The following is a 107,175-nucleotide window of genomic DNA, read 5'->3' as shown; positions in this document are numbered from 1 at the left end:
CAACCCAATCCAAAAATGGGCAGAAGACCTAAATAGACATTTCTCCAAAGAAGACATACAGGTGGGCAAGAAGCACATGAAAAGCTGCTCAGCATCACTGATTATTAGAGAAATGCAAATCAAAACTACAATGAGGCATCACCTCACACAGGTTAGAATGGGTGTGCTGGAGAGGGTGTGGAGAAAAGGGAACCCTCTTGCACTGCTGGTGGGAATGTAAATTGATACAGCCACTATGGAGAACAGTATGGAGGTTCCTTAAAAAACTAAGAATAGGGGCTTCCCTGGTGGCGCAGTGGTTGAGAATCCTCCTGCCGATGCATGCAGCAGCTAGGCCCGTGAGCCATGGCCGCTGAGCCTGTGCGTCCGGAGCCTGTGCGTCCGGAGCCTGTGCTCTGCAACAGGAGAGGCCATAACAGTGAGAGGCCCACGTACCGCAAAAAAAAAAAAAAAAAGAAAAAGAAAAAAACTAAGAATAGAACTACATATGACATATAACCCAGCAATCCCACTACTGGGCATATACCCTGAGAAAACCATAATTCAAAAAGACACATGTACCCCAATGTTCACTGCTGCGCTATTTACAATAGCCTGGTCATGGAAGGAACCTAAATGCCCATCGACAGACAAATGGATAAAGAAGATGTGGTACATATATACAATGGAACATTACTCAGCCATAAAAAGGAACGTAATTGGGTCATTTGCAGAGATGTGGATGGACCTAGAGACTGTCATACTGAGTGAAGTAAGTCAGAAAAACAAATATCGTATATTAACGCATATATGTGGAATCTAGAAAAATGGTACAGATGAACCGGTTTGCAAGGCAGAAATAGAGACAGAGATGTAGAGAACAAACGTATGGACACCAAGGGGGGAAAGCGGGGGGTGGGGTGGGATGAATTGGGAGACTGGTATTGGGAGACACATTTACACTAATATGTATAAAATAGATAACTAATAAGAACCTGCTGTATTAGAAAAATAAAATTAAAAAGTAAGAAGTTCAGACATGCATAGATAAGATTGCATGCTTTGAAAAATGCAACGAAGGACAATTTTAAGCTATGAAACTTAGGTAGATATAAAATTAACTCCGGGAAATCCAGTCAAAAGCCAAATAAAGCTGTATTTTATACTGTACAAAAGAAAATGTACATTCTTAATATATCTAGATACATCTAGGGAAAAAGTACACATCTCTCAAGAAACACAATATTTAACATCTTAGATATGTTTCTGCATTGCAGACTGTTAATGAATTTTATACATCTTTATTTACAATAACTTAAAATATTTTTTCATCTCTGGCAGATATTTACAAGGTCAACAGTGACTACATTTCACATTTCAACAATCAACAGCATTAACCAGTTCAGTAAGACAGTTAAGATAATGGCTTACATGCACCAATAAATATGATCTTAAATGTACGGTTTTTTCTCTTCAGTTCTGGAAAAAAATGAATGTTTTCACTAGTCCTAGTTTGAAAGGACGTCAGTCAACAGAGATCATATTTTCTTCATGCCTAGCCTATTTAAATTTTAACCAGCACTATTCTCTGAATACTTGAGAAGTTTATACCAAGCAATAGGTTGATGCTCGTTAAAAGACATACAAAAATGCAAGAGCTGACCTATACAATCTATATCCTTTTATGAAGCAAACATGTGCAAGTGGGATATTTCCTGTATACTTGTCCATTGTGACAGAGATCAGACTACCTAATGTTACAGCAGTAAAAACTTTTCAGAAATTGTAGCTCAGGAAAGCCAAATTATTATGAGAAAGTGGGGAAATAATCTGCATCATAAAAACTTTTCACTTAACCAGTTAAACTGAATGTAAAGCCAGCATAATTTTTAGAATAAGAATCCACTGTAGTTAATGAACTTACTACAAATATTTTAAAACCAACAAAGAATATTGAACATATCTCTCAATTCAGTTTGGATGATAAAACTTAAAAAAACCCACAAAAACCTACATTAGTAATTGTTAGAAAGCCAATCTTCTTTTCTAAGATAGCTGATCAACACATTCATTACTTTTTAATTACCACCTGATATGAAAAAAAAATAATACATATAGCCTGTTTGGAACATCAGTTAATATACTGTTTTATATTTTCCCAAAAAATCATTATTTAATAGTTTAAGTAAATCCATTAGTTCTTATTAAGCTATACATTTAAAAATGAGCGTTTCAGCTTTCTGAACCCAATCCTGTTTTTCTGCAAAGAAAAAAAAAACAATACCCAGAGTGATCATGTACATAAATATGTAAACATACTGTTTTAGCCAATATCATATTTACTAGATATAATTGACATTGCCCATTTAAAAAGATACATTTCCATAATTTACCCAATTTTATTTTTTAAAAGTCACAATATCATACAATATGCCAATTTTAGGAATTCCTCCCTCCTCCTTTTATTTAATACTGATGAGCAGAATCCTCAGTCTGAGTTAAGGAGACATGAAAATGTGCCATAAGAAATAATATTTGGACTTAACCTTTCACTGGTACTTTTGCTGGAAGTATAAATGTTGACATTTTACCAACATGATAAGAAAACCTCAAATGGAATCTTGTAAGTACTGTATATCTGTTCCAGATGGAAGGACATTTCCCCCAGGGCTAGAAATCAATCCTTTATGTTAATGGGGCCTCATTCCTTAACAGTTAGGTACTCCGAAATTCATATTTGGTTAATACATTTTCTTTGGTAAATTTTGTAATTTATGAAGATGTGAAGAACTTCCTCTGATATAATTAACACGGCACTTTTGACACTCAAATACAGCAAACCAGATTGATATCAATTCTGTAGTTGGGGATGGATTGTCCAATTAACTTCATTTTCTTTGAAAACAAAAGACTTTCTGTTTACTAAACCTACCTCCAGGTATGCAATTATGAAAAAAAGACTCATTTATACTTTAAGCTACACCTAATTCTAATTTTGGGGGTAAAATCTATATTAAACACAATAGCATAATAGCAGACATCCGAATGTGACTTAATTTGTAAACAATTTCTTAAAATCCAGAAACAAAACATAGAACTTACATATCTGTACTATGCTGCCAGTTATTTCACATCATTCCCAGCTTTGTGCTAATGTCTATCCTGAACTGTTTGCTCTTGTGTGTATTTCTCATGTGACTAATGGCAAAGACTACAAAATACTGAAGAGATTGAAGTTAACCAAAATTCTGTTGTTGTGTGGTCAGGTTCAGAAGGAATGTACCTACATGGGCAGGGGAAGGTTGGATGATATGACTCCTCTAATTCTAATGGGTTGAGATCACCACACAAATTTCTGGCACCGCCAAAAATCTAATATAGTTTAAGTGCACATTGGTTGACTCTTTGAATAATATTTCCTATGTATGTTCAGTGCCAATGATATACCCATTAGGTACACAACGCAGGTAATACTAAAATTTATGTCTTACATTTATCAACATGACCACCTTGGCAATGGAAAGTTGTAGCAATCTGGTGACTCATGATTTTTTTTTTAGCATGTTAACAGTTTTACACTGCATTTCATCTTCTTATAATCTGGCAAATATTCTAATATTTAGAGTTTAAGCTATCAATTATTTCTAATTGGTTTGCAAACAATTTGTTTCTAAAAAGCACTTTAAAAAAATTAAAGTATTACAAATAAGTGTCTCAACCGACTTCGTGGTTTGAAACATGACAATAATCATTCAACTTGAAAGAGAAAAAGTCTCAGGTTCAGACTGTTTAACATAGCCATAGTATAGAAAAGTTGCTCTGAAATTCTTGTAGATTTTCTGACCACTGGCATGGCCTTTAAACATTTTTAAACTGAAAAACAAGTATGTAACTGAATACTGATTTAAAAAAAAACAAAACCATAAACCTCACTTTGTAATCTAAGATCAGAAATGGAGAGATCTTCCTTGCCAGTGTTTGTATAAATAGTGTACTACCCACTAAAGACAGATACTAGTGTTTCTATTTACAAATGAATATGCAGAGAAGTAAATGACACAACTGACTGTCAACAAGTACTCAAAAAATGGACCCATACTAACCTATCCAAGTGAGGCAGCAAAAACACCCCACTTCATTAAAATAGTCACAAAAATAGTGCAAACAAAACAATCTGAAAGAAGTTATTCTCAGTATTCCAGTGTCTAATAAATAATTATAATTACTTTAAAACTACTAAGTGGAGTTTGAGAATGTAGGTTGGAAATATTGAGCTTATATAGCTGAGACTACTGCAACTAAGATATTTTATCCTGTATATACACTTTAAATGACATGGTCACCATTCTGTTATGGAACCGTAAGCTTCACACTATATACCTTTTTCAATTACATAAGGAAATATTGCTGTTATCTATCTGCTCTGGGCACAAATAAGGTCCAATCTCTTTACATTAGAAATTGTGGAATCAAATTTATTTAATCTTTACTTTGTAATACTCCACTGTGCAATACAACTAACTTGCCATGTAGGTGACTGTGAAAGCTGGCTGATTCAAAAATTACTTAAGATAGCTAGAAACACTGATCAAAGTCATTTCATTGGGTTTATTTTTGCATTTAAATAAATCCCCAGAAATATAATCAACTATAAAATGGCAGCATTCAACTGCTATGTGGCAGAAAATAGTAAGGCATAAATTAGAATAAGAAAAATGTATCTATCCTTATATCTGTGGTATAGATACCTACATTTCCAACACTTCCCCATCTATGTTTACTACTCTACATTTTTTTCTGGATTTAATACCTTTCTTCACATGCTGTATTCACCAACTACTAGACCAGAACTGTAAAGACGCTACAGAAGTGGAGAGTGTTACATTTACCATAGGACAAGTAAAAGGAGGCAGTGGGGTGTTAATACGCATTCAACGGGAGACAGGAGTTTAATTCTGGCTCTGCTTCTTAGTTATGTGACTCTGATCACATTACAACCTTTCTGAGTCTCAGTTTCCTGAGGATGGATATGGAGGGGTGGGTGCTGGGAGACTGGCTAGATTATCTCTACAGGCTCTTTAGCACAAAAATTCTGATTCTATAATAAACAGGCACAGGAGCGTCATCAGGAGGGTAAGAATGGTGGTAGGGGTCAGGATTTCAAATTAGAACCATCAACCCCCTCCAGATTCTCAAAATATTTTTATATTTAAAAATCTTACTTCCAAGGTAGCTTTCACTTTACACTTGGTTTGTTCTAGGACACGTAAATGTTCTAGTAACATGATTTCAAATTAATGTCATAGGGAAGAGTTCCCAAAGCTTTCAGATATTTCTTTGTATTTTTATATCAAACCTGGCATAGATGGCATCAATCAAATTGTTTTTTATAGAAAACAAGTATTTTCTCCCTAACTAGCTTGTCCATAAATGGAAGAACTTTTTAAAATGGAAATTAGGAAGTATAGAAACAAAAGGTTGTTAAAGGATAAAGCATGAATATTGCTGGCATATATTTGTAACAGCTGTATATCTGAAAACTATTTTACATTAAATGCCAATAAATAATGCAAATGAATATCAAAAATCTCTTAGAAAATGTGACTATGGTTCATGACTGACTCATTCCATTTTAACTATATCTTGCACAGGAAATCTGTTCTAAGACCCCGAATGCAAAATTTGAACTAAATGAAATGTTTCTTCTTTAGGGCCAAATTATATCACTTAAAAGAATGGAACACAAATGTTAGAGGATCATGAAATATTAACAGCTATGTATATGTACAAAATATATACGAATACACATAGAAATAAATGAAATTCTCTAAGGTGAAAGTTTTTCAGAACCAACTTTTCAGGTATAAGATTTCTAACAAACCAGAGGGAGAGCTTATTATATTTATTATAGCCTTTGTTGTAATCTGGTATTATTTGGTATTTTTTTGTGCTTTAACTAAAATCATGCTAGATTTAGATGCCAATAAATGCACAATGTGTTGAATTAAAAACAACCCTTCAGTCTCTTAAATCAACCAGACATTTCTGCCATAAAGTGACTGATCTCCAGCCATGGCCAAGACCTCACCCCCTGGTAAGTACAATGCTCTTTTCCTTTCACACCTGAAACTCTGTATGTTACAGACCTTTACACCTCATTTATTTTGTTGCTTTTAATTCATTTACCTGACATCCCTTAAATTAAAAGAAGTAAGGGATATCTAAAATATTCTTTGTGATTTATACATATACACACTATACACACACACACACACACACACACACATATATATATACACAATCAACAAATCTCTGTTTATCAACTTTTAGCTTTCCCCCGGACTTTGGCAATGTTGTAGGTAATAGTTCAGGCTCTAGTTTTCCATTTTCATGTGAGCTGAAAAATATTACACACCACCAAATTCAAACAAGCATCTCACTGTTCTTATAAAGATTCTAACAGAAAGTCCCTTACAAAAACCTCTTACAATAAAAGGTGGGGGGGGGGGGATGGGTAGATTTTTAGGTGTGAAAAAAACAAGAGGCATTTTTCTGGTTATTTTATTTATCAAAATCTATTGTAATTTTAATCAGTAGAGATAATATTTTAAACTTTGTTAATTAGGAGAATACTTGCTTTCTATAAATTCAGTATATTTTTCTTTCACAACAATAAAATAAAAATGTCTAAATGTACAAAGCACTAATCACTCTGACATACTGTGTGGAAGAATGTATAGCAGTTCAAGTCACAATACACTGATTTTCAAAAACCAATGTATTTTCTTCTATTTCAATCAAGCATTAGAGCCTGAGACCCAGAAAAGGTCATAAAGAAACCTTATCCAACCAAATCAGAACTAAAAAAAAAATTTTTTTAAACCAATAATGCACTTTTGTAGCCTCTTAGTACAGTTACCAAATGCTACTTACATACATTCAACATCTAGCTTACTGGCATGATTTTTTATAAAAATGAGAAACTTTTGCAGATATATGATTAGAAGGTACACAAATTGCATTACATTAAACACAAAGGCAGTGTGGTCCTTTTAGGAGAAATCAAGTCAGTACCCCCTGGTAGAAATGTTCTATAAAAATGTGTCACATTGAAGCGTCAGTGTTTTCAGCCAATTATCTGTCCCTGATGTATTTCCTTGGAGTATATGATCTATCAGGACTTCAGGTTTCTTAATCCAAAATATCTGACTGAATTTAGGTACATCTAGAAAGCAGCTGAAAGGGTTTCTCCAATAGTCTGACATCACAGAAAGTGGGTTGAGAAATCCCTCTCTTTACCTGAAGACGTACCTGTTCTACTTCAGTCATCAACAGCTCACAAAGGAAAAGAAAAAAAACAATCAAAACTTCCCTCACACACAATCCCACACAAGCTAAACAAAAACTACCCCCTCCCCACATAAAACCCCAGCACCAAAGTGTCAATCATTCCTGGGAAATAGAACATGCCCCTTGGATTCTCTGATTTATTAGCTGTTCAAACTTGAAGGACAGAAATGACCTTATGTCCTTGGGGGGAGGAGGGAAGACATGTTAATAATGACTATAGAGCCATTGAGAAAGTGCATTATCTATTACACAATCAACTTAGAGCCCTGTCCTCCAACAGAGGTGGCTACAACTTGATTTAAATGCCTCAGTAATTGAACATTGTGTCCTCGAGATAAAGGAGATGGGGGAAAAAAGAGCCACCCTCGTTTTAATGAAAAAGTGCAGCAGTCTACCACCTTTCCCCATGCTTCTCAAGAAAATAATTGCACAGACTCAGAGAAGTCCAAAGTCATAGCAGAATCTCTGAGGCACTCCTGGTTAAGAGAGAAAAAATATGACCCAGTAATCTTCATAGATTATGAGAACAAACCCGTTTTTTTTTTTTTAAACAAAAGCTGAAGAATCATTCATAGGGATCATATACACCATTTCCTCTAACATAACCTCAGTCTCACAGTGTTGAAATGGGACCGATCAGCCTACGATGGATTGCACTTCACCCAAGGAGAAAGGAAGGTGTGGAAAACACAAACATTTTCTACTGCTTCACAAACACATTTACAAGGAATAGGTGAAGAGAAGATATAGGAAGGAGGGAAAAGAAAACCTTATTGCTGTTTCCATACAAAATACAGTATGAAGATACCTAAACTAAATCAAATCTGTTTATGATGACCAATATTTTCACAAGTGGGATGAAGTGTCTTCTTGCACATGAAATGTTCAGTTTAGAAGGTAAGCAGAAAGATGAGAGAGGATGTCAAGACTACACCTGGGATATTAGCTGCATATTGAAACTTGGGGATCGAGACTGCTTGGTTAAGGGAGCCCCTGGGCTGAGGAGCTCTTTACCTTCTCCAGCTTGACCTAGCCGGTCTTCCTGCAGACTGACAGTTGAATATCGATTAGCATTGTTAGCTGCTAAATTAGTAACACCCTCAGTGCCAACCCCAATGCTGGTACTTGCTTGACTGCCATTTACATAGTCAAACGATTTACTTGAGGAAGCACTGGCTGTCCGGATTAGACTTATACTATTAGTTTTTGGCACCACCTGGCCAGCAGGCAGGCTCAGGTGTTTCTTCATCGGCGTCAGCTCAATTGAATCTACACTAAGATCAGCTGGTTGCTGTACATACTGCCTGCGAACTACTGAATCTCGAGGGCTCTCACTGGATTTGATAGCAGAAGTTGTTTCTTTATCCTTGGCTGAACGCCCAGTTGCTACTTTCCTTAAGTTTCCCCTCTGAGAAGAGGAGGATGGTTTGGTCCCAATTGGCTGGCTGCTGAGGGAAGCCCCTGATGAAAATCCTTCATCTGCATCATTCAGGTTTACCGACTCCTCTCCTCCATTTACACCCTCAGCACCTAAAAAACAAATCAGACAGACTCAGCAATAGCTAAATTAAATAAGAAGTAGCTGTGAATAACAACTCAACTGACCTTATCTCCTAGGTAATGTTTGCTATAGGTCAGCAATGGCCCTTGCTATCAACACTTCCCCTAAATAATTTAGGGGAAGAAACCTTAATCTAGAATTCTAATGTTATTCATTCTATTCATTTAGCTTTAATTAGGCTAGCTTTTGTAAAACTATCCACAAACAAACCTAGCATACTATCAATATTTAGACACACAAAACAACTTAGGGTAAAATACAACATTTTGTTACATAAATCTTTATGATACACCTTGTCAATTTGAGGTGACCATATCTATTTAAAAAAACAAAAATTTTTCCTCATATCTTCCTTAACCTATCATAAAATAGAACTTACAAATGAGACCCCCTTCTAATTTCAGTCACGCAGAATAATGTCAAAAACTCATCCCCAAACCCTTTTTAACTACAATGAAATTTTATATTTATTCAACAGCTAAGTGCTTCTAAATGGCTTTAAAACCTTTAACATGGAACTAGTACATTTTCTAACTCTAAACTAAAAACTCTAGATTGCTTCCAGTAACTTCATATTCACATTCTGTCTTATGAAAATCTCTACTCACTGGTTTCCATATTTTCTTGATCGATTAATGTGAAAATATTTGATTATCAGAGAGCAAGGGTAGGGAACCAGCAGGGATACTGAGGAAGAATTTTTACTATTTTATAATATATAAATAATATATACAATAATTTTTATATGATGTATTTCTATAATATTTTTTAGTATTTAGAGATATATTATTGTCGGGATCACAAAATACTATAGTGTCTCATTATGTTTCATGCAGAAACTGCAGTTAATGAAAGAATCCTTATTTTGGGATTTTGTAAGAAAGGAAGCATATATAATATATTTAGCTTGGGGTTTCCAGAAAGCCCAATTCTCTTACTGAAAGTATGATCAACATTCTCTTAGAAAGTAGAACATTTGTTTCTTTCAAAAACTGATAGCAGTTTGCTACCTTTTAAATATGTTTACCAGACTGTAAGAAAGTTAAATCTGAATCTACATACAGATATCAATATTATAGTTAAGGTAAAATGTTAGGAAAAAAATCTGAAAAAACATTACTTTGAGATACAAGTTACCTAAGTAAAATATACATGAAATAGTTAAACACAATCTTTATTTAACACAGTACCTGAAAAAAATAAAAATGTTTTCTCATATGCATTAGTTATTTCTTTGCTTCAAAAGAATAATGAACTAGGCTATCCTTAAAGCAAAAGGCATCTTGTTATTTCCAGCAGTTTAACAATCTTTATTCATCATGCAAAGCCATATGAAAATGCAGCTGACACCACTTCTCTCAACCCCTTCTTCAAAAGAACCGTATATAATATACAGCAAAACAAAAACTTTATATTTATATGACATCATCTTAGCAATTATTTACAATTACTCTAAAGAACTCCACAATGCCCAAGAAAAGACAGTTACTGGTTCAGAATTAATATCAGTAAATATAAAACTAGGAGTGAACAGAAATGTATCATTGGGTATATATATGGTTAGGAAAGGAGACTGAGAGACTTAGTGCTAGCTTCTGAATCTTGCCACATGCAGATCTGACGCCCAAGCGATATGGCCATAAAGAGATGATGATAACATAAAAACCACCATGCAAGAGAATCTACTGATATTTTATATACTAAGAAATGCTATTTCAGTATAGTGGAACACTGAATATACTTTAATCATAAGCGTTGTCCTCAGTTTAGTAATAACTTTAAATTCAGCTTTTAAAAGTCACAACATAAAATGTTACTTCACAATCGGGATAAAGGTAGGTGATGGGGTCATATTCTCCCTTCAATTTCAACATATAATAAATACAACTTTAACTGTAAAACTATTTAAAACCATTAGAAAACATGTTTTCTTTTCCTTTTTTCTTTCTTTCTTTTTTTGGCTGTGCCACACAGCTTGTGGGATTTTAGTTCCCTGTCCAGGGACTGAAATTGGGCCCTCGGCAGTGAGAGCACAGAGTCCTAACCACTGGACCACCAGGGAATTCCCTTCTTTTTCTTTTAGAAGACCAATTATTGATGCTAATCCAAAAGCTCCAGAAGACTTCAGAATTACCAAAACTTTTCATAGGTTTTAGCAATTTCCATATTTCTGTTTAAAAAACCTCAAGGAATAAAAAGGCAATTGTGTCTAACAACTTTTTTCCTTTCTAATTTTCCCCCTGGGTGATAATACTATTCATGATCCAAAGATGAGGCAACCAAAAAGGATTTTTAATGAACTTTTCTGTTTATGTCTGCCTTTCCTTATAAATTAGCTTTTACTAATATTGATTTAAAGCTACAATTAAGCTAGATTAAAAGGGAAAATAATTTGAGAAATTTCAAACACACCAAAGGGACTCATTCCTCTTTCTTTGTGGCTACACCCCACCCTCACAAAGTGAAATTTTACCAGTAATAGGAGATATTAAAATAGGATGTTTTAACATTTAATAGGATATTTTAAAGGAATTCTATTTTGATTTCTTTTTCAAAGTGTATGACTTATGATTAACAGGAAGAAATGTTTCTACCTAATCCCATACTTTTTAGAATTTCATCAAGTGTTAATGTACTTCCGTTTAGCACAAATACTCCAATATTCTAACAATGGTAGTAGATACACGTCAAGTGTCTCATTTAGGCATCAAGAATGTGGAGAAATAGACTGTTGTTCAATTTAGGCCAACTCTGAATTCAACAGCTATTCATATACTTATTTTTATGCATTATACAAGATAAAACTGACTCCCAGGGATAACATAAAGAGATACAGAAGAACGAAAAGGGAAGGCTGCGTCTTTCACACGATTCTTTTCATAGCACCAACTTCTTTGTGTCCCTAGATCATGCACATGCAACAATGTTAAATGAAGTAAGGCCAATCTGGGCAAATGGGCAAGGGAACAGAGGGTAGATTTAGATTCTTACTGAGCATGCTCAAATTTCTAATGCACCAAAAAGCAAGAGATTTCCCTAAGGTGGAAGGTAACTGCTTCATGTATGTTTGGTCTTTAAAATAAGTAAAAATATGTAACCTATTTTAAAACTTCTTGCTATATTTCATAAATTAGTGTATAGCTTCCACAGCAGCAATATATTAAATAATGAAAAACTATCAGGCCACAGTTCCCTCTTTCACAAAACCACCTTCTATGGCATCACACGTAAAACTGCAAATACTTTCCTATCAGAGAGAGGTATTCTTTTCCAGATAGTGGTCATGGGTGTGGTGGCAGGGGAGGGGTAAAAAAAATTCTCATTTGAGATACCCACACTGTAGAAAAAAGGATCTGCTAGGATTTATAACCTCTAAATAATACATTTCAATTCTGTTTGGGAGCTTTATAAGGCAATCATTATTTACAATAAATGATAAAATGTAGTGTGCACCAGGACAGCACATTTATAGAGGAAAGATGTCAGTAGTTCACTAGTTAGACCCAGGCAACCTGACTCAACGATTATAAAAAGCCAATCAATACTTGTTTATTCTGTCAAAGAGATAAGAAATTCTTGTTAATTGACCACCCTGGGACTAGAGACAAATCAGCTGGCTCCACTTTAGTCCAGTTTCTCAAAGATAATGTGTTAGTGCTTTACAACTCTCCTCACATATTTTCAAAAGAATACATTACTATATAAATGAAATTGATGCATACTGACTAATAAGGCTCATGTCCATTGGGTGCATTTTTCCTTTCCTGATGTTAGAATAAACATGCTCAGTAATGAAAAAATCCCAAGCATTTGCAGACCTTTTGGAGACAGGCCTCTCCCTTGTTAGTAGCCATGCCAAGCTGTTCTTTAGTTACACAGGGATGCAGACTCCAGGCCAGCACAAATGGTAACTAAAGATTGTACCTGACCTGGTGCTAGCCATATTGGGGGGGGGGTGCACTTTGCAAGGAGGAGCTAATATACCCTGGGGTAGTGGAAACACACACTAGAATGGAAAGATGTTCTGCTTGGGGACAGAGAGCCAGGATCCTTCTCCAGCAACTGCCTCACTGACTTTTGCCTCCTCATCTCTGTCCTACCCTCTGTTGTGGCTGCTGCTGAGTTGGGCTCCGGTGAGCCGTGCTCAGGAGTCCTGCGCACCAGCACCTCCCCCTCTTGCACACGTTTGATCCCTAGGTCAGTGGAGCCGTGTTGGATCGGGGAGCCAGGAATACTCGAGTCAGCCTCGTTTGAGAAGTCAAAGCCATCTGGGATTCAACATATAAAATTTTAGTGCTTTTGTGCTGCTCTATTCTTTTCTGAGCATTTTGACCCAGGCAGATAAGAGAATGTATATATGGATATGATATAAACGCAAACATTACTTATATAGTTACATGTGTGTGCACAGCATGCACACACATAAGGTAGCAGATGAATAATGTGAGGTTTGCAAATGAATAGGAGAGAAAAATAGAGATCATTAAAACAGCAATTAATATCTCTTAGGCAAGACAGCTTGACTATTCAAGTACCATACGCCTATGAAATACTGCTGGACTCAGCACTTATATGAAAAGAAAAAGAAAGATAAAAATCAATTCTTTTGTGGATGGCTGTATTATACCATTAGTTTGGCCAGTTATATAGTTTTCTCCCACAATTCTCATACAGGCACCTTTTTTCCCAGTATGGTAACAGGCTTACAGAAATTTCTTTCCTATTGTTATTACTAGTTCAAAAAAGACAAAAATTAACTTGATCTTATTTTCTGTTTTAACATTCATAAAGCAGTCTAAATAATATCTTCCTGCTTTATAAAATATATATACATATTTATATTAAAATGAATTCAGGTATTTAAACCATTTTCTAGTGCTATTTTTAACAACTAAACAATTTTACTGTAATTACATAAAGTACTATAATATCATGTGCTAATATAGTCTGTAAAAACTTACTTTAATCCATGAGTGGGCTGTAGGGATTTCGTACTCACCTTCTCTCCTCCATCTATGGCGACGGATTGAAGCTGTTGTAATCGCAGTCCGAGAAATCCTCGGCACTGTTGGAGTGACTTCGACTTTAAGTACTTTCTGGCCTTCTTGTGAAGAATCAGGAGCATCAAATGGTAATGAGTTTTTCATGGCATTGGCAACCTAAAATGATAACATAAGTCTATATATATTTACACCCAATATACAATTTATGCTTATTTTACACTTCATGTTTCCCTACTTTTTAAAATATGTACTTAAAACATCTATTATAAAATATACAAGCATAATGTGTCAGAAATGTCTGTATCTCCACTGGTGTATATTCTTTTAGGCAGGCTTTAAAATGAGAATTCATTTAAAATAATGTAGTCACACACCCCCATCGATTCCTTGAAGTTGTTGACTTTCAAAGAGAAAAAACACTCCAAAGAAAGAAAAAGTGTTTTTAACATTTGAACCCTGATATAAGAAAATTTAGAATAAGTTTCTGATTATTCAGATGATAAATAACATGCAAAATTTAATCTATAATAAAAAAATTAGCTTTGTTTCCATGAGGAGAAATTTTCCCTAAACACGTCTGGCATTTTGTTCCACCACTTTCTGTTCTCCATGGAGGAGAGTGAGATATGTGCCTGGAGAGTAATCACCATTGGCTGCTCCATGTTTCCTGATTGGGTAGTCCTAATCTAGCAAAGACCTTAAGCTAGAGGACTGTTTGCTCCCTCCCTCTCCACTTGGAAAGGACAAGTGAAATGCAACAACCTGGATACCTGTGCCTGCTCTGCCAACTCAAATCTTCTCTCCAGTGGGCTGTTCCAACATCCAGACGAAAGTGTAGGCAGTGAAGTCTTTCAATCTAGCCTTTATCAGCAATAAAGATGATGCTTGCTTTTCTATCTACCAACTATTTTATCTATATCACCGGGCTCTATTTTAGAGAAAAGGAGTGTTACTCACTGGGTCCCTTGGAGACCCCTAACAATAAAGGATTATTCTAGAACTACAGATTACTAATCTCTCTACTTATATTGCCTTGGAAATGCCACCTCTAGTTAATTTATAAGACTTACAAGGATAAAAGTATGAATTTAAAGAGTCTCACATGCATGGTCTTATTATCATGATATAATTTTTTATCTTGTTGTCCATTTGTTTTTTGGTGTTCTTTTTGGCTGCACCGTGCAGCTTGTGGGATCTTAGTTCCCCAACCAGGGGTCAAACCTGGGCCCTTGGCAGTGAGAGTGCAGAACCCTAACCACTGGACCACCAGGGAATTCTCTGTCCATTTGCTTTACAGTAACCTTTAGGGTTAAATTAGGGATGCTGACATGAGGAAAAAAAATTCAAATATGAAAGAATTAATGTAAATGTTACTTCAATAAATTTATATTTAGCTTAAGATATAACAAATGATATGAAGAAAATGGCTTTAAAAATTGTACTCTTAAATTGCTGCAAGTAAAAATACATAAATAATATTTTAAAAATACCATTATAAAATACTACAAAAAGCTTAGAAAACACAGAAAATTGCAAAGAAATAAAAACTATCCACAGTTGAATCACCTAGACAACTATTAGCATTTGTTTTGTTTCCTTAGTCCTGTCTAGATTTAAAAAATAGTTGTATACTGCTTTACCACTTAACACAGCTAAAATGAATTTTCAAACATATAACTTCATCAAGTAAATAACATAACTTAATCATTCTCTGCTGTAAAATGTTTAGAGTTCTGATTCCTTTGCAATTAAACTAACATTGATCTAGTGTTCACAATACTTAAAAAAAATTTTAAGTAGTTTCTTGGGAAATGTTGCTAGACATGGGAAAGAAAATACGCACACATTACCAAACTGCTTCTGCAAAGGGATGATCAGAGTTGTGTCATACTGTTACTGGTAACATAGAGAATGTCTTCCTTACTCTGCTACTGGATGTTCACATTTATTTTTTGATTGATCATTTATCCTTTGGAGACATATTTATTTTGTGGAAGAGTATGAAATTTTTATATAGAACAAAATATTAATTGGCTTTTTCGTCATGCCTGTTGATAATATTTTTCTCAATTTGTGTACCACATATTAATTTTGGTTTTAAAAAACTGATGGTTTAGGGAATATCCGGTGGTCTAGTGGTTAAGACTACACACTTCCATTGCAGGGGGACATGGGTTCAATCCCTGGTCAGGGAACTAAAATCCCAGATGCTGCACAGTGCAGCCAACGAATCAAAACAAAACAAACAAACAAACAAAAACTGATGGTTTAGAATTCAGATGTTTATGTAAGAAAAAAAAAATCAACCTTTTTTGGTAATGTGTCACCATCACTAAAGCTTAGAAAGTCCTTCCTTCTCTAGAAATTTGAGTAAATATTTATAACTTTTCTTCTTTCTTTTCTTAAAGGATTTTAAGACATTTAGTTCTTAAATTTATCTGAACTTTATTTTGATATGTTATAAGAGGACAGGATCTAAACCAATTTTGTTTTCTCTCCAATTGTTACTATGGAATAAATCTCTTTCCCTCAATGATTTAAAATGCCTCATATATTACATATTGAATTTTAAACCTACTAGTGCCCTTTTCAGGCACAGGAATGTTTAATAAAAACTAAATATAACAACTTACCAATAACGGTTGAGAAAAGAGTTCTAGCTGAGCTCTATAAATGATGTCATCAAGGACTTCCTGGCCAAGGTCCCATTGTCCATTATACCTATGGAGAAGCAGATTATTTACTATCTTTAGAAAATATCTCTAATTTTCAATAACCATCTTTTCTATTCTTCTATTATTTTGGTTCTGTAACAAGATTTTCACGTTAATTTGTGCATCATTTCATTTCTTGGTTATAAGAACAAAATGAAGATTTCAATACTAACATTTAAAATATTTTACAGGACTTCTCTGGAGGCTCAGTGGTTAAGAATCCACCTGCCAATGCAGGGGACATGGGTTTGAGCCCTGGTCCGGGAAGATCCCACATGCCGCAGAGCAACTAAGCCCATGTGCCACAACCACTGAGCCTGCGCTCTAGAGCCCGCAAGCCACAACCACTGAAGCTGCATGCCACAACTACTGAAGCCCGCGCACCTAGAGCCCGTGCTCCGCAACAAGAGGAGCCACCGCAATGAGAAGCCCGCTGCAACGAAGAGTAGCCCCCACTCGCCACAACTAGAGAAAAGCCAGTGCACAGCAATGAAGACTCAACACAGCCATAAATAAATAAATTCATTAATTAAAAAAAAGAAAGTCATGAAACTTTCTAAAAATAAAATATTTTACAGATGTCTCTACATATTAATTGGTTTTTATCATGTGTTGATATTTAGGGTGATCTATTTAATGCATTCATGAAAACCTGGGTTATGAACTACGTAGAAAGACATAGAGTTCCATACAGAAAACCTGACAGTTTTTAGTCTTCAATTTAATGATTACTTATATTTTGGCTATTTTAAAAGTACTGAAAGGACTATGAACAATTATACATCAACAAACTGGACAACCTAGAAAATGGATAAATTCCTAGAAATACACAACCTACCACGACTGAATCATGAAGAAATAAAAATCTGAACAGACCCATCACTGTACCCACAGGAGATTGAATCGGTAATCAAAAACCTCCCAATAAGCAAACGTCTGGGGCCAGATGGCTTCATGGGTGAATTCTACCAAACATTTAAAGAAATAATACCAATCTTCAAATTCTTCCAAGAGTGAGCACTTCCATATTCATATCACAAGGCCAGCATCCCCCTTATACAAAAATCAGACAAGGACACTATAAGAAAATTACAAGCCAATATGCCTGATGAACATAGCATAAATGCAAAAATCCTCAACAAAATATTAGCAAACTAAATTCAACAATTCACTAAAAGGATCATACACCATGGTAAAGTGGGGTTTATCCCTGGGATGCAAGGATGGTTCAACATCTACAATTTAATCAATCGTGATACACCATATTAACAAAATGAAGGATAAAAATCACACAATCATATCAATAGATGTACAATAAGCATTTGACAAAATTCGAAATCCATTCATGATTAAAAAACTCTCAAAAAAGTGGGTACAGAGGGGATGTAGCTCAACATAATGAAGGCTATACATGATAAGCCCACAGTCAACAACAAACTCGACAGTGAAAAATGGAAAGCTTTTCCTCTAAGATCAAGAACAAGGATGGCCACTCTCGCAACTTTTATCCAACATAGTACTGGAAGTTCTAGCAAATCAGAAAAAAAGAAGTGAAACTGTCTCTATTTGCAGATGACATGATATATAATACAGGTGACCCTTGAACAACTTGGGCTTGAACTGCACAAGACCACTTATACGTGGATTCTTTTCAATAAATACCAACTACAGTAATACACAATCTGTGGTTGGTTGAAGCGTAGATATGGAAGGCTGACTTTAAAGTTATACTTAGATTTTCAACTGTGCAACTGGCACCCCTAACCCCTTTGCTGTTCAAGAGTCAACTGTAGAAAACTCTTAAAACTACACCAGAAAACTGTTAGAATAAACAAATATGGTAAACTTGTAGGTATAAAAGCAATAACAAAAATCTACTGCATTTCTTTAAAAAAAAAAGAGAATCCCCCAGTGGTCCATTGGTTAAGACTCTATGCTTTCATTACTGAGGGCGTGGGTTCAATCTCTGGTCGCGGAACTAAGATCCCACAAGCCACGCGGTATGGCCAAAAAAAAAACAACAAAAAACTGCTCTTTCTATACACTAATAATAAACTATCAGAAAGGGAAATTAAGAAAATAATCCCATTAACAATTAAATTAAAAAATACCTAATAATAAATTTAACTAAGGAGGTGAAAGATCTGAGCATTTTCTTAATTGTGCACTTATGATTTTTCATATAATACCTCAATGAAAGAAACTGAAGAACACACAAATAAATAGAAGGATATTCCACGCTCAAGGACTGAAAGAACTAATATTGTTAAAATGTCCATACTACCCAAAGCAATCTACAAATTCAGTGCAATGCCTATCAAAATTCTAGTGACATTTTTCATAGAAATAGAGCAAACAACTCTAGAATTTATATGGAACCACAAAGGACCCTGAATAGCCAAAGCAATCTTGAGAAACAACAAACCCGGAGGCATGATACTTACTAATTTCAAACCGTATCACAAAGCTTTAGGCCTAAAAACACACAGAGATCAATGGAACAGAATGGAGAGCTGAGAAATAAACATATGCATATATAGTCAATTAATTTAAACAAATATGAGAATATAAAATAGGGAATGGATAGTGTCTTTACTAAATGGTGCTGGGCCACGAAACCAGCTTTACAACAAATGCTAAAGGAACTTCTCTACGCAGGAAAACACAAGAGAAGGAAAAGACCTACAAAAACAAACCCAAAACAATTAAGAAAATGGTAATAGGAACATACATAATGATAATTACCTTAACTGTACATGGATTAAATGCTCCAACCAAAAGTCATAGACTGGCTGAATGGATACAAAAACAAGACCCATATATATGCTGTCTACAAGAGACACACTTCAGACCTAGGGACACATACAGACTGAAAGTGAGGGGATGGAAAAAGATATTCCATGCAAGTGGAAATCAAAAGAAAGCTGGAGTAGCAATTCTCATATCAGACAAAATAGACTTTAAAATAAAGACTATTAGAAGAGACAAAGAAGGACACTACATATGATCAAGGGATCAAACCAAGAAGAAGATATAACAATTGGAAATATTTATGCACCCAACATAGGAGCACCTCAATACATAAGGCAAATGCTAATAGCCATAAAAGGGGAAATCGACAGTAACACAATCATAGTAGGGGACTTTAACACCCCACTTTCACCAATGGACAGATCATCCAAAATGAAACTAAATAAGGAAACACAAGCTTTAAATGATGTATTAAACAAGATGGACTTAATTGATATTTATAGGACATTCTAGCCAAAAACAACAGAATACACTTTCTTCTCAAGTGCTCATGGAACATTCTCCAGGATAGATCATATATATATGTATTTTTTTTTTGCAGTACGTGGGCCTCTCACTGCTGTGGCCTCTCCCGCTGCGGAGCACAGGCTCCAGACGCGCAGGCTCAGCGGCCATGGCTCACGGGCCTAGCCGCTCTGCGGCATGTGGGATCCTCCCAGACTGGGGCATGAACCTGTGTCCCCTGCATCGGCAGGCGGACTCTCAACCACTGCGCCACCAGGGAAGCCCCATAGATCATATCTTGGGTCACAAATCAAGCCTTGGTAAATTTAAGAAAATTGAAATCGTATCAAGTATCTTTTCTGACCATAACACTATAAGACTAGATATCAATTACAGGAGAAAAAACTGTAAAAAATACAAACACATGGAGGTTAAACAATATGCCACGAAATAACCAAGAGATCACTGAAGAAATCAAAGAGGAAATAAAAAAATACCTAGAAACAAATGACAATGAAAACACGATGACACTACACCAAAAGCAGTTCTAAGAGGGAAGTTTACAGCAATACAATCCTACCTCAAGAAACAAGAAATATCTCAAATAAACAACCTAACCTTACACCTAAAACAACGAGAGAAAGAACAAAAAAAAACCCCAAAGTTAGCAGAAGGAAAGATATCATAAAGATCAGAACAGAAATAAATGAAAAAGAAATGAAGGAAACAATTGCAAAGATCAATAAAACTAAAAGCTGGTTCTTTGAGAAGATAAACAAAATTGATAAACCATTAGCCAGACTCATCAAGAAAAACAGGGAGAGGACTCAAATCAGTAAAATTAGAAATGAAAAAGGAGAAGTAACAACTGACACTGCAGAAATACAAAGGATCATGAGAGATTACTACAAGCAACTATATGCCAATAAAATGGACAACCTGGAAGAAATGGACAAATTCTTAGAAAAGCACAACCTTCTGAGACTGAACCTGGAAGCAACAGAAAATATAAACAGACCAATCAGAAGCACTGAAATTGAAACTGTGATTAAAAATCTTCCAACAAACAAAAGCCCAGGACCAGATGGCTTCACAGGCGAATTCCATCAAACATTTAGAGAAGAGCTAACACCTATCCTTCTCAAACTCTTCCAAAATATAGCAGAGGGAGGAACACCCCCAAACTCATTCTACGAGGCCACCAACACCTTAATGCCAAAACCAGACAAAGATGTCACAAAAAAAGAAAACTCCAGGCCAATGTCACTGATGAACATAGATGCAAAAATCCTCAACAAAATACTAGCAAACAGAATCCAGCAGCACATTAAAGGATCATACACCATGATCAAGTGGGGTTTATCCCAGGAATGCAAGGACTCTTCAATATACGCAAAGCAATCAATGTGATACAACATATTAACAAACTGAAGAATAAAAACCATATGATAATCTCAATGGATGCAGAAAAAGCTTTTGACAAAATTCAACACCCATTTATGATAAAAACTCTCCAGAAAGTAGGCACAGAGGGAACCTACCTCAACATAATAAAGGCCGTATATGACAAACCCATAGCCAACATCGTTCTCAATGGTGGAAAACTGAAACCATTTCCTCTAGATCAGGAAGAAGACAAGGTTGCCCACTCTCACCACTATTATTCAACATAGTTTTGGAAGTTTTAGCCACAGCAATCAGAGGGAAGAAAAAGAAATAAAAGGAATCCAAATCAGAAAAGAAGTAAAACTATCACTCTTCGCAGATGACATGATACTATACATAGAGAATCCTAAAGATGCAACCAGAAAACTACTAGAGCTAATCAATGAACTTGGTAAAGTAGCAGGATACAAAATTAGCGCACAGAAATCTTGCATTCCTATATACTAACGATGAAAAATCTGAAAGAAAAATTAAGGAAACAATCCCATTTACCACTGCAACAAAGAGAATAAAATACCTAGGAATAAACCTACCTAAGGAGACAGAAGACCTGTATGCAGAAAACTATAAGACACTGATGAAAGAAATTAAAGATGATAGAAACAGATGGAGAGGTATACCATGTTCTTGGATTGGAAGAATCAACATTGTGAAAATGACTCTACTACCCAAAGTAATCTACTGATTCAATGCAATCCCTATCAAACTACCACTGGCATTTTTCACAGAACTAGAACAAAAAATTTCACAATTTGTATGGCAACACAAAAGACCCCGAATAGCCAAAACAATCTTGAGAAAGAAAAACGGAGCTGGAGGAATCAGGCTCCCTGACTTCAGACTATACTACAAAGCTACAGTAATCAAGACAGTATGGTACTGGCACAAAAACAGAAATATAGATCAGTGCAACAGGATAGAAAGCCCACAGATAAACCCACGCACATATGGTCACCTTATCTTTGATAAAGGAGGCAAGAATATACAACAGAGAAAAGACACCCTCTTCAATAAGTGGTGCTGGAAAAACTGGATAGCTACATGTAAAAGAAGGAAATTAGAACACTCCCTAACACCACACACAAAAATAAACTCAAGATGGATTAAAGATCTAAATGAAAGGCCAGACACTATAAACATAGGCAGAACACTCTATGAAATAAATCATAGCAAGATCCTTTTCGACCCACTTCCTAGAGAAATGGAAATAAAAACAAAAATAAACAAATGGGACCTAATGAAACTTCAAAGCTTTTGCACAGCAAAGGAAACCATAAACAAAATGTAAAGACAACCCTCAGAATGGGAGAAAATATTTGCAAATGAAGCAACTGACAAAGGATTAATCTCCAAAATATACAAGCAGCTCATGCAGCTCAATATCAAAAAAACAAACGACCCAATCCAAAAATGGGCAGAAGACCTAAACAGACATTTCTCCAAAGAAGATAGACAGATGGCCAACAAACACATGAAAGGATGCTCAACATCACTAATCACTAGAGAAATGCAAATCAAAACTACAATGAGGTATCACCTCACTTGGGTCAGAATGGTCATCATCAAAAAATCTACAAACAACAAATGCTGGACAGGGTGTGGCGAAAAGGGAACCAGCAATTCTCCTTCTGTTATATATCTGAAGGAAACTAAATCACTATCTCAAAAGAATATCTGCACCCCCATGTTCACTGCAGCATATGTACAATAGCCAAGACATGGAGACAATCTAATTGTAAATGGACAGATATATAGATAAAGAAAATATGGTGTGTGTGTGTATATATGTAATGTATGTGTATATATAGTAATGTGTATACATACAATTATATACACATATGTGTAAGTATATGTACGTAAGTGTATACATACACATATATATACACACGCATATATATACACATACATACACACAATAGGATATCATTCAGTCATTAAAAAAAGGAAATCCTGGGACTTCCCTGGTGGTCCAGTAGTTAAGACTCCACGCTTCCAATGCAGGGGGCCTGGGTTCAATCCCTGGTTGGGCAACTCCCGCATGCCGCGCAGCACGATCAAAAAAAAAAAAAACAGAAAAAAGAAAGGAAGGAAATCCTGCCATTTGTGACAACATGTATGCATCTTGCGGGCATTATGCTAAGTGAAATAAGTCAGACAGAGCAAGACAAATGCTGTATAATATCATACTTGTGGAATCTAAACAAACAAAAAAGAACCCAGTAACTGAACTCATAGATACAGAAAGATTGATGGTTGCCAGAGGCAGGGGTTGGGGGGTGGGCAAAAATCGTGAAGGTGGTCAAAAGGTACAAGCTTCCAGTTATAAGATAAAATCCTGCGATATGATGTACAGCAATGGTAACTATAGTTAATAATCCAGTATTGTATATTTGAAAGTTGTTGAGAGAGCAGATACAGAAAGTTCTCATCAAAAGAAAAATATGTAACTATGTGTGGTGATGGATGTTAACTTGTGGTAATAATTTTGCAATATAACATATATCTAATCATTATGTTGTACACCTTTAACTAATTCAGTCTTACATTTTAATTATATCTCAATAAAACAATCGTCTGTTATTATATAGCTTTCAAATAAAATGTGTAATTCATTTTTTAAAAAGTACTAAAAAAGAGAGTTCGACTTGCAGACGAAGGCGGCAGCCACGCACCGCATCCACCCCTCCTGCAAGCCCGCAAGGCGGTGCGCCCAGCCCGCCTGCCCTACCCGCCGCCTGTGTTCGTTCGCCTGAGGAAGCCAGCCAAGAGTTCACTGATGCACCCATTCCAGTGGTGTAATGGGTTTTTCTGCGGCCTGGGACTGGTGAGCACCAACAAGTCCTGCTCGATGCCACCCATCAGTTTCCAAGACCTTCCCCTCAACATCTACATGGTCATCTTCGGCACAGACATCTTTGTCTTCATACTCAGCCTCATCTTCTGCTGCTATTTTATCAGCAAACTCTGGAACCAGGCACAGAGCAAACGATATGGATATAAAGTTGTGATGCTTAAAGGTGACGCCAAGAAGTTACAGTTATATGGGCAGACCTGTACAGTCTGTCTGGAAGACTCCAAGGGGAAGGATGAGCAGGGTGTGCTCTCATGCCAACATGCCATTCACCACAAGTGTCTGGTGAAGTGGCTGGAAGTACGCTGTCTGCCCCATGTGTAACAAGTCCATTGCTGGTCCCTCAGAGGCCACCCAGAGCATCGGGATCCTATTGGATAAGCTGGTGTGAGTGCTGCCTCCATACCAAGGCCTGGGGAAGACCTCTAGCCTCATGGGTGCCTAGTCCTTCCGCAAAGCCGCAGTGAACAAGACTGGTGGGTGGTGATGGGCGTGCTCACCTTGAGGGGCAGGGGTGCAGGTCTGGTCTTCCAGCATCAGGGTGAGACTAGACTTGCCCACCTCTCTGCTTCCTGAAGCCTTCTTCCCTGCTACTCAGTTTTGATGGACTTGCCCATCAGGAACACTGTATCCTGGTACTGGACTATCTGCCTGCCTTGTCCCTGCTCTGGGAAAAGAAATCCATTCCTATTTGGCCAAGAACTTAGAGCTCACTCCCTTGACGGTTATGCTGAGGAGGACAAGCTGCCCTGACCTAGAAGAAGGGATGAGGTGGGCTCTGCCCCACTTGTGACCTCCCCACCCCCTCCCCACTCCTTCCAGAGGAAGGTTAGAAGGGAAGCAAAGATGGAGGAACCAAGTGCCTCCAGTGGAAGCGAGGGAGGCTCTGTAGGAAATCGGGAAGAACAGAGATGAACATAAGAAAAGTCAATGTTTACATGGGACCTATGGAAACAAAGGCTGGCTGGCCGGCCTGCTGACTACAGGTGGGTAGAGGGCAGCCCCCTCCCCCTCCTAGATCTGAGGTGCTATCCGTTCCCTGTTCTTTGGTTGATCTCAGAGCTTCCTATTCCTTGTTGGGGTTTGAGTATCCACCGCCCCAGAGGAAGGGCTTGGTCTACACTCAAATGGATTCCCAGGGATTTTTCTAAAGGAGCAAAAAGGGGCCTGGGGATGGGGATGTCTGAATATTAAGGTCACAGTGGACACTCTCTTCCCCTTTGTAAATAGTATTTTTATACTTCACCCTCACCATCTCAGGCTTTATACATGGAATCCCTCAAATGGAAGGGGTAGGGGTTTTCTGTTCCTCCCCCAAGTGGGTGAGGGTGGGAAAAAGGTATGTATTTAAAGAAAATTAAATTTAATAACAAGTTTCTCTAAAAATAAAAAAGTACTAAAAGAAATTCATATTAGAAAAACAAGATAATGGGTCCATAATGGAACAAAAAATTCAGTGTTGTGCAACTAATAAGGAAAAAAGAGAAACATAAGTTTCCAAACACTAGAAAGAATTCACCCAATTTCACAGTACACCTACTTACATGGCATAATAAACTCCTGTGAGAAGTTGCACCATAAATTCGGGATCCAATACTATTCGACCACAGAGTTCTTTCCAGTGTTTTTCATGTTGCCGTGGAAACCCACTCACACAAACCCTAGGAAAATACATTATTTATCACATGTGATTTCCTGATACATTAAATAAAACATTTTTGTTTCCATAAATTCACTTATTCAACAACTCATTTCTCAAATATTTTTTGAGTACTTGCTATGTGTCAGTCACTATCCTGGGCCCATGCATACAGTTGTAAACAGGCAAAAAGATAAAAATAAAATCTGTGCCCTCATAAAACATACATTCTAGTGTACTAAATCAATAAAAGTAATAACTTTTCTCAAATAGGTATCTCTTTCATAATCATCCTTCTCCCTCTTCACAAAAGAAATGCATAACTTTCATACATCCCAAATTGAATTAGGATGGAATTAGTGGAAGATACAGAAATCTCCAAACAAATAACCAAAGTATCATAAACAATTCTGTTTTCCATCTCATTAAGAGATGCTTCCAGAAAAGTTACCCTTAATAATTATCAAAAACTGTTATGTACTTCTATTATTTTAAGAAATTAATTTATTAGAATAATTGTAATGGTGAGTTCAGAAGAAATTTTTTAGTGTTTCGTGCATTATGGTCAGGAAATATTTTTAAATTTTTAATTTATGCATTTTTTTTGGTAGCAGAGACGTATAATTAGGAGATCAATAAAAGATCTGTAAGTATAATATGGCACGATATTAGGATAAAATTATGTGGATAAAGTGGAACAGAAATTCAATTTTAAGGAGATAAAGAATGTTAGACTATTAAAAGCTTGTTCATTTATTCCACACATGGGATGAGGGTGGTTATCAATCAGATCACTGTGTATTTACATTATATACATTTAAAATAGTGATCAACAATTATTTATTATGTCAATATTTACCTACTGGAAATCATATAATTTACAACTATTTAAAACAGAATAAAAAATTTAAATGTTAACTTAAAAGTGTACAAAGGCTACACAGTTTTTCGAAATTCCTTAGGGGATATGTGAATAAAATTCTGAGGACTACTAAACTCTATCATCACTTTTTTTTTTTTTTTTTTGCGGTACACGGGCCTCTCACTGTTGTGGCCTCTCCCGTTGCGGATCACAGGCTCCAGACGCGCAGGCCCAGTGGCCATGGCTCATGGGCCCAGCCACTCCGCGGCATGTGGGATCTTCCCGGACCAGGGCACGAACCCGTGTCCCCTGCATCGGCAGGCGGACTCTCAACCACTGCGCCACCAGGGAAGCCCCCACTTTTGTTATTAAGAAACTCTATTTCATGCCACAGTAATGTTACCAATTAGAGATATGGCAGATTTGTTTTAATGAGCCCAAAAATAGTCATTTATAAATAAATTTATCTGTAGATAGGCAGCAAGTGCTTAAACAGTATACTCTCTTGATAACAGTATCTAGGTTAGAGACAAGAATTTTTTTTTTTTTTTTTTTTTGCGGTACGCGGGCCTTTCACTGTTGTGGCCTCTCCCGTTGCAGAGCACAGGCTCCGGACGCGCAGGCTCAGCGGCCATGGCTCACGGACCTAGCCGCTCCGCGGCATGTGGGATCTTCCCGGACCGGGGCACGAACCCGTGTCCCCTGCATTGGCAGGCGGACTCTCAACCACTGCGTCACCAGGGAAGCCCGAGACAAGAATTTTGTTAGTCATTAATCATGTTATTACAGGCAAGTGAACTTTAAGATAATCTATAAATCAATCTCACAGCTAATTTAGATCGGCCTTCCTCCATTTAGCAAAACTGAGTTTTGGTCTCTTCCCAATAATACAACAGCATGAACTTGTGCAAAGCATTTGCAGTGGGCAGACTCTTTGGAGGGTGGGGTCAGGGGCCCTGATCCCTATGATCCCTCCTTCCTGGTGTTCACACCCTTGTGTCATCCTCTCCTCTTGAGTGTGGGTGGAACCTGTGATTTGCTTGTAACAAGGCAAAAGTGATAGGATTCTCATGCATACATGTACACATTATGTGATTATATTATGTAAGAAGAACTGACCACTGGCCTTCAGCAGACAGTCAACAAGAAAATGAAGCCCGTCCTACAACTATAGGAACTGAATTTTGCCAAGAGAAGTGTATAATTCCTCAAATGAACCGCAGGTAAGACTGCAACTCCAGCCAACATCTTAACTGCAGCTTGTAATACCCTAAGCAGAGGGTCCACCTAAATGATACCTAGACTCCTAACCCCAAGAAACTGAAATAATAAATGCATACTATTTTAAGCTACTAAATTCTGGTGTAATTTGTTATGAGGCAATAGAAAAACTAAAATAGCATTTAACTTTTGTGGGGGCTTAGTTTCCTCAAATGAAAATCAACTGGGCAGGATAAACTGAGTGTTCCTTCTATAATTAAAATTCTGCTCCTCTGTCTCCAAACTCATTTATATTAATTTTTTTTTCAACAGTGGAAATTTCAAATTTCAGCTCGGGTTTGTCCAAATTATTAGAAATTCTGATTTAGTAAAGATTAGAATATACAAATACAAATGAGACATACACATAATTAATGTCACTGCTAATCTTATCCAAAGCAGACAGTTATTTGTGAGATATATAAAGGAAAAAGTTCATGTTTCTTACAACTTTCTCTACATAGAGAACTATTTATTCAAATCACTCAAAGTGATTTATAAAAATTGGCATCCAGGCAGTGACTAGGTATATCACTAAACCACCCTAAACCTAAAACATCTTGGCTTAGCTCAATGTTGAGCTAGAAAATGCTTCTTTAGTAACTGAAATATTTTCAAGAAATCATGATGCATGAGGGATGATAGGATTCCTATAGGAATGTAAGTTCCCTGAGTTTTGTTTACTGCTATATCACCAGAAGTTAGAACAGTGCCTACCAGAGAGAATGTGCTCAATAAGTATGTGTGAAGGTTAATGATAATTATTCTTCTTACCTGGAGCCCATTCGGCAAAGAGACTGGTAAGATGAAGCAGGCATATACACAATAGCAGAATTATAACATAACATGAGAAAACTCAGGACTTCAAACCTAGAAAAAACAAAAACAAGGAAAAAGGATTACGATTATTTCTACTTAGAGACTGTAGTAAATGATTTCTTCGTTTGATGGTTATAACAACAATGCCTTAATATTGACCTTCATAATTTCTCAATCAGATTACTGTAATATCCTCCTCAATAATTTCCCTATTTCCATTTGCCTTATTAAAGGTCACAGCTCTTGCTGCTATCTATATTTTCTTCCTCAGGAAAACCCCCATCATGCTTGAACAGATGACTCCTCTATGCTACATTAATCCACTATTCCTATTGACTGCATGATAAAGCCCAAACTCATCATGGCATACAAAGTCCTTTAAAATCCACCCTCAACCTACCTCTCCACCCTTACTTCCCTCTACTGTCTACCACATACACCACACTACATCAGTCTTATACCATTCCATGAATATGCCATAACCTTTCATAATTCCTTGCTTTTATGGATGCTACCCTTTCTTATTAGAACACACTTTTCACTTGGGAAACTCCTGCTAAGGTTTCAAATCCTGGCCCAAACTTTAATCTCAGACATAAAGCCATTCTTAATTCTTCTAACTAAAACAAACAAACACTGTTCCCTTTATCTGTGTAGCTCTAATACAGCATTTATCCCACTAAATCAACTCTGTCTTTACCTCTGTTTTATCTATTTAGTAATAAGCAACTTTAGGACACAGACCCTGATTTATTCATCTCTAACTCTAGTGTCCAGCATAGTGTTTAATACATTATTACTGCTCAATTAATTTTTATTGAATGAATAAATGAATGCTTTCCTAATCTTTAAGAAAGTGGCTCCTAAGCCTGGATGCACATTATAGTTATTTAAGGACATTTTGGAATAATATATTCCTGTGTCTCAACCCAGACTGACCCAATTAGAATCTCTGAGGGCAGGACCCAGGAACGTTGTTTGTCTAAAAAGCTTCCCATAGGTGGTGAAGAGTATATGGAAACTCACTGTACTATTTTTGAAACAAAAAAGCCAGAAATTATTTCAAAATGAAAAGGTAAAAAGTGAGTTGAAAGTCTGACGTGGAAGCAGGCACATCTTCAGATCCTTTCTCCTTCTCTATGCTGCTAGGTTTATTGAAGATTTATTTTCTGAAATTGAAGATTTATTTTCTGAAAGGATAAAAGAGAAATTTCTACCTGGGAACCACCAGGCACAATTATGATTTGGGGTCAGGGCGGGGGGTGGGGGAGGAAGGGAAGACACTGAAAATAGAAAACTTAAGTGAAATAGGTCTTATTGGATATTGAGACCTCAAGTTCTCCTTCCCCATGTGGTCACAGAATGCTAGCAGCAAGCCCTCTGGTTAAGAGACTAGAAGAGTTTTCTTTGGGGAATTTGACCAACCTAAGAGGAAAGACTTAACGATATGGACTTGGGAAGTTCCCCAGCTGGATGGCCCAGTGAGAACTTGTGAAGTTCACTGTCAATTAGCCCTACCAACATGGTCATAGCTTCTCATTTTTTTTATTCCCCTACTTTTAAACATAAGCGGGAAAAAAGGATTACCAGACACCTGAGGAACTTCACTAACATGAAAATGAGATCAAAATAAAGAAATGGGGGGTGGTGGGGGCACAATTTGGAGGACACAGAGAACACAGAGCAGGAAAAAATAAAGCTAATTATCATTAATATTCTAAAAGATGAGATGTTGTTTCAAAAAATAAAAAAAACAAAAACACCAAAAAGGATCTATTTTAAAAGACCATTCAGAAAACAAGAACACCTTTTAGATATACAAAATATGATGACAGAAATTAAAAATTCAAGAAAAGGATTGGTGGATGAAGTTGAGGAAATACCACAGAAAGTGAAGCAAAAGGAAAAAGATATGGTGAATGGAAGAGGAAAGAGGACCACAATAGGAGTTCCCACATTCAAATAATAAAAGCTCCAGAAGAAAGATAATAAAAGACAAGATAGATAAAAGACAAATAGTAAAAGACCAGATAAAATGGGGAGCCTAAACTAATTAACAAAAATAATTCAAGAAAATTCCCAGTCTGAAGGACATGAGTTTCTAAATAGAAAAGGTCCACATAGTGCTCAGCACAAAGGAGAAAATAAACCCACACCAAGAAATACCACCATGGAATTTCAGAATACTAAGAACAAAGAATGAGGATATAGGGTGCAGGAAACAGTGGATCCATCCACAGAGGAAAAAGACAAAGAGAATTCCCAGGATAAGAGTGAGGGGAGATCCCAAGATAATGTGTACACCAGGCAAAGAGGGCAACACAGTCCAGATTGGAGTAAGTCAAAAGGTTCTGAGATAAAACTGAGAAAATAACTGGTGTAAATGAAGTCTTGGAAGGCTATGTAGAAAACTGATAGAAAATTTGCAGGGTTGAATTACAAACCACATAGTAAACAAAGAAAACAAAAGGCCAACGATGAACTTCAAGGAAAACAAAAAGATATGCAGGAAAGGAAAAGTAATAAACTAATCACAAAGCCCAGCCTGAATAGCTCTGATGAACAATGATCATTCATAATGATGAGAAATCTAAATAATGAGTTCCCCATAATTACAACATAAGATAGGACAATGAGAGAGGTAACAACCTAAATTTTTATCTTTCCTAGAGATAAGTTATTAGATAATGCCCCAAAGTGAAACATTAAAAAGCAGTAAATTACTCAAAGAAGTGGAGGTAAATATTAAAAGCAAGATTTCTCAACCTCAGCACTATTGGCATTTGGGGCTAGATAAGTCTTTGCTGTGGGGGGCTGGCCCAGGCATGGCAGGATGTTGAGCAGCATCCCTGACCTTTACACTTGAGATGCCTGTAGCAGTCCTCCCTCCCACTCAGTTGTGACAACCAAACAAGTCTCCAGACATTGCCAAATGTTCCCTGGGGGGCAGAAGTGCCCTGGCTGAAAACCACTGGTTAAAAGTTGTTACATCTGGGAAGGGAGAAGTGGAAGGGAGAGGGAGCTGGAGATTGCAGTTCTTCTTAATAAGCTCTGTAGGATTAATGCATATTTAACTGAAAAAAAAAAGGGTGTGTGTGTATGCGTATTACTGATACAGTCAGCTATACAAAAAAGTAAAATATACAGCAGAGACAAAACAATAGCACAATAATGAGATACCAATTGTCATACCCACTAGGATGGATATAATCAAAAAGATGGAAAATAAGTATTGGTGAGGATGCTGAGAAACTGGAACTATCATACACTGCTGGTGAGAATGCAAAATGGTATACCACTCTGGAAAACAATATGACAGTTCCTCAGAAAGTTAAGTATTAAGTTAAATACCATATAGGGACTTCCCTGGTGGTCCAGTGGTTAAGACACCGCACTTCCACTGAAGCGGGCAAGGGTTCGATCCCTGGTGAGGGAAGTTCCTCATGCCATGTGGTGGAGCCAAAAAATAAAAATAAAATAAAAATAAAATAAAGTAAAATAAAATGAAATAAATACCATATAACCCAGCAATTCTACTAGGTATATGCTCAAAAGAACTGAAAATGTTTACACAAAAACTTGTAAACAAACAAATGTTGACAGCAGTATTATTCATAAATATTCCAAAACTGGAAATAACCCAAATATCCATCAATTGATGGATGGATGGATAAACAAAATGTATATTGTCATAATGGAATATTATTCAGTCATACAAAGGAACTACACACTACCACATAAACGAAACTTGAAAACATGTTAAGAAACCAGACACCACAAAAGGCCACATACTGTATAATTCCACTTATATGAAATGTCTAAAATATACAAAACCATAGAGATAGAAAGTGAGATACATGGTGGCCAGGGGCTGGGGAGAAAGGAAAGGGGAGTTCTTTTTAGTGTGATGAAAACATCCTGGAATTAGCTAGTGGTGGTGGATGCACAAGCTTGTGAATACACTAAATATCACTGAATTGTATACTGTAAAGGGGTGAATTTTATGGTATGTGAATTATATCTTAATTTAAAATAAATTTAAAAGTCAGTAATTAACTTAAAATGTACAAGTATAAAACACAGTGCAGTTTCCTCAATATTTAAAAAACTCTCGGGGAATTCCCTGGCGGTCCAGTGGTTAAGATTCCGTGCTTCCACTACAGAGGGCACGGGTTCAATCCCTGGCTGGGGAACTAAGATCCCGCAAGCCTCTTGGTGCAAACAAACAAACAAAATAAATAAATAAACAAATAAAATCCTTGCCAATCACTAGAAAAAAAAACACACAGTTCAATAAAAAATATGAAAAAAAAAAAGAAATATGGACATAGCACATGAATATGCAGTTCACAGGTCAAGAAAAAATACTTAATGAATTAACATATTAAAAGCATTCAAGCCTAGTCATAATTAAAGGAATGCTAAGTAAAATAATGTGACATCAATTTTTAATGTTCAGATTGGCAAAGATTAAAAAATTTGAAAATATCCAGTACTGGGGGTTAGTATGAGGAAAGAGGCACTCCCAAACTACTTGTAGGAGATTCAATTAGTCCTTGGTTTTGGGGAGGGTAATTTGGCAATACTAACTCAAACTGAAAAAGCAGACATTCTTTAGCACAGCAATTTCACTGTTAGGAATTTATTTTACAGATACTTTGGTGCTCCCATGCAAATATTTATACAAAAAATATTGTGTTCCTTTTAGAGTGTTTAAAAAAACTGGAAAAAATCTAAATTTTAGTCAGAATGAGAGTGGTTAAAAACTGATAGTATGGGCACTTCCCTGGTGGCCCAGTGGTTAAGACTCCACGCTTCCACTGCAGGGGGTGCGGGCTCAATCCCTGGTGGGGGAAACTAAAATCTCGCATGCCACGTGGCATGGCCAAAAAAAAAAAAAAAAGCAAGTTGTACAACATGTAGAAATGAATCCAGTGTGTATGTTTAAGGCTGAATATATGCTTTTGCATGCATGAAAATTTTCTGGAAGGACACATAAAAAACTGCTAATAATTTAACTACTGAGAGTAGAAATGGGTGGTTAGAGGGAAGAGGACATATACTTTTCTCTTTGTACTCTTGCCTATTTTTACTTTATACTCTGTTCTATTTTAAATGTACCACAAGTATATATTGTTATACTTAAAAAAATTAAAATGAGAAAACAAAAAAGGAATCAGGTAACCAGATGATTTATGCAAACTAGTCTGCAAACAGTACTTATGAACCACTATTCTAATATACATTTTCTATTATTAAATGATTTGAGTACCCCAATATAACTGTATAGAAAAAAATTAAGTTGTTACTTTAAGTTGGGATAAGGCCTTCTCCAGGTGTTATACAGCACCCTGCTGGCTAATAAAGAACAATCACTAAAGCTGAATTCCAATATGTTAGGAAACAAGGGAAGCCACTGTGTTTTCTATCATATGTGTAATATTGGAAAGACCCTTAAGAAGAACTGGAATTCCAGACTGAAGCACTTGATCAAAGGTCAATAATTTAGAAATCTGCTTGATCCTATAGTCCTTCCATAACTCTAATATTATAACCAATAAGATAAGAGTACTATTTTACTATGAACATAAAATATTATATAACAAATAATAGTATCGGGACTTCCTCGGTGGTACAGTGGCTAAGACTCTGCACTCCTAATGCAGGGGGCCTGGGTTTGATCCCTAGTCAGGAAACTAATCCCACATGCCACAACTAAGAGTTCACATGCCGCAACTAAAGATCCCCACATGCCACGACGAAGATCCCAAAGATCCCGCAGGCCGCAACTAAGACCCAGTACAGCCAAATAAATAAATAAACAAACATTTTGTAAAAAAGAATAATAATAACAGTATCACTAACATATATTATGTTCCAGGCACTGTGCTAAGCATGTTTTAAGCATCGTCTCATTTACTGCTCACAATAACCATGCAGGGCAATGTATGGTAAAAAATTTGGCCTTGCCCAAAGAAAGTTTTAGCCTTTGCCCTCAGCTTCTGGGAAGTAACCTATGTCATACCTGATAAGTTGTTTAGAGTGGAGGCTGGTGACACAGGCTCTCTTTGTTGGTAATGGCTAGATTGAAAGGCTATAAGACTGCGATGATTGATAGGATTAAGGTGAAAGTTTGGGTGAACTTTATGTGAAGTGACTGTGTCTCGTTTACCTGAATGCATTATGGGAACAGATACTGTGTCTGTGTCTGAGGAACACTTCCCCTATCTAGTATTGTAAAACAGAAGCCATGTAAATCCATCCATCCTTCCTCTAATATTAATAGAACATGCTAAACTGGGATCAATAAGATTGTCCAAGCCTACAAGGTCATTAATTTGCTGAACAACAGCCCTGTGTGGAATACAGACTTGAGCTTATGGTAGAAGCCAGTAAGTGCCACCTAGCAACAACTTCTGGGATTTGGGACCAGAAAATCTCCATTTGAGAGACAACCTGCTTACCAATGGGTATGAAGTGAGACTGCCCCCATGACTGAAACATAAAATAATCCTGAAATGTGAAATACCCATAATATCTTGGGTAATGTCAGAAAAACACCAGAAAAGTTCCATAATAAGTGCCAGAAGAGTTCCATTATAAGTGCCAGAAGAGTTCCATAATAAGGTGCAAATGGTTTGTGCAGAAACATGCTACCAAGGGAATGGAAAGAAGTACTTATAGTACTCATAAGCAGGGAGGCAGGAAACCTCTTTTTCCCTAGGGCCAACTTTGGCACCACCTGACAATCTGCCAGATTCTATCTATCACCTAGATGGGCCCCTGTGAACAACTCTCTATTGATCAACAAAGAGCTGCTACGTTTATGGATGAGTATTTCACTGCTATGATGTATTTCACTAGTATGACATATTTAACTTTTGTCTTTTATCACACCAAACCTGAACCAAAGTAATTGTAGATAACTATTAAGCATAAATTAACAATTTTTACTGTCTGCAGTTTTTTTTTTGTTTTGTTTTTTTTTTTGCGGTACGCGGGCCCCTCACTGTTGTGGCCTCTCCTGTTGCAGAGCACAGGCTCCAGATGCGCAGGCTCAGCGGCCATGGCTCACGGGCCCAGCTGCTCTGCGGCATGTGGGATCTTCCCGGACCGGGGCACTAATCCGTGTCCCCTGCATCGGCAGGCGGACTCTCAACCACTGCGCCACCAGGGAAGCCCTACTGTCTACAGTTTTGACCATTACCGGTTTTGTGCAGTGAATGTTTCCCTCTGTGGATGCAGATCACTGTAAACAACCCTGATGAGATCATGCTGACACAATGCCCCTTCTGTCAAAGCCATGGATCCAATTGTTGAGGGCTACAAAAACAAGGTAAAGTATGAGACTGTGTCTCTAAAATGAAGTAAAAATCTATATCATGTGAGGATATTTAATCCTGTCTCAACAAAAGACAGTTTCAGACCATTTCTTCCATTTCAAAACCTCTTCCATTTTTCTATTATATACATTCTACAGCTCCTTTTAAAAAGTATTTATACAATATATAAAACTAAAAATGCAGTGCTTTGTTTTTTGAAATATTATGGACCGAATCTATATTTAGGACAGAATAAGAAAAGTCGCTGAAAAGAATAAAGGCTACAAATGAATCAACTTTAATTTGTTTGTTTCCAGAACTCAGAGCACTCTTGGGGACTATGCATTCAAACCTGGAGGTCTTTCTAACTTCAGGAAGGTTGGTGCTCTCATTAATCTCATTCCACACTGAAGAAAGCAAGGTGCAGAGAGTTATAATTATGGAACACAAACAAGAATACTATGATCAAATGTCTCTTTAATAGTGACATAATTGATTTCATGTTTCTAAAGTTAGAAGAACCATCCATTTGTAAACTTTTCACTACCCTCCATTTTATTTTGTAACTTGATACATGGAACACAGTTAAAATCTATTACTCAGAAATGTTCTATGCTAAAATCAGCCCTGGTTAAATAGGAGGCATTCTATTTTCAACACAAAACAAAGCCCCAGGAGAATTAATTAAGAAAATAAATAGTTGCACAGAGCTATGAGGCAACTGGATACTGTTTGTTGGTAAGAAAATGGATTTCAATTTTTACACTACTGGTAAAGTTTCTTTAAGCGCTTTCCTCAAGTTTATGCACTGAAGGCCACTACAGACAAGAAGCTTGCTTCAAAGCCTATGTCCTTAAAGAGAGCAGGCAGAAGGAGTTCAGCTCAACAGGAGGCATCTACCTATATAATTATCAGTGTTGTCACAATCTTCAACCAAACAAATATAAGCAAAAATCAGAAGTGTAATTATTTTCCTAAAAAATAATGAAAATAAATCAATCTAACATAGATGATTTCTAATTAATATGGAAGACAAAAAAATTAAAAGAAGATTTTTGAAAATATTTTTGAAAAAAAAAAGGCCAAAAATGATACTGGTAAAAGAATGAAAAAGAAATAAACCAGAACTAGAGGAAAATTTTCCATTAATTACATTCTCTCTCCCTTGACAACAGCTCAGCTTTATATCACTAATAACAAACATCTCCATTAAGAAACAAATCAGTAAAGATGTGTTAGGAATATTTATCTCTAGTAAGAAATTGACTTTTACTCAACATAATTTTTAAAAATTCTACCTTTCCAGTCTTACTTACCTCATGGTATATTGAAGGCTTGGATAAGGAAGGGATAGTAAAAGACAGAACTTTATTGTTCCCATCTTTATCAGCAATTTCCTATGGTTAAAATAAAATAGAGATAATGAAATAATCACAGGACTATATTAAAAGAAATAATAATTACTTTCTTAACAAATATATCACTGGCAATTGAGGAGAATGTTTAGAAATAGTAATATATAAAAATATTATTACCCTAGTATTTCTTTTCTAACCTATTAGCAGATTTTGTACACTTTGGTAGTTGAGTTATCCTTTGAGAGACACTGAAAGATATAATACTACAATCAATCAAATACACCATGACAACAAAGACATGAAGTAGGTGCACAAATTTCATGATAAATTTACATACAGGCTAGGGAGATTACAAGTGATCAGATCTTTTAGTTGAAACATGACTGAATTTAAAAGATTAAAATCACTGCTCGCTTCGGCAGCACATATACTAAAATTGTAATGATACAGAGAAGATTAGCATGGCCCCTGCACACGGATGACACACAAATTCGTGAAGTGTTCCATATTTTTGGAATGGGAGAAAATATTTGCAAGTGATGCGACAGACAAGGGCTTAATCTCCAAAATATACAAACAGCTCATATAACTCAACAACAACAAAAACAACCCAATCGAAAAACGTGTAGAAGACCTTAATAGACATTTCTCCAAAGAAGACATACAGATGGCCAGTAGGCACACGAAAAGATGCTCAACATCATTAATTATTAGAGAAATTCAAATCAAAACTATGAGATACCACCTCACACTGGTCGGAATGGCCATCATTAAAAAGTCTATAAATAACAAATGCTGGAGAGGTTGTGGAGAAAAGGGAACCCTCCTACACTGTTGGTAGGAAGGTAAGTTGGTATAGCCACCACGGAAAACAGTATGGAGGTTCCTCAGAAAGCTAAAGGTAGAATCACCACATAAAAAATTAAAATGAAAGGTTTTAGCCAAGAAATCCACACTTATTAAAATATGAAACACAGGGCTTCCCTGGTGACACAGTGGTTAAGAATCTGCCTGCCAATGCAGGGGACACAGGTTCGAGCCCTGGTCAGGGAAGATCCCACATGCCATGGAGCAATTAAGCCCGTGAGCCACAACTACTGAAGCCTGTGCACCTAGAGCCCATGCTCCGCAACAGGAGAAGCCACCGAAATGTGAAACCCGCACACCTCAACGAAGAGTAGCCCCCGCTCACCACAACTAGAGAAAGCCTGCGTGCAGCAAAAATAAATAAATTCATAGGAAAAAAAAAAAAGGAAAAACACTGTTGTAACACAGGATGAATCTTAACTAAAAGAAAATCTTACAATTATTCAGCAATAAATTAATGACCTGAAATAAGCTACATATTAACATAATTAATAGTAGTCCAAGTGATTAATCATAAGTCCATACTTAAGTGGTTTTTACTGACTACAAAAACATTCCTGTGATTTTTAAAAGCACTTTATCTTTCACAGAAAAGGTCAACAGCATCTATTTCTACAGTCTCTGGCACCGCCAATCTTCTACAGGTATCAATAAAAATCTGCCTACAGACTTCCCTGGTGGTGCAGTGGTTGGGAATCCACCTGCCAATGCAGGGGACACGGGTTCAAGCCCAGGTCTGGGAAGATCCCACATGCCGCGGAGCAACTAAGCCGGTGCGCCATAGCTACTGAGCCTGCGCTCTAGAGCCCATGAGCCACAAATACTGAGCCCATGCACCACAAATACTGAAGCCCACATGCCTAGAGCCCGTGCTCCACAGCAAGAGAAGCCACCGTAATGAGAAGTCCGTGCACCACCAACGAAGAGTAGCCCCCTCTTGCCGCAACTAGAGAAAGCCTGCAGGCAGCAAGGAAAACCCAGTGCAGCACTCCCCACCAAAAGAATAGATATGAGATCCTATTAAAAAAAAAAAAAAGATCTAATAATGTTTAAAAAAAAAAACTGCCTACAGACGCCAGCAATTAGAGAGGTGAAATGCTCCTCCTGCATCACTCCTTTTCTGTACTGTCTTTAGCCTGTTTCTTTTAAAACTCCTATTAGTATACATAACTGGCATAAAATACAGACAGAGAAGACTGCCCTAGAAGGAAGGCAGTCAGAGAGAGACTGAGTAGTTGCACAGCATAAGAGGAAGAAACAACAGGAAAAAAACCCAACTATCATCACCAAGACACAAACCCAAAAGAACTTCCCTATAGGGCTAGTTTGGGGGTTTAATATGTCACAGGAGAGTACCAATTACATGTGAACAATGGCCATACCTCTAATTTTGGCAGGAAAATGGTTTAAAAATCCCTAGAAAGATCATTTAACTACTCTGTAGGCAAAATAGTTACCACCACATCTGGGCCACTGTGCCTCAGAGAACATCTATGCTAAGATGAATGGGCCTGATTTAAGTTAGGCAATAAAATTTTAATTTTTACTCCTAAATTTCAAATTAAGCCAAATACTTTTTATTTATATCTGTGTATACATCTGTGGAGAAGGGTGTTATGAAATTTTTTTAAGTTGAGGGCAATATAAAACTCTCTCTTGGGCTACTGAAGCAAGGGAGAAATGCTGGAGTGAGAAAAGAAGAACAAAAGAGAAATTAATATATAAAAGAAATCCAGTGTGGTAAGAAAAATCGAGAACCACAGAGAAGAGAGAACACCGGTATCAAGGGAATTAAAAGAAGACAGAAACCTGATGTTACATTTCTGATATATAATTGAGCATTTTTAAAACAGTACACTATTTTTTTTTTTTTTTTTTTTTTGCGGTACACGGGCCTCTTACTGCTGTGGTCTCTCCCGTTGCGGAGCACAGGCTCCAGACGCACAGGCTCCGCGGCCATGGCTCACGGGCCCAGCTGCTCTGCGGCACGTGGGATCCTCTTGGACCAGGGCACGAACCCGTGTCCCCTGCATTGGCAGGTGGACTCTCAACCACTGCGCCACCAGGGAAGCCCAAAACAGTACACTATTTTTGAGATACCAAAAGATAATTAAACCATAGCACCAACAAGTACTGTCAAGAACTTGTCAGGCATCCCACTATACAAAATTTTTTGCTTCATTTGTCCCACTACTGAATTTTATTACATTAAACAAGACAAATGATAGCTTAATGTCAAACATAATCTAAAACACTAAACTCAATTTTTAAATCAACATTTACTAAGTGCCTTGCTAAGCACTAGAAACACAGTGATATGTGAAACAAATTTCCTACTTTAAAAGAAAAAATCAGGCAAGGTAGCAAAATAAAGAATTTTATACCTACACCAGCTTTTCATTAAAAAAACCCATCTTTAATTATGGTATAACTATTACTACTACTATTTATAATAATAGTGGTAAACATTAGATAAACACCTCAGGAAACATGTTGGGTTCTTCTAATTGCTTTCAATCCTACTAACAATGTTTTATTTCTGTTTTACAGGACGAGGCAACTGAAGTCAAGATATTAAGTAACTTGCTTAAATTTAAAACAGCCAGTAAGTGACAGTACCTGATTTTAAACAAAATACAAGTGATTCCACAGGCCAGGCTCCGTCCTTCAGATTCTAGTGATGGAAATGTTTTTTAATGATTTTTTTTAAGGGATAATACTTAGAGGAATGAGCACTGGTGCAGAAGAATATTTATTTTTTGTGAGATTCAATGTTTTGTGAGGTACTTTGGTTGAGGTACCTCTCAACTACAAACTTAACTTTAATATATGGAGCATCTGTTTACAGGGAATACACAGAATATAAGAATTCAAAGGGCAGGAATTTCAATACCAATGTTCTAAACTGGGCACCAGGAGGAAAAAAAAAAACAACAGAATAATAACATTTAAGGTATTTAAGAATTCCTTAGAAGAAAAAGTTTCATAAATAATGTATCAAATACATAATGTTTTATCAAATGATTAAAAATAAATTAAAAATATTAAATGCAAGACATTCATAAATATCAATCAAATAAAATAATTAGAAAAATAAGCCATAAAATATTAATAATGCTATCAATTATAAGTTTCACCTACTTTATAAAATGCATTACCAGCAATTACTTATTAATTACTGTACTCAATTACTGTACTCAATTTAGTTAATTCAAATAAGTTATTCAAGAGACATTTAAATTTATTTTCCTCTAAATATTCTTCAAGTATTACTTCAGAGGACTTTAAAAAATACTTAAAATTTCCCAAACTATCATTTTCCACTTACCAAATTGTAAATTCCTAAAAGTAGTGCTTCAATGCAACCATTACTCTGTCTGTCTCGGCTAACTGTAAGCCGTAAATAAACCCACATCAATTCTGGCAAGAACTGCAGTGTGAACCTCTTAAGTCGAACTTCAGAGCTACGGTAGAGCTCAAACAGCTGGTGGCAGACAGGCTCCAGGAGCTAAGAAGAAAATAAAGTGCATCAGTTATTTCCATTCTTTTGGCTGTAACTGTAATTTTTTTTTAGGCACATATACTTGTATAATATTTTTAAAATAAATTCTCAACATTAATTTTTGCTTATTCTGAATCAATGCAACCAGAACCTCAATCTCTATTTAATAACTCAGAGACTACACATTAAACTGACCAATCCAGTAACTGCAAGAAGTACTTTGTGCCCAGATAATAACAACATATCTTTCAATACACTGTACTATTAAACTTATTAGATAATTAGTTCTTTAACCAATGTACTACTTCATATTTAGTGAGTTTCCTTTTCTGTTATTACCAAACCTTACTATCCTCCATTTTTAAAAGTTTCTATTGGAAGAAAATAATTTCAAATAATCTTGTTGGAAATAAACTTTAAATCTCAACTTAAGACTATGATTTAAACAAATTATATACCACTCAGTAGATAAAGGGACTTGGCAATACATAATATTTGGACATCCAAAATGCTCGTTAATATTTTAAATACATACAAGTAAAACAGATTACTTCTATGTTTTAAGACTGACAAATTCTACTAATTATATTTATTGGAAAGATTTTGAAAAGGAGGAAGTATAACTATACAGAAATAGCTTTTCCAATGTTTAACTGGATAATTTTTCATATGATATCATACCATATGACTTATAAGGAACTTCATAATCTTAAAAACTGAAGAAAATGAGCAGTTTAAACAAACCTCCCCTTTTCCCCTAAACTTGTACTGCTAATTTAGACTGGTTTTGTTAGAATAACTGCAGACTTCACAAAACTGGCTATGATTTTAAAATGCAGATAAAATACTGAGAGGAAACTATAAAAAAATTTAACACTAGCTTTTGTTTTGTTTTTAAAAAATTTTTATTGGAGTATAGTTGATTTACAATGTTGTGTTAGTTTCAGGTGTACAACACAGTGAATCAGTTATACATATACATATATCCACTCTTTTTAGATTCTTTTCCATATAGGTCATTACAGAGTATTGAGTAGAGTTCCCTGTGCTATTCAGTAGGTCTTTATTAGTTATCTACTTTATATATAATAGTGTCACACTAGCTTTTAAAAAAAAAGAACGATTCAGTAATTTATATGCTTACTTCTATTCTGAATGATTATAATAATATATATATATACACTTGTATATCTGCTTGAATGTAGTTATATATGTCTGTAATAATCTAGCACTCTAGAATAAAGTCATTACTTTCAAAATTTTAAATTAAAAGTCAACAAATCCTATGTTGATTGTACAGTTAATATACTTAGATGACTTAAGCTTAGCTCTTAATAAACAACTTTAAAGCTAAAAAAATTTACACACCTAGTCTAGTAACTACTAAGCTCTTTATATGAAATCACTCTCATAGGATTTAAAATATTAAAAAACATTCCAACTCTACCCTTACACGGAAGTCTAGACCAGTCAGACAATTTGCCCAAGGTTACAGAAATTAGTAGCAGAGAAAGACACCAGAATTCAGATCTTCTGACACCAAGTTGATGTTCTCACTATACCGCATTTCTTATACCGGATGGAAGTGGAGGAGGAGGTGAGCCTTGTTTAATTACAAATAGCGTAGTCCATGTAGTGCCAATAACGAAGTAATAAACTTTTGAAAATGGTCAACTGCTGGCAACTTTGTAAAGTACTGACAACAATATTCAGCTCCTTAGGACAATTAAACATTGTTGCGCTCATAAATTTATGTATTAAAAATATATGTCCATGTTTCAAATCTACTTTCCTCTTTAGTAAAAGACTCTAAAATTGCCTTCTCTAAATTTCACTGGCTATGGTACAATTACAATTTGTCTACGTCATAAAGACCTTATTTTCCTTCCTCAACAGCAAGTACATTGGCATGTAGAGACTATACTTTAATAAGCATTGCAAAGATATACAGAGTTACCAAAATTATTACTCTGCTTTTTTTTTAAAAGGAGGGAGGAGTGGCTGGCAATCCAGTAAATTTTCATCAACTCCACTGCAAAATAAGACTGTTAAAAACCTGCCAATGTGCTCTGTTAAAATCTTTAATTCTAAGCATATGTTATCATGCCATCATGTTCTCAATTTTTCAGTGTCAGAAATGACCTCCCCTAAATGGTGCTATCACCCACAGCAAAAGGTGTTAAAAATCATTATCTTCTCGTTAAATAAAAGCTTAAGAATAATTTACACCTTCCCCAAACTTAGCAAATAGTTTTGACATGATAATTACTAAGAGGCATGCCATATGATGAACGCATTGAGAGCAGTTTGGGTGGAATAATGGAGACTGAACCCAAATATGAGTGGGTCAAAGAAAAAATATGAGGTGAGGAAATTGGCACAAGTAGACAGAGACTATGAATAAGCAATACTTTATAAAGTTCATTGGGAAGAAGGACAGAAAAATGGGGTAGATAATAAAATAGGAGGCAAATCAAAGAAGGTTTTTTAAAAAATAGAATATGGTTGTTTATCATATTACTTTCATCAGAAAGGAAAAAAAAATCAGTGACAGGGACTTCCCTGGTGGCACAGTGGTTAAGAATCCACCTGCCAATGCAGGGGACATGGGTTCGAGCCCTGGTCCGGGAAGATCCCACATGCCACAGAGCAGCTAAGCCTGGGCGCCACAACTACTGAGCCTGCACTCTAGAGCCTGCGAGCCACAACTACTGAGCCCGCATGCCACAACTACTGAAGCCTGCACGCCTAGAGCCCATGCTCTGCAACAAGAGAAGCCACCGTAATGAGAAGCCTGTGCACCACAATGAAGAGTAGCCCGTGCTCGCCACAACTAGAGAAAGCCCTCACGCAGCAATGAAGTCCCAACATAGCCAAAAATAAATAAATTAATTAATTAAAAAAAAAAACACGGGCTTCCCTGGTGGCGCAGTGGTTGAGAATCTGCCTGCTAATGCAGGGGACACAGGTTCGAGCCCTGGTCTGGGAGGATCCCACATGCCACAGAGCAGCTAGGCCCATGAGCCACAACTACTGAGCCTGCGCGTCTGGAGCCTGTGCTCCGCAACAAGAGAGGCCACGACAGTGAGAGGCCCGCGCACCGCGATGAAGAGTGGCCCCTGCTTGCCACAACTAGAGAAAGCCCTCACACAGAAACGAAGACCCAACACAGCAAAAATAAATTAATTAATTAATAAACTCCTACCCCCAACATCTTCTTAAAAAAAAAAAAAAAACACTGCTGTTTTAAGAAAAAAGGAATCAGTGACATAGGAAAGGGAGGGGATAACTGCAGTAGCAATCTTTGAGGTAGTTAGAGAAGATGGGATTCAGGCCTAAGTGGAAGAGATGGCCTTTGATACAACCTGAGACACTTCATCTACCGAACAGCAGAAATGGCAGGAGAGTGTGGGTAGAGATGCTGGTAGAGTGGTAGATTTGAATGGGAGAATAGAGTTTCCAACTATTTTCTTCTTTTATAATGACACAGAAGGCAAACTAAAAATGAGGAGGAAGGGCAGTAAGTGTGAGGAAAGAGAAGGTATAAAATGAACACTGGGACAGTTGTACCAATGAAATATTATGTGCTCATTTATGATTTTTAGTCCTGCATTTAAATGGAAAAAGTTAACAAAATTGTGTTTTTTCCAGGTACGTTCAGCCGCTCAGGTACAGGCATGAAGTGGATGGCTGGGTTTTATCCAGTGTTGAGATTTTGCCCAAAGAATATGAACTAAGGGAATGACAGGCAAAGGAGCTCAGAATGTTTGCAAGGGAATGACTGTAATGATGGATCAAGAAAATTTAGCTAAGAAAAGAGGCAAGTGAGACATTTGAAGGAAGTGAGACATTGAAGGGAGGAAAAAGGACAACCAAATCATAAAAAAGCAATAGGGTTAATGGTCTCCTTGAAGTGGAAGAACTGCTAGAGTGACTAAGGGATCTGGAAGGAGGGAAAGGAGAAAAATAAAGCAACATGTTGGTCTAGAGATTAAAACTTGAGCTGTAGTACAGGTTGGCCATGATATGTAATATTAAACTTCTTTGGGAATTCCCTTGCAGTCCAGTGGTTAGGACTCAGCGCTTTCACTGCCTTGGCCCGGGTTCGATCCCGGGTTGGGGAACTAAGATCTCTCTTGTGCAACATGGCACAGCCAAAAAACAAAACAAAACAAAACAACAAAAAAAAGAACTTCTAGGAAATATACTTTCTTAAGAACTTTCATGGTATTTAAGGCAAATTTGTTTCTTATTAAGTAAATAATACATTTATGTTTCAGAATATAACAAAATCAGGACTAAAAGCGTTCTCCTTCTAGAACTGAAGTCCAGAATTGCTTTGAGATTCTACAGAACTTAACACTCTGTTTTTCTGAAGTATGAATGCATGGTTAGAATCTTATGACCTGACAGGAGAAAGGATGGAAAGACAGACCTGTTCTAGTAACTGGTTGATTATAATGACTGCTGGGTCTTGATCTTGAGTCTCTCAAGTTGTAATTTTTCTATTTCTAGCCTTGACAAAGTCTCACACATTAGTATTATGAAGTATGACAATATAAAGTGAGTTAATTCTTATAATATCGCAGCTTCCAAAGCATAAAAGAAAAAATGGAAGCCAATACATTTCACATACTTGTGAGTCCTAATGAAAACGACAGCATTTTAGAATCTCATTTCGTATTTTACTATTCTTTTTTTTCCCCCCGGTGATTCTTTTTTGGCCGCGTGGCTTGCAGGATCTCACTTCCCCAACCAGAGACTGAACCCGTGCCCTTGGCAATGAAATCGTGGAGTTCCAACCACTGGACCGCCAGAGAATCCCATATATTTCACTATTCTTCTAATCAATATTTATTAAGTGTTCATTATGCACATGATAAAATACTGGATTCTAGGGAATTAACAGATATATATGTTAACAGATATAGCATATACGACCACTGCTCATGAAGAGCTTACAATTTAAAGAGAAAGCATGAAACAAATGCATTTTAATAAGCAAAGCTTAATGTTAAGACAGTGCAAAACAAGGGATACATACATTCAATATTCACACAGAATTTTGAAAACTCCTGACCAAGAAGGCTATGCATATATGTCCATTACCATACCTAAAGTTATAAAACATTCAAAAATACATAGCAAGAGAAAAAGAAGCAAATGAATCCTGCGGTTGCTGCTACAAATAGCAACAGATGCAAGCCCAACTGAGAGCCAATCCAAGTTTAGGAGATAGGAAAGAAAGAGGTCAATAAGCAAGCTTTTAGTGATAGTACAAAAATGAAGATGCACTTTAAGTTAAGCTGCTGGTTAGGAGATGATTACCTGAACTTCTTCAAACTCACTCCAGTACACAGCAGAGGCACTCTTGGAGGCTGTATCTGGGAAGATAAGAAGCTACTTTCCTGTGTGTTCCTTTCATTTCATTTTAAAGCATACATGAATCCAGTGGTGATAAAACTGTATGTCATACTATTGTGTTAATGGAAAGAAAATGTGTGTATTTTGTGTAAGTTAAAACATAGAGCCAATAGCTGCACCTTTTTTCCCTTCTAGCACAGGCTAAATAATAGGAAACTGTTATTCTAAGTTTACTGATCCTGACTATTTAGGCTTTCTCTGATCATTTTCAAACTAAACTTACAGCAGCATCATTTCATGTTACCAGTTTGACTGAATTCACTAATTAGAGTGATTACACATAGTTCTTTACCGTCAATAAAAGGACTGCAAACAATACTTAAAATTAATAAATCTCAATCAGTATATGGTTAAAATTTGGACTCCAGGAAAGGAAACATTCCAGAACAGGAAACAGAGAAAAGTTGCAAATTAAATAAATAATCTACTGAGATGGTGGTCACTCAAATCAAGAATCAAAACATACTGTCCTCAACAGGAACAAATTTAATCAAAACATTAAAAAATATGGAGAGGGAGGTCATGGGGAAAGCCAAAGCAACTATCAGAATGAAAAATAGCAGAAAGAAAGTTTTCCAGTCCCACTGGAAGGATTTAAAAAAAAGAAGGAAAACTGCAAAACTTATATATATGTGTTTTAGTGCACATATTTCATTATTACTACATTAAAATTACTTTTCTTATAAACTCTCCTACCTCATTATTCGAATCTTGAATAACTTTATACAGGGCGGGTACCAGTGTTTTTTTCCGGTGTAAAGTTGCTGCATAATTGGTGATCTGAGTGTCAGGTAATGCCTAAAAGAAAACATCAAAGGAAACCAAAAATGAACTTAATATTTGAGAAGTTAGAAACTTTATTTTATATGAGTTCCTCTTGAAAAGATTTATAATTGAGTCAACTAAGAAAAGTAAAAATAATTAATATAAGAAATAACCATGAGAGTTAATAAATCAAATTAGTTACGATGTTATACAATTCTTCTAACTACTCAACAATGAGAAATGATTAGAAATCACACATTACACCAAGATTTGCTGAAATGAGTCACCTTATAATCTAGTCTAAAAAATTAGTGTGCAATAAATACTTTTGTTTTTAATGAGGTGTGCATTTTTTTAAGTCTTTTTATTGAATTTGGTACAATATTGCTTCAGTTTTGCATTTTGTTTTCTTGGCCGCGAGGCATGTGGGATCTTAGCTCCCCAACCAGGGATCAAACCCACACCCCCTGCATTGGAAGGCGAAGCCTTAACCACTGGACCGCCAGGGATGTCCCTGAGTGTGGGATATATTTCAATTCTTGTATTTTATGTTCACAAAACACTTATTTCCATAGTGTTTATAAATTATATAGTTTTCAATCAAATTAATGAGTGAATTTTTAATCACAGGAAATAAAAATATAAGGTACAAATCTCATTTCTGTGCCTTATTAAAACTTGGAGGCTTCCCCTCTTTTATTGAATATATCTTAAAATTTATATATCACCTTATCAATCCATTGATATCAATCCATATCAATTATACTCCAAAGTAGCAAAAACAAGTTTACTAGCTTCATTTTTACATTACCTTCTAGCCATTATTCACATTAGTGCCTAAAATTTTTAAAGAGGTGCAGCTATAGAAACATGTTATTTCATATTTTGCCATTCCTACTTCATAACTTTTGTTTCAGTTTTTCCATGAACATGTATAACTGAATTACTGATATATAGAATCATATGACACATTCTTATCCTCAATCCAATCTACCTTGAATTCTGATAACCATTCTTCCACAACGCCACGTTCAGATCCCAGCATCTTCTTCTACCTTCTATTCCTCTTTTCTCTCTGAAAGAAAAAGGCACTGAACTTGAGGACAGTGTTACTTACAGGAACTATCAAAGGTAAATGATGTGTGCCTTTCACTAAAGGAGAAACTCATCTAGTGTACATTTTAGATAAGGAGGCTTACTTTTAGACTAGTGTTCAATTAAAACAGAACTGTTTATAAGAAATAAGTTCTATTTTTAATGATACGTTTGAAATCTATTTTCCTAATGCTTTTCTATTTTCCAATTATACTCCAAAGTAGCAAAAACAAGTTTACTAAGTAAAATCAAACTGCACATTACCCAAGACAAATGCACAGTCTATGCCTAGAGCTTTTACCAAATATACAACTGGCACATACAACTGGAAAAAGTTATACATAATAGAACACTGTGACAGATTTTTACAAAGGTAAAAAAATTAGAAATCAAGGGTTATATGTACAGCTATAAACATATATATATATATCATATGAAATAAGGCCTTTGAAGTAGGTAGATTTATATGTTTTCTAAAATGGAAAAATAGCCAGATAGAAAAAGCAAGTTGTACAACAGTATATAAGCTATAATAATTCCACTAAAAATTATATAAATGTGAAAAAGCTGGGAGGAAAAATATATATACTAAACTATTAAGTGTTGGCCTCTGAAGGAAGGATTACTGAGGATATTCTAATTATGTAACTTTGAATTATAAAAAAAAATAAAAATTGGTATGTATTATTTTTTAAGTGAGACAAACAACAGAAGGTTTTTGGTTTTAAATTTAAGGCTCAAAAGGTAACCAAAAGAAAAAAGGAATTTCTTGGGCAGGGAGGGAAATGTCTCCAGAGCAAATGAAATGAAAGTTCCTTTATTAAAAAGACATATTTATCAAAAAGACGATATGTGTCATATTCCATAATAAATTTCTATCTAAAAAAAAGAAATCAGATTTTCTAAACCCCTTCCTTTCCCTAAATATCCATATATAATACACTATACCAAGTATTATATAAGCAAGGAGTACAAAAAGGAGTAAGAAATGCCCCTTATTCTCAAGTAGCAAATGCTCTTAAGATGGACTGGTGGATTTATTCAAATAAATTGCAAGAGGAAAAAAGAGACAGCAGATTAAAAGATATGTTAAGAAAAATCAGGAACCAAAGTATGAATCTTATTTGGATTGATTCAAACAATAAAAAAGAGCATAACACAATTGGAAAAGGTTAAACATGACTTATTGTATGACTTATTACTTAATACTGGATGATACTAATTCAAGGAATTATTATAGGTTACTTTTATATTTGATAATGGTATTATAATTAGGCTTTTTACTTATTTATTTTTTAAATACAATTTATTTATTATTTTGTCCACATCGTGTGGCACGTGGGATCTTAGTGCCCCAACCAGGGATTGAACTTGTCTCCCGCCCCACCCCGCCCCGGCAGTGGAAGCGTAGAATCTTAGCAACTGGACAGCCATAGAGGTCCCTATAGTTAGGTTTTTTAAAATACTGTTTCTCTCTTGCAAGATTCACACTGAAATATTTACTGGTGAAATGATATCTGGGATTTCCTTTTTTAAAAAATATATATATATTTAAATTTATTTATTTTTGGCTGCATTGGGTCTTTGTTGCTGTACGCGGGCTTTCTCTAGTTGCGGAGAGTGAGGGCTACTCTTTGTTGTGGTGCTCGGGTTTCTCATTGCGGTGCTTTCTTTTGTTGCGAAGCACAGGCTCTAGAGCGCAGGCTCAGTAGTTGTGGCGCACGGGCTTAGCTGCTCTGCGGCATGAGGGATCTTCCCAGATGAGGGCTCGAACCCGTGTCACCTGCATTGGCAGGCGGATTCCTAACCACTGCGCCACCAGGGAAGCCCTGGGATTTGCTTTAAAATAATCGGGATGAGGGTAGCCAAAGGAGGAGAGTGCATTGGGTATAGATAAAATATGACTGGCCGTAAGTTGATAACCACTGAAGCTAACTGGTATACAAGTTTCATTACACTACTCTACTTTGTTATAGGTTTGAAGTGTTCCATAATGAACTTCAAGGGGGAAAAATAAAGGATTGAGGAACTAACTCTACATACAAATCATAATATACATGATATAAAACAACAGTTCTTAACCTTTTTTGGGGCGGGGCAAAAGCACAAAGTTACAGACCCCCTTTGATAGCTGAGCAAAACTATGTACTGATCCCTACTTCAGAAAAAGATAAATATGATGCCTGCACGTACATGATTTTACAAATAATTTCAGGAAGTTCACTGATTCACTAAAGCCCATTAATAGATATGGACTCCCAAGTTATAAACTTGTGAAGAAATGAGACTCTTAAAAATAACTTTATGAAATAGAGCACAACTACACTTCCTAATGATAATGTCCTTCAAAGAAGTCATTTTGTAAGGTTCCTATATTTACTACAATGATTGTTCAAATCAGTCAGAATTTTCTTTTTTTCTTTCAAGTACCAATTAGTTAAGTAGTACTAAGTACTCTGTATAACCTAGTACTTCACCTAAAAATGGACTCCATGACATAATTATCATTACTGTGTATCTTGCTCTATGCAAATTACACCTCTTTAAAAAAAATTTAACTATAAAAAATAAAATAACAAGCCTAGATCCATCATACATTATAACTTTCAGTTATAAATAATGGGCTAAATATCCTAAGGCAGTTGCCCCTGGAAGCTTCTCAGAAAGAACTCAAGGAGGCAACTGACCAAAAAGCAAAGGAATGATTCAGTCAGAAATTCATCAATCCATTCCATAAATATTTCTTTCTTTCTTAATAATAATTCATTATTATTTTTGGCTGTGTCGGATCTTAGTTGTGGCACGCGGGCTCTCTAGTTGTCCCGCAGCATGTGGGATCTTAGTTCCCTGACCAAGGATCGAACCCACATTCCCTGCATTGGAAGGCAGATTCTTAACCAGACCACCAGGGAAGTCCCCCATAAGTATTTCTTAAGCAAAAACTATATACCTGCCATTATGCTAGGAGCTGGAAGTACAATGGTAAACAGAATCAGATGTAGACTCACTCTAATGGGGCACTTCCCTAGTGGAGGAGGCCAAACACATTTTTGCAGAGACAAGGAGTAAGAAGGAAAGGTACACGAAAGCGTAAAACAAAGGAACCTAGTGCTGATGAAGGTTTCTCTGAGGTAGCACTTAAACTGAGATATCAAAGATCAGTAGGAGTCAAGGGGAATAGTGAAGGAACATTCTAGAAAGAGGGAACAGCATATAAAAAGGTTCTGTGGGGGCTTCCCTGGTGGCGCAGTGGTTGGGAGTCCGCCTGCCGATGCACGGGACACAGGTTTGTGCCCCGGTCCAGGAAGATACCACATGCCGTGGGGTGGCTGGGCCCGTGAGTCATGGCTGCTGAGCCTGCGCATCCGGAGCCTGTGCTCCGGATGAGGAGCAGGAGAGGCCACGACAGTGAGAGGCCCGCGTACCGCAAAAAAAAAATAAAATAAAAAATAAAAGGTTCTGTGGCAAGAAAATAACATAGGAAGATGTAGAATCTGAAAGAATATCCAAGTGGTTAGGAGCACAGAGAGCAAGGGGCATGGTTGAGGGCAGAGAGAGAGAGGCATGGGCTGATGTTATAATAAACAAGACCTTCTAGTCTACATTAAGTATGGAAAGTGACTGAGGATAAGAATAAAGGTTTGAAAGGCTTACCTGGCTATGATGCAGAGAACACTCTTTCAAAGCTAGCTGCAAAATTCCCATTACCAAGAAGACTAGGGGCTTCCCTGGTGGTGCAGTGGTTGGGAGTCCGCCTGCCAATGCAGGGGACACGCGTTCACGCCCTGGTCTGGGAGGATCGCACATGCCGCGGAGCAGCTAAGCCTGTGCGCCGCAACTACTGAGCCTGCGTTCTAGAGCCCACGAGCCACAACTACTGAGCCCACGTACCACAACTACTGAAGCCCACGTACCTAGACCCCGTGCTCTGCAACAAGAGAAGCCACCGCAATGAGAAGTCCACGCACCGCAACCAAGAGTAGCCCCCGCTCGCCACAACTAGAGAAAGCCCGCGCACGGCAACAAAGACCCAAGGCAACCAAAAATAAATTAAAAAAGAAAAAAAAAGAATTAGGTGAAGAATACAAACAAGAAATTCAAAAAAGAAAAAGAGAAAAAGAAGACTAAAAATATTCCAGGCTTGCTATATATAGCACTTGCTCTGAGAGTTCCTACTAAGTCAAGTCAAGTCTCTGGAAGTTAAAAAAAAAAACAACAAAATAGCTACTGATAATAAAAATGGTTTTTATTTACAAAGTACCTGAAAAATAAAGTAGGTTCCATTTTTATTAAGCTTCAAATAAAGTATAAAAAGTAAAAGCAATGCCTACATTATTTTCTCTGGAAATAATTTTTTTAGGGATAAATTCTAACATCTGAATCTCCCTTTAATATTTCCCTTTTAACCCAAGTCTCTTATGAAAGTATAAACAAGAGGGGCTGTTTTGTTGATATTACTTACAACATCTCCTTCTACCACCTCATTATCACTAATGAGTTCAGCAGGCCACAAGACTGAGGAAAAATAGACTGAATTTTACGTCCTCTTTGAGAAGTACTCCAGAAAAGGAGGTAAATACTTTCAATAAATATACTACCATGTAAAGAAGAAAACCACAATTTCATTCTAGTGGTGACAGAAAGGACTTATTTTCCAAAATAAAGAAAATAGGAACTTAAAAAAAACACACAAAACTCCTTTATTTCCACGGCTGAATTTTAATAATGATTGATTTTTGCTTTTTATTTACTGGAAACTTAAAAAGCTATTCTTCCTCTGTACCTCAACTATTACCTCTAATTTTACAAATATCCTTAGCTATAAATATGAATAGTTGATATTCAATTATTAAATAATTTTAAAATAGTTATTATAAATAGTATATGTCTATTAAAAAAAGGAACTTAACCTAACTACCTCCCCCACCCACAAAGATAAACAGAGTTAACCATTTGGTATGTATTTTTCTTCACATACATGTTTACATATATGCATGTATGTATATGTGTGTGTATACAGTTTAAATATAGTTGTGTTCATTGTACATAGTATTCTATAATTGCTCTTTCAATTCTCAAAAATATATGAAAGACCTATAGTTCAAGCTCACTCTTTTTAATGGGTGTAATTAATTATAAGTATAATCCCATAACTTATTTATTTACTAATAAACAAATCTGTTTTCGACTTCCTTATATTACAAAAAAATGCTGCAATACACATCCTTGTACATACTTATGTATTTCTATTGTTATCTTCTGTAGTATAAATTCTAAAACTTGAATTTGAATTTTTTTTTTTTTTTTTGGTACGCGGGCCTCTCACTGTTGTGGCCTCTCCTGCCGCGGAGCACAGGCTCTGGACACGCAGGCCCAGCGGCCATGGCTTATGGGCCCAGCCACTCCGCGGCATGTGGGATCCTCCGGACTGGGGCACGAACCCGTGTCCCCTGCATCGGCAGGCGGACTCTCAACCACTATGCCACCAGGGAAGCCCCTGAAGTTGAATTTTTAAGGTCACAGGATATAAATATTATTAATAGCATATGCAAATACAAATAAATTCTCAAAACCATAATCCATCATATAATTTTAAAGAGCATATGATTGTTACATATACAAAATAATTTCTTCCTGCTCTATTTATAAAGTTAATACCTTAGCACTGAAATCTAAAAAAAATCTAAATCTAAATAACTCAATTTTTCTACATTTGTTTATATGATGTATATGACTTTTAAAACTAGAACAACAAAAATCGGTATCAGAACATTCAAGTGAGTACTAGTTACCAAAACATTAAAAATTTAATACACAGAATGCTGTAATGTATTTGAAAGAGGCATGGCAAAAAAGATACCACAATATATTTTACTGTATTTTAAAAATCAGTCTGCTTGTTTAGTAAAGGCTTGAATCTTCTAAAGTTAAAAACCACATCTAGGGCTTCCCTGGTGGCGCAGTGGTTGAGAGTCTGCCTGCCGATGCAGGGGACACGTGTTCGTGCCCCGGTCTGCGATGATCCCACACGCCGCGGAACGGCTGGGCCCGTAAGCCATGGCCGCTGAGCCTGCGCGTCCGGAGCCTGTGCTCCGCAATGGGAGAGGCCACAGCAGTGAAAGGCCCGCGTACCGCAAAAAAAAAAAACAAAAAACAAAAAACAAAAAAAACCCACATCTACAGTTTACTCTTTAAACAACCTGCAAGTTATTTTAGAATGCAATATGAGATTAAGATCTAACAATGTTTTCTCCCAATAAAAACTGTTTTCTCAGTTCTTCTAACACCTTGTTTGCATGTCCATTTATTTCTAACTTGCAACACTATTTTTATCATACACTAAAAGTCCCACGTATATTTGGAACTATTTCTGAGCTACTTTTCCCATTAATTTGGTACCGGGACTATAATATTTTAATTATGTGGCTTTATAATGCACTTTATAATAGTACAAGTCCCATAATAATTCTTTTTCCTAAAAATGTATTTTATTATTATTGCCTGCTTATTCTTCCAGTTGAATATTAGACTTCTAATAAGTTTCTTTCCCATACTCTATCCTTATTGGAATTAAATTTACAAATTAATTTCAAGTGACATCTTCACCTAATTGAGTTATCCAATACAGAAGCATGGCACTGCTCTTTATTAAAAATCTTCTTTTAGGAATTCCTGGTGGTCCAGTGGTTGAGACTCCATGCTCCCAATGCAGGGGGCCCGGGTTTGATTCCTGGTCAGAGAACTAGATCCCACATGCCGCAACTAAAAGATCCTGCGTGTTGCAATGAAGACCCGGCATAGCCAAATAAATAAATATTTTTTTAATAAAAATCTTCTATATGTCTGTATAAATTTTGTGTTTTCTTCATATAGATCAACACATTCAAATTAAATTGATTCCTAAGTATAATCTTCTGTGGACAACTGGTTCCAGACCCATTGCAGATACCAAAATCCAACAATACTCAAGTCCCAGAGCTGGCCCTCCCTATCAGCAGATTCAACCAACCATGCATTGTGTAGCACTGCATGATTGATATTTATTGAAAAGAAAAAAGAAATCTGAGTATAAATGTATCTGCACAGTTCAAACCAGTGTTGTTCAAGGGTTAAAAGTTTATATTTTCCTGCTGCGACTGTGATTCTTTTTCATTATTTCAAATTAGCTGTTGTTACACACATAAAAATAAACACTTTCTTAAAAAATCAAAACGAGGGCTTCCCTGGTGGCGCAGTGGTTGAGAGTCCGCCTGCCGATGCAGGGGACATGGGTTCGTGCCCCGGTCCGGGAAGATCCCACATGCCACAGAGCGGCTAGGCCCGTGAGTCATGGCCGCTGAGCCTGCGCGTCTGGAGTCTGGCTCCGCAACGGGAGAGGTCACAACAGTGAGAGGCCCACGTACCACAAAAAAAAAAAAAAAAAAAAAAAAAATCAAAACGAACAAGTTTTTAGATAAATATTTAAAATACTGAAAATCGCTTAAATTAAGACTTCTATGTTTTAGGAAAAATTTATAAACTAATAAGTTATCTTTTTACTAACTACAATGAATTAGAAGGTTTTTTAAAATGTTGACTACGTTATAGAAAGGGATAAGAAAAAGCAAGTACAATTAATCAAAAATGTTTTTCAAACTCTTTACAAAAAACATCAGCACAGCTCTTAAAATAAAAAAGAAAACCAAACATTATTTTTTGAAAGAAACACAAAATTTTTAAATGTAATATATACTGCATCAGAATCCTTATCTGATATAGGGCCCGGAATATATATTTTGAAAAAGTTTTCCAAGTAATCCTGATGACCACCCTTCAGTTAAAAAAAAAAAGTATCACATCCAGGTTAAATTTCTTATTTTAAATTCCTGTATGATCTCTCCTATAACCACAAATTTGGCACACCAAATCACTTTAGTTTCTACCAATACCATTTTTTAAATGACTGCAAGTTAATTAACTTTAGATAGAAGAACATAGTGGTGTTAATAATAATTATAACCAAAACACTAACGTATTTCCCCAATTTTAATGATACTAATTTTAAGACAGTAATTTATTAACAAATTTAAGTAGGAAGTAAGACACAATCCTTTATTAAAATGAAACAAAATGTTTAAAGGATAAGAGCATAAGCATATCCATATAATCACATAAGACTTTTAAAAATTATCCTTGGGCTTCCCTGGTGGCACAGTGGTTAAGAATCCGCCTGCCAATGCTGGGGACACGGGTTCTATCCCTGGTCCAGGAAGATCCCACATGCTACAGAGCAACTAAGCCCATGCACCACAACTACTGAGCCTGCATGCCACAACTACTGAGCCCACATGCCACAACTACTGTAGCCTGTGCGTCTAGAGCCCGTGCTCCGCAACGAGAAGCCAGTGCAATGAGAAGTCTGAGCATGGCAACGGAGAGTAGTCTCCGCTCCCCGTAACTAGAGAAAGCCCGTGTGCAGCAACAAAGACCCAAGGCAGCCATAAGTAAATAAAAAAACTAAACAAGACCAAAAACCCTTACTTTAAAAAAATAAATAAAATAAAATCTATGGTTGAAAAACGTAACGTGGTCCCTTTCTTACAGCTCATACTTCTCCCCCACCACAGCTTCCTATGTTCTGGCCATATTCTCATTTCAGTTCCTCTAGAGCTTCATGCACACCTTCACCCTAGGGATTCTGTGTGGACTGTTCCAGCCTGGAATGCTGTCCTACAATCACTATTTAAATAACTGGCTCCTTCCAATCCTGTTAATCTCAGCAGGCCTTTCTTGACCACTTTATCTAAATAGGAGCCCTTTCTCCCTTCTCCAGTATTTTCCATTCCAACATATATGGTTCATTTCCTTCCTAGGGCTTTGGATTTTATACCTTGTATATTAAACCTTATTGTCTATCTTTCCCATCAGGTCACAAATTCCATGAGAACAGGGTCCTTTTCTGTTCTGCTAGCATTTGAGGGCTCACTATGGACTCAATGCTAACAAGTATATTATGGTATCTAGACATATGACAGATACTTAATGTATATTCGTTGAATCAATGAACCACATAGCTTATATGACCTTGGACAAATCGCTTAAACCCTTTGGGCTTCAGGTCACTACAATGATAAATTACTTTCTAAATCTAAAATCCTATAAATATACTTTAGTACCTTCATTTGGAAAACAGAACAGTACTAGTTACAGAGAAATTTTTTAAATATATGTTTTCTAACTAGAATCAGCATCTTTTAGTATTTAGAGGTAGCTACAAACACAGTTATAAACATACTGCAAGCCCTCTTTTTATTTAAACAGACAATATGGAATTCTGAAAATCATTTCTTCTACTGTTACACCCATCCCATCATCTGATGTATAAAAGCTATATTTATTTATTTTATTTGTTTATTTATTTTAACATCTTTATTGGAGTATAATTGTTTTACAATGGTGTGTTAGTTTCTGCTTTAAAACAAAGTGAATCAGCTATACATATACATATATCCCCATATCTCCTCCCGCTTGCGTCTCCCTCCCACCCTCCCTATCCCATCCCTCTAGGTGGTCATAAGCACCGAGCTGATCTCCCTGTGCTATGCAGCTGCTTCCCACTAGCTATCTATTTTACATTTGTTAGTATATATAAGTCCATGCCACTCTCTCACTTCGCCCCAGCTTACCCTTCCCTGTCTCTATGTCCTCAAGTCCATTCTCTATGTCTGCGTCTTTATTCCTGCCCTACCCCTAGGTTCTTCAGAACCATTTTTTTTTTTTAGATTCCATTTATATGTGTTAGCATACAGTATTTGTTTCTCTTTCTGACTTACTTCACTCTGTATGACAGTCTCTAGGTCCATCCACCTCACTACAAATAACTCAATTTCGTTTCTTTTTATGGCTGAGTAATATTCCATTGTATATATGTGCCACATCTTCTTTATCCATTCATCTGTTGATGGACACTTAGGTTGCTTCCATGTCCTGGCTATTGTAAATAGAGCTGCAATGAACATTGTGGTACATGACTCTTTTTGAATTACAGTTTTCTCAGGGTATATGCCCAGTAGTGGGATTGCTGGGTCATATGGTAGTTCTATTTTTAGTTTAAAACCTATATTTAAAAGCAAAAGTCAAACTGATATTCTAGCATGCAGATCAATTCGGGCCCATATTGCCTCACTTCCAGAGTATGAAGCAAAATAAAGAGGATATCACAGAAAATGATTATCTTTTTGGTGACCATGGTAATGGCAACCTTTATTAGCAAGCCCTGAATAAAACATAATGAAAAAAATAATAAATTGCTGGAACATGATCTGAAAGAGGTCAATAACTACTTGCCAGGAAGCAAACTCACAGTACTTGCACAAGTAAGTTCTCCATTAACAACACTGGTAGAAATTGTGTCTTAGCTGATAGTCAGCATATATATTCTTTTTTAGGAATTGTCAATTTAGAGAGAAAAAGGATATAACAGGCAGTACAGCCTAATGGTTAAAGAAGACAGGCTCTTGCTCTAGACTGCCTGAGTTTGAATTCTACCTCCTTGACCTACAAGTTGTGTTTCCTTGGGAAAGTTACTTACCTAACCTGTGGCCTCAAATCCCTCATTTATAAAATGGGGATAATATAAGTACCTATGTCAAAGTTTTTTTTTTTTTTTAAAGATTAAATAAATTAACACATCAGTGAGCAAAATTATAACTGCTCTCAAGGGTTTCTAATGGACCAAAATTATTGTATAAACAAACCTATACAATGATCAAGCAACATATGACAGTAAAAAAATGGCTATGCTACTGAAAATTTTCAAACTAGACCAAAAACTATCTAGATATTTCAAGGTATAAATAAAAAACAAAGCACTTAACATGTGCTATTACTGTACTGTAAATACCAAATTCCCTAAGGAAAAAACAGAGCTGCACTGTCCAGTTAGTTTTAATTAATTAAAAAAAAATAAAATTTAAAAATCAATTCCTGGGAATTCCCTGGTGGGCCAGTGGTTAAGACTGCGTTTCCACTGCAGGAGGCCTGGGTTCAATCCCTGGTTGGGGAACTAAGATCCCATAAGCCGCGTGGCACAGCCAAAAAACTGAAAAAAAAAAAACTAACATTGTATTAAAAAAAAAATCAATTCCTTAGTTGCACTAGCCACATTTCAAGCACTTAGTAGCTACATGTGGCTAGTGTCTCCCATATTGGACAGCACAGATGTAGAACACAGACATTATCAAAGAAATTCTATGATCAGCACTGATCTAGATGTAGCTAGATAATACAATTATGCTGAATAAACTCAGTAATTCAAGAGCTGTAATATTTAGGTAACAAAAAAGTTAAAAGACACAACGATTAAAAAGGAAACACTTTCAAAAGTAAAATTCAAAGGCAATAATTAAGATGTGACTATTCTCCTAGGTAAAACTGCTTAATATATAGAAGCTACCCACAAAAAATTACCAAAAATTCTAACATGTCTGACTATGGGAACTTCATTCTTTACCCTTTACAAAGTTAAATTCTATAATTTTACCTCCGTTCTAAGATCAGTGTTCCAATGGAGGAGGTGGCACAGGAATGCGGCAGAGTTCAAGTGTGGAATTCATTTGTTGAGACTTAAATGTTTTCCAACTCTATAAAAAATGAAAACAAAAAACTGTGAAATAGTGAGAGAGAATATCCTCAAGAATGTAATATAAAGGAGAAAGAACAATTTTGAAAAGGCATTTATAATATAGTTTATCTAATTTTAAAAATAATTGGGATTATTTTAAAATTTTCTATAATAACTAGGCTATACTTATGTACCATTATCAAACCTATTTTAGAAGACATTAGATTTGGAAAAAAGAAGTCTGAGTTTTAGTTTCAAATTTACCATTAAATATCTGTAAAGACTTCGAGTAAGTTAAATTTTCTGGAGCCTCACCTGAAAAATCTACAAAAATAAGTACTTCCCAGCCAAAAATTCTGAGTCCAACTTTTGAAACATATTACAGTGATCGCACACACACATACACACACACACGCAACGATCATTAAAATTTTAATATGCACTATAAAATCAAGCTTAAATAAGTATCAATGGCTACATTATAATTTTGGATAAGTTTCACAGATTGAAAATTTTATCATTTTGAGAAAGAACATAGAAAATGCTGTTACTTGAACTTTTGGCACAAAAAATATTAAAAATCATTTTCAAATTGATAAAAGTATACTTTTCTCATAAAGTAATAACTATTATCATGTTCTTGTTGACCACATTATACTCTACTTCTTTGATTCAAAACTTATCACAACTTTAAAAGCTAAAACACCAAAAGAAAATTAGCATTTTAAAATATGTCCATTAACAAAACTTTTTTTTTTTTTTGCGGTACGTGGGCCTCTCACTGTTGTGGCCTCTCCCGTTGCGGAGCAACAGGCTCCGGACGCACAGGCTCAGCGTCCACAGCTCACGGGCCCAGCCGCTCCGCGGCATGTGGGATCTTCCCGGACCGGGGCACGAACCCGTGTCCCCTGCATCGGCAGGCGGACTCTCAACCACTGTGCCACCAGGGAAGCCCACAAAACATTTTTTAATACAAAGAATACTGCAATAATATTCTCTTGGAGTTAAACAACATTATCATTGTAAAGTCTCCAATGTTTTCCAAACTGAAGATGTGTCAGGACCTCCTACTCCAACCATCTCGTATATACTGGGCTATCGCATGGGATTTTTATTTCATGAGAAGTTCTGCAGTGGGGAAAAAACTTGAAAAGGACTAGCAAGTTTTCTCTGTTAGTCTCTGGAAAGATACACAAGAAATTGGTAACACTCTGGGAAGGGGCAGCTGGTGCCAAGGAGACTGTCTTTTTGTACCTTGGGAATTCGGAACCACCAAGACAATCACCAGATTTTGAAGCAGGCAGACTTGAGAGCTATGCTGGGAAGACTGTCTCTGACAGTCTTTCAAGGCTAAGGATACAGATACTAGGCTCTCAATTGAGGAAAAAGCCAAAACAAAACAAGGAAACTCAACAGGGCAAATAACAGGAAAACTGAGCCATTCAGAGTATGTTCTTTAACCACAACCAAAGTAACCTAGAGATCGTTAACAACAATTAATAAATAAAAACCTAAAAAACCCCCAACTACCTGGAAATTTTAAATTATACTTCTAAATAATCTATGGGTCAAAGAAGATATTAAAACCAAAATTAGGGACTTCCCTGGCAGCCCAGTGGTTAAGACTCCACACTCCCAATGCAGGGGGCACAGATTTGATCCCTGGTCGGAAAACTAAGATCCCACATGCTGCACAGCACAGCCAAAAAAACCAAAAAAACAACCAAAATTAGTAAAAATGCCGAACTCAGTGCTAAGAAAGATATGTTAAAGCTTGTGGGATGTAGCTGTAGCCTTATTTCATATGTAGAGAGTTCTTACTTTGCATGTATTAAGCAAAGACATAGTTCCTATATGCATTTAGGAGTTTCAGTTAACCTGGTACCTTACAAAGCTAAGATTGCCTATATTAGCAGAGAGGCTGAAAAAAAAAATCAGTGGTTTTATCTATTGACAGATATCTATCTCTGGAGGTCAGAGAGGATAGCAAATGAGTGAAACAGAAAACAAGCACACAATAGAGGGAAAAAAATCAACAAAGTCAAAAGTTGGTTTTTTGAAAAAAAAAAAAAAGTTGGTTCTTTGGAACTTCCCTGGTGGTCCAATGGTTAAGAATCCGCCTTCCAATGCAGTAGATGTGGGTTCGATCCCTGGTCAAGGAACTAAGATCCCACAGGCCACAGGGCAACTAAGCCTGTGCGCTCTAGAGCCTGAGCGCCACAACCAGAGAGAAGCCTGTGCGCACCGCAACAGAAGATCCTGCATGCCGCAACAAAGACCCCGCATGCCGCAACTAAGACCTGACGCAGCCAAATAAATTATAAAATATTTTTTAAAAAGTTGGTTCTTTGAAAAGATTAATAAAATTGACAAATCCCTAGCAATACTTATTAGAGAAAACACAAATTACTATGAAATTTTTTAGACATCAAAAAGACAAGAAGTTATGATAAACTTTATGCCAATAAATGTGACACTTGGCATGAAATGAACACATTTCTTGAAAAACACAAATAACCAACACCGAAAGATACAGAATATCCATACAGCATCATGGATATTAAAGAAATGTAATCTATCATTAAAAATCTTTCCATAAAGAAAATCTCAAGTGCAGATGGTTTCACCAGTGGATTTTTCCAAACAGTTAAGGAGGAAACACCACCAAGGTTGTACAAGTGTCACAGTCAATGATAAAATATTGAAAACTTACTTTCTGAGGTTGAAAACAAGAAAGAGGGACTTCACTAGAGGTCCAGTGGTTAAGACTCCACGCTTCCACTGCAGGGGGCGCTGGTTTGATCCCTGGTCAGGGAACTAATATCCCGCATGTCGCAGAGTGACGCCAAAAAAAAAAAAAAAAGAAGAAAGAGATAACCATTATCACCACTTCTATTCAACACTGTGCTGGAGGGCCTAGCTACTATAGCAAGTCAAGAAAAAGATATAAGAATAATAACCAGAAAAGAAAAAAGGTCATTATTTAGAGATGATATTATTAATAGACAATATAAATATGTACCAAGAAAATTCAGAAGATTCTACAGCATAATTATTAGAATTAATAAGTGAATTTATCTAGGTTTCTGGATAAAAGGCTAATATATAAAAATCAATTATATTTCTGTAAACTAGTGTTTTTTAAAAACACAACTTCAGGCTTCCCTGGTGCAGTGGTTAACAATTTGCCTGCCAATGCAGGGGACACGGGTTCCAGCCCTGGTCTGGGAAGATCCCATACGCCGTGGTGCAACTGAGCCCATGCACCACAACTACTGACTGTGCTCTAGAGCCCACGTGCCGCAACTACTGAAGCCCACGTGCCTAGAGCCCATACTCTGCAACAAGAGAAGCCACCACAATGAGAAGCCCACGCACCACAACGAAGAGTGGCCGCCACTCGCCGCAACCAGAGAAAAGACCACGCACAGCAGCGAAGACCCAACACAGCCGAAAACAATAAGTAAATAAAATAAAATAATCAAATAAATAAAGAAAATAAAAACACAACTTCCAACAGCATTTTTTTTAAAAAAGAAAGACATCTAACAAAAGATGTGCAAGACCACTACACTGAAAACAAGAAAACATTTTTGAGAGAATTTAAGGGTCTAAATAAATTGAAGGACATACCATGTTCACAGGTTGAAGACTCATAGTAAAAATGTCAATTCTCCCCCAATTGATTTCTAGTTTCAAAGCTACCATAATCAAAATCCCACTCTTCTCCTTTTAAAGAGAAATTGACAAGCCGATTCTGAAATCCCTAGGGAACTACAAGGAGCCAAGAATAGTCAAAGCAACCTTGAAAAACAAAAAAAATTGGAGGACTATACTGTAAAATATTAAGATCTGTTATAAAGCCATAGTAATTAGCTGTACAAGTATAGTAACTAAAACTTATCAATGAAAAAATAGAGCCTAGAAAGTCACACACAAATAAGACTACTTTATTTATGACAAAGGCAAATTGCAGTGCAGTTGGGAAAAGACATTCTTTTAAACAAAAGACGCTGGGTCAACTGGATATCCCTATAGAAAATAATGAGTGTATCACAATCTCTAACTTTACACAACTCAACAAAAGTAAATTCCAAATAGAATGCAGGTCTAAATGTGAAAGTAAACAAACAAAAAACCATAGCAAAACATCTTTATGTCCTTGAAGCAGGCAAATATTTTTTAAGCAAACACAAAAAGCACTAACCATAACCATAACAACAACAACAATAAATTGGACTGTATCAAACCTGTCATCAAAAGAAACTGAGAGTGAAAAGGCAAGCCAAAGACCAGAAGAAATCAACAATACCTACGCCCGATACCTAGAGAGAGATGTGACTGCTTGGTGGGAGGGTAGGGCAGGAAAACTGTAAAATCCATAACTTCTCCAGGACAGGGAGGACGTCTCAGATGTATCTGTATTCCCAGTTCCTGGGACAGGGCTTAGCACAGTTAGCACTTAGTTCATGACTATTGAGTGAAGGGCCTAACAGCAACAAGCAGTCAGTCAGCGGCAGACTCAGCTGAGGAGACAGGCAGCAAGTATGGTAAAGACTACTAGTTCCCATCCGATAGAGATCCACACCTCCACTCGCAATGATCTAGTCTATACAATCAGCTAAAGCCATTTCTGACCCTCACTTATAGCTAAGTATGGCCAAATGACTAAGTTCTGGTCAATGAGATCTGAGGAAATACCGTGTAGGGAATTCTAGAAAGGCTTCTTTCCTTCTTTTTTTTTTTTTTGTCATTCACATGTGGCTTGCAGGATCTTAATTCCCCAACCAGGGATTGAACTCGGGCTCACGGCAGTGAAAGCATGGAGTCCTAACCATTGGACTTCCAGGGAAGTCCCTAGAAAGTTTTCTTAAAAGATGGAAGGTATGCCCCTTTTGTCCTCTGCCTTTCTTCCTCCTTCCTTCTGCCTAGATCATGGATGGATATCCAGCAACCATTCTGTGATCTTCAGAATAGAAACCACATGCTAAGGATGGCAAAGGAAAGAGAGAAAGAGAATGGGTCCTTGACAAGTCTATGGAGTTGCTGTACCAGTCTTAGACTATTTCTGAATTTGTTTTTACAAGACAAAGAAATGAACTATTACCTTATTTAAGCAACGGTTATTTCTTATCTCTGTTTCTAGCAGCCAAACACTATTCCCACCTGATAAGGTAAGAAAGAGACTGCAGGAACAAATTTATGGTCTAAGATGCCAACAAGCCATCTCAGTTATGCTTCAATTTAATGCTAAGAATAAAGTGTTTAGGATATTCCACTGTAATTGGGGTGGTGGGGAGTGTAGGAAGCAAGACTGACCAAAGAATCTACTCTGTGAGGGTGCACCACCATTACAGTTCAGACAGCGGGGTGTTTATAATAGTTCAGTACACTGACAAGATTTCATAATGCAGTACTATAATTTCTTGCCAACAGTTGGGAGTTATGTTCTAGAAAAGTAATGTGGCTTACTGTGACTGGCCAAAACCAAATTATAGGAAAATGAGAGGTTAGGAAAAATAAACAGTTTAATGGAAGATGTTAAATCAGCTGTTTAAACCTGTTCAAATAAAAACCCAGTGAACTTTATACAGATGAACCTCCTTCAAGTTTTCAGGAAACACTACTGTAGCACAACAGTTAGATAAGGCTGATTCTCCCACATATTATGCACATTATTCTACTTCATGAAGATTTTGAACCTGTCCTTCTTGGCTTGCTATCTAATGTCTTTGGTACTTGTGTTTTTACTTTTGTTAGATCTCAGCAAACATTTTCAAATTTTTATAGTGACTGTGCCACTTTTTGGACTGTTGTTCATCCTTACATTAAGAAAACAGAAAATAATCTGATCTCGCTGTGGACTATTGTTATAGACTGAATTTTTGTGTCTCCCCAAAATATACTGAAATGCTAACCCCCAGTGTGATGGTATTAGGAGGTGGGGCCTTTGGGAGGTGATTAGGTCATGAGGGTAGTGCTCTCATGAATGGGATTAGTGTCCTTATAAAAGAGATCCCCAGAGAGCTCTCTCACATGTTATAACACAATGAAAATGTAGCCATCTAGGAAATAGGAAGTGGGTCCCTAGTTGACACAAAATTTTCTGGCACCTTGATCTTGGACTTCCCAAGTTCAAGAACTGTGAGAAATAGAAGTTTGTTGTTTAAACCACCCAGTCTATGGTACTTTATTATAGCAGCCTAAATTGTCTGCGACAAAGGTCCTTTTCCATTTTTCCACTCCCTTGAATTTGGGCTAGCTTGGTGAGTTGCTTTGATCATTAGAATATGGTGGAAGGGCTGTTATACAATTTCAAAGCCTAATCCTCAAAGAGGTCTTGCAGCCTTACAGCTTCCACCTTCACCTTTATAGAATGCTACCCTGAGAATGCCATGTAAGGATGCCAGACTAGCCCACCAGATGAGAAGTCACACTGAGAAGAACTGAAGCACCTTAATGGACAGCCAGCACCATGTGCAAACATGTGGGTGGAGACATCTTGGACCTTCTAACTCAGTCAACCCTCCAGGTGGATTCAGCTACATGAGACAGCCAAGTGAAACCAATAAAGGAACAACTTAGCCAACCTACAGAATCATGAAAAATAACAATAAATCTTTTTGCCCTGAGTCATTTAATTTTGCAGTAGTGTTTCAGGCAGCAATATCAAATAAACTTTAAGATAACACTTAAAATAACAGTTTCTTGAAGGTGAGAACAATCGCTTTAGATTTTTCTGTTTTTATCTTTAATTCATATGTTATAGCACCCTGGAAGCTATGCCGACTCCAATGCTGCTTTCCACTATGATTGAAAAAAAAGAAATTAATGTATGAAAATACAATGGGGAGCCATTAAAAAATTTTGTATGAAGTAATATGTAATAGGCACTTTAGAAAGAGAACTCTGGTTACACTGTAGAGTGGACCACAGGGAGGAAAGACCTGTGAGGGCAGAGTGACCAATATGAATACTGCTGGAATAGTCCTAGGGAGAGGCTTAGTAAGAGGTTAGAAGGCTAGACTATCATTACTACTGCTGCTGCTGCTACTATTATTTGCATTATATATTTATTTTATTTGTTTTAATAGAATGTCACCTTGGTGACTTTTTTAAAATTTTTTATTTTTATTGAAGTATAATTGATTTACAAAGTTGTGTTAGTTTCAGGTATACAGCAAAGTTATTCAGTTTATATGTGTGTGTGTATATATACATATATATATATTCTTTTTCAGATTTTTTCCATTATATGTTATTACAAGATATGGAGTATAGTTCCCCATGCTATACAGTAGGTTCTTGTTGGTTATCTATTTTATATATAGTAGAGGTATTATGTATTTATGATGAACCAAGCAAGTACTATAACTAGAACCTCATATGTATTTGCTCATTTAATCCTTAATACAACCCTTTTTAAAAACTTTTTATTTCAAAATAATTACAGACTCATAAGAAGTTCCCAGACTACATGCCAGGAGGTCCCATGTATCCTTTGCCCAGTTTCCCCCAATCGTTAACATCTTGCATAAATACAGTAAAATATCAGGAAACTGACATTGGTATAGTCCACAAAGGGTTACTCAGATATCACCAGTTTTACAAGCACTCATTTGTCTGTGCATGTGTGTGTAGTTTTATACAATTTTATAACAGATGTAGATAATGTGTAACTACCATCACAATTAAGATATAGAACTGTTCTATCACCGAGAGGCTCCCTTGTAGCCACCCACTCCCTTCTCCCTGATCCTTAACTCCTGGCAAACACTACTCTGCTCTTCATCTCTATAATTTTGATATTTCAAGAGCGCTATATAGAGGAAATCATACAGTATGTAACCTTTTGAGAGTGGCTTTTTTCACTTCAGATCCATCTTAGTTGTTACATGTATCAACAGCTCATTCTTTTTATTGCTGCATAGTATAAACGTGCCAGTTTGTTTAACCATTCACCTGTTGAAGAACATTTGGGTTGTTTCCAGTTTTTGACTATTAGGAATGAAACTGCTATGAACATTCAGGTACAGGTTTTTGTGTGAATGTAAGTTTCAATTTCTCTGGAATAAATGCTCAATAGTGCAACTGCTGGACTGTACAACTCTGTTTTTAAAGAAACTGAAGCTATAAATGGCGGAGCTGGGATTCTAATCTAGATATCTGCCTCTAGGTCCTAACTCTTCACACAATTTCCAGTGGTTGTAGAAATTGAGAGAAGTAAATACAAAGGTAGAGTCAACAGAATACAGCATCGCTCAGATGAGGGGTATATGAATAAAGTGTCAAAGATAACACCAGGTTCCAGCTTCAGCACATTAGACAGATGACAAAATACGAATTCACTTTTATATATACTGTATTTGAGGTATCTGTAGGTCATCCTCAACTAGCAGGCAATTAGATTTATAGAATAGGAACCAGAGATTAAGAAAAAGCTCTGGATTAGAGATTGATTTGAGTAAATAACATCAGACGGACAGGGTACAGAACGACAAAGAGATTTGACAACAGAACCGTGAAGAACAGAAACATTCATTTCCTCTAGTTTTTTTACCACAAACAATAAAACAGCAGGTACTGTGACAGACTGCAAATTCATATTAACTTTAGATATTATAGCACATCATGTCTACCATATGAGTTTTACAATCATAGTATAAAGTATAAAGGGAGTAATATATGCTCCCCTCCCCACTCCCTTTTTCATTTAAAAAGAAAGAACTACAAAAGGAATACCTGCTGATTAAAAAGCCTTAATACTACTCCGTATGATACTATAGTGATTATATGTCATTATACGTTTGTCCAAACCCATACAATGTACAACACCAACACTGAACCCTAATGCAGACTATGAACTTTGGGTGATAATGTGTCAACGTAGGCTATTCAATTGTGACAAATGTACTATTCTGTGGGAGATATTAATAATGGGGGGGTCTATGCATATGTGAGAGGGTTTATGGGAAATCTCTGTCCTTTCTACTCAATTTTGCTGTGAACCTAAAACCGCTCTAAAACGTCCAGTAAACAAACAAACAAAAACAATTAAGCCTCAGTATAAAAGAATATGTAAAAAGCATAAGTTTCACTCCCCGCTCAGCATCCAACTCCCTCCACCCATTTTTCAAAAAAATACATGGGGAAAGGAATTCAAGGAGGTAAACTGACAAATCTTAGTAGCTAAATAAGAAGCAAGCAATATCAAGAGTCAAGGGATAGGGACATCACGGGTGGCACTGTGATTAAGAATCTGCCTGCCAATGAAGGAGACACGGGTTCAAGCCCTGGTCCAGGAAGACCCCACATGCCACGGAGCAACTAAGCCCGTGCACCACAACTACTGAGCCTGCACTCTAGAGCCTGCAAGCCACAAGTACTGAGCCCGCGAGCCACAACTACTGAGCCTGTGTGCCACAACTACTGAAGCCGGTGCGCCTAGAGCCCGTGCTCCACAACGAGAAGCCACTGCAATGAGAAGCCTGCGCACCGCAATGAAGAGTAGCCCCCACTTGCCACAACTAGAGAAAACCCATGCAAATAAATAAATAAGGGCTTCTCTGGTGGTGCAGTGGTTGAGAGTCCGCCTGCCGATGCAGGGGACACGGGTTTGTGCCCCGGTCCGGGAAGATCCCACATGCCGCGGAGCGGCTGGGCCTGTGAGCCATGGCCACTGAGCCTGCGTGTCCGGAGCCTGTGCTCTGCAACGGGAGAGGCCACAACAGTGAGAGGCCCGCGTACCGCAAAAAGTAAGTAAGTAAATAAATAAATAAATAAAATTGAAGGAAAAAAAAAGAGTCAACGGATAATGTCAATTATACCTCAATGAAAAAAAGCCAAGGATTCCTAATGACAAAAGTGATAGATAAGTTTGATTCTAACCTTTTTTGAAGTTCAGTTTTTGGAATAGAACAAAATAACTATTATGTAATCCATGCTTTGCCATTTAACAATTTAAGTACCACTTACCATATATATATATATATATATATTTTTTTTTTGCGGAACACGGGCCTCTCACTGTTGTGGCCTCTCCCATTGCGGAGCACAGGCTCTGGACGCGCAGGCTCAGTGGCCATGGCTCACGGGCCCAGCCGCTCCGCGGCACGTGGGATCCTCCCGGACCGGGGCATGGACCCGTGTCCCCTGCAGCAGCAGGCGGACTCCCAACCACTGTGCCACCAGGGAAGCCCCCACTTACCATATTTTATGACCACATTTTTGGCAGCTGTATTTCAAACTTAGAAAGAACTATAATCCCATAAGTAATCAAAGTCACACCCTTAATATATTACATAATTGAGTTTTTTACTCCTTTCTCCAAAATTAAAGTCTACTCATTTACTTTTTCTCGTAATTGTCTCCATGGCAGACAAATACCCAAACAGAAAGTCTAGGATTCATAAGAATGAACCATGAATTTCTAAACAAGACCTGTGTCAAAGTCAACACATTCACAATTTCAAGTTTTAATATATATTATTTGTTTACAAAAAGATAAATGTATACCTTCATCATATCATAGCAATATTGCAAAAAAACCCTTTTATCAAGAAAATTTCCAATTCTTATTTTCCAATTCTAGTTTAATTTAGTACTAGATAGCTTTCAGAGACATTGAGAGAACAGGTACAAGTAAATATCTGTGCAAAGCACAGGTCTGAATTATGAAAGAAATTAGCTTGGTTTATGTAAAGCAGCTAAGTGCCAAGTAAAAAGTAATCCCAACCAAAACATTCAGCACAATTTTTATTTCTGGCAACTTTAGCTCCTGGTTAGAAAATCCATCATCTCAGCTATGACATTAAATGGTGAAAATTTATTGAGCTATAATATATTGATAGATTTAGAAGCCCTTTTTCTCAAGCTAAAACTACTGTTCTGGTTCACACCACAGTGTGAGAGCCTTGAATTAGATCAATGATTCTCAAGTAGAAGCCCATTATAAACCATATCATCCAGGGAATTTTTTTTCCTTCAAAATATATCTGCCTCCCTTCATATTCCCCCTACCACTAAGATTCCACAGGTAAGTGGAGATGATATAATAGATATGCATGTGTGCCTTTTTTTTTTAACTCCTAGATTATTCTGATATACATGGAACTCTCTCAGAGTTACTCACTTTTATGGAGAATGCCTGAATTAGGTCCAACTCTATTTTTTAACATTGTATCAACAGCAGGCAAAAGGAGCAGAGCTACATAGTGATAAGAGCACAGTAGAAAGCTCTGCAGGTAAGGGGCTGTACTAATAGCAGCCGTAATCTTTCTGTGCCAGCTCCCTCCAGAATCCATTATATATTTTAGACAATGACAAATGTTCAGTTCATCATCCTGAGAAAAGCACACTGTCTACCAGTCAGATAAAAATGTAAAAAGAAGCTATTTGGGACATCAAAAAAACTAAGCCACAGAAAAAGAAAGACAAAAATTCCTCTATTCTTTAAAAGAACATAACAAAGCATTAAAAGAAAAATAACAAAGTATTATTTTGTGCAGCTGTTAATTTGTTTGGAGACTTTCTGCTCATGTTTTATCATTTTAGTTTTTCATTATGTACCATTGATTTTTCTATTACAAAATTCAGTGAAGCTGAAAATCTTAACCATTCTAGAACCTAATAAACTACAATTAGATGAAAAAACTGTATTAAAAAACAATCAAACAATCCTAAATCCATATCGCATGTCAAGATAGCTTAAGAGTTGGATTAAAAAACAAGCTTTCAAAGCCCATTTTAGGGCAAACAATTATACTTCTTTACAGTCATTGTTTCAAATTCCTTATAAACAATACTGAAATGTATCAGAAAAGAGAATTTCTAATGATGTATAAATAATCAGCCAATTATTATTATATTCTAATTTGGACTAGCATTCCTTAAATCACTTGGTAATTTCCTACTCAATGTTCAACTTTATTGCATTCTACAAGGACACCTACTGGCCGTTCAAAATCAGCCATTAGTTCTCTAAGACAACTCTAGTAGGCTGGTTACATAATAAGAAGAAACACATACATACACACACAGAGACACATATACCCTACATGAAAGCAGAGATTTGTTCACAGGTACTCACACTACAGAACTGCACCTAAAACAGAAGCAGAACTGTTCTTTGGACTGAGAGTATTATTCTTGCCAAAAGATAAAACGACCAAGAATGAAACACCAAGTATCAAAATTTTTATCTGAAACACTGATAAATATCTCAGTATGCTAAACATTTCAGAACAAACTCTAATGATCCAGCTCTCTTTACCAAATGACATATAGAAAAAAATTTTTTTTTCAATTTAGTTTCTGGGATACACTAATATAAATTATCAATAATAGAAAAAAATCACATTTTAGAAAGTTTTTCTGACATGCAGTATTAAAATAAGCTCAGGAAAATGATACACTTGTTAATAAATACTACATGAGTCTTTATCTTCTAAGCTAAAGGCAACATTTCAATCAGCTCACATTTTAGAAATTTATAACACTTCCTTTAAAACTGCTTTCCAGTGAGCTATAAAATCAAGTTTTTAATGTAGTCTGTCATTCCATAATACACACTGAATGGAATTCCTATTTTAATTCTGTATTTCATTGCGCAAATAATGAATTATAAAAACTTAGAAAAAACATGATAATCTACAATTAATTATGTCTGTAAATACATTTTACCTCTACCGGAGAGGTTCAAAGAACATACTTTTTAAATCTAAGAAATAAATAATTCAAACTGGTTTCTCAGACTCATAGAGCAAATTTCTTAAAAAGACGACTCTCCCTCCACCAAAACCAGACCACCACATAATTTTCACAGTCTCTAACATCCACAATATTTAGGGGGTAAAAAAATCTACCAACTAATTTTCTAGTCATTTTCCAACTTGCACTTACCTCCTACTATAGATTTTTGAGGGTCTCCACTTCCCTGAAGATTAAAAGAAAAAAAAAAAGATTTGTAGTCAGCCTTGACCATCAAAACAAATAAATTCACGAACTACAAAACGTGAACCTGGCCACGCTCATCTCAGACTAACACATCTCTCAACCCAAGTCCATATGTGGGATAAGCTCTTCGTGACTACTCTATCCTTCATGCTTCTTCGCCCACAGAGCCGGCCGGGGTACAAAACAGTCAAACAAACGAAAAAACTATCCTCACACATCAAGAGGTTGCAAGACCTCCGTTTCCAGGAGGGGCAACCTGATTGTTTGGGTAAATAACGGTCAAGGATTACATAATATACAGCTACGAAGACTTTCAACGATCTGGCCGCCAATAAATATCTTTCTTCTCCGCTTCCTCCGTTCCCACCCTGAGAAACGGCCCTAAGAAGAAGCAAGCCCTAGGATTTCTCTCAGGTGCCTGCAATGCCGCGCGTCCTCTTTTCTCTCGGAGCTCCGTGCAAGGAATTCTTCCAGCCCTCACGACGCCGTCTTGCTCCGGCCTCTCTCCCGTCTCCGCCGGCGCCACCGCAGCCCCCCACGCCTGAGGCCCCTACGTCGCCCGGCAGGGCTCAGCCTCCACCCGCCTCGGCTGTCTTCTCCTCACGACCCTCCCAAGCTGCTAGCTGGTCTCCTAGAGGTTCCGAAACCACCAACACCCAACACTCTGGCTACCGCCTTCCCAGACCACCCTCGTCAGATCCCCTCTATAGTTCCTGTAGCCGGAGAAGAAGAAAATCCCTCCTATCTGGCACTCCACGTCCCCCAGAGACAGCGCCGCTGCCCACCTGTCACCCCTCTGCCTCTGGCTTCTTACCGCCACCGCCTCCCGCAGCAGCCTGCCAACTGCAGCGCAACAACCGGCCCTCCCATTGGGTGAGTCCACGCTCCAACAACAGCACCGCTGATTGGCAGCAGTATGCCCGCGGCCCTCCCCCTGTGCAGAGTCTAAAGATTCCGGTCTCGAGGAAGGACCACGTTGCTTCTTCCCCGCCTTCTGTCCTTCACAGTTTCTCTTACTTCGGTCAGACTCCGGATGCACAGATGTGCGGGGGAAAAGCCCACTTTCAGCCTCCTTCATGTCACCTCCACCTGGTCCAGGAATCTGTGACCCAGGACAAGAATGTTAAATTTCTCCTCTGCTTTCCTGCCGTAAGATACTCGAGGTGACAACTTCCGTTTCCGGTTGCCTCCGGCTGGTGGGTTGAATCTTGAGTGTCCTGAGAGGTCAGATTGCTGTCAGGTAAATAGGGGAGCTGGTGGTAGATCTCTTGATGGGAATGAGAATGAGACTCTACTCCGGGGATTGTCGGAAAGGAGAGACTAAATAGAGAAGGGTGATGAGAATGAGTAGCTCAAGAGGGAAGGAGATCGAAGAACTAGCAGGAGAGAACTATGAAGTCCTGGGGTAGTGAGGGGAGGTTGTAGAAGGATGCTGTGAGGATCACTGTGGTTGTTAAGTCCAGATGCTTTTTTTCCTCCTGTGTCACCCGCAACACCCCCCGCCCCCTGTTTTTTGGTTTATCTTTAGTCGAATGAAGGCACAACCGCACTCAAATCGAAAATTTGTAAAATAGGAATACTTGTAATGCCTGTGTCACGAGCATTTATAGTACAGTTTTAAATAAGATTTTTCTGGTATGAAAGTTTATGACACAATGTTAAAAGGGTACAAAATCACATCAATTTTTAGTATGATTACTATTAAATTGAATATACACGGATACAGGGACTGGAAGGGACACTAAAGGGGAAAACAGTTAATTTGTCTTTTATTTTCTAATGTTCTTATGGTACAGTTTTTTAAATGAGGAGAAATTGGAATATATACTTCAAAGTCTTCGGTAAACTGTGAAATTACATATAGTGTAAGCGGCATTACCCTTTTATTTCCTTCTTAGGGAAAGTATGCCAACACTGTTCCTGTACTAGAGCCAGCTCCCGTTAGTGGAGGTTGATAGCCAACAAACTTGTAGGTTCACTCCAAACATAGGTAGATAGAAGGAGCTGAAAAAAAATTCATGATTACATGCTTTTTCCTTGTTGAACTTATTTCCTTGCTGTTCTTGTTTGAAAAGCTCTGAAAGGGAAATAATCACCTCTTGTTGAGTCCTTGGCACGATTTAAGTCACTTTATCTAATTTTAGTTTTTATTGTGATGTATACATAACAGAAGGCTGTATAAAACATAAGTACATTTTTAAGAATTATAATTAAGCAAACACTTGATCACCACCCCTCAGGTTAGGAAATAAAGCATTGCCAAAAACTTAAATATGCATTCTCAGCAGAGGTGATTGCCTTTTAAGGAGGTAAAAAATCGTTCTTGTTGGGTGGGGGTGAGAGGGCAAAAAAACCCTTAGATAATACAATAGTTTGTGGCCCTCCAAAGAGCCATAGTACATAAACTGTGGTATTAAATTTTCATGTGGAGGGGTAGGGTGAGAACATGATTAGGGGAAAAAAAAGTCTTAAGAAAGCACCTTTGGGGTACAGTAATTACAATACGTTGAAAAACACTGCCTTAGAAGCTCCCTGAATGAGTTTCTGTGATTCCATCTCCTCCAGCAAGAGGTAACCAGCATCCTAACTTGTAATAATCATTTACTTGTTTCACTTAAATTTTTTTTCCTAGAAAATGAATTGTTAGGTTTTTCCATTTATATCAATGGGATTCAAAGTGTGTATTTTTTTCTGACTCACCCCTTGCTCAATCTTATATTTGTGAAATTCATTCATACTTTTGCATGTTGTTTTTCGTTGTGTAATATTCCATAATTAATCCATTCCATAGTTGGACATTTGAGTTGTTTACAGTTTGGGGCTAGCATAAATAATATGGCTAGAAAGATTTTTTTTTTCATCGTGTGTTTGGCAGTTTTGTGGAATTTTTATTTTAACAGTTTTTCCACCTGATTCTCTTGCATTCTTTTTTTTTTATTTATTTTTTATTTTTTTTGGCTGCGTTGTGTCCTCATTGCTGCACGCGAGCTTTCTCCAGTTGTGGCGAGCCGGGGCCACCGTTTGTTGCGGTGTGTGGGCTTCTCATCGTGGTGGCTTCTCTTATTGTGGAGCGCGGGCTGTAGGTGCGTAGTTGCAGCACACAGGCTTCAGTAATTGTGGCTTGCAGACTCTAAAGCGCAGGCTCATTAGTTGTGGTGCACAGGCTTAGTTGCTCCGCGGCATGTGGGATCTTCCCGGACCAGGGCTCAAACCCATGTCCCCTGCACTGGCAGGCAGATTCTTAACCACTGTGCCACCAGGGAAGTCCCTATATATTTGCCTGTTGATTATAAAATATATCTGTTATACAGATGCAAGAGTTTCTCTAGAGCAGCACTGTCTAGTGCAAATATAATACAAACCGCATGTTATTTAAAAATGTCTAGTAGCCATATTAAAAAGGTAAAAAGAAACATAAAATTAATTTTAATAATGTATTTTATCTAACCGAGTGTATATATTCAAAATATTATAATTTTAAGGTGTAATCAGTATTAAAAGTTATTAACGAAATATTTTACATTTTCTTCACGGTGTCTTCAAAAGTGATGTGTTTTACAGAATATGCTGTTTCCATAAATGCGAACACTTGATCTGCATTTATATTTCATAAAATTTACAGTTGATAAAGCAGCTTTGCATGCCCAGTTTGTACCAAACACACTTTAAAATTTTCCAATAACTGGTTTGAAAATCCGTTTTGAAATTTAAATTAATTAAAATTAAATAAAAATTTTTAGTTCCCCAGTTGCATAGGCCACATTTAGGGAGCTAGTGGCTACCATATTGGACAGTGCAGATCTAGAGTATATATGCAGTACCTATGACTGGAATTGCTAGGCCGTAAGATATTCAAATGTTTAACTTTTCTAGGTCATACCAAACAGTTTTTTATAGTGGTTTTGTTAAATCACATTCTCACCACCTGGGTGTGAAAGTGGAAGGCACATCATCACAATGTGTTTTCCCCAATTTTCACAATCTTGCAAGGTAGGTTTTAACCTCATGTTAGATGAAGAAACTGAAGTTGAGCAAGATTTAAATGATTTGCACAGGATTTTACAGCTATTAATGGTGCATTCAGGGTTTGATGCCGGATCTGTACAGCACCAAAGTCTGCACTTCAGTAGGATTCCAAACTCTTCCTTCAAGTGATCAGGATATCATTGTTTGATTTATGGCTATTCTGAAGTAGAAATAATTTTTAGGAGAAAATGAAGCTTCCCTAAAAATAGTGTTGTTCAACTTTTTGTTCTTCTTGAAAAGTCATTAAAATATTTAGTAAATGCCTATGAAGAGACTCTTACTGAAATATTTTAATTAGATAGAAGAGAAAATACATTGAATTTATTAAAGGAAATTTGTTTAGGAGAAATGAGTATAGGTATACTTTCATGTTTTTTTTTTTTCAAAGCTATATCTTCCAAATTACTTAATATTTTGAGCATAGTAGTATTGTAACTTTGAGATAGCCTTCATACCATGGTAATATTTCAATTTTCATTTTCAAAATCAAGCTATTTAACCAAAAACGTTTGACCTTTGTTTTGTATTCTCTTCCAAGTACATTGATACTCAAGTACGTTTAATGTTCTAGAATTGACATTTGCCAAAATAAGGGTTTTCTTGTAATCTAAAGATTTTTGGAATGAAACATTATTTTAAAAATATTTTTTGGAAAACATAGAAGAAGCCAACACTTTATCATTATAATTAAATGCTTCTAGAAGTCTTTCTTTTGTGATAATGTATTGAATCTCAAAAGTCAGACTGAAATCTGAAACCACAATTTGTTTCCTTTATATTATTGAATCCACCAAATAATAATGAAATAATGGATTAAATGTTTCATTCAAAGTTGTGAATGTTGTAGTTTTAACTTGTGTTTGGTAGGTGTTCATTTTTATTCTCTTTTAAATGTGAAAATCATCAACATAATGTTTTTTGATATCTTAACATGTCTATAAATAAAAATATTAAATGTTGGCTAATTTGTCGGAATTACTATGTACAGTTTTGTCCCCCATATTCTGGGAACTATTGTTTAATGAAATGAGCACTTCACATAATGTGTCTTTAGTATACACTATCTAATAATTACCTCTGTCTTCTAAAATTCAGTGTAAGAATCCTGCCTTATTATTGGACTTGTTTATAGTTATAAATGCAGACAAAGTGGTAATAATTATTTGGTTTGGTTTTATTTCTGGAAAGCGGTGATTATAGAATTGCTACTGCTAACCTTATACAAATTACAGTATAGCATTATTAATTCATACCCTGTTAATTTGAAATTTGTAACAATATAACGGGACTGAGCTCAAGTTTACTTTTGTATTATCTATAAAAATAACACTAGAATACTGAAATCTTTATATACCCATTGGGGGCATATTTTATTAAAGCAAATTTATCGATTAAAAAGGGGTCCTAAGGACTCTGTTAATGGAAGAGTATGTTAAAAAAAAGAGAATACTTACACTTAATATATGTATATCTGTATCAGTTTGCTGTACACATGAAACTAACACAACATTGTAGATCAACTACATTTCAATAAAAATTAAAAAAAAAAAGTGTGTTGATCTACATCAAGAGTCAGCAAACTAGGGACTTCCCTGGTGGCACAGTGGTTAAGAATCCACCTGCTAATGCAGGGAACATGGGTTTGAGCCCTGGTCTAGGAAGATCGCACATGCCACGGAGCAGTTAAGCCTGTGAGCCACAACTACTGAGCCTGCGCTCTGGAGCCCGCGAGCCACAGCTACTGAAGCCCATGCACCTGGAGCCTGTGCTCTGCAAAAAGAGAAGCCACTGCAATGAAAAGCCCACACACTGCAAGAAAGAGTAGCCCTCGCTCGCCGCAACTAGAGAAAGCCCGTGCACAACAATGAAGACCCAATGCAGCCAAAAATAAATAAATAAATTTATTTATTAAAAAAAAAAAAAAGAGTTAGCAAACTACAGCCTGCTGGCCAAATTCAGCCCGTTGCCTGTTTTTATGTAGCCAGTGAGTTAAGAAGGGTTTTTACAGATGAACATTTGCAATCAATTTGATACTAAGGAACACTAAACTTTGAGCTCCAGTTAAGCAAAATGTTATCCCCCCAAAAAGGAATTGCATTTTTTCATCAGAAGACTTGTATTATAAAAAATTATACTTAGTTGTTATATTTTGAATTTTATCAATAAATATTTATGGAAATTTGTTTTTTCTCCTGTTATATAAAGTACCTACATAATAACCTTGATTTCACCTCTTGGCCAACAAAGCCTAAAATATTTTACTATGTGACTCTTTACAGAAAAAGTTCATGTGATCCATATGTATTAACCACAGTAATACCGCATTTTAAAGAATCATCTGAAGAAAGCACGTAACAAAACTATGTACAACATTTTTGTTATAGATATTCATGCATTACGAAAGACTGAAAAGAAGGAAACAGTTACTGCTTAAAAGTTAGGAGCAAGGGCTCTGAAATGAAACTGCAGTGTTCAAAACCCAATTGTACCATTAACTATTTTTGTTGCCTTCAGAAAGTTACTTATTTTCTTGGAGCCTCATTGTCTTCATCTATAAAATGGGGATAATAATAGTAATTTAAGTTCAAAGAGTTGTTTTAGGAATAATGTGGAGTCAAGACAGTTAAAGCACTTTATCATAGTGCACCTGGCACATAGGGCATGGTAAATATTTGCTATTATTATAATGAAGAAAGAAACCAAATAGTAAATGGTTATCTCTTAGTGATGGGATTACCGATTATTTTTCTTTTTTATATTTTGCATATGTATATTTCCAAACTGTGAACATATACTAGTTATGTAAAGAGACACTGTTTTATAAAATTTCTTAGCTTCGAATTTTCAAGTATTTATATTGCTTTTCTTTTTAAAACATTAAAATTTTACCTTAAAACATAAATAGTAAACTTGGGTATTTGATATCTACAATATATATATTTCTCCCTTAAATTAATCTTTTCCTGTAGACATGGCCCATGGACATGGACATGAACATGGTCATAGTAAAATGGAACTTCCAGATTATAAACAATGGAATATAGAAGGGACACCGTTAGAAACTGTCCAGGAGAAGCTGGCTGCACGAGGGCTAAGGGATCCATGGGCCCGGTAAGAATAATTAAATAATTTAAATAGAACTTATCCTAGAGAAGCAGTATCTATGTTCCTTTTCAATGTATTCTCTTTTTAAAAAAATCATTAAAAATGGCCTTTTACATTTAAGTTTTAAAATCAGCTTTATTAAAATACCACTTATATACAGTAAAATTCACCCCACTTTAAGTGTATCAGTCCATGAGTTTTGACAGATGTGTGCAGTTACCTGTGCAGTTATGTGACTACCACCACAATCATGGTGCAGAATATTTCTAGAATACCAAAAAGTTCCCTGATGATCCTTTGCACTCAGTGCTATCCTACCCCTGGTTCCTGGCAACCCTTGATCTGCTTTTTCAATTGCAATCATACAGTCTGTAGTTTTTGTTCTGGCCACTTTCACTTATCATAGTGCTTTTGAGACTTATGTGCATTGTTAACTTATATCCATAGTCCCATCCTTTTTTATTGCTGAGTACTACTCCATTGTATGCATATACCTCATTTTGTTTACTGTTCACCAGTTGATGACCATCTGGCTTGTTTCCAGTTTTTGGCTATTATGAGTAAAGTTGCTTTAAACATTCAAGTACAAGTCTGTGTGAACATATGCTTTCATTTCTCTTGGGTAAATACCTAACAGTGGGATTTCTGAATCTTTTGAAAAGTGTATTTTTTTAAATAAAAAACTGCCAAACTGTTTTACAAAGTGGTTGTACCATTTTGCATTCCCACCAACAATACATGAGAATTTCAGTTGCTCAATGTCCTCATCAATACTTAGTATTATCAGCCTTTTAATTTTAGCCATTCTAGTGAATGTGATAGAAATATTTCTTTGGGTTTTAATTTGCATTTCCATGAAGAATGAAGATGACAAGAATCTTTTCATATGCTTATTTGTCATTTGTATATTTTCTTTGGTTTAACGTTTATTCAGATCTTTTGCCCATTCTATTTATCAGAGTGTTTGTCTTTTATTGAATTATAAGAGTTGTCTATATATTTTAAATATAAGTCCTTTATCAGATAAAAGTTTTGCAGATGTTTTTCCCAGAGTGTGGCTTATCTTTTCATTTTCTTTTTTTAAAATAAATTTATTTATTTGTTTGTTTGTTTATTTATTTTTGGCTGCGTTGGGTCTTCGTTGCTGCACGCAGGCTTTCTCTAATTGCAGTGAGCGGGGGCCACTCTTCATTGTGGTGCGCAGGCTTCTCATTTCGGTGGCTTCTCTTGTTGCACAGCACAGGCTCTAGGCGCGCAGGCTTCAGTAGTTGTGGCATGCAGCCTCAATAGTTGTGGCTTGCAGGCTCTAGAGCACAGGCTCAGTAGTTGTGGCACACAGGCTTAGTTGCTCTGCAGCATGTGGGATCTTCCTGGACCAGGGATCGAACCCGTGTCCCCTGCATTGGCAGGCAGATTCTCAACCACTGTTCCACCAGGGAAGTCCCTCTTTTCATTTTCTTAATGATGTCTTTAAAAGAGTTTTAAATTGTGCTGAAGTCCCAATTTAGCATTTTTTTCTTTTATGGTTTGTGCTTTTTGCATTCTAAGATTTTCTCCTAATCTTCTGGAAGCTTTTATAGTGTTCTTTCTTACATTGAGGCATATGATCTATTTGAGTTAATTTTTATGTCATATGAGGTAAGGATGAAGGTTAATGTTTTTGCATATGGACCTCCAGTTGATCTAGCACCATATATTAAAAGACTGTCTTTCCCCATTAATTGACCTTGACACCATTGTCAAAAGTCAGTTGACAATATCTGTACAGTCTACTTCTGGATTCTTTTCTGTTACCCTGATCTATATATCTATTTTATGTCAATACCACACTGTCTTCAAATCAGGTAGTATAAAATAAGATGTCCAACTTTAAAAAAAAATTGTTTTAGCTATTCCAAGTTCTTGTATTTATATATAAATTTTAGAATGAGCTTTTCAGTTTCTATAAAAAGCCTGCTTGGAATTTAATTGGGATCACCTTGAATCTATAGCTCAATTGAGAATAACTGCTGTCTTATCAATATTGTCTTCCAGTCCATGAACAGTTTAGATCCTCTTTAATTTTCTCAGCAGTGTTCTTACAGTCTTGTACATATTTTGTTCAATTTATCCTGACTTATTCCGTATTTTTTATGCTATTGTAAACAGTATTTTTAAACTTCAGTTTCCAGTTGTTCATTGCTAATATATAAAAATATAATTGCTTTTTATATATTGAATTTGTATCTTGTTACCTTGTTAAATTCACTTTTTAGTTCTAGCAGACGTTTCTTACAGATTCCTTAGAATTTACTTCATAGAAGATCATTTCGTCTACGAAGACGTTACTTTTTTTTTGATCTATAACCTTTTAATTTCTTTTTCTTGCATTATTGCATGGGCTAACATTACTAGTATAATGTTGAATAAAAGTGGTGTATTTGAACATCCTAGCTTTATTCCTAATTGGGGAAAGCATTCAACCTTTCATCATTAAGTGTAATGTTAGTTGTAGGATGTTCAGAGATGCCTTTCATCAAGTTGAGGAATTTCTCTTCTATTCCTGGGTTACTATGAGTTACTATTATTATTGTTACTAATAGGTGTTGAATTTTGTTAAATGCTTTTTCTACATCTATTAAGGCGCTCACCTCTGTTTTTATTCTGTTAATATGGTGAGTTAATTTTATTCATTGTCAGGTGTTATACCAATCTTGCATTCTTTTGAGGTAAACCCTACTTCATCGTGATATATTATCCTTTTAAATATTGCTGCATTCAATTTTCTAAAATTTTGTTACGAATATTTGCATCTATGTTGATGAGGAATATTAATCTGTAGTTTTCTTCTAATGTCTTTGTCTGGTTTTGGTGTCTTAAATTAGATTTGATTAGCTTTTGTAAGTCAGATTTTTAGAGTTAAGTGGGTTTTGTTCTTTAAAACATGATTTTTTTCCACTCATTTATCCTTACCTGCGAGAGAAGACTTTTTTTCACTAGAGCGCTCTGATTTGTTTCCTTCTCTGTTCAGGATACTCAAAAGAATGATTGCCAGAGCATGAAATTAGTCTACTAAAGTTCTGGCTTCTATGACAGGGAAAATCAATGATCCTCTTGAATAGTAATAGTATTATCGAGTGTTATGTACTCTTTGTGCCAAAATACATCATACATTACTCTGTTTAATCTTTATAATAACGCTATAAGGTAAATAGTAATCGTTATTGAGTAGAAGAAACAGGCCTCAACAGGTTAAGTAACTTGCCAAGCCTAAGTTGTGTATCTAGTATGGCAGAGCAAAGATTAATACCCAGATCTCTTAACTTCCTCTTTCCATGAAGCTGTAATGACTAGTATGAGCAAAGCTACACAACTGACCTGTGATGGATAGGCCAAGGTGAGCCTTGCATTTGAGAATTCTGTAAAATCCTGAGTATTATGACTGTGAAATATGAAATCATCAAGTGTTTTTTCTTGTATTTCATGTACGAAATGTGGGCATATAGATCTAATTATCTTATGCCAAAGAAAGATTCCTATTGTGATCCACTTAGATTATCTTATATAAGGTTGCATTTAAGTCTGTTAGAAAGATGAAATCAAATATATTTTACTCAATGAATGTGTGTCATATGTGAATATAATTTTCCCCTTTTTTTTCCTCTAGCAATGAAGCTTGGAGATACACGGGTGGCTTTGCAAATAATGTTTCCTTTGTTGGTGCATTATTAAAAGGATTCAAATGGGGATTTGCTGCATTTGTGGTAGCTGTAGGGGCTGAATATTACCTGGAGTCCCAGAAAAAAGATAAGAAGCATCACTGAAGATAATACCTGGAATTATCTTTTAATGTCTTCTTAACTCTCTTATAAAAAGAAGATTTCTTCACTGTAGCCTACTCATCTGTGTGTTTGTTCCTTACTTGGTTCTAGTAAGATTTAATAAAGTAAGAGAACATGTTCCAGTCTGCTTTGTCATTCTTTAAAAAAAAAAAAGTGTCTCCAGCCATATCAGATTTGGTTTGGAATACTTGGGGGGTTGAGCACTGGCAGCAGTCCATTCTGCAAATAGCAGACAGCCAGCGTGTATTTGAACAAATAGGTATGTTCTAATAGTTTTTTTTTTTCTTTAAGTTTTAAAATTGTGATAAAATTTGCCATCTTGTTTTTAAGTGAACAGTCAGTGACATTAAATATATTAATAATGTTATGCTACCATCACCACCATCCGTCTCCATAACTCTTCTCATCTTTTAAAACTGAAAGTCTATGCCCATTAATTAATAACCCCTCATTCTGCCTTCCCCTCAGCCTCTGGCAACCATCATTCTACTTTCTGTCTCTGTGATTTTTGACTACTCTAAGTACCTCATAAGTAGAATCATTCAGAATCTGTCTTTTTGTGACTGGCTTATTTCATTTCACATAATGTCCTCAAGGTTCGTCTGTGTTGCGTGGGTCAGAATTTCCTTTCTTTTTAAGGCTGAATAATATTCCATTTTATGTACATACCACACTTTGCTTATCCATTCATTCATTGATGGACACTTGGGTTGCTTCCACATTTTAGCTGTTGTGAATAATACTGCTATGAACATAGGTGTACTCTAACAGATTGTTTTTTTTTTTGACTGCACCTTGCGGCATGTGGGATCTTAGTTTCCCGATCAGGGATTGAACCCGTGCCCCCTGCCATGGAAGCACGGAGTCTTAACAACTGGACCACCAAAGAAGTCCCCAGATTTTTATTTTTAATTTATAAAATATTTTTAACAATATTTATTTATTTGGCTGCGTCAGGTCTTAGTTGCAGCACGTGAGATCTTCATTGCAGCATGCGGAATCTTTCCTTGCGGTGTGTGGGCTTCTCTCTAGTGTGGCGTTCAGACTCCAGAGCGTGTGGGCTCAGTATTTGTGGCACACGGGCTCTCTAGTTGTGGTGCATGGGCTCTAGAGCGCACAGGCTCAGTAGTTGCAGTGCACGGACTTAGTTGGCCCGTGGCACGTGGGATCTTTAGTTCCCTGACCAGGGATCGAAACTGCATCCCCTGCATTGGAAGACTGGACCACCAAGGAAGTCCCCAGATTTTTTTTTAATAAATTTATTTATTTTTGGCTGCATTGGGTCTTCATTGCTGTGCGTGGGCTTTCTCTAGTTGCAGAGAGCCGGGGCTACTCTTCGTTGCAGTACACGGGCTTCTTATTGCGGTGGCTTCTCTTGTTGCGGAGCACGGGCTGTAGGTGCGTGGGCTTCAGTAGTTGTGGCTCGCGGGCTCTAGAGCACAGGCTCAGTAGAGCATTCTTTTCAAATGAACATGGAACATTTACCACAACAGACTATATTCTGGGCCATAAAACTATATTTAAGAGGATTGAAACAACACGAAGTATATTCTTAGACCATGAAGAAATTAGACTAAAAATAACATCTGAAAAATCTACAAGTATTTGGAAATTGGACAGCACACTTGTAAATACCCTCTGCTCAAAAAAGTATAGGTATATTAGAAAATACTTTAACTGAACAAAATGAAAACACAAATAGCAAAATTTGTGACATGCAGCAATAAGATTGATCTCTAGCTAGACTGATGAGAAAAAAGACACAAATTAGGAATACTAGTAATGAAAGAAGAGACATCACTACAGATCCCTTAGAGACATTAAAACAACAATGAAACAATATTTATTGGCAACTTTATGCAAATAAACTTTGATGAAATTGGCTACATCCTTGTGAGACAAACTACCAAATCTCACTAAAGAAGTAAATAACCTGAATAGCCATATATATATTAAAGAAATTGAATCTCTGGTTAATTGTAAATTCATTTGCTGGGTTAGGTAGCAAAAAGATGGAAAGTGCAGTGCTTCATACATTAATAGTAGAGAATAACAGTAGTTTTGTTCTCAAATCTTAGAATTGATTTTTCTTATCCATCTATATTTGCTGGAAGCAAGAAGTAAAGTTTTTGTTATATTTTAATTTGAAAATTATTGCCTGAATACCTTAGGAGTTGCAAAGCATACAAACGACTGTCATCTTAGCTGTTGCCATTACTTGAACTAGAACCAATTAAATGTGATACTCGTTCTTAAAATGACCAAAGTACATTTGAGAGTAATGCTAATTATGTGTCTGCTAGCCTTATGAATAAGCACTGTAGATGATTATTAAAAGGGTTATTAGCCCTTTTCTGTATGTTGGCCAAGTTCATAGTAAAGTAACAAAACCTAAGATGGCATAGCTAGTAAGTTCTAGAGTTAGATTTGAATCCAGGTTGGACTCCACAGCCCATAGTTACCACTAAATTATGTTACGTATCATGTTGTATCTGATAACTACTATAAGATGCCATAAAATTATCGTTTTGGATCTTTTCTCAGTGCTACTTTCTAATTACGCTTGAAGTAAACAGTAGGGATTTAAAAAAATCTAAAATATGGCATGTAATATTTTATGACAAAGAAAATAATGAATACAGTCATTTTACTGTATACTTGTACTTTGAAGGGAACTCTGTTTTGATACACCTAATGAAACAGATTTAGACATTTTTTTAAAGTAACATGAGGACTTTGGAGAGACAAGTTGGCACAGAAAATGTGTACAAAGACAAAACCATGGAAAGAATAAGAATTTATCCAAGTGGGCAATGAATATGATGGAAGAAACAAATTAGAAGAAAATAAAAAAGGAAAAGAAGGGGTTGTAGGATTATGGACCTGATGAAAGCAGCAGAGACAAGCAGAACTTGCACAATAGGATGTATTTACAATCATCCACTCGCTGCTTCAATCAAATATAGACCTTAATGATACTGTAAAAAGGAAGGTACTTTACATTGGGTTTTAACACAGTCAGTCTACATATTAACATAAATTTGTTTAAGTTTGGAGAGAGAGGTCATTGGCAAGGCTTGCTTGGTTAGGGACTAGATAAAACTATTCCAGTAGAAATAAATTGAGTCTTACCCTTCATTCTTCTCTTTTTCTTCCCTATCACTGATCATATTTGTCATTTTTCTTTTTAAAAATTTGGGTATCAGAGACTAGACAGACATTTTCTAACACGGTGTTTCCCCAAATGGGATACACACAACTCATGGGATGTGTGAGACTATGCATTGATGTGAGAAGAGAATAAACTTAAACATATTTATTTTCATGTTTAATAAAAATGAATTCAATTTTGCTAATGTTTAACGTACAGACAGTGGGGTTTTCCCTTATTTGGTGGCTACCAAGTGATCACATAGAATTGTTGGTAACTAAGGTATCCTGAGGGAAAAGTGGGAGTTCTGCCCTCCAAAGGGGAGAACAGAGGGACTTTTCAGTGGATTGCTACAGATTGTACTTTATGTGTACTTGGTTCTTGGAATGTATTATCTACTAGTTTTACTAAACTAAACTTCATGGAGTGAGTAAGTGCCTTAAAAAGATTTTTTACAAAGAAGCTGCTAATAGTGATATGCATGAACAAGCAAACAAGAAGAAAATAAGTTATGAACTCTTCATCAGTAACATTACCAGGTAAATTACAATGAGCTAACCATGAAGAAAAAGTCAACCAAAAAAAAAAAAAAGATCAAAATATGGATTGGACCCACTGTTAGTACAATAAACCTTGCCCTAAGAGTATATAAATCTGATATATTAACTAATGATGGCATGTAGTCCTTTTTTTAAAATATTTATTTATTTGGCTACTCGGGTCTTAGCTGAGGCACGCAGGATCTTCGTTATCACGTGTGGGATGTTTGTTGCAGCATGCGGGATCTTTACTTGTGGCATGTGGAATCTTTAGTTGCTGGCATGCTGGCTCTTAGTTGTGGCATGTGGAATCTAGTTCCCTGACCAGGAATCGAACTCGGGCCCCCTGCATTGGGAGTGCGGAGTCTTAACCTCTGGACCACCAGGGAAGTCCCCATGTAGTCTTCATGATTAGGAAAACATTTAAAATTATGTTTGACAAAAATTACTAAAATCGGGGACTTCCCTGGTGGTCCAGCTGTTAAGGCTCTGTGCTTCCACTGCAGGGGGCCTGGGTTCCGTCCCTGGTCTGAGAACTAAGATCCCACATGCCGAGCGGTAAGGCCAAAAAAATTACTAAAATTGACTGTAGTGATGGTACACATATCTGTGAATATAATAATAACCACTGAATTAAACACTTAAAAAATTGTGTTTAATCTTTGTGTGACCCTTAATTTCTATATTTGTGTATTCTTAATGTCGATGATAGTAGTTACATATTACATATAAAATGTTAAGACAAAGACGGGGATTTAATGTACTTTCTCCTCAGAGTATTCAGCTGTCATTAAAAAATAGCATTCAGAGGACTCATCAGATTTTTAAATTTTTTTTATGTATAGTTTATTATATAAAACCTGGGTAGTTTAGCAACAAAAATTAAATGTTATTTCATGATGGCCTCTCACTCAGTTGGCAACATGAGTTTCAAAATTTGATATAATCCTCATGGATCCTCAGAATCTCTAGAATTTCAAGTTATTCAAATTAAACAGCTATACTATTGAGAGTAGAATCGTCCACTTGTGTCCTAATTTGCCTCAATATCAGTTAGCAGAGAGAAATGGGGTGGTTTTTTTGCTTTTGTTTTTGTTTGGGGTCAGAAAATCAGCTTCAGGAACTCAGAAACTAGACCACACAATGGAAATTGCATTGCCTGCCAATAATTATATTAAAAAGGATCTATTGCAGAGTGTTATTTTAACACATATGTTATATATAAAATATATATTATATACTTTATTTTTATATAGTATTACATTTATCATATATTATAAATATAATATTCAAAATGCTTAACTCATTAAATTATTAAATGCCATATATTGTATTAGATTGAATTAACTTTGACACATATAACAATTTAAAACTGGCTTTAGCTGTTTAAAAACAACAACAAAAAAATTCCTTGTCTCAAGGTCTGTATATTTTTCTGTTGAATCTCACATAAAAAAAATTAAAAAAAAAAAACTCTTGAAATGTGGCCCCAAGTTACAAAACTACCTAAAAAGGATTGCTAAAGACTTACATTTCTGGAAATCCATTGCAAAATAAGAACATTAAGTACATTTAAGATGTAAATCAGATTTTGTGCCATTTGGAAAAGTCATGTATTTTCATTTTGTGTTTTAAAACTGAAAGAATAATTCTTAATAATGTTCCAAAGAGTGCCCTGCAAAGCAAATTATGACTAGAAAGAAATATTTTACGTTTAGATTTTTACCAGAGTATTTGTAAATTATTAATTAAATCTCATTATAAATAAAGCATTTAATACCCCATGCAAATGTTCCACCTACTTTAATTTTAATTGCTCAGATCCCAAACTGAATTTGGAAATAATAACAGCATTTAACTTGCCTTTTCCTGCTGACTTGATAATTAACCAAACATCTTTCTAAATGTACTTATTTTAAATACATTGGTCAGACATTTTTACTTATTGTAGAAGAGCAAAGGGATTTTTAAAAAATCTTTACATTACACATTTGAATGAATGACACAGTTAAGTGAATGTTTTGTGATTATAGCTCTTCTTGTGTTATATGTATGATATATTTTATTTCATTTATTCTCTATTGCTACAAAATTTCCTGGGAAATACTGCTCAGGGACATAGTACTGAAGGCCAACTTTGGTTCACAGTAACCATGGCAATAGCTGTCCTAAAAATAAAGAGTCCCTGTATCAGCACAGATGGAATCATCTTACTGAGGAAGAATCAGGTTCACAGGCAGTGGTATCACCTGGACCTGGGAATCCCATGTGATAGTAACATGAGGGTTTAATGCAGATAGAAAAGTTTAAAATTAGATCTTATATTTAGACCAGGATTTCTAGTGAAACATAATTAAAAATTTAAACCATATCTGTAGATGCTGTATAAGTTCCAACAAGGAAACATGTCACAATTCATGTATTTAACAATACAGGGAGACTTCCCTGGTGGTCCAGTGGGTAAGACTCTGCACTCCCAATGCAGGGGGCCCGGGTTCAATCCCTGGTCGGGGAACTAGATCCCACATGCATGCCGCAACTAAAGATCTCGCATGCCACAACTAAACATGCCGCAACGAAGATCCCGCATGCTGCAAGTAAGACCTGGCACAGCCAAAATAAATATAACAAATAAATAAATAAATATTAAAAAAAAATACAGAGATTAAACTCAAGGTATTAATTCCTTCATTCATGGCTTATAAATGCTCCCTTATATTTGGCCTGGGTTTATCAGCAATTATAGTTCTGATAAATCAATTTCTACATTTATAAGTAAATGAAAGAAATTTTTACAGCCTTAAACCCTAAACATATTTCTATTATAGCACTAATCATAATGTGTCTTAATTATTCACTCAGTGTCTGACTCCCTCATTAAATCATGGCCTTCTTGAAGATAGGGACTGTACCTTTGTGATAGGTGTTTAGGCAGTGTCTGTTGAATGAATGAATTCAAAATTAAAGATCTAGGGCTTCCCTGGTGGCACAGTGGTTAAGAATCCGCCTGCCAATTCAGGGGACATGGGTTCCAGCCCTGGTCCGGGAAGATCGCACGTGCCAGGGAGAAACTAAGCCCGTGCGCCACAGCTACTGAGTCTGTGCTCTAGAGCCCATGGGCTACAGCTACTGAGCCTGCGCGCCATAACTACTGAAGCCCATGTGCCTAGAGCCTGAGCTCTGCAACAAGAGAAGCCACTGCAATGAGAAGCCCGCGCATCACAACAAAGAGTAGGCCCCACTCGCTGCAACTAGAGAAAGCAACGAAGACCCAACGCAGTCAAAAATAAATGAATAAAATAAATAAATGTATTAAAAAAAGTTTATATTAAGAAAACAAAATTAGAGATCTAAATATACAAGTGAGGTAATAGAGATGATTAGTCACAGATTAACACCTTATCTATGAATCAATAAAGGGTTAGTGGGAATGAAGGATTGGAGAGGGTCACATATTTTCCAATGTCTAAGAGGCTTCATTGGTTCCAATTGCCTACAAGAAAACAGATCACTTACAAAAGGCCTGTGATGGTAACCTGGGCACATTTTCCAGGACTGGGAGGCATTTCCCCAATCCCTTGGCAAGGATGTTAGAACTGAGCTAAGCCTAAGCTTTCTGACACATGCTATGTAACCTTCCCCTACTTGCTGATGAGTTGGTAATAAAAATACTAACCATCAGAGGTCAAGACTAATTTCTGGCAGCCGTTCCGCGGAGGGACGAGGCACAGCCGCGGAACCGCCGCCAGATTCGCTCTCTGTCCACACCGCCTGTCGCGCCGGCCGTCACGCCGCCCGCCCTCCCACCAGCCCCGCATCCGCCGCCGCCGCCGCCGCCACCGCCATGGGAGTGCAGGTGGAGACCATCTCCCCCGGAGACGGGCGCACCTTCCCGAAGCGCGGCCAGACCTGCGTGGTACACCGGGATGCTTGAAGATGGAAAGAAATTCGATTCCTCCCGGGACAGAAACAAGCCCTTTAAGTTTGTGCTGGGTAAGCAGGAGGTGATCCGAGGCTGGGAAGAAGGGGTTGCCCAGATGAGCGTGGGTCAGAGAGCCAAGCTATCTCCCCAGACTATGCCTATGGCGCCACTGGGCACCCAGGCATCATCCCACCAAATGCCACTCTCGTCTTTGATGTGGAGCTTCTAAAACTGGAATGACAGGAATGGCCTCCTCCCTGATCTCCTCATTCTTGGATGTGCCATGGAAGGATCTGGCGCCTCCAGGTGCGCACAGCGAGCCCGTAGGGAGCTTTTCCCGATGTTCCACTACACTCTTCGTAAAAACATCTTCCCTGACTGAATGTGTTCTGTCACCGGCTTTGCTCTTCCCCTTTCTCCTCGTGTGTGTGTTGACCTGAACTATATGCCATAAACCTCAAGTTACCCATTTTAGTTTGTTTTCGTTTTGGGGTGAAGATAGAGTTTCAGTCCTTTGGATCTAGGTTTCCAGTTAAGTACTAGTCAAGTATTAACAGCACAAATAATGGGTTAACTTTAGAATAGGAATTGGTGTTGGGGGGAGTGCAAGAATCTTTATTTTATCTTATTTTTGGATGAAAGTTTTATCTATTATATATTAAACATTCTTGCTGCTGCGCTGCAAAGCCATAGCAGATTTAAGGCGCTTTTGAGGGTCGAATTATTCTCCAAGTTGAGAGATGTCCTCGGGTTGAATTAAAAGCCCTACCCAAAACTGAAGTGGGAAGGGGAGAGCCTTTGCCTCCACTGTCCCACCCCCACCCTCCCCTTAACCCTCTGCCTTTTGAAAGCAGATCATTTTCACTGAGATGTTGGACACTACAGGTGTGTGTCACCGGGCCAGCAGGGACCTCTGAAGCCTTCTTCATGGCCTGGCTTTTTTTTTTTTTTTCCATCCTGTGGTTTTTCTAATGGATATTTAGGACTTTTGTAATCTCATAGCTATCCAGGCTCCACTTCCTAAATTTTAAGAACTTTAACCGAAAGTTAAATTGAAGGTGCTGTTTGTAGACACTTAACACCCATGAAAGCCCAGCCATCATGACAAATCCTTGAGTGTCGTCTTAAGAAAATGATGCTGGTCATCACAGCTTCAGCATCTCCTGTTTTTTGACGCTCAGCTCCCCCTGCTGATCTCAGAGTTTCCTGGCTTCTCCTTCCTCTCACCCTCTGCTGTCCTGTGTAGTGATTTGGTGGGAGAAATTACTGCCTACTCGCCCACCCCTACCCCACCCCCTGCACTACATATGAGTTTCAAGTTTTATTATTGCAATAAAAGTGCTTTATGCTGGCTTTTCTCAAAAAAAAAAGACTAATTTCTGCTAAATGCAACCAACCAATTACCCTATGGCTGTTGCATGCAATAAATATTTCTCATTCAATACATTGGTCATTTTTTGTTTTGTTTTCTCAAGATTACAAGGAACACAACCCCTGCATGCAAATAAGGCATGCCTGCCCAACCTTCCTCCAAAGTCCAAGTCAAGAAGCTTCAGGGAGTTACAACTAGAAAAAAGACATCTCAGCTCCTTTTCTTCGAATTTTATTCATTAACTTAAATATTTAGCGAGCACCTCCTAGGTACCAGGGATCTTTATGGCACAAAGTATACATCAATGAACAACACAGACAAATTTCTCTCCTCTTGGTACTTACATACAGGTGAAGGATTATCATTACTAATAGTGGGTCTATTCTCTACCTGGCAGGCACGAGAGACATTTTGTCCACATGCAGTATATTTTGCCAACCAAAGTTTTTTTTTTCCTAAGACTATAAATCTGATATTGCAGTTTGTCAGTGAGTCTTGATTCTTGATAATGACCTTTCCCTCCCATAAACTGCTCAGAACTTTGTACCCTCCTAGTAAAATATATCTTGCCTTACCTTGTAACTCAGTTATTTTTATACTTGCTTTATTCTCTATCACGTTTTAAATTCTTGAAAATCTTACCTTGTTTATTCTTTTATCTCCTACACAGTGCCTTACACATGATAAATGTTCAACAAATGTTTAATTTGGACTTAATTCTGGTTTTTAAAATGGAGGCATAGTTAACATACAACATTACATTAGTTTCAGGTGTACAACACAATGATTTGATATTTGTATATATTGTGAAGTGATCACCACAATGTCTAGTTCATATCCATCATCATACATAGACACAGAATTTTTTTTCTTATGATGAGAACGTTTAAGATTTACTCTCTTGTGGACTTCCCTGGTGGTGCAGTGGTTAAGACTCTGCACTCCCAATGCAGGAGCCTGGGTTTGATCCCTGGTCAGGCAACTAGATCCCACATGCATGCCGCAACTAAAAATTCACATGCCACAATTAAGGGGCTGGCGTACTGCAACTAAGGAGCCTGCCTGCTGCAACTAAGACCCAGTGCAACTAAATAAATTAAATAAATAAATAAATATTTAAAAATTTACTCTCTTAGCAGCTTTCAGATATACAATACAGTATTACTAACTCTAGTCACCATGCTGTACACCACATCCCCATGACTTATTTATTTGATAACTGGAAGTTTGTACCTTTGACCCCCTTCACCCATTTTCCCCCATCCCCCCACCCTTTGCCTCTGGCAACCACCAATCTCTTCTCTGTATCTATGAGCTTGGCTGGTTTGTTTTTCTTTTTTTTTCCTTTTTGGATTGCACATGTAAGTGAGATCACATGGTATTTGTCTTTCTCTGTCTGACTTATTTCACTTAGCATAAAACCCTCAAGATCCATTTCTATTTCACAAATGGCAAGATTTCATTCTTTTTTTATGACTGAATAATGTTCCATTGTACATATACATACCACATTTTCTTTATTTATTCATCTGTCAATGGACACATATTATTTCTATATCTTGGCTTTTGCAAATAATGCTGCAATGAACATGGGGGTGCAGGTATCTTTTCAAGTTAATGTTTTTCTTTTCTTCGGATAAATACCCAGAAGTAGAATTGCTAGATGATAGAGTATTTCTATTTAAAAATTTCTGAGGAACCTCCACACTGTTTTCCATAGTGGCTGCACCAATTTACATTCCTACCATATGTGTAAGAGGGTTCCATTTTCTCTCCATCCTTGGCAACACTTGTTATTTCTTGTTTTTTTGTTTGTTTGTTTTTGATAATAGCCATTCTAACAAGTGTGAGGTGATATCTCATTGTCTGATTTTCGTTCCCCTGATGATTAGTGATGTTGAGTATCTTTTCATGAACCTGTGGGCCATCTGTATGACTTCTCTGAAAGAACATCTATTCATTACTTCTGTTTTTTAACAAAGACTTTATCACAATTCTTATAATGAGTATAATTCTCATTTAAACTAGTTATACACAATTAAACTACTTTCCTTTCACAGTGCTTTGTGAAAAGGAAACCTCAATAAATATTTGCCGAACAGAATTGAACATGTTTAAAGTAATTTTACTTACTTAAAAATTTTTAAATCAGCTCTTATGAGGACTGTAAATTCCTCTTTTGCCTAACCACCTAAAATCAATCCTTTAAAAAGGAAATAAAAGAGTAACTGAGGAAATAAAAACATAACCATCAGATTTTTAAAAATTGTGGTATGGTTGCTTTATAATGTTGTGTTAGTTTCTCCTGTACAACAAAGTGAATCAGTTATATGTATGCATATATCCCCTCCTTCTTGGACCTCCCTGCCACCCACCTAGGTCACCACAGAGCACCAAGCTGAGCTCCCTGGGCTATACAGCAGGTTCCCACAAGCCATCTGTTTTATACATGGTAGTGTATATATGTCAGTCCCAATCTCCCAATTCATCCCAATTCCCCTTCCCCCCTCCCCACTCTGTGTCCACACATCCATTCTCTACATCTGCGTCTCTATTCCTGCCCTGCAAATAGGTTCATCTGTACCAATTTTCCTAGATTCCACATATATGCGTCAATATATATTTGTTTTTCTCTTTCTGACTTACTTCACTCTGTATGACAGACTCTAGGTCCATCCACCTCACTACAAATGGCCTGATTTCATTCCTTTTTATGGCTGAGTAATATTCCTTTGTATATATGTGCCACATCTTCTTTATCCATTCATCTGTCGATGGACACTTAGGTTGCTTCCATGTTCTAGCTATTGTAAATAGAGCTGCAATAAGCATTGTGGTACATGACTCTTTTTGAATTATTGTTTTCTCAGTGTATATGCCCAGTAGTGGGATTGCTAGGTCATATGGTAGTTCTATTTTTAGGTTTTAAGGAACCTCCATACTGTTCTCCATAGTGGCTGTATCAATTTACATTCCCACCAACAGTGCAAGAGGGTTCCCTTTTCTTCACACCCTCTCCAGCATTTGTTGTTTGTAGATTTTCTGATGATGCCCATTCTAACTGGTGCGATGTGATACCTCATTGTAGTTTTGATTTGCATTTCTCTAATAATTAGTGATATTGAGCAGCTTTTCTTGTGCTTCTTGGCCATCTGTACGTCTTCTTTGGAGAAATGTCTATTTAGGTCTTCTGCCCATTTTTTGATTGGGTTATTTATTTATTTTTTGATATTGAGCTGCATGAGCTGTTTGTGTATTTTGGAGATTAATCCCTTGTCAGTTTCTTCATTTGCAAATATTTTCTCCCATTCTGAGAGTTGTCTTTTTGTCTTATTTACAGTTTTCTTTGTTGTGCAAAAGCTTTTAAGTTTCATTAGGTCCTATTTGTTTATTTTTGTTTTTACTTTCATTACTCTAGGAGATGGATCAAAAAAGATCTTGCTGTGATTTATGTCAAAGAGTGTTCTTCCTATGTTTTCCTCTAAGGGTTTTATAGTGTCTGGTCTTACATTCAGGTCTTGAATCCATTTTGAATTTATTTTTGTGTATGGTGTTAGGGAGTGTTCTAATTTCATTCTTTTACATATAGCTGTCCAGTTTTCCCAGCACCACTTATTGAAGAGGCTGTCTTTTCTCCATTGTATATCCTTGCCTCCTTTGTCATAGATTAGGTGACCATAGGTGCATGGGTTTATCTCTGGGCTTTCTATCCTGTTCCATTGATCTATATTTCTGTTTTTGTGCCAGTACCATACTGACTCGATTACTGTAGCTTTGTAGTATAGTCTGAAGTCAGGGAGTCTGATTCCTCCAGCTCTGTTTTTCTTTCTCAAGATTGTTTTAGCTATTTGGGGTCTTTTGTGTTTCCATATAAATTGTAAAATTTTGTGTTCTAATTCTGTGAAAAATGCCACTGGCAATTTGATAGGGATTCCATTGAATCTGTAGATTGCTTTGGGTAGTAAAGTCATTTTCACAATACTGATTCTTCCAATCCAAGAACATGGTATATCTGTCCATCTGTTTGTGTCATCTTTGATTCTTTCATCAGTTTTTTATAGTTTTCTGAGTACAGGTCTTTTACCTCCTTAGGTAGGTTTATTCCTAGGTATATTATTTTTTTGTTGTTGCGATGGTAAATGGGATTGTTTCCTTAATTTCTCTTTCTGATATTTCATTGTTAGTGTATAGGAATGCAAAAGATTTCTGCGCATTAATTTTGTATCCTGCAATTTTACCAAACTCATTGATTAGCTCTAGTAGTTTTCTGGTGGCATTTTTAGGATTTTCTATGTATAGTATCATGTCATCTGCAAACAGTGACGATTTGAGTTTTTTTAAAAGATTAGGAAAGTAAGTTTTGTTTTTTGTGTTTTTTTGGCTGTGTTGGGTCTTCATTGCTGCCTGCGGGCTTGCTCTAGTTGTAGCGAGTGGGGGCTACTCTTCATTGTGGTGCACAGGCTTCTCATTGTCGGGGCTTCTCCTGTTAAGGAGCATGGGCTCTTGACACATGGGCTTCAGTAGTTGTGGCACGCAGGCTCAGTAATTGTGGCTCACGGGCTCTAGAGCTCAGGCTCAGTAGTTGTGGAGCACAGGTTTAGTTGCTCCACAGCATGTGGGATCTTCCCAGACCAGGGATCGAACCCATGTCTCCTGCATTGGCAGGCAGATTCTTAACCACTGTGCCACCAGGGAAGTCCCAACAGTGACAATTTTACTTCTTCTTTTCCAATTTTTATTCCTTTTATTTCTTTTCCTTCTCTGATTGCTGTGGCTAGGACTTCCAAAACTATGTTGAATAATAGTGGCGAGAGTGGACATCCTTGTCTTGTTCCTGATCTTAGAGGAAATACTTTCAGTTTTTCACCATTGAGAATGATGTTTGCTGTGGGTTTGTCATATATGACCTTTATTATGTTGAGGTAGGTTGCCTCTATGCCTAATTTCTAGAGAGTTTTTATCATAAATTGGTGTTGAATTTTATCAAAAGCTTTTAACCATCAGATTTTGAAAGTTTCATAATATGTCAGAAATCTTCATCTTGATCAAACTAGAGAATTTCACCCAATTTATGCATTCATCTCCTCTCTTTTTTTAATCTACTTAAGCATTTACCATGCTTGCTTCATATATTACATCATTTCTTCCTTCTTTCCATTATCCTTCAAAGTCAATTGATTATTCTTGCTAAGTAATAATAAAGACCATAATAAAATGTATAATTCCAAAGAGTTACAAAAGCTAAAATAACGAAGTGGCCCACATTTGCAGATATGTAGTGGGTTTACGTGACAGTCTGGGCTACGTGAGAGGTGGCCTGAGTATGTCAATCATAAAGTGGGGCTGACCTGGTCATGTAGATTAATAGGAAGCATTCTTGTCTGTGCTCAAGGTCCTATGGTCACCATAGGCCACAGGAGACACTGAGACATCTGTTTGCTAAGCCGTGAACCACAAAGATTTAGCTGCAATGCCACAAGCATTCCAAAGCTCAACATCTAACAACTGTTTGAAGCCCCAGGCTGTTTTCTCTGATGTCCCACATTCCTTTTCACTCCCTGTCTTACTTACTGGAACCTAATTCCTGCCACAAATGTAATAAGTCCCATTTCTTCAAGCCCTCAGCACAATGCTTATACTCAATTTACAATTTATCTCATTCTACTTTGCATGACTCTTATCTTGCCTCTAGATTAACTCCTTGAGACTAAGACTAGGTATTTTCATCTTTATCTTCTCACTACTCCCCTGTCATCCCATTGTAGGTCCAGATGGTCCAGATGTTCACCAAAATAAAAATAAAGTTGTGTTCCAGAACTTCTTTGGTTTTATCCTCCTTTGGGACCACTAGAGCTGCACCACCCATTCTGGTTTATTTTAGGGTTGAGCACATAAGCCACATATGACTACATAGACATGTAAGCATTGTTTATACAGCAGAAGGGTGTCCACATGTTTTTAACAAAGAGCAATATGATTAGAAATCCATGTGTGTAGAAGGCTAATTTTTTAATGACAACTATAGAAGTCAGCACTTCCAAAAATTAATTTTTTCAGCAGTATAAAAGATGTCCAAAAATACTTTCTTCAACTTTATTTATACAAAAGTGCCCTGCTGTAGAGTTAGTATTTGTGCCGATAGCATTAGCAGTTATTGCTCAATTGTGACTGAGGCAGCAAGAATAGTTATTTCTCATAAGGCATATTTGATGTGAGGATATTTCAATTCAGGTTCCAAATTTATATGGCAAATGCTACTGAAATTCTCAACTTTCAACTTGATGAAACTTTCACAGCACCCAGGTGGATCCCAACATTGCCTGCTTAGAGTTTGGTCAGATGGTTAGAAAGTTTAAATTAATTCTGTAAATAGTTTTATTGAGATATAATTGACATATAACATTGCATTTGTTTTAGGTGTACAACGTAATGATTTGGTATATGTATATATTACAAAATGATTACCAGAATAAGGTTAGTTAACATCCATCATCTCGCATAGTTACACTTTTTTTCCTTGTGATGAGAACTTTTAAGACCCATTCCCTTAAAATTTCCTGGAAATTTTTCACAGGAAAACTGGTGGGAATGGCGGGTGGCCTATCTAGTATAGCTCCTGAGGACTGGGGTAGAGGGCATTTACCAAGTCAGGTCTGAAGAGCGTGCTGAAAGCAAGAGGCAGAAAATCCTGTCCAAATGGATTGTGCAATTACAAAGAATGTGTGCATAAATTAAAATTCAAGGGGATTGTCAAGCCAGGCAGGCAAAGAAAATAAATGGGACAATTCTGGACAGTAAATGACAGGCCATCTGAATGAAAGCTGGTGACAGCTGATATTGCCTGAGGCTGGATCTCACATTTTAGGGCTGATCTGATTCATTTAAAGAGTCTGGAATGGAGCAGACACTAAACTTCATATTCTGGCAAAGTTCCAGCAATACTGTGTCTGTAGTTCGGTCAGTTCCAGTCCAAATGGAAAGTTATGGGACAGATTGATCGGTCAGTCATTTCATATCAATGGTTTAAAGCAATTTATCATGTTATTTGGTATTATTTTATCCATCTTTCTTGCACTTGGGTTTCATTGAGTTTCTTTGATCTATGGGTTATAGTTTTTATCTAATTTGAAGTTTTCAGTCATTTTTTCTTCAAGTATTTTTTTCTGTCTCCCACACCCTTTTTTCAGAGACTCCAGTTACATGTATGTTAGGTTGCTTAAAGTTATATTACAGCTTCCCTGACACTGTTTTTTTTTTTTATCTGTGTGTTTCATTTTAGATAGTTTCTATTGTTATGCCTTCAGATTCACTAATCTTTTCTTCTTGAGTATGTCATCTGCTGCTAACTTCATGCAATATATTTTTCACCTCAGACATTGTAGTTTGCATCTAGGACTTTAATGTGGGTCTTTTAATCTTTCATATATTGACTTAACATGCTCAAATTTTCCTCTGTCTTCTTGAACATATGGAATAGTATCTGTTTTAATATCCCTGTCTACTACTTCTATGATCTGTGGTATTTCTGAGTCTAATTCTAGTAATTGATTGTTGTCTTCATTACAGATTGTATTTTCCTGGTTCCTTGCATTTTTGTAATTTTCTGATTAAATGCCAGACATTGGGAACTTTACCTTGTTGGGGCTGGATATTTTTGTATTCCTATAAATGTTTTTGAGATTTGTTCTAGAAATGCAGTTAAATTATTTATAAACAGTTAAATCTTTTTGAGGCTTGCTCTTCAACTTTGTTATGTAGGATTAGAGTTGCCTTTAGTCTAGGGCTAATTTTCCTCTACTACTCAGAACCATGAATTATAAGATTTTCCATGCTGTCTGGTATGAACTTGAACTATTCTTGTCCTTGTATGAACTTCGAGAATTGTTTCCTTTGCTCCTTTCAGGTAGTTCTCCAGACTTGTATGGTTTCCTTCCTTGTATGCACTGATTAGTATTCAGCTGAAAACTTGAGGGAGACTCTCAGAAATTCCCTAGAGCAGTCTCTCTGTGCAGGTCTCTGACCTCTGAAACTTCACCCTGTGAACTTTAGCCACTGTGGCTCCCTGGACTCTGTCTCCTCAATTTAAAGAGACTGCCAGGCTCTGCTTGAGTTCCCTCTCCCTGTGTCATGACCTGGAAACTCTTTCTAGGCAGCATGCTAGGGTAATCATAGGGCTTACCTCTCTGGAGGATCACTGTCCTGCACTGCTTGATGTCCAATGTCTGAAAATTATTGTTTTTTACATTTTGTCCATCTGGTTTTTTAGTTGTCTCAGGCGGGAGGGTACTCCAGGCCTTGGTACTACATTTTGCCGGAGAACTTATGAAGTCAACAGAACCACCAGTGGTTGCATGGACTGCATCTGAGCTCCTCCACATCCTGAGATTTACATGGCATTACATTTGCAAAGAATACAGCAGACCTAGAAACTTTATCCATTCATTCAGCAAATATTTAAACACTGATAGAGGTGGCTAGCTTTCCACTACAATCTGCCGCCTTTCTATCTTACAGGATTGTCCTTGGGAAGTGGCTGCCAGGCCAGGGACTATGGTTTTCCAGACACCCCCCCCCCCCACCACACACACACCTTGCTTTCTCAGTGGCCATATGTCTAGTTTTCACCAATGAAATGTGAGTGGAAATGAGGTGTGTCATTTTTAGGGCAAGGATGTTAGGAAGCAGATATGTTTCTTCACACTCTTTCCCCTTCTGCTGAATGAATGCTGAGGATAACAAGTACCCTTGGAATGGTAAGGCCAAAACATGAAAGGAGTCTCAGTCCCTGAAATCACTGCATGGAGGGAAGCTGCCTGCCAGAAACACCTGTATTGATCAGCTAGGTGATGACAAAATAAACTTCCATTGTGTTAAGCTACGGCTATTTTGGGGTTACTTTGTTAAAGCAGTGAGTGTTATCCTACTAATACAGGGACCTACTGTGCACCAAGCAGTGTGTTAAATGCTGGATGGTCAATGAGAAACAAAAATGTAATGATCCCTAGCTCATGGATCTTAAAGGTTAATCAAGAAAGATAAACAAGGAAAGAAACATATATATAGTTACACCCTGCAAAGCACTTCCCTAGTTCATGTGTTCCTAGTAGGATACATCTTGCTTTTAATACCCAAACTTCAAAGAATATATTTTCCTTTATACAGTGTTTTTGACTAACATTTATATAGGAAATGTTTATACTTGTATCCTCCCCAAAGTCAATGCAACATTTTAAAACAAAATGATGTGTGTGAAAAATCTTGTATTGCATTTTGAATACAATTGGTAGGATATCAGAATCACAAATAGATATTTTTCCAGTGTTTTATTTTCAAACATTTCAAATATGTAAATCAGAAAGGTTTAAAGAATACACATATATCTTTCACCTAGAGTCACCAATTGATAATATTTAGCCACTTTGTTTCATTTTTCTTGAGACAGACATACACACACACACACACACACACACACACACACACAAACTTCGCTAAGCCATTTGAAAGTAACTTGCAGGCACCGTGATACTTTACCTCTAAATACTTCAGTATTTATCTCCTGTGAACAAGGACATTCTCCTACATAATAAAATTACCACTATTACACCCAAGAGATTTAAAATAAATACACAGTACTATCTAACACACAGTCCATGCTAAAATCTCCCCTTTGCCTGTAGCTGACTTTAATTAACTTATTTATTACCTTTTAATCTCCAAAATAACTCCTACTCCCCAATAGGTATAGGTCCTCTCCAGAGCTAAACCAATCCCAAATTGATCTATAGATTCAGTGGATTCCCAACCAAAATACCAGAAAATTATTTTATGAATATCAGCAAACTGATTCTAAATTTCATGTGGAGAGGCAAAAGACCCAGAATACTCAACATAATATTGCAGAAGAACAAAGCTGGGGGACTGATGCTACCTGACTTCAAGACTTACTATAAAGCTCCAGTAATGAAGACAGTGTGGTATTGCAAAAGAGTAGACAAATAGATCAATGGAATGGAATAGAGATCCCAGAAATAGACCCCCATAAATATAGTCAACTAATCTTTTTTTTTTTTTTTGCGGTACGTGGGCCTCTCACTGTTGTGGCCTCTCCCGTTGCGGAGCACAGGCTCCGGACGCGCAGGCTCAGCGGCCAGGGCTCATGGGCCCAGCCGTTCTGCGGCATGTGGGATCTTCCCGGACCGGGGCACGAACCCGTGTCCCCTGCATCGGCAGGCGGACTCTCAACCACTGCACCACCAGGGAAGCCCGTCAACTAATCTTTGACAAAGGGACAAAGATAATACAATGGAGCAAAAAATAGTCTCTTTAACAGGTGCTGCTGGAACAGTTGGACATACACATGCCAAAAATTAATACAGATACAGACCTTACATCTTTCACAAAAATTAACTCAAAGGATCACAGACTTAAATATAAAAAGTAAAACCATAAAACTCCTGGAAGATAACATCGGAGAAAACCTAAGTGACCTTGGATTTGGCAGTCACTTTTTAGATACAACACTAAAGGCACATCTATGAAAGAAATAATTGATAAGCTGGACTTCATTAACATTTAAAGACTTCTGCTCTATAAAAGACAATATTAGGAGAATAAGAAGAATAGTCACAGACTGGGAGAAAATATTTACAAAAGACACATATGATAAAGAACTATTATTCAAAATATAAAAAGAAATCTTAAAACCTAACAACAAGGAAACAATCTGATTTTAAAAAGGGCCAAAGATCTTTTTTAAAAAAATACTTAATTTATTTTGGTCATGCAGTTTGCAAGATATTAATTCCCCAGCCAGGGACTGAGCTCGGGCTACTGCAGTGAAAACATGAAAGCACCAAGTCCTAACCACTGGACCGCCAGAGAATTCCCATAAAAAGAGCCAAAGATCTTAGCAGACATCTCACCAAAGAAGACATACAGGTGGAAAATAAGCGTATGAAAAGATGCTCCAATATATACAATGGAATAATAAAAAAGAATGAGATAATGCCATTTACAGCAACATGGATGGACCTAGAGATTATCATACTAAGTGATGTAAGTCAGAAAGAGAATGACAAATATTATATGATATCACTAATATGTGGAATCTAAAATGTGATACAAATGAACTTATTTACAAAACAAAAACAGATTCACGGACATAGAAAACAAACTTATGGTTACCAAGCGGGGAAAGGGATGAGGGAGGATAAATTAGGAGTTTGGGATTAGCAGATACAAACTACTATATACAAAATAGATAAACAGGGACTTCCTTGGTGATGCAGTGGTTAAGAATCCACCTGCCAATGCAGGGGACACGGGTTCCATCCCTGGTCCGGGAGGATCCCACATGCCGTGGAGCAGCTACTGCCGTGCACCATAACTACTGAGCCTGTGCTCCAGAGCCCACGAGCCACAACTACTGAGCCCAAGTGCCACAAATACAGAAGCCCGAGCGCCTAGAGCCAGTGTTCTGCAACAATAGAAGCCACCGCAATGAGAAGCCCACACACCGCAACGAAGAGTAGCCCCTGCTCGCTGCACTAGAGAAAGCCCGCGCACAGCAACAAAGACCTAATGCAGCCAAAAATAAAATAAATAAATACATAAATTTATAAAAAAAATAAAATAGATAAACAACAAAGTCCTACTATATAGCACAGGGAACTATATTCAATATCCTGTAATAAACCATAATGGAAAAGACTTTTTAAAAAAGAAGAAAAAAGAAAACCTGCTCCACATCATATGTTGGGGAAAATGCAAATTGAAACAATAATACGATACCACTACATACCTATTAGAATGGCCAAAATCTGGGACACTGACAACACCAAATGCTGGTAAGGATGTGGAGCAAGAGGAATTCTCATACATTGCTGGTGAAAATGCAAAATGGTACTGATACTTTGAAAGACAGTTTAGGGGGTTCTTAAAAAATTCAACATACTCTTGCCATACCATCCAGCAATTGTGCTCCTTGGTAGTTACCCAAAGAAGTTGAAAACTATGCCCATACAAAAACCTGTACATAGATGTTTATAGCAGTTTTCATAATTGCCCAAACTTGGAAGCAGCCAAGATGTCCTTCAATAGGCGAATGGATAAACTGTGGTACAAGCAGATAATGGAATATTATTCAGTGCTAAAAAGAAATGATCTATTAAGTCATGAAAAGACATGGAAGAACATTAGATGTAAATTACTAAGTGAAAGAAGCCAATCTGAAAAGGCTACATACTATATGATTCTAACTGTGTGACATCCTAGAAAAGACAATGGAGACAATAAAAAGATCAGTGGTAGTGGTATCTCTGTATGAGGTGGGAGTAGGTGGTACCTGCATTCCCAACATGGCCATCTCTTTGGTTAACAGCAGGCAATAGATCTCTCCTACAGCCTGGGCTTGAGAGTTAGACTCCCTGCTTGTGAACCCTAGCTCTGCCAATTATTACCTGTATGACTTTAAACTCGTTACCTAATTATTTAGCCTCTCTAAGCCTAAGTTTCCCCATTAGTAAAGTGGACTCAGTGGTCCATACCACAGAATTATATGAGTTAATGTACATAAAAAGCATGTTAATAGGTCTAGGATAAAATAATAGCTACCACTTACTGCATGCCTACTTTCTTTTTTTTAAAAATAAATTTATTTATTTATTTGTTTGTTTTTATTTTTAGCTGCGTTGGGTCTTCGTTGCTGTGCACGGGCTTTCTCTGGTTGCGGTGAGCAGGTGCTACTCTTCGTTGTGGTGTGCGGGCTTCTCATTGCGGTGGCTTCTCTTGTTGTGGACCACGGACTCTAGGTGCACAAGCTTCAGTAGCTGTGGCTCGCGGGCTCTAGAGCGCAGACTCAGTAGCTGTGGCGCTGGGGCTTGGTTGCTCCGTGGCACGTGGGATCCTCCCGGGCCAGGGCTCGAACCCGCGTCGCCCGCATTGGCAAGCGGATTCTTAACCATTGCGCTACCAGGGAAGCCCCTGCATTCCTACTTTCAAACGATGGCTCTCCTTGTCAATGTCTCCTTGCAGGCCCCAGGAGGGCATATGTGCATGACAGATTCTCCCCTGGAGTCTGTGCCCTGAGCTATACTTCATTTTAGGTATTGAAACAGTATGTATTCTTTGGTGTCTGACTTCTTGCACTTAGCCCAATGTTTTAACATTTTATTGTAAAATGTTCAGTCATCAAGAAGGGAAAACCAGGGTGCCCAAGCATTTATTTTGTGTTGGGAGAGGGCTCCTTGCTGTGGAGCAACAGCACAGAAATAGCTCATCACAAGTAAGGGACAGCAGCAGGATAACAGAGACGTGATACATCTGTACCTAGGCTTGGCCTCCATCTGTGTCAGCATCTTCCTCCAAGCCTGGGACATTGCTGAACCAGCTGGTGGCCTTTGGGCTCTGATGATTTTTCTCTCCTCTGACCTCTCTCTGTCACATTCTGTACTCAACACATTTCTTTAGTGCTTCACAAAGGCAGATGACAGATAGAACTCCAACAGACCATGGAGGAAATCAGATGTACATGGAAACTAGAAAAACACAGTAGAGGGATGCATGATCATTAAAACAAAGATAATTAAATCCTGGTTGACAAAAAGAAGAGAG

At 36.9% G+C, this 107,175-nt stretch overlaps 2 protein-coding genes, 1 non-coding gene and 2 pseudogenes across 10 annotated transcripts; 4 read left to right on the top strand and 1 right to left on the bottom strand.

Moving 5' to 3' along the window:
* Positions 1-1,115: 1,115 nt before the first annotated feature.
* HYCC2 (hyccin PI4KA lipid kinase complex subunit 2) lies at positions 1,116-74,476 on the bottom strand. Of its 7 annotated transcripts, none has more exons than XM_019939163.3 (16): positions 74,414-74,476; positions 73,575-73,608; positions 63,388-63,491; positions 60,594-60,693; positions 48,972-49,052; positions 47,909-48,010; positions 41,615-41,794; positions 37,378-37,458; positions 35,947-36,062; positions 28,695-28,790; positions 25,704-25,820; positions 16,527-16,614; positions 13,890-14,049; positions 12,991-13,158; positions 8,344-8,859; positions 1,116-7,314 (listed from the first exon to the last, which is right to left on the bottom strand). In XM_019939163.3, exons 5-16 carry the CDS (start codon positions 49,020-49,022, stop codon positions 7,301-7,303), a joined length of 1,689 nt encoding a protein of 562 aa, XP_019794722.1. In that variant the 5' UTR covers positions 49,023-49,052; positions 60,594-60,693; positions 63,388-63,491; positions 73,575-73,608; positions 74,414-74,476; the 3' UTR covers positions 1,116-7,300. The 7 variants fall into 7 exon arrangements, with proteins under 7 accessions (XP_019794722.1, XP_073663514.1, XP_073663512.1 ...); XM_073807413.1 differs by adding an exon at positions 58,885-59,042 and having other exon boundaries at positions 1,116-8,859; positions 74,414-74,475; XM_073807411.1 differs by having other exon boundaries at positions 1,116-8,859; positions 74,414-74,475.
* On the top strand, positions 24,085-24,483 carry LOC117312961 (RING finger protein 122 pseudogene; annotated as a pseudogene).
* On the top strand, positions 37,826-37,932 carry LOC117313097 (U6 spliceosomal RNA). Its single transcript, XR_004527560.1, has one exon. It is a non-coding gene; the product is annotated as a U6 spliceosomal RNA (small nuclear RNA).
* Positions 74,477-74,654: 178 nt separating the features above from the next.
* On the top strand, positions 74,655-84,697 carry NDUFB3 (NADH:ubiquinone oxidoreductase subunit B3). 2 transcript variants are annotated; one of them, XM_004325325.4, is made up of 3 exons: positions 74,655-74,868; positions 80,624-80,765; positions 84,406-84,697. In XM_004325325.4, the coding sequence occupies exons 2-3, from the start codon at positions 80,626-80,628 to the stop codon at positions 84,560-84,562; spliced, it is 297 nt and encodes a 98-aa protein (XP_004325373.1). In that variant the 5' UTR covers positions 74,655-74,868; positions 80,624-80,625; the 3' UTR covers positions 84,563-84,697. The 2 variants fall into 2 exon arrangements, with proteins under 2 accessions (XP_004325373.1, XP_019794720.1); XM_019939161.3 differs by lacking the exon at positions 74,655-74,868 and adding an exon at positions 74,914-76,199.
* A 7,397-nt stretch (positions 84,698-92,094) lies between these two features.
* Positions 92,095-92,892, top strand: LOC117313029 (peptidyl-prolyl cis-trans isomerase FKBP1A pseudogene; annotated as a pseudogene).
* Positions 92,893-107,175: the final 14,283 nt, after the last annotated feature.

Source organism: Tursiops truncatus, chromosome 7 (assembly GCF_011762595.2).
Source record: "Tursiops truncatus isolate mTurTru1 chromosome 7, mTurTru1.mat.Y, whole genome shotgun sequence".
NCBI lineage: Eukaryota > Metazoa > Chordata > Mammalia > Artiodactyla > Delphinidae > Tursiops > Tursiops truncatus.
Note: the sequence above shows the minus strand (reverse complement) of the source record. Positions and strands in the feature narration are given on the sequence as shown.

Excerpts from the sequence above, each read along its gene's own strand:
- HYCC2 (XM_073807413.1), bottom strand. The coding sequence starts at position 49,022 with ATGCTGGGATCTGAACGTGGCGTTGTGGAAGAATGGTTATCAGAATTC. Across the intron at positions 14,050-16,526 it reads TCTTTTCTCAACCGTTATTG|GTTGCCAATGCCATGAAAAA; the intron begins GTAAGTTGTTAT and ends TTATCATTTTAG. Across the intron at positions 8,860-12,990 it reads AGCAGCAGCCACAACAGAGG|GTGCTGAGGGTGTAAATGGA; the intron begins GTAGGACAGAGA and ends TTTGTTTTTTAG.
- NDUFB3 (XM_004325325.4), top strand. The coding sequence starts at position 80,626 with ATGGCCCATGGACATGGACATGAACATGGTCATAGTAAAATGGAACTT. Across the intron at positions 80,766-84,405 it reads CTAAGGGATCCATGGGCCCG|CAATGAAGCTTGGAGATACA; the intron begins GTAAGAATAATT and ends TTTTTCCTCTAG.